The following is a 142572-nucleotide window of genomic DNA, read 5'->3' on the forward strand; positions in this document are numbered from 1 at the left end:
TCAGGAAGTGTCCAGTAACTGGTGTCCTGAATATGGTCGTGTGTCACTTGTTGCCTGTGTCAGTCCGTGTCCAGTGACTGGTGTCCTGAATATGGTCCTGTGTGTCTTGCTGTCTGTGTCAGGCAGTGTCCAATAACTGGTGTCCTGCAGTGAGTCACAGAGTTGTTGTGTCTCCAGACAGCAATGTCTTCTGGTCCTGGTCAAGGACAGTGTGATGAGAGCCCATTCTAAAGTGGCAGTGAGGTCACTCAGGTCAGCACAGGAATACAAAGGTAAGATGGACTGAATAAGAACTGGCTGTCCTGTGGCTGTGAATAGAGCCCAATAATTTAAATGAAAAAGAAAGAAAAGCCCAGCAGTGATTGTCCCCTCTGTACTGATCCTGGTGGACAGCAGCTCTAAGTGACACAGGCCACACACTCACAGCCCACTCAGTATTGATGGAACGGAAGTGGAAACAGTCACCAGCTTTAGGTTTTTGGGAATTCACATCTCTAAAGATCTAACCTGGACTGTGAACACTGACTCTATCATGAAGAAGGCTCAGCAGCGCCTTTATTTCTTGAGGTGCCTCAAGCGATGGGGGATGCCAACACATGTGTTGGTGAACTTCTACCGCTGCACTATCGAGAGCGTCCTCACCAACGGGATCACCGTGTGGTATGGCAACACCTCTTCGCGAGAAAGAAAGGCACTGCAGAGAATGGTCAATATGGCCCAGAAGATCATCGGCTGCGGTCTCACCGAGATTAAACAGCTCTATGAGGACCGCTGCCGTGGTAGAATTCTGGCCATCACAGAGGACAGTCACCACCCCGGGCATGAGCTCTTCACCCCACTGCCCTCAGGCAAGAGATATAAGAGCATACGGACACTTACCACTAGATTCTTCAATAGCTTCTATCCACAAGCAGTGAGACTGGCGAACACATTTAGCCATCCCCCTCGGACCACACCTACACCATCACCATCTACCTCATTGTAATTTATTAATTGTACGTCTCCAGTCATTGTTTACACGTCTGTATTGTTTACATTCAAACTGTCTGCATGTTTACTTGCACATTGTCTATTGTTTGTTTGTACATTGTCTTGATGCACTGTTTGCACTTTGTTTTGTTTTTTACACTTGTTTTATAATCGAGAGACTTTCTGTAAGTAAGAATTCCATTGTACCAGTACCGGTTACATATGGCAATAAAGTTCAAGTTCAAGTTCAAGTTCAAGTTCCTCAGACACTGAGTCTGTTCCTGTGCAGCTCCAGTCCACACAGATGTTCCAGCCCCTCCAGCTGTGGCCCCAGTGTCCCTCTGTGGGGAGATGACTGTGAGACTGAGACTCTCTAACAGCACAGTGGAGCTGAACTGATACTGATACACTGATACACCCCCCGGGGGTGAACAGAATGAGAACACAGCTCATCTCCTCCTTATTAGTAGTAGTGGTAGTAGCAGTAGTGTCAGTGGCAGCACTGTAGCTTTAGTAACATTAGAAGTAGCAGTAAGAGTAGCAATAAAATCTTATTAGTTGAAGTTGTATCAGTGGAAGCAGTAGTAGTAGCTGTAGTAGCAGTAGTAATGGTATTAGCATTAGCAATTGTAGGAGCATTAGCAGTAGGAACAGTATTAGTATTAGTAGTTATGCTGTATTTAAACTATTTAGTTTAAAATAAATAGTATAACAGAGCTGTGTTGCAGCTTCACTATAACTGCAGCAGCAGGAGCAGAAAAGCAGGAGTCAGTTTCAAAGTCGGAGAAACAACAAAATAAAAATAAAAAATAGTCCCTGTTAATACACCCAGGCTGAACAGTGAGAACACAGCTCACATCCTCCTTATTAATAGTAGTAGCAGTGGCAGCAGTAGTAGAAGTTACAGTGGTACCTGCAGCAGTAGTAACAGTAGTACTAGTAGCTTTAGTAGCATTAGTAGTAATCAGTAGTGTTTATCATAGTTGCAGCAGAAGTAGTAGTTGTATTGATAGTAGCAGTATTAGCAGTTGTAGTAATAGCAGCAGTAGTATTTGTTGCAACTTCACCATAATAACTGCAGGAGCAGAAGAGCAGGAGTCTGTTTCAAAAACAACAAAATGATTAACTATAAACAATCAGTTCTTGTTAATACAGCCGAACAGCTGTGATTTAAGCCAACAATCCCTGTTAAGCCAGGATTAAATATTTTCATATAATGACATGACAACATACTTTTACAGAAAGACATATTATCTTCAGTATAACAGCACTATCTCTTCTCCCCCTTGTCTTTAGGAAATGGGCCTGTTTCCTCAGAGCTCTACTGGAGCTGCATGTCAGACTCAGCAGTGACTCTGTGGTTTGTGCTCCTCTGAGCTCTTCCAGCACAGGAAGCCAGGCTGTACTGTGAGGCTGTGGGTGTCAGTGTGATGAGGCAGCTGAGAGCTGAGCAGTACAATGAAACACACAGGGGAGCCCTGTCTCCTGTGGTCACAGTGTGGCTGAACACCTGGACTGTTTTCCTGCTCCTTCTCCTCTCTCTCCCCCTTCCCGTCTCTCTCGCTGTGTGTGCTCTTATCTCTCCGTCTCTCTTCTCTTCTCTTGATCTGACAATCTGTGCAGAGTATCTGAAGGGGATGTAACATCACTTGGCAAAGGAAAAGACTTCTCAGAGGCAGAATAAAAAAAAAATCTTTATCTCCTCTCAGTCAGATTCACAGCTCAGACTCACACACAGAGCATTGGATCCCTCAATACTTTACCCAAACTCCTACCTCCTGAACAGACAGAACATCCTTCTCTTTATCCTCACAATCCAGTACCAGAGGATATTCAGACAATCAGTGCTGCTACAGGAATAATATCAGACAGAACAGCCTGGACTCAGGTCACATCTCCCCCTTTTCCCCTTCCTCCTAGCCCTCTTAGAGACAGAGAAGAGCTCCTGGTTCTCCACTCTGTAAACTGGGCTCAGGGGTCACTGATCTGGCAGCTGTGGGCTCTGTTCCAGGTCAGAAGCAAGAAAATTCTATTAACCCTTTCCAGGACCTCCATCCCTTCAGTATTACTACCCTGATTAATGTCTTTACTGTAAGTCAGCCTCCAAACCTCTGTCAGAAGTGTTTGACTGATAATTGAGCAGTATGTGATTATCTCTTATTATTATTTTTACTTATTTAATGAACAGCAATATTGCCACTCTTATAAGTGTATTGTGATTATCAGCAGCAGAAGACCGATGGTCATGTCTACAATAGTGACCAGCTGACCAGACTGTAGCTCTGAGTAGTGTGACTCAGATCACACAGAAGACCTGTCTCACGGAGAGTCTTATAAATATACAGTACAGTGTCTGATAACAGTTATACAGTTGATTAAATCATCAAACCGGTTGAGGAACTGAGAGCTGGGTGGAAATCAAACCAGGAGACGCGTTTAAACCTCTGGGATCAGGCGTCTGATCGTTCTGGCTTCTATTCTGTGGAGAATCATGTAAAACGCTTAGAACAGATTGTTACAGGGACTTGCATTCTTTATATTTCTATTATTTTCTGCTCCACAAGAGTACGCTTTGTAACGCATTAGTGTCTAAAGTAAACCATATATTTTTTTCTGTTAAATGAATTTCATTCCTCGGATAGTCACTCTCCTTCTCCAAATGTTATGAATCGCCTCTCTCCGCAGCCCGGATTGTTTTTCTTGGAGATGTTATATTTGTAAGAAAAGCCCCTCGGGCTCCGGAAAGGAGACTCCTCCAGCGGAGTCGTGCTCCGCTCTGTCAGAAAGAGCGCTGTGACGTCACAGACACCAGCCAGAGCACCGGGATCAGAGAGCGAGACACGGGAGGTGCGCGGAGCGCAACCGAGGAGAGTTATTGATCACCTATTTATCGACAACCAATTAATTAAACTGAAGAACCGTAAAATAATCGATTAACCACCGATTGTTGAGTACTGATTCTTTTCCCGTTCTTGACCCTGTTTTAAATATCTAGAAAACAGTCAATACCGCCTTTATCGATCAATTACCATAGTGTCTTTAGTGTTAATAATGTTCAATCTGAAATTAAATAATGATTAATTAAATTATTATTTAGGAATTGTATCCTAGAGCAAGAAAATTATATTCCAAATTGAGAAATTTGTGCAAGTATCAAAGTTTAAATTAGCTTAAATTCATTTTTCCACTGTTTATAAATCATGAGTATGGTAACCACGGCGACAGGTCACTTTGTCTCGCCTTCATCACAAAGAGCGGTGTGACATCACGGACATCAACTAAAACGAATGCTATAGTATTCATCTTAATATTAGTCAGAGTACAATCGGTAGTTTTAATATTTAATATTAATGCCAGTGTTCATGTCAGTATTAATGATGATAGTGCTACTGATAGTTTTAATGCTAGTATTCATGTTAATATTAATATTAGTGATTATAATGTTATAATAATGTTACGTTAGTTTTAGTGATAGCATTACTGTTATTATTAATTTTAGTAGTGTAGTAGTAGTTTGTGTCAGTTTTAGTAGTTTAGTAATTATGATGATAGTGTAAGTCTTAGCGATAGTGTTACTGTTATAATGTTAGTGGCATTTGTGTTATAATGTATTTGTAGTTATGAGTGTGTGGGTGTGTGTCTGTGAGTATTTGTAGTGTCTATGTGTGTCTGTGAATGTGTGTTATATGTGTGTGGGTGTCTGTATGTGTGTCTGAGAAGTGACCCATCAACAGGTGTTCAGGTCGCTTGCGAATGGAATCACACTCTAGAGTCCAGACCAACATCCAGAGAGCTGTGAGTGCCTGGGGCAGATCCCAGAGAAACATGAGTATTGGCTTCAACAACATGGTTGGGTAGCTTGTTCCACACCCCCACCACCCTCTATGTACAGTAGTGCCTCCTGTCCTGACCATAGGGTCTCATCCAGCTGTCTCTTGAGACAAGCCAGGGAATCTGCTTCAACAATATGGCTAGACAGCTTGTTCCACACCTCTACCACCTTTTATGTAAAGAAGTGCCTCCTCCTGTCATTTTAAGTGCTCTTCCTTAAATGTTTAATATTGTTTGACTACGAAAAAGCCTGTCCCGACACACATAAACTTGGTCGACTTCTACTGGTGAGACTAAAGCAGTCAACTTGCTGACAGGTCTCAACAGAGACAGACATGACCCTGAAAGGTCAAAGAGGGGCCACCGATACTCTGAGGCTCTGAGCAAAGACTCTTCCAGAGTAAGATAACCAGTGTGTTCTGCTCAGGGTTATGATAGTGATACAGATGATAGTGAAGAGAATGAAAGTGGTCTAGATGATGATGGTCTTAATAAAAAAGCTGTTGATGATGATAGTGGACATGATGATTGTCTTGATGAAAAAGCTTTTGATGATGATGGTGGACATGATGAAGAAGGATACGGTGATGAAGATGGTGGAGTTGATCATTGGTGATGAAGATGATCTTGATGAAGGTAGTGGGGGTTGTGATGGTGCAGGTGATGATGATGGTGATGAAGATAGTGGACATTGTGATGGTGCAGGTGGTGATGATGATGATGAAGATAGTGGAGGTTGTGATGGTGGATGTGGTGTTGAAGGTGACAAAATCATGCCTGTGTGTGGGTGTGTGTGAAAGGGAAGGTGGGGTTGGATGAGGTCTGCTGCTGTCATCTGATGGGACAGTATCTCTCCTCCTGTAGATCCTTCAGGAGAAAATTGCGGACTGTCGGAGAAAGAGGGAGCAGACTCCCCCTGTGTCTCGCCTCAGGATGCCGAGAGCTGTGAGTTTGTAAGTCTTATGTGTCTGTGACATTTGTCGAAAAGTATGCTCTCAGCTGTAATGAAGGGGACCGGGATTCCTGGGAGACCAGGGGCAGGGCCTTGTCCTCCTAGAGAAGGTCGTCTTTGGTTTCTCTCTGTCCTCCTCATGACGTCTCTGTGCCCCTGTCTCCTCAGGCCTGCCTAACAAATCACCAGGCAGGAGACCAAGATCCAGCCGTGGGACAGCCAAAAGGGCCAGGAGACGAATCTCCAGAGGAACAGCCCATGGACCTTCACTTTGGACACCCCAATACTCCCTCGCGTGCATCCCTCACACGCCCTCTTGCACATCCGCTGCAATACCCGCTCAGCCCAGCCTGGCTCTGGCAGCCCTGGAGCTGTACGATGAGGTCCTGGCCTCCTGGCCAAGTTTGGATCTGAGGCTACGTAGACAGGATTGGTGAGTTCTTGAAACCCCTCTCCCTTGTCCTGCTTACACTGCTGTACCAGGGGGGTACAGGGGCTGGGGCGACTCCCCTGTCCTCCTCAGCTTTCCAAGATACCTGTGTCAACACACTCATCTTGGTTGTGAGGAAATCTCCCAGATCCAAGGGGAGAGAGAGAGGAGCTGGGCTGGGACTCCAGCTTGCTGTTATTTCAAGTGGGTGGGTAAAAGACACACTGCTTACAGATCACCACTATGGGGCATCATAGAGTGGGTGGTGAGACTCTTGATCATCAATGGCAACAACAGGGCCGCCCCTGGGTGGGCTTGAACCACCAACCTTCCGGTTAACAGCCAAACGTGCTCGCCGATTGCACCACAGAGACTAATTGGGAAGGCTATTCTCCATTTCCTGGTTAAAAAAAATAACTTGTATTTTCTTGCCAGCCGGCAATATTTCTTCTGCTCTGCAAAGAATTAAATTTCTGGGATGTGGAGCCAGGATCTTCAGTTATCGAGACAGGTACTTAAAGCAACTAAGCTACGGCGCCGGGAGAATGCTCCTCTTTTACAGCCACTTGGACACACCGCTCTGAGACACCTGCGTTCAGTAAGCCCTGAGTCTGCTGGCTGAGCAAGCTGCCTCCTTTACACGCAACAGGAGCCCCGACTGTAAGAGAAACGAAGAGAAATGGCTTTTATTGGGCACTTTTCATGTCCAATGCGCTTGACATCTCCCAAGGGCGGCAGAGTTCATTTACGACGCTTTTCCATTCTTTCTTCTTTCTGTACTCTTTGATGAAACAAAACGAGAAATCATGTAAGGGAAAATGTCTTTTTTCATGGAGAAAACGTGCACCAGGAAATGTTGTGTTTAGAAGAAGTGAGTTAACATGAAAAGTGACCTAATTTACCGGAGCAAATGCTCACCTAGCAAGGTCTGCTTTACTACAAGAGAGAAGTAGAGTGAAAGACGTGATCATTTCACGCCATTGTGGAACAAAACGCTTTTTTCTTGGAATTCTAAATCAATTAGAAATTCAGAGCGACACATAAAGGCTTTGTCTGCTTAAAAGTGATGATTTTTTAAAACTGATAAAAATGTAGAAAACACGTTTCTCACTTAGAAATTTAAGATGGGGGTGGGGTATTACTAGTAGCGGCGCTGAACTCACCATGGTGCAATTCATTTACGTGACGGGCTAGTGCTTTAATGGATAACGCGTCTGATTTCGGTTTATTAGATTGTCGATTCGACTTCTACCGGGGTTGTGTGATTTAAATCAGGCTCCCCAGAAATAGATGTCCGTTATGTAAATAGACCGCACCTGAAAGCAAACGTTGGGTCTGGGTTCCTTTCTTTCCTGCATGAAATAGCAAATCATTACAAAAGAAACACCAACTAATGTTCAATAGCGTTAGTCATTTAAGTAAACATGAATATACTGTAAGGTCTTGGTACATGGGAGTTGATTTCAACCACAATTAAAAAAGGGCAAATTATAATTACAAGCTTCAGACACTTTTTCATACAAAAGTGACCAAACACTCCCTAACTTTCAGGTTTGCTTGAACCTGTAACAAAAGGGAGGTCTGAAACTTCCATTCTCTGATGTTACTGTCTCTAAAGCCGGACGTGATGTTTCGGGGATGTGCAGTGTGCCTTTTCTCTTGTCGTGTTCAAGATGATTCGCTGCATAAGCTCCTGACTGGGTGTTCTGTACTGCGCTGTTACTTCGTTCAGATTACCTATGTGGTGTACAGATAAAACCCAACTGCGTGGTGTAATTTCCGGGTTCGGCACCAGCAGCACCTGCAAACTCATCGGCTGACCTCAACGTGATTTGAACACGCAACCTTCTGATCTGGAGTCAGATGCGCTACCGTTGCGCCACAAGGTCACTTGCTATAAGTGCTTTTAATTCCCCCAAAGAGAACAATCAGTGTCCCTGAAAAAGATTTTTTTCATTCTCTCCTGTGAGGAGCGCCGCTCTTCCAACGAGGGTCTCTTCTTCCCAGACCACAGATTATTCTTTCTGCCCGGCTCTCTCACAGAGAGCAGACACACCGTCTCCACTGATGTGTTTACTACATCTATAGATCTGACCCCCTACAGCCCCGATATTCCTGGACAGGATATTTACTACCAGCGTCGTGAACTTCTCATCTTGACCTCTCCCAGGAGGAGCACAATTAACACAGAATCCTCTCTCCATTTAGCAAATAACACAAAACACTGTTTACCTGTCAAGACAGAAAACCAGGCTGCTCCAGGTGAGGCTTGAACTCACAACCGTGGCATGACTCCACTGATCATGTCATTTTACATAGCCTGAACCAGGAAAGCGACTGGAGGTCGAGAAGTTATGGCGTTGTTTTAATACTTGCCTACTCTTTCAATTTTTCGGTCAAATCTTTTATTTGGGAGTTCTTTCGATTGATGTTAATCCTTGTCCCGATGCACGATTCTGGGCCATGGTGCATCTTGAATAATGTTCTTATAGGCTTCAGTTTGGAAAAGTGCGCTCTTCAGAAGCTACCGAAACCGGTAATTGTTATGTAACACTTAATGCAAAAGCAACGTTCGGGTTTGAAAAAGAATATTACTTGCTATGAATACAAACACTGTTCCAGGAGGCGTGTTAGGGCTATTTTAGCTTAGATCATCAATTCATCTTACATTTCTTCTCCATCTATATCAACAGCGTCATCGCTACTGAGCGCTAAAGGCAGGTCCTGGCAATACAATCTTCTTTAGAAAACATTTTTAAAACTATTTCCACTACCATACGTAAAGTAAAAGATACCGATTGCACGCAACTAATAAAATCTCTTTTCCAGGGACATTGTAGCTAGATGCAAATTACAATCGAAAATGTATCAGCTGTAAAATTTTCTTTTGGATCCACAGGACGATCAGCACGAGACTCAAAATATACCTGTGTTTGATTGTATAGCACAGATTGTACAGCATTTATGTTTATATTTATGTTAAAATGAAGGTAAATATATCAAAATATCAACATCCAACTTCACAGTGCTAACGCAACAATGCTTGTCAAATTCTCAAACAAATCCACGTTGTATTTCTAAAGTATTTTAGCAGAGGATACAACAGGAGTATAAATGATATCTCCCGCCAGCCCTTCAAAGATACTTTTCCATGGGTAAATATGGATTTCTGGGGAGTTGCGGTGTTGATCACTATTGGACTTCCCTGGTCTCAAGTGTTGTTGTTGGACACGGGCAAAAGACTCGCATTTTCGGCAAATATAAAGAGGGTTAAAGTTTCGGCTTTTGTGGAGACAGTGTTAACATTGACAATAATAATAATAATAATAAGAAGAAGAAGAAGAAGAAGATCGTCCCTGGGTGGTTTTGAACCACTAACCTTCTAGTTAATAGCCAAACACGCTTGCCGGTTGCACCACAGAGACTGATGAGAAAGGCTTTGCTCCATTCGCACCTTTCTGGTAAGAAAATAAACATTGCTTGCATTTTCTTGCCAGTCGGCAATATTCCTACTGCTCTGATAGCCAAGAATTAAATTTCATTTTTCACAAGCTGTATGAATTTCTTGAAAAACAAGTTGTTGCAAAAAGGAAATGCATTAATGCATTAAACTAAATCAACCCCTATGCGGTTGTCCAAAATGGTACTTTCTGCACAAAAAGACAGGAAGAAGGGCACAGCTGGGATGTGGAGCCAGGATCTCCAGTTAACGAGACAGATACTTAAAGCAACTAAGCTACAGCGCCAGCGGAATTCTCCTCTTTTACAGCCGCTTGGACACACCACTCTGAGACACCTGCGTTCAGTAAGCCCTGAGTCTGCTGGCTGAGCAAGCTGCCTCCTTTACACGGAACAGGAGCCCTGACTGTAAGAGAAATGAAGAGAAATGGCTTTTATTGGGCACTTTTCATGTCCAATGCGCTTGACATCTCCCACAGACGACAGAGTTCATTTACCACACATTTCCTTTCTTTCTTTCTTCTTTCTGTACTCTTTGATGAAACAAAATGAGAAATCATGTAAGGGAAAATGTCTTTTTTCATGGAGAAAACATCACCAGGAAATGTTGTGTTTAGAAGAAGTGAGTTATCATGAAAAGTGACCTAATTTACCGGAGCAAATGCTCACCTAGCAAGATCTGCTTTACTACAAGAGAGAAGTAGAGTGAAAGACATGATCATTTCACGCCGTTGTGGAACAAAACGCTTTTTTTGTCAAGACAGAAAACCAGGCTGCTCCAGGTGAGGCTTAAACTTTCAGCCTCGGCATGACTCAACTGATTATGTCATTTTACTGTACATGGCCTGAACCTGGAAGAAGATTGGAAGTCAAGACGTTATGGTGTTGTTTTAATACTTTCCTACTCTTTTAATATTCAGGTTAAATATTTTATTTTGGAGTACTTTCAATTGATATTAATCCTAGTCCCAATGAACGATTCTGGGTCATGGTGCATCTTAAATAATGTTCTTATAGGTTTCAGTTCCGAAAACAACTCAGTAGCAGGCTATGCGGAACAAGCAAACACATTAGAACTGTTGTGAATGCAGTGGAAATAATTAAGTCACTAAATAACAAGCTTATGCACCACTCACTTGAAAATTGTTATATTTAACAAAAATTGCTTTCCAGACACCACAACTATTCACAATAATTTTATCAATACATGTCTTAATGAAAAGTGTATTTTTTTAATAATTAACTTTAATGTCCATCTTTATTAGTAGATGTATTACATGTACAGCCTTTAATATGCGATAGTGAATTTTCAGGTATCCTGGGGAGGGAAGAAAACTGAAATGAAGGAAATACATATTTAAAGGGGTGTGTTCTCTCATATCTGGGCGTTTGAATAGATTTGTTGTATAAGTTATTGTGATTTCACTCTATACTTGTGTTTCTCAGGAGAAAGTAGTTACATTGGGGATTTGAGGGTATAGAAAATTGTGCTGTATGGGTAAATATAAGGATATGTTGAAAAAACGCATTGTCACCTTTGTGAATGTCATTATTAGATACCTGTTGATTGTTTAGCGACCTAGGCCTCCCTCTGGACTCTGCACTGAGTTGAAAGCTACGGGAGCTCCTCACTGCTTGTCCTGTATTGTTACCTGTGCTCTCGTCTACATTATCTACGTGCAGCACAGCACCAAGAACACCATAAACTTTGTGACGGAAAGTGCTTAAGAGCATGAAAAATATTGAACATTTCAAACATTCATAGAACAACTTGAAAAACTGAGGGACAAAAGACCATCTATTCACAGTAGTTGCAAGAAAATCAGTCGCCTGACTAGGGACCTAGAGATAAAAAGTTCAATATTCTACTGACTGGGCTATTTCTATCTACTCAGTTTCTCTCTGAAACAACCTTTTTCAAGAAATTTGCAAAATTTAAATACAATACTTGCTTAAAAGTGCAGATTATTTTTTACCCAAAACTGCAAATGGAGAAAACTCTGTGGTACAATTGCTTAGTGCGGCCAGGTTGGGACTAAAATTATAGTAAGGTGATGGTTCAAGCGCATCCAGGCACACCTTTCTCACTGTTCCAACGTGAATATCATCTATGGAAAAAATGGCATAAAATGTTTAACAGATTATTGACTTTATTGATACCGACGTCTTACCACTTGGCCACCACACCTGCAGTTCCGCTTACTTTCCCATCAAGGCTAGCATGTTTTTTAAAATACAAAAAAGTTAAATCTTTGAGCACAAATTGCCATGGTAGGAGGAATAAAACAAATATGACTGTTCAAATTAATTCTATTGAAACTGATTTAATCGCGCAGAATGTACAACAACAAAACCATGATTCTTAACAAGGAGATACTGGGCAGCAGTGGGATTCCGACTCATGCCCTCGAAGAGACGGAGCTTTAATCCAGCTCCTTAGAGCGCTCGGCCGGGTTACCCTTGATAGCAGCTTTTCAGCACTTGTAGTCTGACTTTGTGGTGTTATTCTGCATGGAAGAGACTGCACCTCCTTTTTCTGAGATGCTTTCTCTCACTTGGTGAAATATTCACTTCTTTGGCCCTCTGAATATAGTTCTTCTGTTAAGCAGGCTTCAGACTCTGCTTATAGCACCCGTGTAGAGATTTTATTTTTACAGGAAGACGCATTCCGAAACGTATCTCTGTAGTTTTTTAAAAGCTTTGAACAGCGTATTTTATACAACGCACAAACAGTATTCTAAATTCACACGGCAGATCTGTGCAGCAATCATACTCGATTTGACTGTGATTCTGAAATACTTCTAGCAAACATATTCAGGTTTCCTTGAACCTTTAATAAAAAAATTACTTTGCGATGTTCCGCAGATGTGCAGTGTGCCTTTCCTCTTGTCGTATTCAAGAGTACTCACTGCAGGAGCTCCTCACTGCGTGTCCTTTACTCTACTGTGATTTCTTTTAATTTATTTACGTGGAGTGTGGTGAGAAGATCACCTTGAACATTTTTGGTTTGTGAAAGGAAACACTAAAGAAAATACAAGTGATGAACATTTAAAATAACCACAGTACAGCTAGAAGAGGGAAAGATAAAAGACGATTTAGAATGACATTCACAATAGATTGAAGAAAAGCACAACCGCCCAAACAGGGACTTGAACCCTGGACCCTCAGATTAAAAGGCTGATGCTCTACCAACTGAGCTATCTGGGCTCTAGAAAAAAGCAAAGCCACTGCTGGGATCCTCGCAAATCACATGTCTCTTCTTGTGCCGAAGTGCAGTCATACCTGACCCATCTGGAATGACCACTGACAGACTTTATCCAGAAGCGACGGCACAACTCCCAGTAGAATGAGCGAGAAATACAGAACGACACGAGGAGTCAAGGGGCTCCCACAATTCATCTTTCCTCACATTACTGATTTTTTCACTAAGAATTTGACCTTTTCACAATCAGATTTTTTCGCATTTAATAAGATCTTTTAATCAACAACATTTTAGAAAGAAAACAAATGGAACATTTTTTGGAACAATAATAAAAAAAAAACTTTCAATGTCTTGGTTGTATAAGTGTGCACACCATTTATAAAGGGGGTAGCAACTGTGCTGAAATTTAACCAGTCACATTCCAGATCATGTACAAAGGTTATTTGCCTTTGCCAGACATCAATTGTATTGATTCTTATTAGTCCTATTTAATATCAGCTGATCAAATATAGCTAACCAATCTCGGAGAATGTACGTTCAAACTGCAGAGCTGAACCTGAAGAGAAATCCGACCGCTGATTGTCACCAAAGAATGTCGTTACAAATTATCTGCGGAGTTGTTTTACGTATCCGGCCACCTCTTTCCTTTCTACTTTGCAGTGAGCACAATTCTTTCAGTTTCTTCTCTTGTATTTTCCTTGCTATTTTACTGTCCCTTTCCCCCATGTGGAGATGGATCCACAACCGAAACCCTGTTTGCAGCCTGTGTTTCTGCAGCGTCAGTCTGTATGAGGAGAGGGTGTTAAACAGCTCCAGTGGCGAAGTCGGTCAGCGCGCGGTGCTTATACAGCAATGCACAGCAGAGTCATGCTGAGGTTGTGAGTTTGAGCCTCAACTGGAGCAGTGTGACCTGTGTATTTAGCTACTTGTTAAGGATTCGGCCAGTGAAACCGAAACCAAGTAATGCACCCACTTGCAGGAGCCGATAGAGACAAGTTGTGCTCCAAATACCGTAGACGAAGGAGAGAGCCGAGAGTCCAGGGGAAGCCAGAGATCCAAACTGAGAGAGAGCAACCGAAGCCGAGCCGTAATCCAAAAAACCTAGTAAGAGGGGAAAAACCAAAGTCGGAACCTGAATAGTACGAAGAGGTAGAAGGCGTAATGCAACTAAGTAGCTCGAAAGGCCAACCAATACTGAGCGAGGAGGTAGGGAAAGACTAGTGCTTAAATACATGATGAGACGGAGTTGTTACCAGGTGATTATTTCTTCACATAACCTTTGCAGAAAAAGAAAAATAAGGACCTCATCCTCCCAGTGAGTCTCTGCTGCTGCTACTCGAACGTCTATGGCATAATCCTGTGCAGACCCTGGCGGATAGATGAGAGGCGGTAGGCGGAGTCTTGTCCAGCTGAGGAACGACAAAAAAAACCCTTAAATTTCTCTAAAAAGAGATCATAGTCCTGTACCTCAGGAGCCCTGCGATCTAGTAGGGCAGTTGTCCAATCCAGAGCACGGCCAGTTAACAGAGAAACTACGAAGGCAATCTTGTCTTGAGGAGAAAAAAAAGTTTCCGGATGGAGCCTGAAAACCAGCGCACACTGTGCTAATAAGCCCCGACATCTCGTAGGGTTGCCGTCAAACCTGTCAGGTGGTGTAAGTGGAAGAGGTCGAGGAGCGGGTGTAGAAGCTGGCGGGGGCGGAGCCAAAGCGGCAGCTCCAGCGTTACTTTCACTATTACTGGTAGGCGGCATTGCCGACAGGTGCTGAAGTCTGTTGGACGGAAGCCTGTAACTGGAGTAAAGCTTGCCAGTGCTGATCCAAAACCGAGCAAAATTCCTCTTGCTCCGCTGGGTCCATGTTAAGTGGCTCAGTATTCTGTTAAGGATTCGGCCAGTGAAACCGAAACCAACTAATGAACCCACTTGCAGGAGCCGATAGAGACAAGTCGTGATCCAAATACCGTAGTCGAAGGAGAGAGCTGAGAGTCCAGGGGAAGCCAGTGATCCAAACAGGGAGAGAGAAGCGAAAGCCAGACTGTAATCCAAAAAACGTAGTAAAAGGGGAGAAAACAAAGTCGGAACCTGAACAGTACGAAGAGGTAGCGCAACTAAGTAGCTCGAAAGGAAAACCAATACTGAGCGAGGAGGTAGGGAAAGACTAGTGCTTAAATACAAGATGAGACATAGGTGTGGTGGTGAAAGCGTACAATGATAGGTAGACTAATGAACTAAGACTACGCCTTCGTTGCTGGGAGGCAGGGATCATAAGACAGGGCTGCACAGCTGTGACGCTGGCTGTGATCTGCTCCTGCTGCACCTACTGCCTCTCCCACCGACCAGGTCAGAGCACCTCTCGATCAGACCGGAGTACTGTGCCCACGTTCTGAAATAGATATTGTTCTTCATTCTTAAGGGAAAGAACTATACAGTACTGCCAGGCTGGAGGAACTGAGTCTCTTTAGTCTGAAGGGAGTGTCCTACACTGCCAGGCCGGAGGAACTGAGTCTCTTTAGTCTGAAGGGAGTGTCCCATACTGCCAGGCTGGAGGAACTGAGTCTCTTCAGTCCAAAGGGACTGTCCCACACTGACAGGCTGGAGGAACTGAGTCTCTTCAGTCTGAAGGGAGTGTCCTACACTGACAGGCTGGAGGAACTGAGTCTCTTTAGTCTGAAGGAACTGAACCTCTTTAGTCTGAATGCGATCCACCGATCGGGACAGGAGACCCTACCCTTCCCCCACCTCCTGTCCCTGTAGGACACTCCCCAGAGCTCAGTCAGTGCACTGAAAGCAGGCTTCTCATCATGATGCTTCTTCATTTCTGTCCCTCCATCTGTCCTTGTGGCCGCCACCGAAGAGCCGCGGGAAACAGGCGGAGCAAAAGGGACAGGAACAGTCTCAACGATGACCCGGTAACCACACGCAAATAAAACAACCGCCGATATTTGGCCTGGCCAGGCCAGCAGTGAAATCCGAGACATACTGTAGGAGTCTGTAAGACAGTTTCACTCAAGATACACTTCCTTATGTAGAGTAAACTCACAGTATACAGACACACTAAAGACCACACACACACACAGACACACACACTGAGACTCAGCTGGAGTCAGATGAGCTGTTGACAAACATACTTTCACTCAGATACCCCTCCAGCTTCCTGTATACCAGCACCCACAGTCGTCTTGCAGTTTACAGACAGAGCCAAGCAAAATGAGATTCCACACAGACACAGAAAGACTCAGCTTGAGTGAGGCTGGAGTCAGATGAGCTGTTAATAAACTTGCTTTCATTTCAAAACACCTTCTTATGGACCAGCACACATACTTAACTCACATTATGCACACCTGGTAATCTAACAGTTTGCACACGGAACTAAGACCCGAGATTACACACAGACACACACACACACATACAGAGGATAGCACACTGTTATTCTACGCAGAGCTTGTCTTCTTTGTCAGTATGCAGACAGAACAAGACAGCAGATTCCACACACACACGCTGACCCACAACTTCAGCTCCGACCAGAACACAAGCTCAGACACGTGGGAGGAAACCGCGACTCATTCTGGCTCAGCAAAGACAAGCTCTGCGTAGAATAAGCCTGGGCGTGTTATCCTCTGTGAGTGTGTGAGTGTGTGTGTAATCTTGTGTCCTTGCTCCGCGTGCAAACTGTTAGATTACTATGTGTGCTGGTCCATAAGTAAGTGTATCTGCTGCGTCTGTACACAGTGAGATTCCTGTGGGTGCTGGTATACAGGAAGGTGGAGGGGTATCTGAGAAAAAGTATGTTTCTCAACAGCTCATCTGACTCCAGCCTCACAAAAGCTGAGTCTCAGTGTGTGTGTGTGTTGAATCTCTGGTCTTTAGTGTGTCTTTACACTGAGAGTTTACTCTATGTGCTGCTACATCAGAAGGTGTTTTTTAATTAAAGCAAGTTTATTAACAGCTCGTCTGACTCCAGCCTCACTCAAGCTGAGTCTCGCTGTGTCTGTGTGGAGTCTCATTTTGCTTGCCTCTGTCTGTACACTGCAAGACGACTGTGGGTGCTGGTATACAGGAAGCTGGAGGGGTATCTGAGTGAAAATGAGTTTGTTGACAGCTCATCTGACTCCAGCGTCACTCAAGCTGAGTCTCAGTGTGTGTGTGTGTAATCTCGGGTATTTGCTCCGCGTGCAAACTGTTAGATTATAAGTGTGCTGGTCCATAAGTAAGTGTATCTGAGAGAAAATGAGTTTGTCAACAGCTCATCTGACTCCAGCCTCACTCAAGCTGAAGTGTGTTGAATCTCTGGTCTTTAGTGTGTCTGTACACTGAAAGTTTACTCTATGTGCTGCTTCATAAGAAGGTGTTTTTAAATGAAAGTTGATTAACAGCTCATCTGACTCCAGCTGAGTCTCAGTGTGTCTGTGTGTGGAACCTCAGCTGTCCTTGCTCTGTGTGCGTACTGTGAGTTTCCTGGAGGCATGTACAAGAATAGACAAGATCAAGAGCTCTTGAGCTGAGCTCAGCACACCTCTGTGTGTGTGTGTCTGTCTCTCTGCGAGCAGGAAGAAGAGACCACAGTGCTCTACTCCTCCATTTACCTCAGCTCCCACCCCCAGCAGAGACTGCCCAGCAGCAGAGCAGAGGCCACCACCTATCCCCCGACAGCGCACCTTTGCTGACGGCGACAGACCCAGGGATCTGCGCTTGGCTTGCCTGCCCCGGGGGTAAGAGGTGAGCCGCAGACCGGGTGACCCACAACCCCTCAAAATAAAAAAAAATACAGCAGCAGCAGCTGCACGAAAACAAATAAAGTTATTTATTTGTTTTCGAATAAAGGGGAGTTTTGCATGTCAGATTATGCTCTTAATTTTATTTCCCATTTCTGGAGCAAAATAATCCTGCAGGCACCTACAGTGCCTTGCGAAAGTATTCGGCCCCCTTGAACTTTTCAACCTTTTGCCACATTTCAGGCTTCAAACATAAAGATATAAATTTTTTATTTTATGTGAAGAATCACCAACAAGTGGGACACAATTGTGAAGTTGAACGAAATCTATTGGATTTTTGAAACTTTTTTAACTAATAAAAAAATGAAAAGTGGGGCGTGCAAAATTATTCGGCCCCTTTACTTTCAGTGCAGCAAACTCACTCCAGAAGTTCAGCGAGGATCTCTGAATGATCCAATGTTGTCCTAAATGACTGATGGTGATAAATAGAATCCACCTGTGTGTAATCAAGTCTCTGTATAAATGCACCTGCTCTGTGATAGTCTCAAGGTTCTGTTGAAAGCGCAGAGAGCATCATGAAGACCAAGGAACACACCAGGCAGGTCCGTAATACTGTTGTGGAGAAGTTTAAAGCCGGATTTGGATACAAAAAGATTTCCCAAGCTTCAAACATCCCAAGGAGCACTGTGCAAGCGATCATCTTGAAATGGAAGGAGTATCAGACCACTGCAAATCTACCAAGACCTGGCCGTCCCTCTAAACTTTCAGCTCAGACAAGGAGAAGACTGATCAGAGATGCAGCCAAGAGGCCCATGATCACTCTGGATGAACTGCAGAGAACTACAGCTGAGGTGGGAGAGTCTGTCCATAGGACAACAATCAGTCTTACACTGCACAAATCTGGCCTTTATGGAAGAGTGGCAAGAAGAAAGCCATTTCTCAAAGATATCCATAAAAAGTCTCGTCTAAAGTTTGCCACAAGCCACCTGGGAGACACCCCAAACATGTGGAAGAAGGTGCTCTGGTCAGATGAAACCAAAATCGAACTTTTTGGCCACAATGCAAAACGATATGTTTGGCGTAAAAGCAACACAGCTCATCACCCTCAACACACCATCCCCACTGTCAAACATGGTGGTGGCAGCATCATGGTTTGGGCCTGCTTTTCTTCAGCAGGGACAGGGAAGATGGTTAAAATTGAGGGGAAAATGGATGCAGCCAAATACAGGACCATTCTGGATGAAAACCTGTTGGAGTCTGCAAAAGACCTGAAACTGGGACGGAGATTTATCTTCCAACAAGACAATGATCCCAAACATACAGCAAAATCTACAAAGGAATGGTTCACAAATAAACGTATCCAGGTGTTTGAATGGCCAAGTCAAAGTCCAGACCTGAATCCAATCGAGAATCTGTGGAAAGAGCTGAAAACTGCTGTTCACAAACGTTCTCCATCCAACCTCACTGAGCTCGAGCTGTTTTGCAAGGAAGAATGGGCAAGAATTTCAGTCTCTCGATGTGCAAAACTGATAGAGACATACCCCAAGCGACTTGCAGCTGTAATCGCAGCAAAAGGTGGCACTACAAAGTATTAACGCAAGGGGGCCGAATAATTTTGCACGCCCCACTTTTCATTTTTTTATTAGTTAAAAAAGTTTCAAAAATCCAATAGATTTCGTTCCACTTCACAATTGTGTCCCACTTGTTGGTGATTCTTCACATAAAATAAAAAAATTATATCTTTATGTTTGAAGCCTGAAATGTGGCAAAAGGTTGAAAAGTTCAAGGGGGCCGAATACTTTCGCAAGGCACTGTATGTGCCTGGCTTCTGGTGCCTGGAAAAGTAAGCGTGGACATAAGCGTGGGGACGTTTTCCGGGAGTGCGAAGCCACGTGTGGACAGCCAATGTGAAAATGTAGTCCTGTGGGGCGTTTCCCCAATTGGCAGGAACTACAACTCCCATAGTGCACTGCCCCCCACACTGTCCTGATTCAGGGTGTAGTTCCATTGCAAGAGCTGCAGATACACATCGCTCAGCCATTGGAGAGGGTTCAGGCCAGGCACAAGCTACACTCCACGTTTTCCAGCCTCATTCTGTAAAAAGCTCTTGGATACCAGAATTCATTCTCCTCCCACAGTGATGATCACAGTGCTGATAGTGCTTCCCTTAAGGTCCCTCACTGTGTAGCTCCCCTGATCAGCTGGAGTGAGGGAGCGGAGTATCAGAGAGCTGTTCTGCACTGACACTCACTGTTCGTACCTGGGGCCAGGGAGCCCTGCGCTGCTCAGTAAGACTATGTGAGACTGGACAGATCCTGAAGGATCAAACAGCACCTCCACTGGACCAGAGAGGCTGCAGGCTGTGGACTTCTGAGTGAGCTGAAAAGGGACAGGTAGAAACATGTTGAATATTTAGTTTTACAACAATACCTTGAGTTTGGACTGCGATCAGCTTCATTTTGTATTTCAGGTGTGAAAATGCAATTTCAAAAATGCACCACCCAGTCATGTTAGGTTCAAGTTACAGTTGCATCACAACTCAATATATTTGCAATTCACTTCAAATGTTGTTTTCGTTTGATCCAGTCTGTCCTCACCTAAAGGAGATACTTACTTTTAACACCTTTTATTTCTTCTGGGAGGTTAACTGGCTTCTGAGATAATTGTTCCTGGTGTTTGTGTTGTGTATGCCTTGCAATGGAGTGGACAATGGACTTACTACATTATAATTAATAATAATTGCTTACACTTATATAGTGCTTTTCTGGACACTCCACTCAAAGCGCTTTGCAGGACATGGGGACTCCCCTCCACCACCACCAATGTGCAGCCCCCACCTGGATGATGCGACGGCAGCCATAGTGCGCCAGAACGCTCCCAACACACCAGCTATCAGTGGGGAGGAGAGCAGAGTTATGAAGCCAATTCATAAATGGGGGTTACTAGGAGGCCATAATTGGTAAGGGTCAATGGGAAATTTGGCCAGGACACTGGGGTAAAACCCCTACTCTTTTCGAGAAACACCCTGGGATTTTTAATGACCACAGAGAGTCAGGACCTCGGTTTTACGTCTCATCCGAAGGACGGCGCCTGTTTACAGTCCAGTGTCCCCATCACTATACTGGGGCATTAGGACCCACACAGACCGCAGGGTGAGCACCCCCTGCTGGCCCCACTAACACCTCTTCCAGCAGCCACCTTAGTTCTTATGGTCAAGAAGGAAAGAATATTAGGAACATGAAAAGGCTGAATGTCTTAAATGCATTTTTTATACTGAAACAGAGAGGCACACACACCTCATTACAAATGCACACCCGCACAGAGACGTCCTCAAGCGCCTTGTTCACAATTATGGGCTCCAACAGGAACAAAAAATGCCAGCCTGACAACTCGAGCATTCAAACCAAGAACCCAACACGTACTCACGTTGGCAGCCTGTGCAGAAAAGCATAAAGAACCACAAGCCTTCTCTACTGGGAGGAAAAACACACAGTCCCTCTCTCACACTCCTGATTTCCTTAAATAGCTCATTCTTCATCTCTGGCTCCTACATACAGTATAGCAGCACTCAGTCTGCTTTGAATAAGCCATAAATCCAAGATTTGTTTTATCTGTTCCTCTTGTCTAGGCCTAGAGCTGCTTTTCATAAAAGAGCTGTTTGCATAAATAGCTAGGGTTACAGCTGAAGACACCAGCTTCATCCCCCAATGTGTAATACGTCGGGAGCAAGAGAAGAGGGCCAGGCCGTGCCTTTTCATAGATTTTTCTTCTGAAAAGTCGGGTTCTCGGAGGCAGATTTAGCCCCTCATGCATTGTAGAGAGATAGACACGCCCGCGCGCACACAGTTAGAGCTGCACCCTCACACAGAGTCAGACCCGCACAGACACGTCCTCTTGTTTAAACAAATACACAAACCTGACGGCGCTCACAATGATCCAGACACACACACACACACACACACACACACACACACACACACACACACACACACACACACACACGACATCAGCAGTCACTCTCGCACCCTGGACCCCAGCTCAGTCCTCACCTCCAGCTCCTGCAAACCGCTTCGAACAAACTGTATTAAGAAAATTAGGTTGCGTTCCGGTAGCAGGCCATCCTGGGCACCAGTGTGAGTTACACACTCATTTGAAAAAGCCCTTCCGCATCGTCGGGCATGCTTCACAGTGCTGGACCTGGGGTGTGGGTGCTGTCTGTGTGGAGTTTGCATGTTCTCTCCCTTGTCTGTGGGGGTTTCCTCCAGGTGCTCCAGTTTCCACCCACAGTCCAGGGACAGGCTGCCACTTTCACTGGGCAGTGCACCGTCGCCATGGCAGCATGGTGGGTCGGCTCTGATTTCAGTCTTTATTTCCTTTTTTAGAGATCCTGTAACCAGGACCTGTTCACTGCCACGACGGACAGGGAAGCCCGTCATCACTGGACATCCTCTTACCTCCTGTGGCAAAGGGCAGCTGATGAAGCTTTGTGCTCGCCGGATCATGGCAATCGCCACTCCACCCTGATCCTGGCTCAGCACAGGGCACCTGGGTTCACTCCTTTCAGACTAAAGAGACTCAGTTTCTTCAATCTGTCAGTGTGAGACACTCCCTTCAGACTAAAGAGACTCAGTTCCTCCGGCCTGTCAGTGTGAGACACTCCCTTCAGACTAAAGAGACTCAGTTTCTTCAATCTGTCAGTGTGAGACACTCCCTTCAGACTAAAGAGACTCAGTTCCTCCGGCCTGTCAGTGTGAGACACTCCCTTCAGACTAAAGAGACTCAGTTTCTTCATCTGTCAGTGTGGGATGCCTACACCAGCTTCGAACGCCTGTACACAATACCGCGGACTGCCTGCCAGACCAAATTCTGGGCTTACAGCAAACCACCCATTACATACACCGGTGTCTTCCCCGGGCCAGAGGAATTCAGGAACTCTAGTTTACTCCATCATCTCAGGCGATTCTCGCAGGGAGCAGAGATTTCCCAATCGATCAGAGAGAGTCGGGACTTTTTTCCCGCAAGAAACAACAAAACCGAAGTATTCTTCGATGTGCCGGTACAAACTTTCAGGTTATATAGTCCTTCCTTGCTGCTTCAGACATCATTCGGTGTTATGGTAAGGGGGGGGTCATGGTATTTGGCCAGTTAAGAGACCCTGGCCAAATGGTCAGTTTAAGATTATGCCCCCTCGCATCTGGAATCCTTATCAGTTAACCCCCTTTCCTGCCATAAACCCCTGTTGCTTAGAAGTCTAATTTTCAGGCAGAATTGACTTAAGTTAACCCTTTTTACATCTTGTCTCTTACTTCAGCCCTCTTCCATTTGCTAGTTCAAAGTTGTACAACCCATTTGTATCTGCTAGGCGGCGCAGTCATCGTGCACAAAGAACGCTTTGAAAAGCGTCAAAGGCAAGTCATTCCGAGTTGGTCGTTTGTGTTTTCCGTTCAGACGCGAAATGCTGAAATGATCTCTCGGCTCCTCGGTTGTCATTTCTGCTCCGTAAAGGAATCACAGCACGCGTCGGCTTCCAGCACGGTGGGTTGGGACACGATGCTGGGGGTCGGAGAGAGCGATGTCTTCCTCGTTAGTATAGGACCTGTCACCTGTCCCCACCTGTCACGCGGGAGACCGGGGTACATCAGGACGCGCATTGAAGTGAAAGCAGGATGCGCTGCGACCTGCACTGTGCAGATCCCGCCACACTAAGAGGTGAGTGGGTCTGTTCGATCACAGCGTGGTGACAAAAGAAGTCTGTTTCCACCTGGTTTCGAACAGGGGACTTTTCGCGTGGGAGGCGAACATGATAACCACTAACCTACGGAAACGATGGTAAACTGTGCCCAGCGGCCCAGTGCTGAGCTTCGCCAATGCGATTCAGCTGGTTCCAGTGCCTTTATTGGAGTGCGCTGATGGACCGTGCTCTCTCTCCAGAGACCAGCACGCCTGTCATGGACGGAGCAGGAAAGGCGGCGCCACATTCTACAGCCCTCTCCACGCAATCGACGAAATCGGGCTACTGAAGTGGAGAAAATCGCCTCTCCAGAAAGTGCAAATATCATCTTGGAGAGTATAAATCCTATTGCCGAAGGTCAGCCCTGTCTACCAGAGTAACCCTCCCACAGCGATGATCAGCTCGTCTCACACACGAGAAGTTTCGGTTGGAAACAAGCGCCCCCTCTTCTCGCACGTTTTGCACGTTCGAGTAGTTTTAATGCGGCTCTTTCGTACACGGTCCTGATCTTTTGGAAAGCAGGAGGCAAAATGGACACGTTCCCATACCGGGAGTCGAACCCGGGCCGCCTGGGTGAAAACCAGGAATCCTAACCGCTAGACCATATGGGAGCACACACAACCCACCCTGTTCCGGGCATCATGCAAGCAAACTACATAAATATGAGAAAACACGCAAGAGAGTTGTCACTCAGAGTGTCGAAGGGTCGATGTATACTGGGGCTCAGTTGAAATGCAACGTCAGGACTTTTCCGAATTATGTCACACGAAGAGAGCACAGCCTTTTCCTCCCTGCCACGTGTGTCTCGGTAACTCGCCGTGATCGTATAGTGGTCAGTACTTTGCGTTGTAGCCGCAACCGAGTCACGGCAGAATAGGGGCGTCTGCTTTTACTACTTGTACGAATGAAGGCAAAAAAAAGCCAATCGATGTGAACGAGCGGCGCTTTACAGAGGAGTACTGCCTGACTGGATTGTTGATGAACGACAGAGGCCACTCCGACCTCTTCTCGGTTTTCTTCAATGACTTACTAAGGATCTTCTACACATTCGCCCATGCAGGGGAAGCCAGTTACACCAAAGCAAACGCAGGAAAGTGCAATTCAAGCAGAGACCAGGAGGGACTTGTTTACACCGAGAGTGGTCGGAGAATGGAACAATGCGCCCAGCCCTGTTGCTGGAGCCGATTCTTGATGAGATCTTGGGCTCACTAAGAAGCCCCCGCTGGATGCTAATCTTTCTGTTGTTCTTGCAGGTCCTGCGCTGCTTTTGAGCCGACAGAGCTCGTCCTGGTCTGTCGGCACAGCCCAATTGCAAATGATCGGCTCCGCGTCCAGTGTGTGATCTCCTGTTCAAGCCCAAGCGAAGACACAGTGAGCCTATCTGTCAATAATAGTAATACAGTGTGGGATGTCCTGTCCCAGTCTGAGGAACAAACAGTGAGCATGTCTCTCAATAATAATAATAATAATAATAATAATAATATAGTGTGGGATCTCCTGTCCCAGCCTGGGGAACAGTGAGCCTGTTTCACAATAATAATAATACAGTGTGTGATCTCTTGTCCCAGCCTGAGGAACAGACAGAGAGCCTGTCTCTCAATACTAATAATACAGTGTGTGATCTCCTGTCCCAGCCTGAGGAACAGACAGTGAGCCTCTCTCTCAGTAATAATAATACAGTGTGTGATCTCCTGTCCCAGCCCAAACGACGACACAGTGTGCCTATCTGTCAATAATAATAATACAGGGTGCAATCTCCTGTCCCAGCCTGAGGAACAGTGTGCCTGTCAATCAATAATAATATTACAGTATGTGATCTCCTGCTCCAGCCTGAGGAACAGACAGTGAGACTGTCTCTCAATAATAATAATACAGTGTATGTCCTCCTGTCCCAGCCTGAGGAAAAGACAGTGAGCCTGTCTCTCAATAATAATAATCCAGTGTGTGATCTCCTGTTCAAGCCCAAGCGAAGACACAGTGAGCCTATCTGTCAATAATAGTAATACAATGTGTGATCTCCTGTCCCATTCTGAGGAACAGACAGTCAGCCTATCTGTCAATAATAATAATACAGTGTGTGATCTCCTGTCCCAGCCTGAAGAACAGAGAGTGAGCCTGTCTCTCAATAATAATACAGTGTGTGATCCTCTGTCCCAGCCTGATGAACAGACAGTGAGCCTGTCTCTCAATAAAAATAATACAGTGTGTGATCCCCTGTCCCAGCCAGAGGAACAGACAGTGAGCCCGTCTCTCAGTAATAATAATACAGTGTGTTATCTCCTGTCCCAGCCTGAGGAACAGTGAGCCTGTCAATCAATAATAATAATACAATATGTGATGTCCTGTCTCAGCCTGTGGAACAGAGAGTAAGCCTGTCTCTCAATAATAATAATACAGTGTGTGATCTCCTGTCCCAGCCAGGGGAACAGTGAGCCAGACTCTCAGTAATAATAATACAGTGTGATCTACTGTCCCAGCATGAGGAACAGTGAGACTGTCTCTCAATAATAATAATACAGTATGTGACCAACTGTCCCAGACTGAGGAAAAGATAGTGAGTCTGTCTCTCAATAATAATAATACAGTGTGAATTCCTGTCTCCCCCTGAGGAACAGAGAGTAAGCCTCTCTCTCAATAATAATAATACAGTGTGTGATCTCCTGTCCCAGCCTGAGGAACAGACAGTGAGCCTGTCTCAATAATAATACAGTGTGTGACCATCTGTCCCAGACCGAGGAAAAGACAGTGAGTCTGTCTCTAAATAATAATAATACAGTGTGGGATCTCCTGTCCCAGCCTGGGGAACAGTGAGCCAGACTCTCAATAATAATAATACATTGTGACCTACTGTCCCAGCCTGAGGAACAGACAGTGAGTTTGTCTCTCAATAATAATACAGTGTTATCTCCTGTCCCAGCCTGGGGAACAGACAGTGAGCCTGTCTCTCAATAATAATAATACAGTGTGTAATCTCCTGTCCCAGACTGAGGAACAGACAGTGAGACTGTCTCTCAATAATTATAATAATACTGTGTGATCTCCTGACCCAGCCTGGGGAACATACAGTGAGCCTGTCTCTCTATAATAATAATACAGTGTGTGATCCTCTGTCCCAGCCTGAGGAACAGACAGTGAGCCTGTCTCTCAATAATAATAATTCAGTGTGGGATCTCCTGTCCAACTCTGAGGAACAGTGAGCCTGTCTCTCTATAATAATAATACAGTGTGTGATCCTCTGTCTCAGCTTGAGGAACAGAGAGTAAGCCTGTCTCTCAATAATAATAATACAGTGTGGGATCCTCTGTCCCAGTGTGAGGAACAGACAGTGAGCCTGTCTCTCAATAATAATACAGTGTGTGATCTCCTGTCCCAGCGTGAGGAACAGTGAGCCTGTCAATCAATAATAATACAGTATGTGATCTCCTGTCCCAGCCTGGGGAACAGTGAGCCAGACTCTCAATAATATTAATAATAATAATACAGTGTGATTTACTGTCCCAGCCTGAGATACAGACAGTGAGCCTGTCTCTAAATAATAAGATAGTGTGTGACCACCTTCTGTGGTCTGTTTCAAATCCGCCCGCAATGAGACACAGAGGAGAAATGAAGAGCCCCAGTCGTGCTAGAAAATCACCCGGGAAAGTGACTTTCAATGTAGGAAAAAAAAGTCGTTAGTAACAGACATAATATGTTTGTTTTGTTTTTTTAATCGCTGCGATGTGTGACTAAGCTCATACGACTAAGAGTTGCTCCCTTTGTCTAGATCTGGTAACCTGCTCGTCGCTGGTGGGCCAGATTGTGTCCCCCGTCTCTACACTGGGGCATTAAGACCCACACAGACCGCAGGGTGAGTGCCCCCTGCTGGCCCCACTGAGAGGTCGTATCCCACCTCCTCCGCTCTCTGAGAAAAGCAGTATCTTCAGGCCCTGACATCCCACCCCTGCCACTCTCTGCGTAAATAAGTATCGTCAGGCCTGACATCCCACCCCTGCCACTCCCTGCGTAAAGAAGTGTCGTATGGCCCTGACATCACACCCCCACCACTCTCTGCCGAAAGCACTGTCATATAGCCCTGACATCCCACCCCTCCACTCTCTGCATAAAGCAGTGTTGTCAAGCCCTGACATCCCACCCCCACCACTCTCTGTGTAAAGCACTGTCATATGGCCCTGACATCCTAGCCCCATCACTCTCTGCGGAAAGCACTGTCGTATAGCCTTGACACCCACCTCTCCACTCTCTGTGTAAAGCAGTGTCATCTAGCCCTGACATCCCACCCCCTCCACTCTCTGAATAAAGAAGTGTCATATGGCCCTGACACCCACTCCTCCATTCTCTGCATAAAGCAGTGTCGTCAGGCCCTGACATCCCACCCCTCCACTCTCTGCGTAATGCGGTATCGTCAGGCCTTGACATCCAACCCCCGCCACTCTCTGCGTAAAGCAGACATGTTACAGACATTTACAACAAAGACGTATTATAAAATATTGACATATACTGTAGGCGGCTGGAGCATTATTGGGAGACAGACTCACTGTTCCTCAGGCTGTGACAGGAGATCACATACTGGGCTGCCAGATCAACTGAGTTCCCTCCTCCCTCTCCCAGTAGGATTGGGACCCGTTGTGATTCTGGCAGGTGTGGGAACTCTGGGATTAGATTTCTGAATTTCGGGAAGAATGTTTCTCTAATCCTAGAGTATCTGTCACAGTGCAGTAGGAAGTGCACCTCTGTCTCTATTTCTCCCCGCTGGCAGTGGGAGCACAGCCTGTCCTCTCTGGGCAGCCAGGTCTGCCTGTGTCGCCCAGTTTCTATGGCCAAGTTGTGGTCACTGAGCCTGTACTTCGTCAGGGTCTGTTTCTGTTTGTTATTTTTTATTTTGGTCAAATATTCAGCTAGTGTGTATTGTCTGTTTAAGGTTCTGTAGCATTCCAGTTTATGTTGTGTTTGTGTGTGTGTGTCCCAATGTGTGAGATATTGCTATTTGATCTGTGCTGTGATGTGGTTGAGTCTGGGTTGTGGTGCTCTAGCAGTGCTGTCCTGAGGCTGGTTAGTGTCGGTGTCACTCACTGCGAGTGTGATCTCAGCAGAGTCTCTGTACTCTTGGGACACTTGACTCACCTGTCTCTCTCTTTCTCTCCCTGTGCTGTCCCTCTCCTGCCCCCTCTCTCCCTCCTCGGACTCCAACTGGAGGAGGTCCAATCACCACCTCCTGTGAGACAGAAGAAAAAGAAGGTGGGTAATGCTCTGATCCTCTCTTTACTCCTGTCCAGTGTCCAGTCAGTGTGTCTGTATGAACCCCTCTCTCTCTCAGTGCAGTGTTCATGTACTGGAGTGTCCAGTCAGTGTGTGTGTATGAACCCCTCTCTCTCTCAGTGCAGTGTTCATGTCCTGGAGTGTCCAGTCAGTGTGTCTGTATCAACCCCTCTCTCCCAGTGCAGTGTTCATGTACTGGAGTGTCCAGTCCGACTCTTAACGTGACTCTCCTGTCTCTGCTTCAGAAGCGCTGGTGCGTCTTTTTAAACTCCCTGAGCTGCGTGTCGGTGGAGACAGATGATCAGGACGAGCCGATGGAGGCGGCGGAGACCGTGGGTCAGGAGAGGAAGAGCGAGGGAGAGGAGGAGCAGGCTGCCGGGAAGGACAAGAAGAGGAAGAGGAGGTGCAGGTGAGCAGACAGGGGGGCGCCGCCCGGTCGTGTCTGTGATTCAAGGAGAAGTCTCCTCTTGCTGTTTGATGTCATGGTGACGTCTGTGTCTGTGTCCCTCACACCTGCAATAACAATATTCTTTCCAGGTTCCTTTCCTGGTTCTGTGCCTGCTAAGATCTGGACTGGACTGGACTGGACTGAATTGGACTGGACCGAAGCTGAGGGACCCCAGACTGTGCTGGACCGAAGCTGAGGGACCCCAGACTGGACTGGACAGGAGCTGAGGGACACCAGACTGTGCTGGACCGAAGCTGAGGGACCCCAGTCTGGACTGAAGCTGAGGGACCCCAGACTGTGCTGGACCGAAGCTGAGGGACCCCAGTCTATGCTGGACCGAAGCTGAGGGACCCCAGACTGTGCTGGACCGAAGCTGAGGGACCCCAGACTGTGCTGGTCTGAAGCTGAGGGACCCCAGACTGGACAGCACTGGAGCTGAGGGACACCAGACTGGACTGGACTGAAGCTTAGGGACCCCAGTCTGGACCGAAGCTGAGGGACCCCAGACTGGACCGAAGCTGAGGGACCCCAGTCTGTGCTGGACCGAAGCTGAGGGACTCCAGACTGGACCGAAGCTGAGGGACCCCAGACTGTGCTGGACCGATGCTGAGGGGCCCCAGACTGGACTGAAGCTGAGGGGCCCCAGACTGGTCTGGACTGAAGCTGAGGGGCCCCAGACTGGACTGATGACCTTTTGTTAAGCATCAATAAACATTTTTTTAAAAAAATCTGTTTAGCTTTTGGTTTTTTCCCTCCCCCCCCCCCAAGGCTGCTGCTGGGAGAGGTGTGAGTAGGGCCAGCAGGGGGCGCTCTCACCCTGCAGACTGTGTGGGTCCTGATGCCCCAGTATAGTGACGGGGGACACTGGACTGTAAACAGGCGCCGTCCTTCGGATGAGACGTAAAACCGAGGTCCTGACTCTCTGTGCTTGTTAACAATCCCGGGGTGTTTCTGGAGAAGAGTAGGGGTGTTATCCCAGTGTCCTGGCCTGATTCCCCCCCTAGTCTTGACCCATCATGGCCTCCGTATCACCCCCCTCTCTGAACTGGCTCCATTCCTCTGCTCTCCTCCCCACTGAGAGCTGCTGTGTGCTGAGCGGACTGGAGCATCATCCAGGTGGAGGCTGCACACTGGGGGGACTGGAGGGGATCTCCCTGACCTGGGAGGAGCTCTGAGTGGAGGGTCCAGACTTATTAATTATTATTATTATTCGTGCTGCACTGGGCTTCAGTCCTGGCAGTGAGAGGGGGACTCTGTGATCAGTACAGATACTTATGACTGTATAATAATACACGATAGAAATGGAAAACAGGGTAGCGCTGTAGTCCCTTCGAAACGTTTTGAACTGCCAGAAGAAGTTTTCACAACCTGGACTCGTGAAGGTACAGGTCTTCTCCCATCGTCCGGAGTAAGGTGAGAGGTCACCCCCTCGGGGCGCAGTATCCCCGATGCACCCCCCCACCACCACCCAAAACGACACACACTTCTGTGACGATTGGGAGACCAGCCCCTGCGGTGGAGGAAACGACCCGCTGGAGAGAACACGCAGACTCCACACAGAAGGGTCACCTCGGCATTTATTCCAACAGCACAACAACACCAGAGAGAAACGGTCTCCGAAAGATAAGCGTACACCGGGAAAAACACGACGGGGTCATTACAAACGGGAATAGGAGTTCTTTTTTTCTTTTTTTTCTGGACGTCAGTTGTATAGTGTCCTGGTGATTTCTCCCGTTTCGAACAGAGTTTAATGTCGCGTTTCTACTTTATTAGAGAGAGGCACTGAACTTTGGGGAACGTGACATCCACCCAGTATTACTAGTAGGTTGATAAATATAAATGTTCTTTTCCCCCCCGTATGATACCTCGCGAAATATAACGATGGCCAACTCCTTAAGTCGAAATTTAAACCCTTCTCACGCTACAAGACAGTCCGTCAACATCGCCGCGGCCCGAAGCGCGACCTTCGGTATGACGTTGGCGGAAAATGGGGTAGGGTAAGTACGTCACAGCCGGGGGAAGCCCCTATCACGTGAGAGGGGTGCGGCGGGCGACGAGCCCCCAGGGGCGAAGAGAAGTTGATTTGCGTGGGGTGTGGAAACACTACACGACCGGGCAAGCGAGCCGTTTTTTTTTGTTTTGTTTTTTCCAGAACATCAGAACAACCGCAGAGATGACCATCGATCCACCTCCAGACGTTTCCTTTTTTGTCGTCTTTGGCCCCCAAAATAAAAAGAAAAACTGGGATCCATCGTGGCATTGCCAAATTAAAACGTCAACCACTTTTCGGGCTTTCGTGCTGTCCATGATGAAACCGTCATGGTTGTGTAAGCATACGTTACGTCACAGACCGGCGGCGCTCGGACGTGAGGAGTGTCGTTACGTTTTTGAAATGGCACGTCAGACAAGATCTCTGACAAGATCTCCGAAAAACCCAAACCTGTAAGATTCAATTTCAATTCAGTTTTTTTTATATAGCGCCTTTCACAACACGAATGCCCCAAGGCCCCGAACAAAGGAGTTGTTCCACACCCCTGCCACCCTCTGTGTACAGTAGAGCCCCCTGTACTGACTGGAGGAGCTCACCCAGGCTTTTGGGCTAATTGGCTTCTGGGAAAACTGGCCCTGGTGTGTGTGTGTCCTGTGATGGAGTGCTGTCCTGTCCAGGGTGTGTGAGTGAGTGTGTGTTTGTCATGTGATGGACTGGTTCCTGTCCAGGGTGTGTGAGTGTGTGTCTGAGTGTCCTGTGAGGGACTGGTGTCCTATCCAGGTTGTGTGTGTGTGTCCTGTGAGGGACTGGTGTCCTGTTCAGGGTGTGTGAGTGTGTGAGTGTGTGTGTGTGTGTGAGTGTGTGTGTGTGTGAGTGTGAGTGTGAGTGTGTGTGTGTGTATGTGTGTGTGTGTGTGTCCTGTGAGTGACTGGTTCCTGTCCAGGGTGTGTGAGTGTGTGTCTGAGTGTCCTGTGAGGGACTGGTGTCCTATCCAGGTTGTGTGTGTGTGTCCTGTGAGGGACTGGTGTCCTGTTCAGGGTGTGTGTGTGTGAGTGTGTGTGAGTGTGAGTGTGTGTGTGTGTCCTGTGAGTGACTGGTGTCCTGTCCAGGGTGTGTGAGTGAGTGTGTGTGTGTCCTGTGATGGACAGATGGTACCAAGCCTGGACACCCATGAGACACTGGCTTCCTCAGAAGACTCTCACGGAGGGCACACTGTCCCTAACCCGGGTCCAGAAGAAACTACAGTGATCTATAATTCCTGCGCCTCGGAAGGGTTTATGACGTCTATGTCCGGCGCCCGCGCCCGTGGACCGGCGGTTTGGCGTCGCGCTCCGCAGCTCGAGCTTCGGTGCGAGGCAGGGCGCGAGGGAGTCGATGTGGCCTCGGTGCCATCTTTGCTGGTGAGTCAATTGTGACCGTTGCGGTACAATAAACCATCAATAAACCTTTTCCCACCCCGTCCAGTATTTCTGTCGCGGCCCACGTCCCTTACAATCGACAAACTATTAAAAAAAAACAGTAGCCCTTCGCAACATTACACGCCATTTTTTTATTTTAAACGTCCGCTAGATACGCAGGTGGCTCGATACCTGTCTTATCCTCGCCGGCGTCTTTATACCGGCAAGTGAATTTTATATGGGGTCCCTCAGAATTGTGACAGAAATGTCAGTGAACCACAATAAAAAACGAAACTTTTTTTTTAAAGGCGGTGAATGGATTTTCTGAGTAACCGTGTAGCGACTAACGTAAGGAAAAAAAAGTTGTCTTTCCCTACGAAGACGTTTTGGTACAGGACTTTCTTTAAATATCAGTTGTGCATAGCGTTTTACAAAAAGTTGATGATGATCTTGGAGATAATTGCAAAGGAAAATTGAGATAACTACCAAAACATTACGTGTGAAACGACAGGACAGAACATTGAACCCACAAAGAAACAAAGGTATGAAATATTGCCTCGTCATGGGGGGTTGATAATTGTAGTAAGTGTTCCTAATTTTCGTAAAGAAATGTATATTATGGGAGTCACACGTGAGATTTAGTGTATATACGTTTCATATTGTGCATATATACGGGGTTAAAAAGTGGAATGAGTATGATTATAAACTCGTGTGTCCTATAATCAGATAATTTTTGAACAAGCTTTGATTAGACAGGTGAAAAACAACATCAGATCCTTTTTTTAATATATTCTCACGTCTGAATATCAGCTTCTCCCCTCTGGCCAACATTTCAGGGCTCCCAGGTGTAGATCCCAAATTGAAACAAATATTAATTTGTTACCCAGTTAAACAGTTAATAGAAGTGAGTGACCAGGGTAAATAAAGGTGGGTCAGTGTAAACTGTTTATTCTGGACCAGACTTCGTCATGTGTGATATGTCATGACTTCTTATATGAAGTTTTATCTTTATATTTAGTTCTACATGTGTAATAGATGCGATGTGTGTCCATAAAAAGGTTTCTCCAGGGGAAAATCAAGTTCATTTTAAAACCGTGTTTCCTTTTTAGGGTACGTTTGCATTCCAAGTGTGGGGTTTTTGCCTTTTTATCATATTTTGGATGTGAATCCGTGGTATTTTTGCTGAGACAAATTGCCTTTCTTATACGCGGAGGGATCTGCTCGTGAGATGTCCGCTTGGTCCATTTCTGAGCTCAGTATAAGGTGTAGAAAGCATGACTGTCATCATAACCCGCATCTCACCCAGGTGTGGAATAATGTTGTGACTATTGCTTCAGCAATAACATGCTGATTGCATGTTTCTAGATGGGTATAACAGAGATCTCAACTACTGAGGGGCCTTATTAATAAAGTCTCCACAGCCGAAGCGCTGTGTCTCTTTTCAGCTGGCGATAAACCTTTCCTCGATCCTTTGCGGACTTGTAAAACTGTTCCTGATCAGAATAAAAAACGCTCACGCTAATACACAAGCACCCGTGTCTCGCCAAAGCTGACAAATAAACAGACGGACAAGCCGCACTGCACGTGTGAACAGGGGAATGAGCGAGCGAGCGGGGATAGGGCGTCTCCTGCGCTTAAAAGCTTACAGCACCTGGTATTCCCAGGCGGTCTCCCATCCAAGTACTAACCAGGCCCATCCCTGTTTAGCTTCCGAGATCAAACGAGATAAGGCGTGTTCAAGGGGGTGTGGCCGTAAGCGAGAGCAAGGCTCGCTGGCACCCTTCTTATTGAGAGGACAGCTCCGTCACCTCTTTTACGACGCTGCTTTTTTTCCCTTGCGTTTTTCTCTTCTTTCCACGTTCTCTCTCTTCACTGCCTTCGTCCCGCTCTATTTCACTTCAGCCTTTCACTCTTGCTTCCTTCCAATGAGGACGGAGCTGCGGGAGAAAGGGCGCTATAGAAGATCGCTGTGGAGAGCTGCTGCTGTGCTTTGACATCTGAGCTCTGTGGAAAACGATCTCAATACAATTCTGAAAAACGCGACTCTCCGAACGCCAGCCGAACAAGTCTCCACAGCCGAAGCGCTGTGTCTCTTTTCAGCTGGCGATAAACCTTTCCTCGATCCTTTGCGGGCTTGTAAAACTGTTCCTGATCAGAATAAAAAACGCTCACGCTAATACACAAGTACCCGTGTCTCGCCAAAGCTGACAAATAAACAGACGGACAAGCCGCACTGCACGTGTGAACAGGGGAATGAGCGAGCGAGCGGGGATAGGGCGCCTCCTGCGCTTAAAAGCTTACAGCACCTGGTATTCCCAGGCGGTCTCCCATCCAAGTACTAACCAGACCCATCCCTGTTTAGCTTCCGAGACCAGACGAGATCAGCCGTGCTCAAGGGGGTGTGGCCGTAAGCGAGAGCAAGGCTCGCTGGCACCCTTCTTATTTAGAGGACAGCTCCGTCACCTCTTTTACGACGCTGCTTTTTTTCCCTTGCGTTTTTCTCTTCTTCCCACATTCTCTCTCTCTTCACTGCCTTCGTCCCCGCTCTATTTCACTTCAGCCTTTCACTCTTGCTTCCTTCCAATGAGGACGGAGCTGCGGGAGAAAGGGCGCTATAGAGGATCGCTGTGGAGAGCTGCTGCTGTGCTTTGACATCTGAGCTCTGTGGAAAACGATCTCAATACAATTCTGAAAAACGCGACTCTCCGAACGCCAGCCGAACAAGTCTCCACAGCCGAAGCGCTGTGTCTCTTTTCAGCTGGCGATAAACCTTTCCTCGATCCTTTGCGGACTTGTAAAACTGTTCCTGGTCAGAATAAAAAACGCTCACGCTAATACACAAGCACCCGTGTCTCGCCAAAGCTGACAAATAGACGGACAAGCCGCACTGCACGTGTGAACAGGGGAATGAGCGAGCGAGCGGGGATAGGGCGCCTCCTGCGCTTAAAAGCTTACAGCACCTGGTATTCCCAGGCGGTCTCCCATCCAAGTACTAACCAGGCCCATCCCTGTTTAGCTTCCGAGATCAGACGAGATCAGGCGTGCTCAAGGGGGTGTGGCCATAAGCAAGAGCAAGGCTCGCTGGCACCCTTCTTATTGAGAGGACAGCTCCGTCACCTCTTTTACGACGCTGCTTTTTTTCCCTTGCGTTTTTCTCTTCTTCCCACGTTCTCTCTCTCTTCACTGCCTTTGTCCCCGCTCTATTTCACTTCAGCCTTTCACTCTTGCTTCCTTCCAATGAGGACGGAGCTGCGGGAGAAAGGGCGCTATAGAGGATCGCTGTGGAGAGCTGCTGCTGTGCTTTGACATCTGAGCTCTGTGGAAAACGATCTCAACACAATCCTGAAAAACGCGACTCTCCGAACGCCAGCCGAACAAGTCTCCACAGCCGAAGCGCTGTGTCTCTTTTCAGCTGGCGATACACCTTTCCTCGATCCTTTGCGGACTTGTAAAACTGTTCCTGATCAGAATCAAAAACGCTCACGCTAATACACAAGCACCCGTGTCTCGCCAAAGCTGACAAATAAACAGACGGACAAGCCGCACTGCACGTGTGAACAGGGGAATGAGCGAGCGAGCGGGGATAGGGCGCCTCCTGCGCTTAAAAGCTTACAGCACCTGGTATTCCCAGGCGGTCTCCCATCCAAGTACTAATCAGGCCCATCCCTGTTTAGCTTCCGAGATCAAACGAGATCAGGCGTGCTCAAGGGGGTGTGGCCGTAAGCGAGAGCAAGGCTCGCTGGCACCCTTCTTATTGAGAGGACAGCTCCGTCACCTCTTTTACGACGCTGCTTTTTTCCCTTGCGTTTTTCTCTTCTTCCCACATTCTCTCTCTCTTCACTGCCTTCGTCCCCGCTCTATTTCACTTCAGCCTTTCACTCTTGCTTCCTTCCAATGAGGACGGAGCTGCGGGAGAAAGGGCGCTATAGAGGATCGCTGTGGAGAGCTGCTGCTGTGCTTTGATATCTGAGCTCTGTGGAAAACGATCTCAATACAATTCTGAAAAACGCGACTCTCCGAACGCCAGCCGAACAAGTCTCCACAGCCGAAGCGCTGTGTCTCTTTTCAGCTGGCGATACACCTTTCCTCGATCCTTTGCGGACTTGTAAAACTGTTCCTGATCAGAATAAAAAACGCTCACGCTAATACACAAGCACCCGCGTCTCGCCAAAGCTGACAAACAAACAGACGGACAAGCCGCACTGCACGTGTGAACAGGGGAATGAGCGAGCGAGCGGGGATAGGGCGCCTCCTGCGCTTAAAAGCTTACAGCACCTGGTATTCCCAGGCGGTCTCCCATCCAAGTACTAAACAGGCCCATCCCTGTTTAGCTTCCGAGATCAGACGAGATCAGGTGTGCTCAAGGGGGTGTGGCCGTAAGCGAGAGCAAGGCTCGCTGGCACCCTTCTTAATGAGAGGACAGCTCCGTCACCTCTTTTACGACGGTGCTTTTTTTCCCTTGCGTTTTTCTCTTCTTCCCACGTTCTCTCTCTTCACTGCCTTCGTCCCCGCTCTATTTCACTTCAGCCTTTCACTCTTGCTTCCTTCCAATGAGGAAGGAGCTGCGGGAGAAAGGGCGCTATAGAGGATCGCTGTGGAGAGCTGCTGCTGTGCTTTGACATCTGAGCTCTGTGGAAAACGATCTCAATACAATTCTGAAAAACGCGACTCTCCGAACGCCAGCCGAACAAGTCTCCACAGCCGAAGCGCTGTGTCTCTTTTCAGCTGGCGATAAACCTTTCCTCGATCCTTTGCGGACTTGTAAAACTGTTCCTGATCAGAATAAAAAACGCTCACGCTAATACACAAGCACCCGTGTCTCGCCAAAGCTGACAAATAAACAGACGGACAAGCCGCACTGCACGTGTGAACAGGGGAATGAGCGAGCGAGCGGGGATAAGGCGCCTCCTGCGCTTAAAAGCTTACAGCACCTGGTATTCCCAGGCGGTCTCCCATCCCAGTACTAACCAGGCCCATCCCTGTTTAGCTTCCGAGATCAGACGAGATCAGGCGTGCTCAAGGGGGTGTGGCCATAAGCAAGAGCAAGGCTCGCTGGCACCCTTCTTATTGAGAGGACAGCTCCGTCACCTCTTTTACGACGCTGCTTTTTTTCCCTTGCGTTTTTCTCTTCTTCCCACGTTCTCTCTCTCTTCACTGCCTTTGTCCCCGCTCTATTTCACTTCAGCCTTTCACTCTTGCTTCCTTCCAATGAGGACGGAGCTGCGGGAGAAAGGGCGCTATAGAGGATCGCTGTGGAGAGCTGCTGCTCTGCTTTAACATCTGAGCTCTGTGGAAAACGATCTCAATACAATTCTGAAAAACGCGACTCTCCGAACGCCAGCCGAACAAGTCTCCGCAGCCGAAGCGCTGTGTCTCTTTTCAGCTAGCGATAAACCTTTCCTCGATCCTTTGCGGACTTGTAAAACTGTTCCTGATCAGAATAAAAAACGCTCACGCTAATACACAAGCACCCGTGTCTCGCCAAAGCTGACAAATAAACAGACGGACAAGCCGCACTGCACGTGTGAACAGGGGAATGAGCGAACGAGCGGGGATAGGGCGCCTCCTGCGCTTAAAAGCTTACAGCACCTGGTATTCCCAGGCGGTCTCCCATCCAAGTACTAACCAGGCCCATCCCTGTTTAGCTTCCGAGATCAGACGAGATCAGGCGTGCTCAAGGGGGTGTGGCCGTAAGCGAGAGCAAGGCTCGCTGGCACCCTTCTTATTGAGAGGACAGCTCCGTCACCTCTTTTACGACGCTGCTTTTTTTCCCTTGCGTTTTTCTCTTCTTCCCACGTTCTCTCTCTCTTCACTGCCTTCGTCCCCGCTCTATTTCACTTCAGCCTTTCACTCTTGCTTCCTTCCAATGAGGACGGAGCTGCGGGAGAAAGGGCGCTATAGAGGATCGCTGTGGAGAGCTGCTGCTGTGCTTTGACATCTGAGCTCTGTGGAAAACGATCTCAACACAATCCTGAAAAACGCGACTCTCCGAACGCCAGCCGAACAAGTCTCCACAGCCGAAGCGCTGTGTCTCTTTTCAGCTGGCGATACACCTTTCCTCGATCCTTTGCGGACTTGTAAAACTGTTCCTGATCAGAATTAAAAACGCTCACGCTAATACACAAGCACCCGTGTCTCGCCAAAGCTGACAAATAAACAGACGGACAAGCCGCACTGCACGTGTGAACAGGGGAATGAGCGAGCGAGCGGGGATAGGGCGCCTCCTGCGCTTAAAAGCTTACAGCACCTGGTATTCCCAGGCGGTCTCCCATCCAAGTACTAACCAGGCCCATCCCTGTTTTGCTTCCGAAATCAGACGAGATCAGGCGTGCTCAAGGGGGTGTGGCCGTAAGCGAGAGCAAGGCTCGCTGGCACCCTTCTTATTGAGAGGACAGCTCCGTCACCTCTTTTACGACGCTGCTTTTTTCCCTTGCGTTTTTCTCTTCTTCCCACATTCTCTCTCTCTTCACTGCCTTCGTCCCCGCTCTATTTCACTTCAGCCTTTCACTCTTGCTTCCTTCCAATGAGGACAGAGCTGCGGGAGAAAGGGCGCTATAGAGGATCGCTGTGGAGAGCTGCTGCTGTGCTTTGACATCTGAGCTCTGTGGAAAACGATCTCAATACAATTCTGAAAAACGCGACTCTCCGAACGCCAGCCGAACAAGTCTCCACAGCCGAAGCGCTGTGTCTCTTTTCAGATGGCGATAAACCTTTCCTCGATCCTTTGCGGACTTGTAAAACTGTTCCTGATCAGAATAAAAAACGCTCACGCTAATACACAAGCACCCGTGTCTCGCCAAAGCTGACAAATAAACAGACGGACAAGCCGCACTGCACGTGTGAACAGGGGAATGAGCGAACGAGCGGGGATAGGGCGCCTCCTGCGCTTAAAAGCTTACAGCACCTGGTATTCCCAGGCGGTCTCCCATCCAAGTACTAACCAGGCCCATCCCTGTTTAGCTTCCGAGATCAGACGAGATCAGGCGTGCTCAAGGGGGTGTGGCCGTAAGCGAGAGCAAGGCTCGCTGGCACCCTTCTTATTGAGAGGACAGCTCCGTCACCTCTTTTACGACGCTGCTTTTTTTCCCTTGCGTTTTTCTCTTCTTCCCACGTTCTCTCTCTCTTCACTGCCTTCGTCCCCGCTCTATTTCACTTCAGCCTTTCACTCTTGCTTCCTTCCAATGAGGACGGAGCAGCGGGAGAAAGGGCGCTATAGAGGATCGCTGTGGAGAGCTGCTGCTGTGCTTTGACATCTGAGCTCTGTGGAAAACGATCTCAATACAATTCTGAAAAACGCGACTCTCCGAACGCCAGCCGAACAAGTCTCCACAGCCGAAGCGCTGTGTCTCTTTTCAGCTGGTGATAAACCTTTCCTCGATGCTTTGCGGACTTGTAAAACTGTTCATGATCAGAATAAAAAACGCTCACGCTAATACACAAGCACCCGTGTTTCGCCAAAGCTGACAAATAAACAGAAGGACAAGCTGCACTGCACGTGTGAACAAGGGAATGAGCGAGCGAGCGGGGATAGGGCGCCTCCTGCGCTTAAAACCTTTCTGAATTCTGAGTACGTACGGGATCCTCGGCCTTGCGCTTATAACAAACTCCAAGTCCCTTTGCAGACAACAGCAGTTGTCACATTATTGTCTCTGAGGATGTGCGACAATGGCCAAGGAGAGCCCCGATCTGAGCTTGCGCTCACTTTTTGACCAAGACACAGATGTGTGCTGATTGGTTGAGAGGTTGGCGGGCATTGGAGACCCACGTGGTATTACCACGCCCTGCCAGTCCCTGATTGGTTGATCAAGGTGAGATATGAGTCACTTACTCTTGACACTTAGGAATGCAGTCCAGATGTCCATTTGGCACTCCCTAGACAGATAGGCGCCAATGGATGACCATTGATCATGATAGCCAGGCTTAGCTAAGTGCATCCCCATCTGGGAGCTGTCCCTTACCAAAAGAAAACATCTTAAATCAGCCTGCATGAATACTTTCTCTGTGGCTGCACCACAGAGATGGAAGGTGAGATGGGGCCTCATTTAGGACAGCATACCACCACTTAATTCTGTCTTATTAACAAGCATTGCCACTACAACGGCATCTCTCCTGTCAAACTTCCTCCTGACTTGTTTGACAGGATCTGGGCCGTGGTGAACAGTGGGAAAGACGCCCTGTGGAGAGTGAGGAACATGGGGCTGTTCAAAGGCATCGAGGTCCCAGTCAAGGCAGCAGGTAGCCTGGCCCTGTTCATCACCCGAGAGAACTATTACCTCAGAGATCTGTGGAGAGAAAGGAGGGAGGAAGCAGAAAATCTGTGGGAAATAGAGAGCATAGGTCAATATCTCAAGAAACTGTGAAAAACATCATCATGTTTAAGTAAAGAATGTGATTTACACCAGAAAAAAAGAAATTGTTACTATGTAACTGGTACCGTGTTAAAATGTAATGAGATGTGATCATATATACTGTTTTAAGTATGTATATTAATGTAAAGCTTTCTAATTTGTGATGTCCTGTATTTTTTTGTGAAAAGAAAATAAAGTTCTTAAAAAATCGATTCACCCAGGGCGAGGCTTGGCCATTGCACTCCGGCTGTGCTGACCCCTGCGGATTCCCCAAATGTGGGAATCTTGACTGCATTATTTCTGGTAGTGGGGGACTGCGTTCGCGCTCTCCCCTGATGTGCTTGGTCCAATATCGGATACGGAAGAGTTACGACACCACGTGCTGCGATAGGATCCCAGTTCGAAAGGAGTCGATGCCACTGCTGGTTCCCGGTTTCTTTTAGTTAGAGGTCCGGAGAAACATTTCAAGCTGGTTACACTACTCCTTCCGGACATTCATTCCCTTTTCAAAGTCAGTCGTTTTGCTGTAGTCTGCATTATTTAGGCTGATTATTGAGGTTAGCCTTTATTTGGTCATGGGGGCCTCGGTACTGTATGCTAATTCTCAAGACAGTTTCACCCGTTTTCTGATTGCTAGGTTCTGTACCAGTGCAGACATGTCAAACAGTGAATGGCTGTACCTCTATTGTATCCATGTTCAATGAATGAAATCAGTAATAAATGAATATATGTATAGTTATACGATAAACAAGTGGTTTATCGACTCATCTTCATTTGCAGATTTAGAGGCAGCTTCGATATTCGTTTTACAAACGTTTTTTTTTTTTTATATGGGTCACACACATGCCATAGCAACAAAACATCTCTAGAGATGAGGCTATAGATCACCTTTCCATCCTCCAGGTTTTCCTCCCAAAGCCTACGGCACCAACGGCGACCCCTGCTGGCCGAGAGAGCAAAAGCTTGCAGCACCAGGTATTCCCAGGAAGTCTCCCATCCAAGTATTAACCAGGCCCAACCCTGCTTAGCTTCCAAGATCAGACGAGATTGGGCACATTCAGGGTGGTGTGGCCGCAAGCAAAAGTCATGGCGCCTAACTTGCTACTTGAAGCTGTGTGTGGCTGGGGCTCTGTGCCCCCCGAGTTGGACTGAAGGATCGTTCGTGTGCAACTCTTTGGAAAGGAGCCTCTTTCCAAATTGCATTGCGTACCTGGATGTTGGCGAATGTGTTCCCTTGTGTTGGCTTGTCCTGCACTGGAGGAGAACAAACAAACTGCACGGAGGAGCACAAGGCAAGTCTTCACAAGACAAAAACCTCCAGTGCACAGCACTCTGAAAACATTTCTGGGCTGTCGCGTGTTTATTTCAGCACATAAAGCACACCAGTCCAACACGTCGGCCGGGCGCGCGGCGCCTCCGCCCTCTTGTGGCTTGCGGCGTCAGAGCAAGAGGCTCCTTCTCGCTGCCTTTCCGCTGTGTTGCAGAGCCCCGAGAGGGAACCTGGAGCGCACACTTTGTGGGGGGCGCTCTGCCCCCGGTCTCTTGCGCGAGTACTAAATCTCACGGCGCCAGCCAGCGGCCAGGAGACAAATACAATATCGCGGGACAGGGGGGCCTCGTCATTGATTGTTACATATGAGACGGGGATTAGGAGGAGACCCCGACTGATTGGTAAAGGGGAACACTAAAAGACCGACAAATGACTCGTTCCCACCGGAGCTGAATGTACCTGCATGTGTCGTGTCGTCTACTTCCCCCGCCCCGCTGTGTTTGCTGTATTGTCTTTGAAGCCGGCCCCCGAGACGAGACGGGCTGTTCCTGTGCCCCAATTAACACTTTACAGGTGCCATTCCCCGGCATTGTGGCCATTGTCGGTGGTCACACGCGATAAGATGAGGTGGAGAAGAGCGGGGCATGCCCAGCGCGAGACATTCAAGGAGGGGGCTGTGCGAGGTGAGGTGCGACACGCCGGAGCCCCGACGCTGCTAATGCGGAACACTTGTTGAACTGGCATTGAAAGGACGTGTGCGCACGGAGCGAGCCTTCCCTGCGGCGGAGCGTGGAAACTTTCTCCCCGCGCTACAGGAGTTGTGTGCGCTGCAGCGGTGCCGAGAGAACAGCACAGAAGACAGCAGGCTCTGGAGAGCGGGTAAGAGATGGAGCCTTGTGGGCAGGCGAGCAGGCCCGTTTTTTGGAAATTGCTGAAAAGGCTCCGGTGTTTGTTCGGTGTATGGCAGGTGCACGACGCGAGCTTGCGTAGCGATCTGCCGGTCTGGTGTTATGCAAATGAGGCCAAATTGCGTCCCGGGAAATGCTGCGAATGTGCATTGGTGACTGCAGATGTGTAGGAAACGGCGCGCTCGTTTTCTCGTTTTGCCCACCCAAATTGAGCACGGATACAATAGAGGTACAGCCATTCACTGTTTGACATGTGTGCACTGGAGGTTTTTGTCTTGTGAAGACTTGCCTTGTGCTCCTCCGAGCAGTTTGTTTGTTCTCCTCCAGTGCGGGACAAGCCAACACAAGGGAGCACATTCGCCAACATCCAGGTACGCAATGCAATTTGGAAAGCAGCTCCTTTCCAAAGAGTTGCACACGAACGATACTTCAGTCAAGCTCGGGGGGCACGGAACCCCAGCCACACACAGCTTCAAGTAGCGAGTCAGGTGCTATTACTTTCGCCTGCGGCCACACCACCCTGAACGCGTCTGATCTCTGAAGCTAAGTAGGGTCAGGCCTGGTTAGTGCTTGCATGGGAGACTGCCTGGGAATACCAGGTGCTGCAAGCTTTTGCTCTCTCGGCCAGCAGGGGTCACCGTTGGTGCCTTAGGCTTTGGGAAGAAAACCTGGAGGATGGAAAGGTGATCTATAGCCTCATTTCTAGAGATGTTTTGTTGCTATGGCATGAGTGTGACCCATATAAAAAAAAACCCATTTGTAAAACGAATATCGAATCTGCCTCTAAATCTGCAAATGAAGATGAGTCGATAAACCACTTGTTTTTCGTATAACTATTCATATATTCATTTATTACTGATTTCATTAATTGAGCAGGGATACAATAGAGGTACAGCCATTCACTGTTTGACATGTCTGCTCTGGTACAGAACCTAGCAATCAGAAAACGGGTGAAACTGTCTTGAGAATTAGCATACAGTACCGAGGCCCCCATGACCAAATAAAGGCTAACCTCGATAATCAGCCTAAATAATGCAGACTACAGCAAAACGACTGACTTTGAAAAGGGAATGAATGTCCGGAAGGAGTAGTGCAACGAGCTTGAAATGCTTCTCCGGACCTCTAACTAAAAGAAACCGAGAACCAGCAGTGGAATCGACTCCCTTCGAACTGGGATCGTATCGCAGCTCATGGTGTCGTAACTCTTCCGTATCCGATATTGGACCAAGCACATCAGGGGAGAGCGCGAACGCAGTCCCCCACTACCAGAAATTATGCAGTCGAGATTCCCACATTTGGGGAATTCGCAGGGGTCAGCACAGCCGGAGTGCAATGGCCGAGCCTCGCCCTGGGTGAACCGATTTAGATTTTTATGAACTTTATTTTCTTTTCACAAAAAAAATACAGGACATCACAAATTAGAAAGCTTTACATTAATATACATACTTAAAACAGTATATATGATCACATCTCATTACATTTTGACACGGTACCAGTTAAATAGCAACAATTTCTTTTTTTCTGGTTCAAATCACATTCTTTACTTAAACATGATAATGTTTTTCACAGTTTCTTGAGATATTGACCTATGCTCTCTATTTCCCACAGATTTTCTGCTTCGTAGCTTCGTAGCAATATCTGGGACAGACTTCCCCCCTGAGGGTAGCGGCCTGTACATTATTTCCCTTCTGAGTCTTTCCTGCTTCCCACCCCATAGAAATTGAAACATCAATCTCCTCAGCGCCGCCGCAACACGGTGTTGGATTGGGAAGGTAGAAGCCAGAAAATTCAAGACAGGCAAGAGGTCGGCTTTGATGACCAGCACCTTCCCTGTCATGGTGAGGTCTCGGTCCTTCCATTGCATCAGTTTTTTGTTTAAGATTGGCAAATTGTTCTGCCAATTTACTGTTCCTATCTCTTCTCCAAAATACACCCCCAGGACCTTAATTCTCTTCTCTTGCAGCCTGAGATCATGTCCTTCTTTTGGCTCCCTCCAGTTCTGATAAAAAATCTCACTCTTAGATTTGTTAATTTTTGCAGAGGAAGCCAAAGAGAACTGATCACAACACTGCAGTGCTCTGCTAATTGAGGCATTGTCAGAGAGGAGGATGGTGACGTCATCCATGTATAGAGACGTCTTTACCTCCGTTTCTTTCACAGCGCCGTGCACCTTTTCATTGCTCTCGCTTTCAGAGCCTCCGCGCGGCACACGAAAAAAAATCAATATCAGGACGCGCATTGAAGTGAAAGCAGGAAGCGCTGCGACATGCACTGTGCACACTAAGAGGTGAGTGGGTCTGTTCATTGGTGTATTGGAGTAATTTTTTTTACAGCAGCTGCATCCGGAAAATTGTGCTTTTTACTTTTTATTTGTACAACAAAAATACATACAATACAAACAAGAGCACATATAACGTATCAAGAAAATCGCCAGGGGTTCATGCTATAATACAATTACATTTTATGAAACACGATTGCACAAGGTAAATAAGAAAAGGTCCGCACACCCAGTGGGCAGTGATTCGTCGAATATACTATATATCACATCTTTGAAAAAATAAAACATTTCCCTGGGTCAGAGATTAAATAAAACTTCACTCGCACCAAACAAATTTATATTTCTAAATATCACAACATGATCGAATTTAAGTCATTTTAATAACAATGAATAGTCACCTATGCATTGCAATATAAACATTTATATTGATTTAAATCGCGTTTAAATCGCCTTTATTTAAAACCCATAAATAAAGCTGATAGTGTTTAGACTTTTAATTATTTAAAACTGTATTATAGCAGCACAATGCACAATGCAACGTAAATCGCTATCTTTGTCTTCTGCGTAATAATGTTCACCTCTCTGTCCAGCAAATTAACAATAGTAATAATAATGAACTTTATTGTATATGGCGCCTTTAAAGGTGGCTCCTCAAAGCGCTTTACAGGATAAAAACAATAACAACATTATTGTTAGGCTGGGCAAACGATTTTTTTTTTAAAGAAATACAAAATGAGATATAATGATGTGTTCCGGCTTAGACATTAACGAAGAGCATAACAAAGGTCATAAAGGTCATAAATTATATTAATTTTGGAACATCAACATATTATGTAAACTGTATGTTGCTGTTATTGGTATTTTAAAGAAAAAAATACTGTAAAATCCTGGGTTCGGTACAATGATTCAGGCATTCATGTGAAGGACAACAGAGCTTTCACTGGCTCAAAAAGACAAAAAGAATAACGGACACAGCGCGAGCCTGCATTCTCTCCTCAGCCGTCCACACCACACTTTTCCCTGGGTCAGATTTTAAATAAAACTTCACTTGCACCAAACAAATTACCACACACTGAACACTGAACATGTTAACCCAAATATGTCTCACAATACTTTTATGGTACATTACTTTGCTAAAATGTATTTAAAAATAAAAACGATTACAAACGCCAGCAGAGAGAGAGACACACACACAGTTCTTCATTGTCAAAAAGTAATTGTTTTTTACTTTTTCAGCACCCAGACAAACGCAAACGCGTTATTAATGAAATGTTTTTATTCATTCTTAATCAAACTCACAAGTTGTCATCTGCTGTTGAAGCTCTGTGAGACTAGACTCACACATGGCTAGACTTGACTCGGCTCTGGCTTTCCCATCTATACCGATGCACTGCAAGTACAACCCCCCTCTCTGCGGGAGTGCTGGCTGTGACGAATTAAACCTGTTTCACAGGTATTTTCAAAGTAGAAGGGGGCGAGATTTTCAGCAAAAGACACCTCCCCCCCTTCAAAACCCAGTAAGTACAGTACTTACTAGTTAAGAAAGCTAGGCTCCTCAATGAAATCGCTTTAACATGCTAATGCATTGGTGTATTGGAGTAAGTAAAAAGACAAGGGACATTCTTCCTCCCCCTACATTCTCAGAGTAGAATAGAATTTTCCTTTGACAAAACAAGGCTCGCCAGATAATGTGAATCGAAACCTGTTTTTCTAGCTTTTAAAGTCGTGCAATGTGTAAGCAGGAACACATCATTATTTCTTACATATGAAAAATACATAATATAGCTCCCAAACAAACACAAACGTGTTTTTAATAAAATGCTTTTGTTCACTCATAATCTGACAATTTCAGGAAGACTAAGGAAGGACTAAGGAAATTGTCATCTGTTGTTGTGGCTGTCAATGTTGGATTAAAAAAAACACGTTGCCCGATGTTAGTTGCATTGATTGAAAAATAATTTTAGTTCGAGAGACTGGATAAGTAATTCAAGTGTTTTTTTTTAACTTCCTGAAAAACAAGTAATAAAACTAAATTCAATTTAAAGGTCTTTATTAACATGACAGATGGGTGCAATCAGTGTTGGGTATTTACTTTGTAATCTGTATTGCTTGGTGATGCCACTTTTAAAGGTGATATATAAAATCAAGGCTTTAAGTTGCTTTAACTCTGCAAGTCTGAGTTCTTGTGTCCGTCCTATCTGAGACCGAAAGTATTACAATATGTATCTTTATAGCAGGTGGTGTACAGCTTTTTAGTATAGATTACACTTTTCTAAAATGTATTTAAAAAATAAAAACGATTACAATCTAATCTTTCCACGTTTGATCCCAAGATCCCAAGAAAAATAAATCTAAACGGGGAGAAAGCTATGCTGAAAGTTTATTAAGATACTTAGAAGACTACACAGCCCAATTTATGTTGCATTTGTCTGATTGTGAGGCGAAACAGCCCTACACAGCCCTGTCGCAGTACACAAATATAATCATATCGTTATTAATTTCTTTAGATACGCAATTCCATATTATATTAGCAGAAAAGCTTAAAACTGCCACTATTTCACATGTTAGTTAAAGACTTCGATGCGTAAAATGTTTAGGGAGAAATCGAATTTTCTTTAAAGTACTGATTCCTGGAATCTGACTGGCTGACAGCCTTCTGAAGTAGTTCCATAATATCTGGTATACGGAAAAGAAAGTGTTGAGAAAAAAAGCCTGGATTCTCATGTATCTGATACAAGTATCTTTTAATACAGTCTTTGATGTGCTCTTGAGGATCCTTGTGATATTTTGAGCCCTGGTTGAATGATAAGTGTTGCAGTTTAAATAATTTTCGTAGTTAGAAATTATGAAACGCTCTGTTAAAAGCAAGGGAGTTTTTATGTCCATTGCAGTAAAAGAAAATGCCTGACAAAGTAGGGCTTGGACAGATTCCAAGTGCTTGTACAAATGTGCTTAAGAAATTATCCACGAAATGCTGTGGTGTTTGTCAAAGAAAAAACTAAAAGTATTTTCGTTTAAAATGACGGTTAGAAAGAATGTGGACCAGCATAATACTTTGAGTTTACAGCTTGTCCAAAGTCATTCATTATTAATACTATTAGTAATATCTTCGGTAAAGGCTTTGATGCATAAATATTTCTGATAAAGGTAGGTTGTGTACTTTTGTCCAACTTTTGTCCAAGCTCAAATGCTGTACATGAGAGGTTCCAGCATGACCTCAAATGACGCGATACACTGCGTGATACTGCATGATACTGCGTTTTAATGTGACACGCCCACCGGGGTATACCACGAAATACCCCACCCATTTTGAATGGCTGCATCTGTGTATACGTCGCTGCGACGTATTATCAACATCTAATTGCAACCGTAAAATCGACAACATTAATAAACGCATATATAACGTCGAAAACACATCTAACACAGTGCCTGAGGCTTTTTACTGTATATATCGTGGGTGCTGCAACTAGGAGTATACAGCCATCTGCACAGTGTACGAAGTAAATTATTTACGTAGTAATTAATTAATTTACTATATTTATTACTGTATTTTCTGTATTTATTACTATATGTACTATATTTATTTTACACGTGTAAATAAATTAATGTTTGGCCATTGACAAAGTACAACTATTTTTTTATTACAAGTTAAGTAAATCCTTTTGCCCAAAACTGAAGGGGCGACACTCCTCCCTCCCCCCGTGACACCAGGCCTGTCCCCATCCTATTCCATAATGTCATTATATATAATACCTTACAACAGTGACCGTTTCCTTACTAACTGCATGCGTTAAAATTGCACATCAGCTCATAGTAGGGGGCACATAGCTGCGATGTATTATCAATGTTAAATTTCAACCATAATATCGACAACATTAATAAACGCATACGTTGTGGTATATTTTCCGGTTATATACCACAATGCATTGCTAGTATTCGTTGGTCACCATTTTGGACACGTTTTTCAATCGTAGAAGAAATCCGCAAATATCTCAGCAATCCTCTTTTGACGAGTAGGTATAAATAATAATAATAATACTATCTGAATACATATAGATCTTACTTAATATTATTTTGATTAAAATAGTACGTTAATAAGCAAAAATAGGCACATAAAAATAGTGTGAGGGGGAAGATGACACAAAATCGTTTTGCCGTTTCTCTAATTATTCTTATTCTATGTTGTACTTTCAAACTTTGGGTACTCTTTAATTAGGACAGACTTTATTGCTCAACTGCTATGATGCAAGCCAAATTTTATACGTTTATTATAGCTTTGAGCTTAGTTAACCTTAATGGTTCATTTTTGAGATTATACTAAAGAAGATATTAATCATCATTTATTTGGGTAGTAATATTATATAATTTTCTCCTAGCTGCGGTGCTGAAGTCCCACCCTACCTTTAAAGAAATAAAGGAACACACAATGTGTTACTTGAAGAATGCATATGCAAGGCAGGGGGCCAGGAGATCTGGACACTGAAAATAATAGGTTTCTGGTTCTAACTGTTAGGACAATTAGACAGGGTTTGCAAATGGTGGACAAAAATCGTCTTAACTTTCATTGTAATATTTTTTTTCTTGGAAATATAGAAGTTGTACATTTTAAAATCTGTATTGTAATGTATAATAGGCCTCTACCCATATACGTATAATAGTCCTCTAAAATTATCCGTATAATAGACTTCTAACCATATACGTATAATTGACCTCTAAAGTTATCCGTATAATAGACCTCTAACCATATACGTATAATAGTCCTCTAAAGTTATCCTGAACTCCAATCATATATGTATAATAGTGCTCTAAATTTATCCGTATAATAGAACTCCAACCATTTATGTATAATGAACACCTTATCATAGACGTATAACAATAGACATATATTAGAATTTCATTCTAGACGAATTGCGGACCACATTTAGACGTCTAAGGTATGCGTTTAATAGACGTATATTATACGTCTTTTGCCCACTGGGCCGTCGTCCATGTGACTGGATATAAAAATAACTGATTCATTTTTAACCGGTCTCTGGAAGCTTAGATGTGACTATTTTTCCTTCCTTATTTCTTCATTCCCATGAATTTACTCTGTATTAGAGGAAACGCGAAAGTGGGAAACTGCAGACATTCTTCGTGAGTGGTGGATTGTGGTCAGTGAGCATCTGCACATCTCTAAGTCAGTTCCACAAGCTGTTCTGTTGGGGATGTAGCTCAATGGTAGAGTGCATGCTTTGCATGTATGAGGTCCTGTGTTCAATCCCTGGCATCTCCAAGTGTTTCATATTACTGTGCTCACATCGCAATCTTCTGTTGTGTGAGAACTCCTTGTCTGTGTTTATAGACAGCTAGGTTTACACAATTAAATTTAGACACACTCGAAGTGCTACAGTGTTCTCAGTGTTGTTTTAAATGTAACTCCAAAACATTTCGTTCTGTTCTTCACACTTGTCATGGCTTTTGCAGAAAACACCCTTTGAATTTCTTGAGAGATCATTCAGCGAGTGAGTCCTTCCTCTGGACTCCGCACTAAGCTGAAAGCTGCACAAACTCCTCATTGCATGTCCTGTACTCTTACAAGCGCTCTCGTGTAGATGTGGAGCACAGTTATAAGGACACTTTGAACTTTTTCCGTTTGAAACGGAAAATGCAAATGATCATGAAAAGTATTGATCGTATAAAATATCCATGGTACAACTCGAGAAAGAACTGAAGGACTACACAACAACTTTTGATGATTACAAGTTACTTTAAGAAATACAACCATCCGCACATGGGCTTGGATCCTGAACGCTTAAGTTGAAAGAGCAAAAGCGAAGGATGACCTGTAAACTCTCTTCATTGTCTTAAAGTTTATAAAATAAAACAATATCTTACTTTCTTAATAATTTCTTACTGTTTATAGACGATTTATTGAATTTTTGCAAAATCTCATTTACAAACTTTTTTCTGTTAAATTGTTATTCACATACTCGAATGTAGATAAACGTTATTGTCTTCCGGGTGTGTGCCCATTTCTCAAAAAAAATATTTGTTAGTCTGTTGGGAGGCTGCACAAGGTGTTTAGAGATAGAACATCTAAAAGACAGGCTTTCTAAGCTTAACATCAAGGCAGTTTTCTCAACAGAAATGCTCTTTGGCACTTTCAGCTTTACTTTGGGAACATTGCCGAGATCACTTCTGAACCAATGCACGTGATAGTGTGCCGGCAAGTACATTTAATATTGGCTGTGTTAGCGAGCTGCTTTTCCCTTTGAAACTTTTACTTCTTCATGCTGAATCATTGGCAGGGGTAAAGCTAATTAAATCTTTTCGCATAGGGCTCCATCAGAAAATACTTTCTCCTTGGTCAAAACGGGCACAGAAAGTTTTATAAGGGCAGCCTGTTTTGCACCGTCTAAATAACCGACAGTATGCGAATAAGCTTTTTAATAACAGTATTTACAATATAACCCATGTTCAAAAATGCTTTTAGCTTCTTTTAGTCTAAGAAACAGGGGTGTTTTAGCGGATTGTGGTCTTCAATTAGTAAACGCTGAAGTGTTTCCCCGCTTGTGAACAGATCTGGCTCCATTTAAACAGAATCTTGCTCAGCTCCTGCTTTCACTGCAACTTTTGAATTGAGCCCAAAGCAATAAGCAAGCTGAATTATCAAAGCTCATTAGGTACTAGAGATCATGGTATGTTATCAGGTAAATGCAGTCCCATGTATCCTCCGTAATTTCGAGTAAATACCAAAACACACCATCCATGACCCACAGCGGGAATAAGCAGGACTTGGTTGTTCAGAGCGTGAGGCAACTATCGCCAAGAGGGGGGTTTGATCCTCGCTCTCGCTACTATTTGAAATGCCAAAGACGCGTAATAGAGATTTTTGCAGATGTTTTTTTATGCTCCACTATACATTACAATAATGAAAACAAATCAATTAGAAATATGCAATACAATGTCGGTTCCCGAAAATAAAATCTGTTTTACACAGACATCATTGCTTTTGAGATAATCCAGATTGTGAAGACAACTGCGCCCTAGCTCTGGAAAATATTACTGAAAGGTTGGAAAGTACAACACGTTTGTACGTTTGACGTTTACAACATGTAACATGGCACTTCTCCAGCAAAGCAACTCAGGTTGGTGAACTACTGGTGTATTCAATACACCTCCATTCATCCATCACTTGTCAGGATGGTTGAGTGTTCTAAAGCACCATTCAAAGCGCTTTACAGGTAATGGGGACTCCCCTCCACCATGATCAAAGACTTGTGTTTTTCTAGCTCTCACGGGTATTCTTGTCTCCAGATCGAGGTGTGGGTTCAAATCCCACTCCTACCAGTTGCTTGTCAGGATGGTTGAGTGTTCTAACGCACCCTGATTAAGGACTTCTGTTTTTCTAGCTCTCATGGGTATTCTTGTCTCTAGATCGAGGTTTTGGTTCAAATCCCACTCCTACCAGCTACTCTTTTTCCCTGTTACATTTTCCCATCTTGATGTGCTTGCTGACAATGACAGGAGGAGGAAAATGGAGAAACTGCTTAGCAGACACATGATGGGCAGGAAGATTCATGAACTATTAGATGTGATTAGCAGAAAGTCAACTATAAATAGACTTTGTGCATTAAGAACTGTTTGTGTTGCCTGTAATCTAGGTAAGATTTTCGGTAAGGTATGCATTCAAATGTGAAAGACTATAATAATATAAAACCAGGAGAAGACTTATTAAAACATACTGTTTTCCTTGCGGTTTCTAATGTATTTTATTAAATGGGGGCTTTGTGAAATCAACTTTTAGCCTCTTGGAATGCAGTCACTCTCCCCGGCCTAAATACCATTATGTAAAATTAGGAAGCAGCAGTATTTTGATAAAGTGCGGTGTTCCTTTATCACAGTAACACAACAGTAAACAGTAAACGCTCAGGTGTTTATAATTACTCGGGAGCAGATCACCCTCAATCTAGAAAAAACCTTTCACAGCGATATTTGAATCGAGCCCCATAGCGTTAAGAAAGCTAAATTACACAAAGCTCATATGACATTGGGAGTCACTGTACCCTATCACGTCCTGCTTGCACTGTCCTACTAAAAGATTAGAGGGATCAGAAAGGACACAAACAACCCATGAATCAACGATTTTGAACTTAAGGGTCGCAAGCTCTACCGACTGCGCCTCTTGTTCCTCTATTACAACAGTAAAATTACTAGCGTTGATTCAACATATAGTAAGCTGACCCCGCTCACAGCGACGGCACGGTGGCCAAGTGGTAAGGCGTCGGTCTCGTAAACCGAAGATCGCGGGTCCGAATCCCGTCTGTGCCTCTTTCATTCACCGCCACGTTCCTTTATCTAAGTCTACAAGTAACATGGAAACGTCTCCTCTTGTTACTCTTTCTGTGGAAGCGCACAGTTTCCTGTTAAAGCCAGAACGTATTGCGGAAGTCTAATATATGAAATTTGTTAAGAACTTGATTGTCTTTTCACAGAGAAAAACGAGAAAACCTTTTTTTCAGAAGTGGGATTCGAACAAAAAACCCGAGGGGGAAACTGTGACCTGAACGCAACGCCTTAGACCCCCAGCCAACTCGCCTGTGGCTTTTATATTGAATTATATGTAATTTATTTATTTCTACTCGTTGATAAGAAAAAAAGTGAAATCATGTAATTAGGGAAATCTCTTTTTTTTCATGTGGAAAACTAGCACAAGCAAATGTAAAGTTCAGAGCAGCGCTCAATAAAAACGATCAGAAACCGAAAGCGCGAATTATGCAGATCAGTACATTCCCATACCAGTTGTTCTGCAGAAGAAATAAAAATAGCCGAACTCAAAGACGTTGTATTGCATATTTCTAATTGGTTTATTTTCCTGATTGCAATGTATTGTGAAGCATAAAAGCCAGCTGCATCAATCTCTATTACGCGTCATTTCTAAAGGCGTTTCAAATAGCAGCCAGTGCAGTATTAACGCTTTTGGAGCATGTATTACATTGTAAATAATCTTATTTAAATAAGTTTAAATTCGCACACTGTTATTTAGACAGCGCAAACCTGTCTGACCTCATACAACTTTCTGTGCCCGCTGAGTAGATCTTAAAGCAGCTGCAGCCAAAGTACCCGTAATGGCAACACAGTGCTTTGAGTTCGGCTTTTCTTATTTCTTCTGCAGAACCACCGGCATCGGAATATACTGATCCGCATAAGAAGCGCTTTCGGCTTTGATGGTTTTTATTGAGCGCTGCTCTTAACTTTACATTTGCTCAGGCTAGTTTTCCCCATGAAAAAAATACATTTCCCAAATTACACGATTTCACTTTTTTTCCTATCAACAAGTAGAAATAAATAAAACATATAATGCAATACAAGAGCCACAGACAGGATGCCTGGTGGTCTAAGGCGTTGCATTGAGGTCGCAGTTTCCCCTGGAGACGTTTGTTCAAATCGTACTTCCGACAAAGAGCCTCTCTCGTTAGAGTAGAAACGACAGAATCTCTAAGTAGAAAACATTTCCACAACATCTCGCATTTCACGTGTTTAATGTTATTTGTCTTAGTGGCTGTTTCGGTGAATGATGGCTCTCTTTTCTTGCAGGGTGACGGCAAACTTCTTCAGAGAGGGAGTCTCCCACGCACGGCTTTTCTTTATCAGGACCGAAGGTAACAGAGACAGACTTCCAACTCAAATGAATTACTTCTTGAACATTTATGACCGGTAAAAAGCTGAGAGCAGAAGAAAACGTCATTGGAAATGAAGAAATGTCTGCTGACAGTAATCAGAGCTCACGCTCAACTGCGGACAACCGCTCCTTGTTAGTACAGTGTTGAGTTCCCCCGCTTGTCGCGCGGAAGACCGGGGTAAGTTTCGGTGACAGGGTGCTGGTTTAATTTTTTAACAACCTGACTTCAGTTAAAAACTGTGTACTATTTACTAAGTTTCAGACTACTTATTGCGGTAGAATATGGAGATCATATCTAGCTCTGAGCTCAACTGCAACAAGAAGTCGTGCTTAACAAAGTCAGAGCCCAGCTGAACGTGTGCTCAGTGTAGTGCCCAGGACTCAGGAGCATTGTTGTGGTTCTAATTAGCATGAACTGCAGGGGCTCTGAATCAGAGCATTTCAATTTATCTGTTCAGTAAATTAAAATGCAAGACACCTTAAAATGGGATTATTACTTTGTCTCTGTCCCGTTTGTATATAATCGAATGTTTAAAAGATACCAGTAAGGACACACAACTACTAATGGGATATTTTTTGGAAATAATCCCAAAACAAGCACGTGCGGCAGCTGGTAAACCCCTGTAATAATATTTGCAGTGACAAAACACTTTGAAGATTTGCAATCTATTTAAATATGGATTTACTAAATTTCAGTTCTCCGGCATAACTGAACTCTCACTGTCGCATACTAAAGGCTTTACATGCATTAGCTGTGATACAGATTCTAATAAACACAGAATGAAACTTAGTTTTGTTCCTCATGGTGATCCTCTTGTAGATCCAAATGAAATGTTTAATATGATCCCCCAAGAAAAAAAAGGAGTCAATTTCTGAATAATTGATACCCCATCAAACATTTTTTAATATCCCTGCAAGTTTATACAGAGAATGCTGGTTCGCGGCTTAAATTCAAATTAAAAAAAAGGAAACGAGTTGGAAACTATGTCAATTTGGGATTTAAATCACCCAGAACATTTCACTACATTGGGCAGTATGTGACAGAGAGCAGCTCCTGACATCCTGACATCCCTTTGATAGATCAGTTAGTAAAGTGGAGGACTGTAGTGGGTAATAGCAGGGAATCCTTAGGTTGCTGGTTCAATTCCGGCTCAAAGGATGGCACCTTTTGTGTACTTTGTTTAATCAAAGAGTTAAAATAGTGAATCTGTTTCATTCATGCGTTGAACAAAAGCTCAATAAACGACGAAGCAGAGGCTCCTGTTCTGAATTCACCTCACGTCTGATTGTCTTGTTTTGGTCAAGATCTGATCTTTGAATTAAGGGACTACACTGTCTGCTTTTTAATTAAAAAATACATACAAATGTCAAGTTTTTTGTAGATATAAAGGTGTTCTCTGTTTTCAAAGGATAGCTACTTAATTGGCTTTATGATTTGGTATTGATTTTGTATTGTTGTATTATTAAGTTTGTACTTTATGTGTTTTTATCGTATTGTGAACTACTTTTTTAAACAAATGCTTACAAAGGCAGACACGGCACACATCTGTTTATACCAGCGGTGAATTGTACATTTTTATTAAGTACAATCTACTGTGCACTTTTGGGAGTATAACAGGTTCGATATAAAGTGGCAAAAATATAAAAGGGAAAAATACCCCAGACTGCGTGTAAAGGCTTCGTTGTGACTGTTGTTTTATTTTTAGATAAAGATGGCGTACTGTGCACAAAATGTTGCAGAAACACAATCTGATATTTTAATAACTATTATTTTAATAATTTGATAAGTATGAGGTCCCGGATCCAAATCTTCAGTCCTGATATTTTTAAAAATGATATCTTCCCTTCCTCTCGTTGAAGTCACACGATGTGAACAATTGTTTTTTTTTTCACGTTGCGATCCAAAGAGCCTCAGATGCACAGTCTAACAGTAACCAAACCAGGATGGATTCTGCTGGGAGCCGGACTGAGCTCATTCTCACTCCCTGTGCTGAAAACAGAATTATCTCTTCTCCGAACATCGTCTACAGCTGCTAGATACTGTTCTGTGTCCTACTGCTCCAGCAATTCCTTTGACCAAAGACAAATCACTTGTGCGCTTTTAACCTTCTTGCAGCTACAGGCGAGACTGAAGCTGGAGATGTGAAGGCACCCGCTGGTGCATGTTCTCCAAATTTCACAATCGCGACAGACTTCCCTTTTTTTAAAAAGTAGATATAGCCCTGAAAAAAGCATTAGCTTTATCAGTTTTTACATTATTCAAACATGATATTTTTATTGCATTTTACATAATAATAATAATAATTATAATTATTATTGTTTAAACTTATATAGCGCTTTTCTGGACACTCCACTCAAAGCCCTTTACAGGTAATGGGGACTCCCGTCCACCACCACCAATGTGTAGCCCCACCTGGATGATGCAACTGCAGCCATAGTGCGCCAGAACACTCACCACACATCAGCTATTAGTGGGGAGGAGAGCAGAGGGATGAAGTCAGTTCAGAGATGGGGATTATTAGGAGGCCATGACTGGTAAGGGTCAATGGGAAATTTGGCCAGGATGCCGGGGTTACACCCCTACTCTTTCAAGAGACGACCTGGGATTTTTAATGACCACAGAGTCAGGACCTCGGTTTTACGTCTCAGCCGAAGGACGGCACCTGTTTACAGTTTAGTGTCCCCGTCATAATACTGGGGCATTAGAACCAACACAGACCCGCCCAGTGACAGAAACCAGACAGTATCGTGTGTCGGGCTCGGCTGCGAGCAGGACAATGACGTCACGGGGACAAAGTAGAGAAAATCAAAACTGTTCTATAAAAGACCTGTGTCAGCTGTCGGTTCGCAGTCTGGACTCTAAATCCACCGATCCGATTTCAAATCTCTCTAACACCTGAGCTACGGCTTCTTTCGAGTAGTTATTCAGGAGAACATTATGTTAATCATATAGATGAAGCGTTTAATATATTCAGGTGGGTAGCTACGTCAGCATTCGTATCTGCAAAGGAACAAGTAATACTGTAGGTTTATTCCACGCTGAAAAGAGAAGAGAGAAAACAAACCTGAAGAAGGTTTCACAGCTATGTTTTCTCTCTTCTCTTTTCAGCATGGAATAAACCTATTCCCAGTGGGCAGTGATTCGTCGAATATACGTATATATATATATCGTCGAATATACGTATATTCATGGCGAAATACGGCTATACGTATATATACGTCGCCGCGACATATAATCAATGTCGAATTGCAACTGTAAAATCGACGACATTAATAAACGCATATATAATGTTGAAAACACATCTAACACAGTGCCTGAGGCTTTTTACTGTATATATCGTGTGTGCCGAAACTAGGAGTATACGGCACTCTGCACAGTGTACGAAGTAAATTATTTTCGCAGTAATTAATTAATTTATTATATTTATTACTATATTTAGTATACACGTGTAAATAAATTAATTACTGCGAAAATAATTTACTTTGTACACTGTGCAGAGTGCCGTATACTCCTAGTTTTAAAACTGACAAAAATGTAGAAAACACGTTTCTCACTTAGAAATTTAAGATGGGGGTGGGGTATTACTAGTAGCGGCACTGAACTCACCATGGTGCAATTCATTTACGTGACGGGCTAGTGGTTTAATGGATAACGCGTCTTATTTCGGTTTACAAGATTATCGATTCGACTTCTTCCGGGGTTGTGTGATTTAAATCAGGCTCCTCAGAAATAGATGTCCGGTATGTAAATGAACTGCACCTGAAAGCAAACGTTGGGTCTGGGTTCCTTTCTTTCCTGCATGAAATAGCAAATCATTACAAAAAAAGACACCAAGTAATGTCCAATAGCGTTAGTCATTTAAGTAAACATGAATATACTGTAAGGTCTTGGTACATAGGAGTGGATTTCAACCACAATTAAAAAAGGGCGAATTATAATTACAGGCTTCAGACACGTTTTCATACAAAAGTGACCAAACACTCCCTAACTTTCAGGTTTGCTTGAACCTGTAACAAAAACATGGTCTGAAACTTCCATTCTCTGATGTTACTGTCTCTAAAGTCGGACATGATGTTACGCAGATGGGCAGTTTTCTCTCATCGTGTTCAAGATTATTCGCTGCATAAGCTCCTTATTGCGTGTTCTGTACTGCTCTGTTATTTTGTTCAGATTACCTAAGTGGTGTACAGATAAAACCCAACCGCGTGGTGTAATTTCCAGGTTCGGCACCAGCAGCACCTGCAAACACATCAGCTGACCTCAACATGACTTGAACTCACAACTTTCTGATCTGAAGTTAGACATGCTACCATTGCGCCACGAGGTCACACATTAATTCCCCCAAAGAGAAAAATCAGCGTCCCTGAAAAATATTTTTTTCATTCTCTTCCGTGAGGAGCGCCGCTCTTCAAAAGAGGGTCTCTTCTTCCCAGACCACAGATTATTCTTTCCGCCCGTCTCTCTCACAGAGAGCAGACACACCGTCTCCACTGATGTGTTTACTACATCTATAGATCTGACCCCCTACAGCCCCTTTATACAGCCCCGATATTCGATATTCCCCGATAAAGAACAAAAAATATTCCTGGATAGGATATTTACCACCAGCCTCGTGAACATCTCATCTTGACCTCTTCCAGGAGGAGCACAATTAACACAGAATCCTCTCTCCATTTAGCAAATAACACAAAACACTGTTTACCTGTCAAGACAGAAAACCAGGCTGCTCCAGGTGAGGCTTAAACTCACAACCTCGGCATGACTCCACTGATGATGTCATTTTACATGGCCTGAACCAGGAAAGAGTTTGGAAGTCAAGAAGTTATGGTGTTGTTTTAATACTTGCCTACTCATTTAATTTTTCGGTCAAATCTTTTATTTGCGAGTTCTTTCAATTGATGTTAATCCTTGTCCCAATGCACGATTCTGGGCCATGGTGCATCTTGAATAATGTTCTTATAGGCTTCAGTTTGGAAAAGTGCGCTCTTCAGAAGCTACCGAAACCGGTAATTGTTATGTAACACTTAATGCAAAAGCAACGTTCGGGTTTGAAAAAGAATATTACTTGCTATGAATACAAACACTGTTACAGGAGGCGTGATAGGGCTATTTTAACTTAGATCATCAATTCATCTTACATTTCTTCTCCATCTATATCAACAGTGTAATCGCTACTGAGCGCTAAAGGCAGGTCCTGGCAATACAATCTTCTTTAGAAAACATTTTAAAAACTATTTCCACTACCATCTGTAAAGTAAAAGATACCGATTGCACACAACTAATAAAATATTTTTTCCAGGGACGTTGTAGCTAGATGCAAATTACAATCGAAAATGCATCAGCTTTAAAATTTTCTTTTGGATCCAGAGGACGATCAGCATGAGCCATCAAAGAGCCTGTAGCTACAAGAAGGTTAAAAGCACACAAGTGATCTGTCTTTGGTCAAAGGAATTGCTGGAGCAGTAGGACGCAGAGCAATATCTAGCAGCTGTAGACGATGTTCGGAGAAGAGATAATTCTGTTTTCAGCACAGGGAGTGAGAATGAGCTCAGTCCGGCCTCCAGCAGAATCCATTCTGGTTTGGTTTCTGTCAGACTGTGTGTCTGAGGCTCTTTGGATCGCAACGTGAAAAAAAAAGAACAAAAAACATTTGCTCACATCTTGTGATTTCCAAGAGAGGAAGAGAAGATATCACTTTAAAAAAAATCAGAACTGAAGATTTGGATCCCGGACCTCATACTTGTCAAATGATTAAAATAATAATTATGAAAATATCAGGTTGTGTTTCTGCAACATATCGTGCACAGTACGCCATTTTTTTCTAAAAATACAGTAGATTGTACGTAATAAAAATGTACAATTCACCGCTGGTATAAACAGATGTGTGCTGTGTTTGCCTTTGTAAGCATTTGTTTAAAAAAGTAGTTCACAATACGATGGAAAACACAGAAAGCACAAACTTAATAATATAACGATACAAAATCAATACCAAATCATAAAGCCAATTAAGTACCTATCCTTTGAAAACAGTGACATTTGTATCTACTTTTGAATTACAAATCAGACAGAGTAGTCCCTTAATTCAAAGATCAGATCTTGGCCTAAACAAGACAATCAGATGTTAGCTGAATTCGGAACAAGAGCCTCTGCTTCATCGTTTATTGAGCTTTTGATCAACGTCTGAGTGAAAAAGATTCGCTATTTTAACTCTTTGATTAAAGTTCACAAAAAGCACCTTCCTTCCAGCTGGAGTCAAAACAGCGACTTAAGGATTCCTTACTGTTCCCACTACAGTTTTCCGCTCTACCAACTGTAGTGGAAATCTAATGAGTTAATTGATTCTTAAAAATGTAGAGAGCTTTACAAAAAATATATTGGTGCTTTTAGATAATATTTCAAGGATATAACTGCTATGCTACAGTACGTGCAGAATTTTAGAAAACAGTTCGTCAACAAAGTACACTGTTTAGGTTAGTTTAGAAGACAATGTACCAAAATAATATATGCTGTCTGGGTCATTAGAATTAGCTGAAAGTAACTGATAAGCTTTGAATAACAAATCTAGTTTTTCTTCTCTCGCTCTATGATGTAATCTGTTTTCTCTTAGAGAAAGGGGAAGTTTTAGAAAGGGACCAAGTGCTGAACTTTTTTACAGCGCAACGTCTTATAAAAACCCTGTACTGCTTGTAACAAATTGAGTCTCTGGTTGCACTTGGCGAAGTGGCAGCAGGGCTCCCAATATTGCAATATTGAAATAAAGACCTTACTCAGGTGAGAACTCTCTCTTGTGGCTTCCTTGATAGTTATATTTCCATGACACAACTGAGCTGTCAAACGGATCTAAAGAACTCCACTCTGGCACATACTACCCAAAGTAGTGAAATATTCTGGGTGATTAAATTCCAGTTCGACATCAAGTTTCCAACTTGTTTCCTTAGTCTTGGTTACCTTGAATTTAAGCCACAAACCAGGATTCTACTTTATAAACTTCCGGGGATGTTACAAAATGTTTGATGGGGCATCAATCATTACAGGCGGAAATTCACTCCTTTTTTTTTCTTGAGGCATCATATTAAACATTTCATTTGGATCGAGAAGAGGATCACCATGAGAAACAGAACAAACTGTTTGATTCCGTCTTTATTGGGGAGCTGTATCACAGCTAATGCATGTAAAGCCTTCAGTATGCGATAGTGAGAGTTCAGTTATGCCAGGGAGTGGGAGTGAAGAGAACTGAACTGAAATTTAGTAAATTCATATTTAAATAGAGTGCAAATCATCAAAGTGTTCTGTCACTTAAAACTTATTACAACACTACCAAGAGTGGGGATTGAACCCACGTGGACACTGTGCCCTGTCACAGAAACATACCCTGGTCTCCCACGCAACAAACAGGGGTACTCAGCACTATACTAACGAGGAGCGCTTGTCCGGTGCTCTGTTTACGGTCAGCAGTCATTTCCTCTTTTCCAAAGACATTTTCGCCTGCTCTCAGTAATTAATGTCGGTTTGAAGTCTGTTCCTTTTGTCTCCGCTCTTGACGAAGAGCAGCCTTACGTAGGAGACTCCCTTTCTCAAGAAGTTTGCCATCACCCTGCAAGAGAGAAGAGCCATCAACCACCGAGGCAACCACTAAGACACTTAACATTAAACACATGAAATGTGAGATGTTTTCTACTTAGGGATGTTATCGTTTCTACTCTAACTTCTTTGTCAGAAGTGGGATTTGAACAAACATCTCTAGGGGAAACTACAACCTGAACGCAACGCCTTGGACCACCAGCCATCCTGCATGTGGCTCTTAAATGGAACGATATGTTTTATTTATTTCTACTTGATGATAAGGGAAAAAAAAGTTAAATGTAATTAAGGAAATCTCTTTTTTCATGGGGAAAACAAGCCTGAGCAAATGTAAAGTTTAGAGCAGCGCTCAATAAAAACTATCTGAAACAGGTAGCGCTTCTTATGCGGATCAGTATATTCCGATACCAGTGGTTCTGCAGAAGAAATAAGAAAAGCTGAACTCCAAGCACTGTGTTGCCATTACTGCTACTCTGGCTGAAGCTGCTTTAAGATCTACTCAGCGGGCACAGAATGTTGTATGAGGTCAGACTGGTTTGCAATGTCTAAATAACAGTATGCGAATTTAAGCTTATTTAAATAAGAGTATTTAGAACATAATACATGCTCCAAAAGCGTTAATCCTTCACTGGCTGCTATTTGAAACGCATTCATAAATGACACGTAATAGAGACTTATGCAGCTAGATTTTATGCTTCACCATACATTGCAGTCAGGAAAATAAATCAATTTTCTTTAACACCTCTGGATAAAGTTCTTCTGTGGAGCAGGTTTCAGACCTCTGCATACAGCGCCCTTCTTCTACAATATTTGCAGACAGGGCTTTATCACTCGAGTTGTACAGAACAAGTGTGCATCGGTCCATGAAAATAATCAGTAGTGCTGTTTTTCTATGCATAGTTTAATCAAGAGCACTTAAAAGATGCGGTTTTGGAACGGCATAAATTTAGGCAGAGAACTTAGTCTCAGGACGAATCTGTTGATGCTTTTGTGACTGCACTAAGAGAAGTGGCTAAATCTTTTGACTTTGGAGTATTGAAAACTGACATGTTAAGAGATCAACTTGTGGAAAAATGTGCACATAAGAGACTATAAATTGCTGCAGGAGGAAGGCCTGACTTTAAGAAGAGCTCTTACAGTCGCTAGAATTCATGAAGCAGCTCAAGCAGAATCAAGAATGCTTTCTGACCACAGTGACAAAGTGACACTGAACGGGGCGCTCGCTCAAACTTTACAAACAAAAGCCGAGCAGCAGGACACAGTCATGCTAGAGAAATAGAAGAACAGGGGACGGCTGACATTACATGTTACAGGTGCGGACTAACAACGCACAAAGCAGATGAATGCGGAGCGTGAACAGCAAAATGTCTACACTGCAAGAAAACAGGACATTGTGCACGTCTGCAGAACATCACGTCCGAGTTTAAGGACAAGTATCCCTTTTATTGTTGTTGCTGCCTCCGGTTTACATTTGGCGATGTAAACCAGATTCAGAAAAAAATAATTTGAACAACCTTATTCCCATGCTTACTCGAAGGCGCGGTGGCCAAGTGGTAAGGCGTCGGTCTCGTAAACCGAAGAGCGTGGGTTCAAACCCCACCCGTGCCTGTTTCATTTGTCACCGCTTTCCTTTAGTTTCAAAGTCTTAAAAAAACTCGCAATGTAGGGATCTCAATAGTAAGAGAACATAACTTTCGCCAGTGATTAGTATTCTTCCATATCCTGCCTTGTTTTTAAGTCGACAAAGCTTATCTCTCTTCACACCCACCTTCCGAATGATCGCTTCAGTATTGGGAAGGAACGTGCGCTTAGTACAGCCCCCGACTCCATGGTCTGATCACAAACAGATCTGGTGAGCTGTCAGTCCAGGTTGGAAGTAACGTTTGAAAGCACTAAAAATCTGACTTAGGAATGAGAAGACCATGTTTTTTTATACGAGTAAACGATAAAATAATATACTGCCTGCAAGACTATGTCAAGTTCAAGTTCAAGTCCAAGTTTATTGTCATTATACTCATACACAGGTATATGGTATAACGAAATGCTATTTAGCTAGCTCTCGGACATAAGTAGTACAAAGAAAAAAACACAACATCAATACAATTGTATAACAAAAGAAAGACAACAGCCGATGTGCAAAAAACAACAACAGGCAGTGTGCAAAACAACAAAAAGGTAACAGGTTATGTGCAAAAACATGCATCAAAAGAATGAAATAAAGGGATAGAAATGAGGGGATTGAGCTTTTGACATGTATGGTAGAAGTAGATTTTCAATGTGTGTTTGGGTTTTTGGTAAGAAAGAAGGCACTGTGAGGTTCAGATCATAGGTGAGAGGTGAGGAGAGAGTGAGAGAGGCTGGGAGTTTAATAGTTTGATAGTGCGGGGGTAAAAACTGTTTCTGAGTCTGGTAGTCCGGACCCGAATGCTCCGGTACCGTTTTCCATGTCATGCTAAACGCCACAAATTGTGTTCGTCCAGTCGTATCAATCGTTCTAAAGTTACGGAAAATCGGATGCGACTGGTGCAATCAGTACCCATTTTTTCAGGATAGTCAAGCGGTTTAAAACAGTAAATTCACAGCTTCGTGTCTTTTAAGCTTTGTGTTTCGATCTCCAAATAGAGGCACGGGTTCAAATCCCACTCCCGACAATCAGGCGTTTTACCCTGTCTTTTTTACCTGCCTTTACACTGGGAGTACGAGGAAAACGGAGAAACTGCTTAGCAAAAACATAACGGACAGAAAAAAGCTTTGTAAACACGTGAATATGATTAGCAGCAGTAAGGCATGCATTCAAATGTTTAAGGCTTATTTATAACAGCAGCAGAAGAAAGGTGCAGCCTTTGTGAGAATTCACGGGTTTTTATGCTGCTTGGACTTCTTTCAAGCCTATGAAGTGACCCCCGTTTTATTTTCATTTTCAAACTTCAGAACCGAATAACAAAAAGGTTTCATGTGTGACAGCATTCCGTTGCAAATACCGTTTCCACGATGTATTCAGCGACGGGAATGAAATGTTTTAGTGCTGGCTCAAATCCGAGGAATTTCAGAAAAACCTGGAAAAGCAACGCCGCTTTAAAAAAATCTAAAGCGTGTAGTCAGCTCTTTTATCTCGGGCAGTTCATTCCAATACGATGTTTCCGCAGAATAAATGAAATGCCGAACTCCAAACATGTTGTTGCCATTATTGTTACTCCTGCTGCTGTAGTTTTAAGCTTTAATCAGTGGGTATGTAATGTTGTAAAAGGGCTGGACTACTTTGTTCAGTCCAAATTCCACTATGTGAATTTATGCTTTTTTAATATAAGCATTAACAATACAATGCGTGCTCAAAAACCGTTACTTATTAGCTTAAGAAGCGGCAGTGTTTTGACAAATTGTGGTATTCGAACAGAAAATGCTGAAGTGTTTAATACTTGCTTGTGAGCAGATCTCCCTCGATTTAGACAAACTCTTGTTCGGCCGATGATTTCAGATCAAAATCTGAATCAAGTGGAAAGAAAGCTGAATTACGCTGGGTACTGGGTATCACTGTTACGCCATCAGGTCATGCTAGGAGGATTGGGGGGATCAAATTGACACAGAGGGACCCAATGTGGGGGCTGAACCCACAGTTCTGAGATTAAGAGATTCTTGCTCTATGGACTGCGCCTATATAACTCTTGTGCTCCAGCAGTAATGTTTCTGGGTGTAGATGAACATGACATTATAGACTGACAGCAGGAACACGTGGCCCACAGGCAGTGACAGTATCGCTATATTTGGCTGCAGTATATTGTGTTGAGAGCAGCATTAACTTTCCTGCAGAGATGGGAGTGCCTTTAATACAGCTCTTTCAATCAGACAGAGTAACAGGAACTGACCTGAAGTTTCGGCTGTGGATCCATCTCCACATGGGGGACAGTAAAATAGCGATGAAGTAATGTTTCTGGGTGTGGATGAACATGACATAATAGACTGCCAGCAGGAACACGTGGCCCACAGGCAGTGACAGTATCGCTATATTTGGCTGTAGTATATTGTGTTGAGAGCAGCAATATCTTTCCTGCAGAGATGGGAGTGCCTTTAATACAGCTCTTTCAATCGGACAGAGTAACAGGAAGTGACCTAAAGTTTCAGCTGTGGATCTATCTCCACATGGGGGAAAGAGACAGTAAAATTGCGATGAAGAAACAGAAAGATTTGTGCTCGCTGCAAAGTAGGAAAGAGGTGGTCACATAAAACAGCTTGGTGATAATTTGCAGCGACAATTTTATGTTATTTAGTACACGGATTTCTCTTCATGTTCCTTAAGATGTGTAATTTGTATGTTGGTTGTATGAGAACAGTTTCTCCTAAAGTCCTGTCAATTGACAGTGGAGAGCTAGCTGGTGCACATCTTCAAGAAGACTCTCTTTAAGGCGATTACAAGTTTCTCGAACAAATCTGTGTCATATTTTTAAAATAGTTTAGCTAATGAGCAACGAGAGTACAAATAAATTCTCCCACCCTCCATTTGAAGATGAAACTCCATGTGCGAGTCAAAGTTTCCTTGAAGCTACTGATGTTCGTCATTATTGGACATTCCCGGTGATATTGACTAAGAAGCTCAATTTTTACGTGTTGTAGTTCAACATGTGCAAAACATTCGTATCCCCTGCAAATATCGGCAAGGTCAGTGATATTCTCAACAACTTGTGCCATTGCAATTCGTGCGATTGGTGCCATACTTTTTCGAAATGTATACTGACATGCCAGGATCAGAGGGTCATATTTAAAAAACTGGTGCATTAAAATTTCTTGTACTTCAGGATTTTGATAGTCTGTTACATTGTCTTTCACACGTCGGTGTTAGAACTGTGAGACATTTTCATAATCGGGGGGAAGGCCGTAGCAATAAGCAGAAAGTACAGTCACCTTTTCCCAGTGTAAGTCCGTGTTGTGGTGAGTTTTTAAAATTGGTTTGCGATTTTCTGAAATATATTCCATACAAAAATATAATTTGGACAGTCGCTATTTATTTGGATATTCCTTTTCAGTGAAGATGTCTACAGTATTCCAGCCGGATTAGTACTGATCGAAGAGAGCCATCTACAGGCGAAAGGCGACATAACATCACAGCAGCACCATTTAAGGTGGAACGAAAAACACGCATAAGAAGCTGGCGAATAAGAAGCTAACTTAAGCCTCGTAGCAGACCCTTGGAGGCACGCTCAAAATAATCATCTTTCCAAGTACTTAAGAGTCATATTTAGATCGCTTTACTGCAATTTTATTTGATTGATGGGAGATGTGAAGCCATCGAGCCTGTACTGCACTTTCACATTGAAATTGAAGCCATTTCTCATGCTTTCTCTCAGTTTCGGGGCTGCAATTGAGTGTAAAGGAGGCGACTTGAAATTGAAACGTGTAATCACCTTACAGAGGGTCTTCACGACGGGGTGCGTCAGCTAGTTCTCCATTATTGTCAGTTTACTGGACTTCTGAAGAAACCTATCTACAGCGAAGATACAAACTGCACAGTTTAAGGCACATGAAGAGAAATCTGTTTGCTGATTGACTCAAAAAATGTCGATACAAATAATCTGCCAGGCTGATTTACTTGTCTGACCACCTCCCTCAGTTCCCCTTTGCTGTTAGCACAATTCTTTCAGTTTCTTTTCTTGTATTTTCCTTGCTATTTTAGTGTTCCCCATGTATAGATGGATCCACAACCGAAACCGTTTTCACCCTGTGTTTCTGCAGCGTCAGTCTGTATGAGGAGCACGACTTGCACAGCTCCAGTGGCGCAATCGGTCAGCGCGTGGTACTTATACAGCAGTGCACAGCGGAGTCATGCCGAGGTTGTGAGTTCAAGCCTCACCTGGAGCAGCGTCTTTAGCTACTGAAAGCAACTGTCAAGTTTAGATATTATTAGGTATTTGATGGAGATAAATTAACATTAAACGAACAAGTAAAGATTTATTTCGAGTCACAATCAAAGAAGGCTCCACAGCTGAAACGTTGTGTTTACTTCTATTTTCAGCATGGAATAAACCTATACTTTTCCATTTGCAGCCCACGCATGCTGTGATGCAGCTCCCTACTTAAATTACTATCAGCTGTGTACCTGTACACAAATATATGAGAGAGGTCTACTGAGACAAGAGGAGCACTGAAGACTTGATAAAGCTCTCGCATTAGATTCTGTGTTTATGTTGTTCCCCAGATTTGTTTTTAATGTTCTTTCTCTTTTGAAGTTGTTGCGTTTGTTTTTTTTTCTGATTGGTAGCTACAACGGGTCAGTTGCAACAAACTGGCTGCTGAAATTTGTCAGCAGCTCTGTAGCAAACCTGTTCTCAATTGCAACAAACCTAAAATAACAGCTGCTCCCCATTAGATGTTACTAAAGTAGGAGACTAAGCAGACGAAGTGGAACAATAGATTACATTGGAACTGTCCTGAATGTAGTGGAAATAATATCGTCATTAAGTAATGAACAATTGCTTTCCAGACACTACAATTATTCACAAGGAATTTTATCAATACATATTTTATTAATAAAAGTGTAATATCTTAATAATGAAGTTTAATGTTATCTATATCAGTAGCTGTATTACAGGTAATGCATGCACAGACTTTATTATACTATAATGAATTTTCAGGTATCCCGGGGAGAGAACTGAAGGAAATACATATTTAAAAGGGGTGTAAGTCTTAAATGTGTTCTGTCACATAGGGGTGTTAATTGAATAGATTTGTTGTAATAATATTTGACTCTACACTTGTGTTTCTCAGGAGACAGCATTAATATTGGGGATTTGCGGATACAGATACTAAGTTGTACTATACAGGCAAATGTATGGTTACCTTAATGAAAAAAACTCTTATCATTACCCTTTTCAACATTATTATTTAAGACAGTCTTTCAGAACAGTATTCTCGTATTAGTGGCTATAGTCTAATGATAATGGTGGTGAAACAGGTGAAATGTGCGGAAAGAATTGGAGATGGAACAGGAGACTCATCCAGTTGATAGAAAGCTTGGGTAGGACTGCACAAACACCGTGCCAGTGCTTAGTAGCGTCATTTAAAAATAATACGTGGTTTAACAATATCAACTGCTCTTCTGTGAGCTCAGCTCCACTACTAGTAATACATTGCCCAAATTTTCAAATTAGATACATGTGTTTTCTACGTGTATGTAATTGGTACTTTTTTGTTTTAACTGATTTAAAATATAATCTTTATAAAACAGACAAAGGGTTTATGTGTCGCGCTGAAATTCACACACAAGTAAGGAAAGATATCGCGCTTAGGAAGAAATCCAGAGTGGAGACGCCGGCGATTGAAAACAACCACATACAGCCTGTATGTGCTCTACCACTGAACTTAACTTCTGACAACTACTGTATCTTTATCTCCAGCACTTTCTTTTAGGAAGAGTGAGGAGTCTACAAGCCTAGAAAATAAGACAACTAAGTGAAAGATAAATTTTCACTTTTTGATTAAAGAACATAAAAAACACCTTTCTTCCAGCCAGATTAAAACCAGAGAACAAAGAGTTCCCAGCTGTTTCCACTATATTCCTCCGCTCTTATAACTGAGTTATCGAAAACACAGGAAGCCCACCTTTTGTCTTACATAAAGCACAATGTAGTGCAGCGGTCCTATTTATTTAAAACCCAGTTCGAAATCAAATCTCATTCCCATAGTCCTGTTTAGTTTGAATTTAAGCAGTTGTAGCAGCAATGCTTGGTAATAAGACAGAATTAAGCGTTGCTGTGCTTTCCTTAATGAGGCCCCATCTCACTCTCCATCTCTGTGGTGCAGCCACAGAGAAAGTATTCATGCAGGCTGATTTAAGATGTTTTCTTTTGATGAGGGACAGCTCCCAAACGGGGATGCACTTAGATAAGCCTGGCTATCATGATCAATGGTCATCCATTGGCGCCTATCTGTCTAGGGAGTGCCAAATGGACATCTGGACTGCATTCCTAAGTGTCAGGAGTAAGTGACTCGTATCTCACCTTGATCAACCAATCAGAGACTGGCAGGGTGTGGTAACACCATGTGGGTCTCCAATGCCCGCCAAACTCTCAACCAATCAGAACACATCTGTGTCTTGGTCAAAAAGGGAGCGCAAGCTCAGATCAGGGCTCTCCTTGGCCATTTTCGCACATCCTCAGAGACAATCACGTGACAAAGGCTGTTGTCTACAAAGGGACTTGGACTTTGTTCTAAGCGCGGGGCCGAGGATCCCGTACGTACTCAGAATTCTACCAGCGTGAACGCTCCGCTTAATCAACGGCAGCCCACAGTTGGACCCTCGTCGATAACCTGAATAGCTTATTCAGAAGCAGCGCTGGACCGGGAACGAACCAGATTCTTCCTGGGCAAAAGAGTGACTTGTGAGGACTAGCCGTCACACTGCATAGAGTGCATAGTGCATAGAGACTTTCTACTAGCCAGCCAGACTGCTGGTAGATCCCCTCGGAGCAACGACTGCCCTGCGCGCCGCAGTCAGATTCCTCCGCCCGTCCTACTCCGAGCTGCACCTCGACTGGTTGGCCGGTAGCCAGAGGACGCCGGGACAATGCCCATTGGACAACCGCTGGGACCGAGGCTGCAACAGAGCTTGTCAGCTAGTTTGGTGTTCGTGCCGGGAAATTCCAAATCCATACACAGTGGATAAGTAAACCCCATGTTCTACATTGCGTCTCGAGAATTCAATTGTACCTCAACACAAGTTGTTATCAATTTAATTCATGAGTAATGTATTTACTTCCGAGTTTAGAGTAACAGTGGGTAATAACACTGATTAGCGATTTGGTAACCGAACGATATATATTGACATATATTCTCTGTTGTCTATCTCTTTGTATTTGCATCTCTTCGAGATTATATACTTTGTTTATTGATAACCCTCACAGTAAGGTCTGCTGCTCGTATCCAGGCAGACTAGTATATGTTTGGTGCACAATTTATATGAATAAATGTATCTCGTGTATTGAACCCGTGTGTGTGCGTTGTTAGTTGTTCTGACAATTGATTTTCTAAAAACCACAACGAACAACCTCGTGATTACTGCTTCAATTAATAATTGTCTCAGTTAACCCATCAAACCTCTACACTTGTATAGTATAATTTATTATCTGTACCCGCAAATCCCCAATATTACTGCTGTCTCCTGAGAAACACAAGTGTAGAGTCAAATCATATGAAATAATACAACAAATCTATTCAATTAACACCCAGATGTGACAGAACACTTTTAAGACTTTAAGACCCCTTTAAATAAGTATTTCCTTAATTTCAGTTCTCTTCCCGCCATGGGATACCTGAAAATTCACTATAGCATAATAAAGGCTGTGCATGCATTACCTGTAATACAGCTACTAATAAAGATAACATTAAAGTTGATTATTAAGAAATCACGCTTTTATTAATAAAATATGTTTTGATAAAAGAAGTCTTAATAGAACCTAGGTAAATCCCTGTAGTAGTCTAACACCTACAAAAAAGAAAAAAAAAACAGAACAACTTCAAAACAAAGAGAAAAAGAACATTAAAAACAAATCTGGGTAACAACAAAAACACAGAAAAGTGAGTGCTTTTTCAAGTCTTCGGTACTCCATCGTGCTCCTCTCGTTTCAGTAGACCTCTCTCATATATTTGTGTATAGGTCTGCTGGAGGTCCATTGCTGATGGTAATTTAAGTAGGGAGCTGTGTCAGCATGTGTGGACTGCATAGGAACAAGTAAAATTTTATTCCATGCTGAAAAGAGAAGCAAACAACGTTTGAGCTTTGGAGCCTTCTTCAGGTCTGACAAGGAACAAACCTTTACTTGTTCCTTTCATGTTAATTTAGACCTGATCTCCAGCAAATACTTAACAGGACCTAAACTGGTCAGTTAGTTTAAATATTTGAAGATATAGGCCACACTGCTCCAGGTGAGGCTTGAACTCAATCTCAGCATGAGTTCGATCGCACCACTGGAGCTGCAGAAGTCTTTTTTTACACAGACTAATGCAATTGCAAGTAGTCACGAAACAAACGAGAACTGTAGCTGTACACTTGAGACAGGACGCTACTGTATTAATTTTGTTTAACACTCCAGTCGAACAAGCCGACATGTCACTATTGCTAAATCGTTACAAAAGACGCCAACTAATGACCAGTTTTATTTTTAACAGAACTTTACTAGAGTTAAACTTATAAAACTACCTGAGCAAATAAATACAACAATTATTGTTCCTCTGACCTTCTCAGTATTTCTTTTTTTAAATTAATACATTTATTTATCCACAGTGTGCCTTGTGCTTACTTTTCAGAACTCTCTCTCCTGTGTCAGTAGGAGCTTACATTTCAAGTTAAGTTCTTTAATCAGTTCCAATATCTTCCTTTCAAAGTAGGGAAGAGCAAGCTGGCATGTTGTTTTGCCTGTGGTTATTCTTTATGACTATATCTTCTGACACCTGTGCACAATCCTACATCATTACAAGAGAAGCACTATAACAGGAGTCATAAAAATGCAAGAAGCCACTTTGAACAATCTTTCGGAATTGTAAAACAACTAATGCTTTGCTTGGCTGTCATTTGGTTTGTATACCAGTCCATCAAGAGCCAGCACCATCATCATCAGGTCATGTGCAGTCCTACACAACCTTGCGATTGACTGGGATGAGCTACCTTTTCCATCTCCATGGCATGCAGCACACTCTGGCTGTTTCAACACAGTCATTATTGGACCACAGTGCACTGTCTCTTCTGTCATAATCACTTTTAAGAAGCCAAGTTTTTTTCTTTAACATGCCACCCATTTCCTTATTATCCCTGCTTTCCACTGATAACCACAAATACAGAGACCCATCACAATAAAATACTTAGCAAATCTATTCAGTTGACTCCCAAATTTTATAGAACATATTAAAAGCTCCCACTCTATTTATATAACCATTTGCTCTGTTCTGTTCTCTTCACTTCCTAGCATATCTTAAAGCTCACAGCTACTAGTAATGATTGACATTAAACATAAATAGTAAATGAAACTTCTGTAAATACACACATTAATAAACTTCATTATTAATAAATATGGTATGAGTGTAAAGCAATTTTAATTAATATTCCAATACATTTCCAAGCAACGGATTATTTCCACTATATTTGGGAGCCTTCTAATGCAATCCTGCGTTACACCGAGTATGGTGCTAAGCCATATGAAGACAGTTTAAATTAGTCCGCTACTTTAGTTACTCTGGAGTGCTGCAGTTGTTACTTTGTGTTCATTGCAATTGAGAACAGGTAAAGTTCGGCACTGCGGACTAAGCACAGCAGCAAAGTTTGTTGCAATTGGACTTAAGGTGGAGCACAAGTTTAGACGGCATCTGCGTTCTAAGCACGGGTTGAACTCCTGTTAGTATGCTACTTTCAGTTCGATGCAATTGACCCATAGAGTTTGCCCTAATAAGGTCTGAATAAAGCTTAAGCAGAGCCAACCCATTGCCTTTATAACTTCCATTAATCTCTACCCATCTTCCCTCGCTCACTTTTGATCTTTCTAAGACAAGCATTTAACTGGAGTTCAGCCCAATGATACTGCTGAGAACCAGAGAAAAAATATATATATATTGTAATGCCCTCGCCTGGTGGTGAGGAGGAAGCGCCCCTAGGCGTGCATAGTACCGCTGGGCATGCTGGGAGTTGTAGCCGGGGAGAGTCTGAGGGTCAGCACGGTGACCAGCGGCTGACCCTACCTGTGTAAATAATGTCCTAGTAGTTCTAGTGCCCTGTGTAGTCTTATAAGTGTATAGCGTGTTGTTAAGTAATTACCACCCTAAAGATGTGTACGTGTTCTGTCAGTCTCCTCATGTGCATGTATATCCTGTGTTTGGTTTTGTGGTTGTTAAAGAATAAAGCTATTGCTTGGTTTGTTAATCGCGTCTCCACTGGTCCTTTGTTCTGAGAAAAACCTGTAAACGCTACATTGGTGTCAGAAGTGGGCAGGATGGACAAATCTTGGCAGACATTAGCCAATTCTGTCAAGTGCTGTCTGACTCTAAAAGAGACAGAACCCATCGGCAGCGCACATAGGGAGCCTGAGCCTGAGCAACTCCTGGGTGCGACAGGTGGCCACTATCCAGTAGTGGTCCTGCCGGTAGAATTGGGGCGACTGCCTGCCTGCTACTCCTACTGCTACTCCCGCCCAGTGGATGCCCCAAAGAGAAGATACCCTCCCTGCCAGAGCTGACCAGCGATTCCCACACCCATCAGTGCGAGTGCAACCCGGTCGCTACGACGGGGCAGCGCCTTGGGAAACCTACGAGGCGCAGTTCCAGCTCGTGGCCCGGACGAATGGCTGGTGCCGGGCGGAGATGGCCGGCCACCTGGTGGTGGCGCTGGAAGGAGCGGCCTGCCAGGTGCTCCTGGATGTCCCGGAGGAGGACTGAGGCAAATACGCGGCGCTGGCAGCAGCTCTCCAGCTGCGCTTCGGTGTGGAGGAGGCGCCGGACCTGATGCGGGAAAGGCTGGCCCTGCGGCGCCGCTAACCAGGAGAGCGACTGGGCCCGGTCGCCGCGGATGTCTTGTTCCTCGCCCGCCGAGGATACCCAACTTTTCCCCGGGAGGCGCAGCGGGAGTTGGCTCTCCAGGCCTTTCTCAAGGCCCTCTCACACGAGGAGCTGCAGCGCCATGTGCAGCTGGCCGCGCCGGCATTGCTGGAGCAGGCCTTGGCCCTTGCTACACGGGCTGAGGCCGTGTTCGGGGTGGCTGGAAGCACCAGCAGACGCAGGGCGCCCTGCCAGCAGACCGAGGCAGCGACGGAGGAGTCCAGCAAGGGGGAAGAGAAGCCAGCCCGTGCAGCAACCCCTGCGGAACAGCCCCGCACGCTGTTTTGCGACCGCAGCGGGAAGAGGCGACCCCGAGCCCGGTTCTGCTGGGCACCCAAACCTCGCACTCCTCGATCAGTGTCGGGAAACAGGAAACGGGAACGGGTCGGCTCAGTGCGGGGACGGCCGCCCTTGAACACCTCAACCCCCTCTCCGGAGAGCGCTGTGAAGACCAGCACCCCTCACACCACTGTGGGGTGAGTCGGCTATAGCCTGTATCTCCAGTGCTGAATCGAATCGAGGAACAACCCTGCCTGGCCCTGCTCGACACGGGTTCATCGGTAACCCTACTCTGGCCGGGCATCCTCCCCGACACCGAGGGCACCAACCCCCCAGGATGAGAGGCCTCCAGCCTGCGGCTAAGGACTGTGATGGGACAGCTCGCCGCAGTGCGGGGGAAACAGGTGCTTGCCTTTCGTCTAGGTGCAGCGATGGTGCGCCACCCCTGCTACCTCGTACCCATCCAGGAGGACTGGATTCTGGGGCTGGACCTACTGCAGCGAGTGGGGGCCAGTTTGGACTTGGGCCTGCAGGAGTTGGTGTGGCAGTGGGAGCAACTTCACCTGGTGGAGGGCAGGCCCGGCGAAGGCCGAGGGACGCGGGCTTGCCGGAGCCGGGGGAAAAAGAGTCAGTGGCGGCGGCGGCAGACCGGGCCTGTGAGCCGGGGAGCGAGCGTGCCGGATCCTGCCCCCGAGTCGGCCGGAGGGCCAGACAAGGCAGCGGCGGTTGCGTGGAAGCGAGGCGCGGTGTTGAGGACCTCTACCAACACGACATCGAGACTGGAGACCCTCTGCCATCCGCATCCCACCTGGACGCATGGCTCACGCCAAGCGGACCGCCGCCGAGGAAAAGATCAGGGAGATGGCCGCAGCAGGAGTGATTAAGCCCTCCGCGAGCCCTCGGCGCCAGCTGTACTGGTCCAAAGAAAAGAAGGTTCGTGGAGGTTCTGTGTAAACTACCGCAAGCTGAACGAGGTCACCTGGAAGGATTCCTACCCCCTGACGAGGATAGACGATGCCAAGGACTACATCACCGGGTCGACCTGGTTCAGCTCCCTTGACCTCCGCTGTGGCTACTGGCAGGTACCACTCGCTCGAAGCCTCTGGCAGTTTACTGCCTTTGGGCTGTGCAATGCCCCGGCGACTTTCAAGAGGCTGATGGAGAGGGTGCTAGCATCGGTCTCGTGGAACCAGTGTGTGCTATATCTGGACGATCTGCTGGTTCATGCCCAGGGTTTCGACCAGGCCTTGACGAACCTCCAGGCGGTGCTGGCCTGCATCCGCCGTGCTGGCCTGAGGCTCAATCCCCGCAAGTGTGAGCTCCTGAGGCAGGAGGTGAACTTCCTGGGACATGTTGTTGGACTGTGAGGGGTGGCTACAGACCCAGGTAAGGTCGCCTAAATGAGGGGTTGGCCGATCCCCCGCACTGTCGCGGAGCTGCGCAGCTTTCTGGGGTTGGCTTCGTATTACCGGAGGTTTGTCCGGGACTTTGCCAGCATCGCTCCCCCGCTGCACCGCCTCACCGATAAGGGCCGCCGTTTCGACTTGAACTCGGGCTGCAAGACGGTTTTCAGCCGGTTACGTGAAGCTCTGGTGGGGGTCCCCGTGCTGGCCTACCCCGATCCGTGGTAACCGTATATCCTGGATACCGACGCGAGTGTCTCAGAGTTGGACGCGTTGTTGGTGCAGGAGGGGCCAGATGGGGAGCGGGTAGTTGCCTATTACAGTCGGGTTTTGAATAAGGCTGAACGGAACTACTGCGTGACCCGTCGTGAGCTGCTGGCGGTGATGGTGGCGGTCCGCCACTTCAGGCCGTACCTGTTCAGGACCCGATTCCGGTTGAGGACCAACCATGTGTCCCTCACCTGGCTGCTCCACTTTAAGGAGCCAGAGGGGCAGATGGTGTGATAGATGGAGGTCCTGCACGAGTGGTGCACGGCCAGCTGGTCGTGGGGCATTTCGGCTGTAAAAAAAACTTCTTATTGGGGTCTTTGCCACTGGGACATGGAGCGGTATTGCCGAACGTGTGTGGTGCACGTGGCCCAGAAGGAACCCCCCTCCAACAACACCAGGTGGGGACTCCTATGGAGCAGGTGGGGGTTGATGTTTTGGGCCAGTTTCCGCGCACTGAGGCCGGAAACTGCTATGTCCTGATGGTGGTGGACTATTTTACAAAGTGGCCGGGAGCCTATGCCCTCCCGGACCATAGTGCCCCCACAGTGGCTGATGCACTACTGGAGGGGATGTTTGCCAGGCTAGGGGTGCCGGAGGAGTTACACAGTGACCAGGGGCGTAACTTCGAATCCCAGGTCTTCGCCAGAGTGTGCCAGCGCCTGGGGATCTCTAAGACGCGGACCACACTGCTGCATCCCCAGAACGACAGGTTGGTGGACCGGTTCAATCGGACTTCAATTGGTTTGAAGAGTTCTGCTGTGTTTTTGTGGTTAAGGCGATGGACTTGAAGTCCATCAGGGTCTCCCCGCGCAGGTTCAAGTCCTGCCGACTACGACAATCTCCTTATGTCATCGTGTGCCTGCATAAAAATGGAAACGCACTGCTCTACTTTTAAAGCGCAAAATTGCTTGAAACCGCTGCCTTGGAAACAAATTCTTCAGCGTCCACGAATGACATTTCGCAGCTGAAAGCAGATAAGGATGCTTTTAGTGTTCGTGTGTCTTGTGCCCTACTTCCAGCCTTTGAAAACCTAATTAGTAAAGCTGAAAGAACCGACTCCATGGGTGTTGGTCGTGCACAAGGAGGAGCTGTGACAATAGCAGAGCAGGAGTGAGGATGGCGCAGATGGAAACTCGTTTTCATGCGCTCCTCTGGAAGGAATGAAAATAAAAGTCGAAACCCAAAACAGTAGTAGCCATAAGAGTAAATGCCTCCTAACAGCTAGCAAGTGCTCCTAGTTAGTGTCATGGTGTGTATCCCTGCCTATCATGGGAGAAACTGGGGTTTGATTACCGACGGGGAGACAGGTAGCTTTTTTACAATCAGATTCCAATCTCTAATGCTGTGTGTGAGAGTTTACGTAACTTTCCTTTTCTCACATTTTCTGACGACTATTCCAAATGGGCGCCCTGCCAACTCCTAATACTTTTCAAAAACCTGCCTGAATGTTAGATTATTTTTATTTTTTAAAAGTTCAATATTGATCATAACTAAAGAAATTAATGATCACGAACCAAAAAAAGGGCTGAAGATGCGAGTCACTCTTGAATTAGAGCTGGGTGACACGGGCTTCTGTTCTGATATGGTTGTACGAGAAGCAAGAGGAATCTCTTCTCTCCTATGGAGCATGAGCTGAATCAGGAGTGAGACATTTCGCGTGTTCGTGCATATGTCAACGCATTAACCTACATCGTAAAACTAAAACTAAATTAAAAACTAACATTAAGTTATCAGAGACATTAAATTATATACAAACAAGAGACAGACAAAGTAATAATTCTACATTAAGTGTCCTAACTAATTGAAATGACCAAACTAATTGAAATGGTCTGATTCAGAGCCTGTGGAGTTTGTGCTAAGTAGAACGACACTTGAACCCTCAGCACCGTACTGAGCACAAGTTGAGCTGCTCTCCATCTTTGCTACCCACGGGATTTCATTCCAATGGAGCTCAGAGAAGGAGCTGATCTCCAGACAGTAGTGTTAAGTTGTCTGCAGCCTCATGCGAATTTCGACAATTTACCCAAAGTGTTTTCTATAGCTTTAAGGTGCAGTTAATTTATATAAAGGAAGGTAAGTCGTTTTAATGCAACAAAAGCCAGGCAGGAGTCAAACATACAATTTCCTGATCTGAAGTCAGATGCGTTATCCATTATGCCATTGGTCTTACATGGCTCAATTGCACCATAGTGACCTCAGTGCCACTAATAGTAATACATACTGTATTTCTGATTGAGCGCTGAGTGCAAAGGTTGAATAAGCTTTGCTCCTGCCATCGATTCGGCGTGAAAAAACACAGCATTAAAGTTTCACAGACAAATGCAGCATGCCGACAAAACCAATTTTAAAAACAACTATGGCACACTACAATTCGCACTGACTCTGAAAAGTGATCACGGCAGATGTTGTTCCCTGCATAACGCTGAAGGGACCAAAGAGCATTGCTGTTGGGAAGACAAAATGAGGCTTTTTTCTGCCTTGATGTTAAGCTAACAAAGACTATCTTGAAACACCTAATTCAGTCTCTCAACAGACTGTCAAGCAAAGTTTTTACCCATTGAACTCGCAATAGAAGGATGGTCTTAACCCACAAACACTTAGCAGCAGCAAAATTCAAAACTACCCCTGCGAAGAAATTACAATCAGAATACTGTTATTTTGAATACAATCAGAATACTATATAAAACACACCGCGAAGAAATTGGAGCACAAACCCATCACCTTAGACCACCCAGCCACACTCCCAACACCTTACTTTTTTCAGAGGACGCCGGGTTCAGCTCTTGGTGTCCGACGCTTGAAAACTACAGCACCTTCGTTTTCCGAGATGTTTCCTATCACTTCTTTGTCAGCTCTGAATATAGTTCTTCTTTGGAGCAGGCTTCAGACCTTTTATTTAATGTATAAAGGAGGGCGCATTCCTAAACGTGTAATTCCTGTTTTAGAAATGTTTTGGGCGGTGTGTTTTATATAGTATTCTGATTGTATTCAAAATAACAGTATTCTGATTGTATTCTGTAGACCTGTGTAGCAATCGTACTGGATGTGACATGGATTCTGAAATGTTTCTTGAAAAGGTATTTAGGGTTGCTTGAATCTATAACAAAAAAAGTGACCCGAAACTTCCTACAGATGCAGCCATTCAAAATGGGTGGGGTATTTCGCGGTATAAATTTTGAGCTTTTAAATTTAAACTGTGTATTACAGCATGTTAATCATCAGTCATTAAAAATTTGGTATATTTTATGAAAGCAAGATTGCTCAGTTGGACAAAAGTACACAACCTACCTTTATCAGAAATATTTATACATCAAAGCCTTTACCGAAGATATTACTAATAGTATTAATAATGAATGACTTTGGACAAGCTGTAAACTCAAAGTATAATTTCTTTAGCACATTTGTACAAGCACTTGGAATCTGTCCAAGCCCTACTTTGTCAGGCATTCTCTTTTACTGCAACGGACATAAAAACTCCCTTGCTTTTAACAGGGCGTTTCATAATTTCTAACTACGAAAATTATTTAAACTGCGACACTTATCATTCAACCAGAGCTCAAAATATCACAAGGATCCTCAAGAGCACAGCAAAGACTGTATTAAAAGATACTTGTATCAGATACATGATAATCCAGGCTTTTTTATCAACGCTTTCTTTTCCGTATACCAGATATTATGGAACCACTTCAGAAGGATGTCAGCCAGCCAGATTCCAGGAATCGGTACTTTAAAGAAAAAATACACACCGGTATTCCATTTCTCCCTTAACATTTTAAGCATCGAAGTCTTTAACTAACATGTGAAATAGCATGTTAAAAAGTGGTAGTTTTAAGCTTTTCTGCTAATATAATATGGAATCGCGTATCTAAAGAAATTGATAACGATATGATTATATTCGTGTACTGCGACATTTCTTTGAAAAAATAGAATAGCAATATTATGGATAATTAATTGACTTTTATATTTCTAAATATCACAACATGATCGAATTTAAGTCATTTTAATAACAATGAACAGTCACCTATGTGTTACAATATAAACATTTATATTGATTTAAATCGCGTTTTGATTTAAATCGCAAACGCGGGTTTAAATATATGTGTTTTTTGATTCACAATCAGACAAATGCAACATAAATTGATATATTTATCTTCTAAGTATCTTAATAAACTTTCAGCATAGCTTTCTCCCCGTTTAGATTTATTTTTCTTGGGATCTTGGGATCAAACGTGGAAAGATTAGATTGTAATCGTTTTTATTTTTTAAATACATTTTAGAAAAGTGTAATCTATACTAAAAAGCTGTACACCACCTGCTATAAAGATACATATTGTAATACTTTCGGGCTCAGATAGGACGGACACAAGAACTCAGACTTGCGGAGTTAAATCTCAACAAAACCACAACAAATCTCAATCTCTAGTATGAATTATTTGTAATACAAACCAAAAATAGCCCGCAAACTCACTCAAATTCCTCCAATTATCATAATCCTTATGCAAAACCAAACCCTCCTCCCATCCCTGTTTATCCTCTTTATCATAAACTAAATCCATCTCAATTTTCAACATAAAGCATTACACAAAATCAATACCTCAACACTCTATACTCAACAACGATAATTCACAAACAACCAGAACATGTAACTCCACATTCCCAAATAGACCTAATTTCCATAGCCCCATCCCCTAATGCAAAACCAACATCCCTCCCCTGTTCTCTCTCTCCGCTGGCGTTTGTAATCGTTTTTATTTTTAAATAAATTTTAGCAAAGTCATGTATTTTTAAAATCTTAAGATTTCTATATTTATGTCTTTATTTAGTGGTTTCATTAGTGACAAAGGCTAAACTTTCTTGGAAAAATGTCTTTTATGTAAACCATGTTTGCTATTAATTCATTTAGGGCTAGAATATGTTCATTGTTTTCCAATGAAAGAAGGGTTCCTTTTGCCGTAGTCGGGTTGACATTAGAAGCTTGCCACGCCCGGACTGTTACACCAACGCATTAGCATGTTAAAGCGATTTCATTGAGGAGCCTAGCTTTCTTAACTAGTAAGTAATGTACTTTTGGAGGGGGGAGGTGTCTTTCGCTGGAAAATCTTGCCCCCTTCTACTTTGAAAATACCTGTGAAACCGGTTAAATTCGTCACAGCCAGCACTCCCTCAGAAAGGGGGGTTGTACTTGTTAATGTCTTAGCCGGAACACATCATTATATCTCATTTTGTATTTCTATAAAAAAATCGTTTGCCCAGCCTAACACTATTGTTGTTATTGTTTTTATCCTGTAAAGCGCTTTGAGCAGCACAGCTTTCTCACCAGTTAGATTACTTTTTGATACCATCCTTACACAAAGTAGAAACTTCTTGTATTTTCCGATGACATACAAGTGGAAAGATTACAGATTTTAATCATCTTTTTTCTGAACCAGGGAAAATCTGATCATGTTTCTCTATAACAATAATAAAAAACTTTATTTTACATATCACCTTTAAAAGTGGCATCTCAAAGCAATACAGTAGATGTAAACCACAGATTACAAAGTAAATACCCAGACAAGCGCAAACGCGTTTTTAATAAAATGCTTTTATTCATTCAGCAGAGAGAGCATAAAACCTGGGCATAACAGCTGTTCCTTTTTCTGATCACCCGCTCTCTGGATACACGTCTCACCTGTCCTGTTCTTTGTTTTCCTAATTTGCTGATTATGCCTTCTGCGATCCACTCCTGTACTCACACCTAAAGAAGACTATTTTAAATTTATTTGCACGGTCCATTGTGCAATTAACACTTGTATGTGCTGTCCTTAAGGTGATATCACATAAAGGTGATATGTAAAATAATGTTTTTTTTATTGTTATAGAGAAACATGATCAGATTTTCCCCGTATAAGAAAAAAAAAGATCTAAAGTATACTAGTTTGTCACTAGTATACTTTTAATACAGTCTTTGCTGTGCTCTTGAGGATCCTTGTGATATTTCGAGCTCTGGTTGAATGATAAGTGTAGCAGTTTAAATAATTTTCTTAGTTAGAAATTATGAAACGCTCTGTTAAAAGCAAGGGAGTTTTTATGTCCGTTACAGTAAAAGAAAATGCCTGACAAAGCAGGGCTTGGACAGATTCCAAGTGCATTTTTGCAATTTACGTTGCATTGTGCTGCTATAATACAGTTTAAAATAATTAAAAGTCTAAACAGTATCAGCTTTATTTATGGGTTGCAATTAAAAAAAAGTCAAAAACCGCACTCAAAATGCAATTTACAGCTTTCTGGCAAGAGGAGACACCCAAATTAATAACGTAACATGCCACTGCATGAACAAGGTTATACTGCTATTTCCTTAGATACGCGATTAAAAAAATATTTTTTATTAAATTTTTAATAAAATGCTTTTGTTCACTCATAATCTGACAATTTCAGGAAGACTAAGGAAGGACTAAGGGAATTGTCATCTGTTGTGAAAGGTCTGTGAGCTCTGTGACTTTGAGACCACTTACTATCCCAGGTTGTTTGAATTGCCACAATTCAAATAGAGAAAAAAGAGCTGACTGACAAGATTTAAGATGTGGCTGTCAATGTTGGATTAAAAAAAAACACATTGCCCGACGTTAGTTGCATTGCTTGAAAAAAAAATTTATTTCGAGAGACTGGATAAGTAATTCAAGTGTTTTTTTTAACTTCCTGAAAAACAAATAATAATTTAACTATATGTGCAAATGTTTTATGATATAGTTCAGGTGGGTAGCTGCGTCAGCATGCGTAGGCTGCAAAGGAACAAGTAATAGGTTTATTCCATGCTGAAAAAAAGAAGAAAGAGAACACAACGTTTCGGCCGTGGAGCCTTCTTCAGGTGTCAAGTGTTAGGTGTTTTATGATATGTCGCTGTTGTGAATGTCTGTGGAGTGTATCTTATTTGCCTGTCTGTCCTGGCTGTGCTCTCTCGCTTGCTTGCCCTCCCCTTCTCTCTCTCAATTCAATTCAAGGTGCTTTATTAGCATGACAGATTGGTACAATCAGTGTGGGGTATTTACTTTGCTTTGAGATGCCACTTTTAAAGGTGATATATAAAATCAAGGCTTTAACTTGCTTTAACTCCGCAAGTCTGAGTTCTTGTGTCTGTCCTATCCGAACCCAAAAGTATTACAATATATATCTTTATAGCAGGTGGTGTACAACTTTTTAGTATAGATTACACTTTTCTAAAATGTATTTAAAAAATAAAAATGATTACAATCAAATCTTTCCATGTTTGATCCCAAGATCCCAAGAAAAATACATCTAAACGGGGAGAAAGCTATGCTGAAAGTTTATTAAGATACTTAGAAGACAAAGATATCAATTTATGTTGCATTTGTCTGATTGTGAATCAAGAAACACATATATTTAAACCAGCGTTTGTGATTTAAATCAAAACGCGATTTAAATCAATATAAATGTTTATATTGTAATGCATAGGTGACTATTCATTGTTATTAAAATGACTTAAATTTGATCATGTTGTGATATTTAGAAATATAAATTTGTTTGGTGCGAGTGAGGTTTTATTTAATCTCTGACACAGGGAAATGTTTTATTTTTTCAAAGAAATGTTTGTTGAAAAAAAAGTCATGATTCCAGCGGGATTCAAACACACAGCATGTGAGGTAGGAGGCAGGAGCCTAACCCACAGTGCCACCAGCAAGGTCACATGCAGACTGCTGAAAAAGCACTACAGAAACATTATCAACAGACAATGTACAGCGTGTACTATTCTTGTGTTGCGGTACATGAATATAATAATATTGTTATTAATTTCTTTAGATACGCGATTCCATATTATATTCCCTTTAAATCAAATTCTAAAAGTATGCTTGTTGACTCCAGTATCACATTAGTTAAAGACTTCGAAGCTTAAAATGTTTAGGGAGAAATGGAATACTGGTGTGTATTTTTTATTTAAAGTACAGAGAACAGCCATATACTGTATGTTTATGTTCCAAAATTAATATCGTTTATGGCCTTCACACACGTTACAGTATGCTCCTATTCTTTTTATGCTCAGGTACTAAGATTTCCCTTCAGTGGTAAAATTCCATATGAATATTCAATGCTAAAACGGGCACAGTAAAGACATTTACTGTAAATCTTTCTATGACCAACCAACGGACCACAAGTGCCCCTGTCGGTCAACCAATCACGTACCGCGGTATTTTGCGTCATCGCGCGTCACAATGCGCGACACCGTAGCCAATTACCTCCGGTACGTGTCTGTACCGCACACTTTGAATGGCTGCATCTGTACCTTCCAATCACTGATGTCGCTCTCCCTAAACCTTAACGTGATGTTTTGCAGATGTGCAGTGTGCCTTTACTCCTGTATTAAAAACGACCTCTGTTGTCGGGCGGAGTTGAAGGAGAACTAACTGCACAGAAAAAGTATGTAATGATAAAATGTTTCTACACTTCAGAATGTCCCTTTAAATCCCTGCTCACACACGTCGGTGTGGGGAGCGGGCAGGTAGAGAGCTTTTCCAGAAACTCATGATGTTTCTCATGGGGTGTTACCTGCAGTAGTATCTCTCTCCACGCCTTTGGAAAGAAAAGAGTGGCTCCAGTGCAAGGTAAGGTCAGAACAGCTGGTCTGATTGTCTTAGAAAACAAGAAATTAAAATCAACAGGGAAATTGAACAATACAGAAATCAGCTCAGTATACAATAGGAAGCAAGCAAACAAAATGCTCAGCAAAAATCGTAGATGAGTAAATTGGTGTAAAAAAAATATTTGTAAGCAAAGGAGAGCCCGTGCTGCGTGTGAAACACATCAATAGTTCAGCATTTCTGAAAAGTTTAATTGAATTGACAAAGAAATCCTCTCCTTAAACTTCAAAAAAGGATTATCTGTGGAGCCAGCAGGCATAACACTGCAGTTGCCCGTTTCTCACAGGTGTTTGAAGTTGTGGTAACATTTAGCAGGTTTGGCGCCGTGGCTTAGCTGGTTAAAACACCTCACTAAAAACCAAGAGGCCCTGGGTGCGAATCCCAGTGGTATCTATTCGTAGACAACAGGCCACTCATTGTCAATATTTATGGAGCTTAATTTAAAGACAATGGGAGAAGCATGAGTTACAGCTTTCTGTAGCTGTTTTATATAGCTATGAACAGTGGTGTGAAAAAGTGTTTGCCCCCTTCCTAATTTCTTATTTTTTGCATGTTTGTCACACTGAAAGTTTCAGATCATCAAACAAATTGAAATATTAGACAAAAATAACACAAGTAAACACAAAATGCAGTTTTTAAATGAAGGTTTTTATTATTAAGGGAAAAAAAATCCAAACCTACATGGTCCTGTGTGAAAAAGTGATTACCACCTAAACCTAATAACTGGTTGGGCCACCCTTAGAAGCAACAACTGCAATCAAGCGTTTGCGATAACTGGCAATGAGTCTTTTACAATGCTGTGGAGGAATTGTGGCCCACTCATCTTTGCAGAATTGTTGTAATTCAGCCACATTGGAGGGTTTTCGAGCCTTAACCGCTTTTTTAAGGTCATGCCACAACATCTCAATCGGATTCAGGTCACGACTTTGACTTGGCCACTCCAAAGTCTTCATTTTGTTTTTCTTAAGCCATTCAGAGGTGGACTTGCTGGTGTGTTTTGAACTTGAACTTGAACTTTATTGCCATATGTAACCGGTACTGGTACAATGGAATTCTTACTTACAGAAAGTCTCTCGATTGTAAAACAAGTGTAAAAAACAAGACAAAGTGCAAACAGTGCATCAAGACAATGTACAAACAAACAATAGACAATGTGCAAGTAAACATGTAGACAGTTTGAATGTAAACAATACACACATGTAAACAATGACTGGAGATGTGCAATAGATAAGAAATCATAAAGAGGTAGATGGTGATGGTGTAGGTGTGGTCCGAGGGGGATGGCTAAATGTGTTCGCCAGTCTCACTGCTTGTGGATAGAAGGTATTGAAGAATCTAGTGCTAAGAGCCTTCTTCATGATAGAGTCAGTGTTCACAGTCCAGGTTAGATCTTTAGAGATGTGAATTCCCAAAAACCTAAAGCTGGTGACTGTTTCCACTTGCGTTCCATCAATACTGAGTGGGCTGTGAGTGTATGGCCTGTGTCTCCGAAAGTCCACTATTAGCTCTTTCGTTTTCTTTATGTTCAAGTCCAGGTTATTGCTATGACACCACCTAAGCAGGTGTACAACTTCATCCCTGTAAGTGGACTTGTCATCATCACTGATCAGTCCTATTATAGTGGTGTCATCGGCAAACTTAATGATACGGTTGTTGCTGTATCTTGCTGTGCAGTCGTGAGTAAATAGGGAGTACAACCTTGGACTCAGACAGCAGCCTTGTGGGGTTCCAGTGCTCAGGGTGAGTGGTGTTGATGTTTTATTGCCTATCCGCACCACCTGTGGTCTCTCGATAAGAAAGTCCAGCAGCCAGTTGCAGACAGAGTTGCACAGACCTAATCCCCTGAGCTTTGTCACCAGTTGACTGGGTATGATGGAATTGAATGCTAAACTGTAGTCCATAAACAGTATTCTCACATACGAGTTCTTAGTGTCCAGGTGTTCCAAGGCTGTATGCAGAGCCAGGGAGACAGCATCATCCACTGATCTGTTATTCTGGCAGGCGAACTGCAAGGGGTCCAGGGACTCTGTGATGGAGGAGTTGATGTGTGACAACACCAGCTTCTCCAGGCATTTCATCACCACAGATCATTCAGAATCATTCAGGCATGTCACTTTTGTCTTTTTGGGGGTTGGAACAATAGTGTTTTTTTTAAAGCAGGTGGGGACCATGGACTGTGACAGGGAGGAGTTAAAGATGTCCGTAAACACTGTGGTCAGCTGGGCTGCACATGTCCTCAGGACGTGAGGTGGTATCCCATCAGGCCCTGCAGCCTTACGGATTTTCACCCTGCTCAGAGTCTTCTGCACATCCTGCTCTGAGAGTTTCAGAACAAACTCGCCCTGCACACTTGGGGTCTTCTCAGCATTGCCCGTGTTCAGAGCATCAAAGCGGGCATAGAAGTTTGCCCGCTTTGGATCATTGTCCTGCTGCAGAACCCAAGTGTGTTTCAGCTTGAGGTCACGAACAGATGGCCGGACATTCTCCTTCAGGATTTTTTGGTAGACAGCAGAATTCATGGTTCCATTTACCACAGCAAGTCTTCCAGGTCCTGAAGCAGCAAAACAACCCCAGACCATCACACTACCACCACCAGAAAAGGAACAACATTGGTATGATGTTCCTTTTCTGAAATGCTGTGTTACTTTTACGCCAGATGTAATGGGACACACACCTTCCAAAAAGTTCAACTTTTGTCTTGTCAGTCCACAGAGTATTTTCCCAAAAGTCTTGGGGGTCATCAAGATGTTTTTTGGCTTATCAGTGGTTTTCGTCTTGGAATTCTGCCATGCAGGCCATTTTTGCCCAGTCTCTTTCTTATGGTGGAGTCATGAACACTGACCTTAACTGAGGCAAGTGAAGCCTGCAGTTCTTTGGATGTTGTTGTGGGGTTTTTTGTGACCTCTTGGAAGAGTCGTCGCTGTGCTATTGGGGTAATTTTGGTCTTTAGAAATGGCTTTATAAACTTTTCCAGACTGATAAATCTCAATCACTTTTTCACACAGGGCCATGTAGGTTTGGATTTTTTTTCCCTTAATAATAAAAACCTTCATTTAAAAACTGCATTTTGTGTTTACTTGTGTTATCTTTGTCTAATATTTCAATTTGTTTGATGATCTGAAACTTTCAGTGTGACAAACATGCAAAAAAATAAGAAATCAGGAAGGGGGCAAACACTTTTTCACACAGCTGGCTCTGTGGCGCAATGGAGAGCGTGTTGGACTTCTAGGCCTCGATAGAATTAAGTCATTCAAAGGTTGTGGGTTTGAGTCCCACCGGAGTCATGTATCATTTCGATTGAACCTTTCAAAATCCTCTAGGGATCAGTGTTGATCAAGTCAAATACAGGACTTCTTAAGAGTCCACAGTTGAAAATGAACCAGCAGCCACAAGAAAGAAATTAGCACTGGACTGTGATCACATCACTCCTGTCCTGGAGTCCTTGCACTGGCTTCCTGTCAACTTCAAAATCCTCAAGCTCACCTATAAGGCTCTCCATGGCTTGGCACCTCAGTACCTGTCTGGGTTATCGCCCTACTCCCCACCTCACAACCTTCGCTCTTCTAATTGTGTTTTCCTATCTGTCCCCCAGTCCATCTACACTCTATGGGTGACAGGGCCTTCTCCTGTTTTGCCCCAAAGCTCTGGATCTTTATCCCCAAGGATATCAGAGAGTCACCTTCTCTAAACTCCTTCAAATCCAGACTCAAAACCCTCTTCTTTAGAAGAGCCTTTAATGAACTATTCTTTACCCCTCTGTTCCTACTGTATTTAATACCACCATATATTGTCTCCTCTAACTGTGTATTCTCATCCTGCTTATCTTGTGTATTTTTTAACTTTATTGTTGTCATTCTGTAAAGAGCTTTGAAAAGCCACCTCTAAAGGTGCTATATAATGTAAAGATTATTATTATTATTAATAATAATGAACAGTGCATTTAACACTGAGCACATGCGGTGCTTCCTTGCAAAGGATTGCAAAGGTTGGGAATTAGCTTTTCACTCGTGTTGTTGAAGACCGTATCCTGGCTTTGTTGCAGGAAATGTCTGGATGCCATCACCGGATCAAGGAAAGGATCAGGGTTTTGGGAAGTCTTTTTGATGCCTGACACTGTCTGAACTCTTCACCATAGCTGGCAGTAGATACTAGTTACGAACTACAATTTCCAATAAACCCCCTAGGAGACTTCATGGGGGCATCTGCATCTGCCTGGCCGTGGTGACGTTACACAGGTCCCTTCCTGTGCTGGCTGCAGTCAGAGACACGTGCCGAGATGATGAGATCATCTTTTTTAAAGGATTATTTTCTAAAAAGTTAGTGAAAATATAGGGGTGTTTCCACAGGTTCTTGCATTTCGGGGGTAACTGCAGCTGGTATCGCGGATCTTCCTCTCAGCCTCGTACATCTTTACACTCATTACAGCTGATGTCACACTATCCCATTTAAAAACTGTCACACTCTGTAACACACACACAGGACTGAACAGGACAATTCCCCACACTGCAACTACACTTCACTGAACTCACACCACTTTGACACACGAGTGTGTTTTTCCATTTTCACTCCACGTTCCTGAAAGCTTCTTCAATTAACCCTTTATATACTTTATAAATACAAGTATGAATAATTTTGCACAGAAACAGGGGAACTGGCTCCATTACTGGAGACTGTGAAACCAAACAAACTCTCTCTGACTGCTGGACAGTTTCTCACTTGTGATCCCTAAGGTACTAAGGTGCCAAGCCTTGCTTGTATGTAAGCATGAGGATTTAGAAGTCGACAAGAAATGTGACAGGAAGCCAGTGCAGGGACAGTAATGTGATCACTTGCACTAGGCCTGGTCAGGATTCTGGGTGCCAAATTCTGGTCATACTGAAGTTTGTTCAGTGTGGATTTAAATACCCCGGCATTACTGCAATCAATACGAGAAGACAAAAGCATTGACCAACTTTTCAGCAACAAAGACAAAATAGAACATAGTCTGGTGGTATATCTGAGATGGAAGAATAATGTGTTTACAATATTTTGCACCCGAGAGTCAAAAATCAAGCAAGGATTGGATATAATCCTAATGTTCTTCAGTTTAGATTGAAGCTCAAGTACAGTATAATTCACAGACAGGGTTACTGCATTGGCTCTACAGAGTTCATGGGGCTTGTCTTGTGGCAGTTTTTAAAGGAAATTGTAAGTGACGAAGGGTTTTATATCAGAAATACTATTTAAGAGTGCAGAGACAGCTACTTTAGTGTCAGGTTTAGTGTGGGCATACTGTAGGTTTAAGTATCAGAAATGGTAATTCAGTCCATGGGAATTTAAAGTTCACTGTGGTTCCTCTCTCTGTTACAAAGTGGTTATTTGCAGTGAGGTGATTGTTAAGTGGAGCTGCAACAGCACGCACTCAGATTTTCACAAAAAGGCAAGTTAGATAAATAGGGTGACAACTGTTTAGGTTGTTCAGAGCTGAGCTTGTTTTTAGGAACAGTTGTAGCTGAAGTGTTTAAAAGGCCCATTTCTTATGTCAGGCAATTAGAAGCAGTAAAACAGGTGTGATTGGTGGAGTGGTGGTTTTGGTAAGTTTGTGCAGAGAATTTGTTGCAAAGTGGGGATGAGGCAGGTAATGTGGTAGGGCAGTTAGGCTTGAGCAATCAGTTAATGGTGTAGAACAGCTGTCCAGGATTGTTATGGTTGTTCTCAATGATATGGGAGAAGTAGCTGGATCTAGCAGACTCTACTGCATCCTTGTACTCAGTCAACTGCTCCTTCCAGGAATGTAGATGTACATTCAAGCCAGAATGATGCCACTTACTGTACTTTCTAGTTTGTGGGAGACTGCCTTCATTGACTGCAGCTGGTCAGCCTTTATCAGAGCTAGTTTTAAAAGGTGCTTAGGTGTAAAGAGTAGTTAAATGAGAGGCATTAAAGGTTTGCTCCTTGTCATTCAGAGTATCACAGACAGGACAGCAAGAAAATGTAGATTTGGCCTTTTCTGGTCTCCTGTTGTGAAAGTGCGAGAAGAGCTGAAGAGTTGAAGAGTGTGAGACAGGGAATTCCAATCGAATGAAACAGCCAAGTGATCAGAAAGATAAGAGTGAAACAAAAGACACATGTGCAGTGATTCAGACAAAGGTACTTTTTTGCGAGTGGGATTGATAACAAGCTGTGTGAGACCAACGCATTTCAACGTGGCTAGTTAAAAATGTCAAACTGTAGAATATAAATTGTATAGAAATCAAACTAATTTGAAACAGAATAACAAGTTAAAATATAATCCTAGGGTGTTTCCAGAGCCACTCCTGCTCTCTCTCTTGCCTGCTGGGGAGTATAGGCTGGTTTTTACATTGTGCTGTCCTCCCTCCTCCTGGTCAGTCGTCAGGGTCCGTGTTCAGCTGACCAGGGTGTTTGTACCTTCCTCCTGCTCGAACACAGGATGGGGTCCCTCCTCTCAGCTTTGGTGGCTCCACAGTCGACAGCGGGCCGGGTGGGAAAGGGTTTCCTGTAAAGGTTTGTTCACCTCAGACCCGCGACTCTCACAAAGAGGGTGTTATGAAAACTCCTGTCCCTTCAGGTCTGCCATCAAATAGAGATACTCCTTTGCCAAGATCCTCAGGAGCTCATCCTTCCTCCTGTCCCCAGAGGAGACCATGGGACCCAACAGCAGCTCCCTCATTTTCTCGGAAGGGGTACCTCTGGAGCAGATCGTACTGTACTCCTCGTGGGTGATGATGTTTTTTTGTAGCAGGCTGTCCAGGATGGGCTCCACCCTGGTGACCCTTCTGACCAGCTCTGTGTGGTGTCTGTCCACAAAGTGACCTCCTACTGGAGGAAGAGAGGCGACCACAAGAGTCACAGTTTATTAATTAGTCACAGCAAAATTAATCTATAATTGTCATCAGCTTCAGATATGATCTCACCCTCTTAAATAGACCGTGCTACTGTGGGCATTCCAAGTGACTCAACAGCAAGACAGCTACTTCTGAAAACACCAGACTCAGGATGGGTTGTGAATGACAGGCAGCTTAGCGACTTGCAGGCTGCAAATACAGCAGGATGTTGCCCAGTGGAATTATGGGTAGTGTAATTTGCCATGATAGCACAACATTTTTGAGTTGTGTAGACACATTCCAGCTGCTTCTCTTTACCCAGTTTCTGTTAACACACTCATACCCAGGTATGTTTCTGTTCGGAAGGTGGGAGATCATAAATCAAAAATAAAAATGCCATTATTTCTTATGGGAAAAAATCCACCCCGTTCTGAACCGAAGCCAAGTTCACTCAAAACCCACCCTAAACAACTAATACCATACAGACCATTACATAGTTCAGTGAATAATGCAGTTCTACTCAAATAAGCCAACTATAGCTGTAAAATAATTAATGATATTATATTTACATTTTTCATCCTTTCACTATAGATCGCTATCATAGTGATCGGCTAAAATGATGTGCATACTGTTGTTGATTATTATACTAAATAATCTTTTTCTCTTCCTTAAGACCATGAACAGCAACTACAAAACAAACACAAAAAAAACTGGACATGCAGGCAAGTAGGGCTCAGTAACAGCTATCGCTCCGGGAGTCAGTGGGCTAAAGTAGCAGAGGGTGATTTAACATGGGTTCCTCATGGCAGGAAGCTGTATCTTTCATGTGACAAGTCTTTGTTTTATTCAGAGAAAGTCATGCCCAAGACACTGACAACCGAGCTTTGTATAACTTGCATAACGCTTGTGCTCTTCAAGAAGCAGGCTGGATTGTGTTGAACGCTCACTAGTTCACACTCAGCTCCCCAAAGAGTTAGGAACTGAAACTCACCACGGGCTGTTGGAGGAGCCACTCCTTCTACAGCATCTGTGAAAGAAACGCAGAGCTTGAAGAAACTAAAACAGCTGAAAGTGAAGTTAGTTTTTTCCTCTATGTTTTAAACATTATCTGTGATAGGAGGCTGTTAAACTGCTTGGATTGAACAGGGCAGGATGACTTATTCACACACCAGACTCACGCAACACAACACACCAGACACACTCGCAATATACCAAACCTATTACACACCATATCCACTCAACAAAACACACCACACACTCACAATATACTATAACTATCATTGAATCACTACCCACTGAACACAACACAATACACACTTCACACACTCAATTGTAGGACCACGCTTATGGAAAAAAGGGTCATTTGTGGTCAATGACCCACCTGGAAGGTCCCACCTTCCAGCAGCACTTTCCCAGACCAGACTCTCAGTTCTTTACTCTCCGATCTAAACAGCTCCAGTTCCAGCTCCTTCACCTCCTTGGAAAGTATGACTTCAAAGGTCCTGTGGAAGTTAGGGTCGTAATCTAGGAAAAACAAGTGTTTCTGGAAAAGAAATAACATGCCTGATGTAAAATTCACACACATGTAAATCTCTATATGGGTCATAGGAACAGTCCATGATATATCTCCCCCTGTACTTGCAGTGGTCTCAATTAATTTTTTTAAAAACGTATTCAACTTTGAAAGAGTCTTTTCTTTGTGGTTCATGATAGGGAACATAGCAGCTCCAAAAATCTGTTGAATGTTAGTGCAACTCTCCAATGTCCAAGAAGTTTAAGATATTTGTGTTTGGATCAAGTTCACATGTCAGCCTCTGTGTTTTTGTACTGAAAAACATTTCATTACCGTTAATAGAAAGGAAAAAAAATTGTCCTGAAGTTCAATGTGGCCCCTAAAGTTTACAGGAGAAATGTGCAAAATGTTATCTTTGTGCTCAAGAGTGTCCTGTCCTGACAGATCAGTTGTGTTCGTGTGCAGAGTCATGTCTGCAGGTACAGAGCCTACCTTTGGCTGGACTGTCGATCCCTCTATCCCACATGATAGGCTGTATTCCGTTGACTCCAGGACACAGTTTGAAAAAGTGGGAATGAATTTGTACCCAGTGTACTTCGATTTCACCTTCGTAATGAACATGTGAAAGTGTCAGTCTTAATGGCAACATCAGGAGAGCTGACAATGTTTTACAGTTGTTATTTGAAGTCAATGGATTTGAGAAAGTACACTTTCTGACATTGTGTTTGATTTTTCAGTTAGAATCTTTAGACTCTACTGTTATATATACTGTATCCCTAAAAGGAGCTCCATGGGCTAAAACACCTTGTCTTGTTTGTAATTTTTCTTCTTTGCTTATGGACTCATTCCACACATCCCACTAGACAAAAGGACACCAGGAGGAATCCTTAGAAACGCTCACTGACAGACTGTAGAATAAAATGCTATCGAGTCTCTTTCTCCCTCTTCCAGACTGTTGAGGTAATAATTTATTTCTGTCTGGGATTGAAGATCAGGACATTAAAACGCTCCGTGTGTCTTTGAAGAGCTGCCTGGTCTCACCTCTTCCATGTTGACATTGGAGGACAGTAGCAGGACAATGAGCTTCTGCCTGGAAGATAGTTTCAGGAGCAACAGCAGCAGCTGACCTCTCACCTCCACTTTAAACCCAAGGATTTTCAGTACGATGGTGAAAGGAGAGAATCTATCCACTTTGACTTCAACATGGGAATCTGTCACTCCCGTGGGCTGAATGATTTCTGTATTTCCATCCAGTCTGTGGGCCACCTTCAGCTGAGCCCAGATATCTGTGACAAGGAGGAGACAGGAAAACCCCACATTAGACTCAGCTTCTTCATAAGACACAACCCCTTTCTGTCCAGAGAAGACTCAACTGTGTGTGATCTACCCCAGTGTGCAGTGGAGCCCCAGCTGTGACTGATCTACACCAGTGTGCAGTGGAGCCCCAGCTGTGTCTGATCTACCCCAGTGTGCAGTGGAGCCCCAGCTCTGTCTGATCTACACCAGTGTGCAGTGGAGCCCCAGCTGTGTCTGATCTACCCCAGTGTGCAGTGGAGCCCCAGCTGTGTGTGATCTACCCCAGTGTGCAGTGGAGCCCCAGCTGTGTGTGATCTACCCCAGTGTGCTGTGGAGCCCCAGCTCTGTCTGATCTACACCAGTGTGCCGTGGAGCCCCAGCTGTGTCTGATCTGCCCCCAGTGTGCAGTGGAGCCCCAGCTGTGTGTGATCTACCCCAGTGTGCAGTGGAGCCCCACCTGTGTCTGATCTACACCAGTGTGCAGTGGAGCCCCAGATGTGTGTGATGTACCCTAGTGTGCAGTGGAGCCCCAGCTCTGTGAGACTGTACCCCAGTGTGCAGTGGAGCCCCAGCTGTGTCTGATCTACCCCAGTGTGCAGTGGAGCCCCAGCTGTGTGTGATCTATCCCAGTGTGCAGTGGAGCCCCAGCTGTGTCTGATCTATCCCAGTGTGCAGTGGAGCCCCAGCTGTGTGTGATCTACCCCAATGTGCAGTGGAGCCCCAGCTGTGTGAGATCTACACCAGTGTGCAGTGGAGCCCCAGGTGTGTCTGACCTGGTGAGGTTTCAGAGTGGGGAAAGCAGACGAGCTCCAGCACATTACTGACGGGACAGTTGATGTTGTAGGTGGGGCTGACAGGCTGCAGGCTGCTGAGGAGGGAGGGCTCAGCTCTGAAAGGCTCAGTCCAGTACTGCACTTCGGCTGGCAAGGCCATGACAAACCTCAGGCCTGTGATACTGCACGCGTAGCAGCCTCTGCTGCTGAAAGCGAAACTGCAGAGAAAACCCGTGAGCTCCAACTGCACGTCAAGACCTCCGGACCAAGCAGAGACGTTGAACAAAGAAAAAGAGCCTTCATTGGGTGTAAGCAAAGATGGGAAAACAAAAGCCAGGAGAAAGGAGGAGGTGGGCAGGGGACAGGCAGAGTGGCCAATCAAGTGGTGCGAGGTTGAGAGAGGTGAGGGCAGGTGTGAAATGAAATCAGCAAACCAATATAGAGAATTAGAAGCAAACAACTCTGTAGACTTGTGGTCTGTGTAGACACCAGTGTGCATTTTCAGTTTCAGAAGGGAAACTTTACAAGGCGCTTTCCAGCACACAGAACAAACAGCAGACAGCACATTGCCTCTGTACCTGCATCTCACACAGCTCCCGTCAAGACTAGTCTGAGGACAGAAACTGGAGTGTGGAAGCACAGGAGGTGTCTGTGAGACAGAGTAGGAAGAAACATTGGCTACTGAGTATAAAACAATGGGTACAGAGAAGGGTCTGTACTGGACCACTGCTCTTCTTAATTATATATGTGATGTAGTTAGTGGAGTACCACAGGGGTCTGTACTGAACCACTGCTCTTAATTATATCAGTGATGGAATTAGTGGAGTACCACAGGGGTCTGTACTGGGACCATTGCCCTTAATTATATCATTGATGTAATTAGTGGAGTACCACAGGGGTCTGTACTGGGACCACTGCTCTTAATTATATCATTTATGTAATTAGTGGAGTACCACAGGGGTCTGTACTGGACCACTGCTCTTCTTAATTATATAATTGATATAACTCGTGGTGTACCACAGGGGTCTGTACTGGGACCGCTGCTGTTCTTAATTATATATGTGATGTAATTAGTGGAGTACCACAGGGTCTGTACTGGACCACTGCTCCTAATTATATCAGTGGTGTAATTAGTGGAGTACCACAGAGGTCTATACTGGACGACTGCTCTTAATTATATCAGTGGTGTAGTTAGTGGCTTACCACAGAGGTCTGTACTGGGACCACTGCTCTTAATTATATCAGTGATGTAATTAGTGGAGTACCACACGAGGCTGTACTGGACCACTGCTCTTCTGAAACAAGGTACTACATTACAAAAATTGTGGTGGGGATGTGGAACAAGCTGCACATCCATGTTGTTGAAGCCCATACCCTGGATTCTCTTAAGACAGAGAAAAATGATAGAGTGCTAAAAAATCGTTAGGAAATGGGTTTATCAGGATATATAAACACTTACCTTGACTGTGCCATCTTCAGACATAGCTACCCCAGCCTCAAATCCCGCAGTGTGAGATCGCTCAGTCTCAGGTACCCCGGACAGAGGCAACTCAGATGTCCAACTTGTGGAAACTGAGAACTGAGCAGTGACAGGAGTGAGATCTACCAGGGAGGACGATCACAGCACTTCAGTTGTGAGACAATATGTAAATTCCAATGACCTTGTAGGGAAAACCGGTTCAGGGACGCCAAATATGTAATGTAGTGGCTCTCTGAAGGCACCAGTTCTGTAGGGTTTGGGCATTTACTGAGACAATTATTAATTGTAGCAGTAAATCACAAAGTTGATTCTTTTGATGGCTTTAGAATCCAACCATGCGACATAACTCAAACAACGCGCACACACAGGTACTAATACACGAGGATACATTTATTAATACATAGAATATGCATGTAAAACTAACAGATCTTATCGAGAGGGTTATCAGAATACAAAAGATATATATTCAATCAGTTACAAAGTGTTATACATATCAAGAGGACATACGTTCAGTATATCATCCATTTAGACCGTTTCGTAAAGTGAACTTGGTTACAACTTCTACATTAGATACTCAAAACAAGTACATAACTCTTAGGAATTAAATTGATATCAACTGGTTGGGATAACAATTGAATTCTCGAGCTGTAATGCATTGAAGTTGAATACTCATCCAATCTTTGGGGATTCAGATCTCCTGCGGACTCAAAGAAACAGTTGCAGGCTGTTGCTGTCCAATCCGCGCTCTCTGGCTCCGTGCCAGGCTGTGCTGTGCGGCTTGCGACGGTGCGCTGCTGATGCTCACTGACCGGCTAGTTGGTGTTGTTTAACTAGCACAGTTTGTGCACAGGAGAAAAGATGACTGTGGGTCCTAGCAAGTCAGGAAGAGGACCGGTTCGTTCCTGATGAAGAGCTAGTTCTGAATAGTGATTCAGCTGTCCACAGTTCCGACCTGTTCAGGAGGCTTGCTGCTGGTTACTCTCTGGCAACCTCCACTCTAGACTCTTAGAACAAAGGAAAGTTCTGGCACTCGGACACACTGGCCGTTCCGTGGTTGTCTGGGCTGAGTTTCAGGATGGTCAGGAGGCGCGCTGCAAGAATGTCCTGCCCTTGGGAGCCTCCTGCTCCTGGGCCGTCCTGCCCTGGAATTCTCCTTTGAATTCCCTTTAGAATTGTTGAATCTGAATCTGAATCTGAATCTGAATCTGAATCTTGTCTGAATCTGAATCTGAATCTCCCAGGCTCTCTGTGTTGCCTGTTTTTACCTGGAAGAACTTCAGCTCATTGATTGGCTGAAAGTTCCATGGGCATCAGAGTCCCACGTGGGTTACTCGGCCCTACCAGTCCCTGATTGGTTGATCAAGGTGAGATATGAGTCACTTACTCCTGACACTTAGTAATGCAGTCCAGATGTCCAACTGGCACTCCCTAGACAGAAAGGCGCCAATGGGTGACCATTGATCATGATAGCCAGGCTTAGCTAAGTGCATCCCCCTTTGGGAGCTGTCCTTGGACCTTAAATCACCTTGCATGAATGGTTTCTCTGTGGCTGCACCACAGAGATGAACAGAGAAATGAGGCCTAATTTGGGAAAGCTCAGAAACACTTAATTCTGCCTTATTATTAAGCCTCGCCGCTACAACCTGCTCCTCTAAGACTCTGTCTGGGTGGGGGGGATCTGTCTGTAAGGTGTCTCTTTTATCATGTTTGCAACGTTTTCCATAGATACTTCATTTCATACCCTTTTTCCCCCCAAATGTCCTCTTGATCTCATCACCCCCCTGTCCTCGAACCCACCCAATCCTAGATGGCCAGTATCAGGGTTTCAACCCAGTAACTCTAGGCTGGCGGCAGGACCACAGGTTATGTTATGTAGTTTACAGTCATCTCCCAGAGTCACCTGGGAGCCGAGCAGTAGACAGCTCCATTTTTGCTACGTCAGGAGCCAACAACTTACCGGCTGCCAGTCACATGTGACTCTTTCGGCGGTAGTTACGGCAGCTGACTGGACCCTTTCTTGTAGTGTTGTCAGGCCAGTGGAGGTGTCGAACATTACATGATACGGCAGTCCTATTAATTGATGCCAACATTAATTCACCTAAGTAAATTATCTGGACTATGTGTGATCATCCTCCCCCTTCTATACTTGGCCCAAGGACAGCCATGTGGTTAAAGGGGAGCTGCTGTCCCAATTCTCAGACCAGTTATTACATCTCGGTAATAAAATATACTTACGATGCAGAACAACAAGTCGCCGTGTTGTTGCAAACTCGCATTCAAGATCCCACTGTAGCGGCAATGCTTGTTAATAAGACAGAATGAAGCGTTGGTATGCTTTCCTAAAGGAGGCCCCATCTCACCCTCCATCTCTGTGGTGCAGCCACAGAGAAAGTATTCATGCAGGCTGATTTAAGATGTTTTCTTTTGATAAGGAACAAGCTCCCAGACTGGGATGCACTTAGCTAAGCCTGGCTATCATGATCAATGGTCATCCATTGGCGCCTATCAGTCTAGGGAGTGCCGAATGGACATCTGGACTGCATTCCTAAGTGTCAAGAGTAAGTGACTTATATCTCACCTTGACCAACCAATCAGGGACTGGCAGGGCGTGGTAATACCACGTGGGTCTCCAATGCCCTCCAAACTCTCAACTAATCAGCACACATCTGGGTCTTGGTCAAAAAGGGAGCGCAAGCTCAGATCGGGGTTCTCCTTGGCCATTTTCGCGCATCCTCAGAGACAATCACGTGACAACTACTGTTGTCTGCAAAAGGACTTGGACTTTGTTCTAAGCGCGAGGCCGAGGATCCCGTACGTACTAAGAATTCTACCAACGTGAATGCTCCGCTTGATCAACGACAGCCTACAGTTGGACCGTCGTCGACAACCTGAATAGCTTATTCAGAAGCAGCGCTGGACCGGGAACGAACCAGCTTCTTCCCAGGCAAAAGAGTGACTTGTGAGGACTCGCAGTCACACTCTGTGCTTAGAGACTTTCTACTACCCAGCCGGACTGCTGGTAGATCCCCTCGGAGCAATGACTGCCCTGCACGATGCAGTCAGATTCCTCCGCCCATCCTACTCCGAGCTGCACCTTGACTGGTTGGCCGGTAGCCAGAAGACGCCGACACAATGCCCATTGGACAACCGCTGGAACAGAGGCTGCAACAGAGCCTGTCAGCTGGTTGGGTGTTCGTGCCGGGAAATTCCAAATCCAAACACAGTGGATAAGTAAACCCCATGTTCTACATTGCGTCTCGAGAATGTACAATTGTACCTCAACACAAGTTGTTATCAATTTAATTAATGAGTAATGTATTTACTTCCGAGTTTAGAGTAACAGTGGGTAATAACACTGATTAGCGATTTGGTAACCGAACGATATATATTGACATATATTCTCTGTTGTGTATCTCTTTGTGTTTGCATCTCTTCGAGATTATATACCTTGTATATTGATAACCCTCACAGTAAGGTCTGCCGCTCGTATCCAGGCAGAGTAGTATATGTTTGGTGCACAATTTATATTAATAAATGTATCTCGTGTATTGAACCAGTGTGTGTGCGTTGTTATGTAACGAACAGTTCTTTCCGGACCCTATGCGGACGACACAGTCCGACGGAGTGGGGGAAACACTAGGGAAACGTCATGCAGGAAAACGGGGCTGAAGACAGGGGGGCGTGTCCAAGGTGCGCTGGTGCACGGGGGAGGTGTGGCCGAGGCGAACAATCCAAAAGAGTAGTCCTTAGGGAATATCCAAAACATAAGGGTAAGTCCAAAACCAGGAGATCCGTCAGAACAAAAAATTAAAAACCACGAAGACCGGGTCGGAACCGGCGGACGGGGAACAGGAACGGGAACAGAGGTTTAAACCTTAACGGGACCAGGCGCTTCCAGGTCCCGGACTCGCACGATATGGAAATCAGATGCAGAGCCCGGATGAGCGTCAGCGCCTGGCTTTTAAGGTGGGCTGGGAATAGGGAGCAGGTGCATAGAATAAAGTCTTAAGTGAAAGGGCTGGAGCACCCTTAAGGAGGGGGAACTATAATCGTGACATGTTAGTTGTTCTGACGATTGATTTCCTAAAAGCCCCAACAAACAACCTTGTGATTACTGCTACAATTAATAATTGTCTCAGTAAACCCATCAAACCACTACAATGTACTGGAGTGTCCAGTCAGTGTGTCTGTATGAACCCCTCTCTCTCTCTGTCTTACAATGTTAGTGAATAGGGAGGACAAGTTAGGCCATGAATCAATTAAAAAAATGCATGTCGAATGTCTTATAACCCCTCTAACATTGACACAGGAGCAGGATTTGTGGCTGCTGAGGTTCAGAGCCTCACATTGTCTTACAAAAGTGCTCATCTGTGTGACAATGAACCCTTTCTCAGTCTGTTTGGGGGGTGGGGCTCAAGCTACTGTCTCCCTTCCTCAATTTAACATCTGATTCGTCCTCACTACCAGACAAGGCTGAAGAGCTCATGGATTTAAAATGAATATTTAACATGCTGTGATATGTAAATATAACTAATATAAATGTCAATATAATATACATACTCATGAGAAGTTATCATCAGTGAATGATTATAATTATAAAAATCTATTGTACATAGTGGCTTTAAAATCTTTGTATATACAGTTTCAGATTAAAACAAAGTTTTTGCATATTTTGTTCTTTATATATGGTTAAGTCGGGGAACCAGAAGAGCGGGTAGGGTTGTAACCCCGGCATCCTGGCCAAATTTCCCATTGGCCCTTACCCATCATGGTCTCCTAATAATCCCCCTCTCTGAACTGGCTCCATCCCTCTGCTCTCCTCCCCACTGAGAGCTGGTGTGTGGGGAGCGTTCTGGCGCACTATGGCTGCCGTCGCATCATCCAGGTGGGGGCTGCACACTGGTGGCGGTAGTGGGATTCCCCATCTGTGGAATTCACATCTCTAAAGATCTAACCTGGACTGTGAACACTGACTCTATCATGAAGAAGGCTCAGCAGTGTCTTTATTTCTTGAGGTGCCTCAAGCGATGGGGGATGCCAATACATGTGTTGGTGAACTTCTACCGCTGCACCATCGAGAGCGTCCTCACCAACGAGATCACCGTGTGGTATGGCAACACCTCTTCGCGAGAAAGAAAGGCACTGCAGAGAATGGTCAATATGGCCCAGAAGATCATCGTCTGCGGTCTCACCGAGATTAAACAGCTCTATGAGGACCGCTTCTGTGGTAGAATTCTGGCCATCACAGTGGACAGTCACCACCCCGGGCATGAGCTCTTCACCCCAATGCCCTCAGGCAAGAGATATAAGAGCATATGGACACTTACCACTAGATTCTTCAATAGCTTCTATCCACAAGCTGTGAGACTGGCGAACACATTTAGCCATCCCCCTTGGACCACACCTACACCATCACCATCTACCTCTTTATGATTTCTTATCTATTGCACATCTCCAGTCATTGTTTACACGTCTGTATTGTTTACATTCAAACTGTCTACATGTTTACTTGCACATTGTCTATTGTTTGTTTGTACATTGTCTTGATGCACTGTTTGCACTTTGTTTTGTTTTTTACACTTATTTTACAATCGAGAGACTTTCTGTAAGTAAGAATTCCATTGTACCAGTACCGGTTACATATGGCAATAAAGTTCAAGTTCAAGTTCCATTACCTGTAAAGCACTTTGAGTGGAGTGTCCAGAAAAGCGTTCTGTAAGTGTAAGCTATTATTATTATTATTATTATTATTATTATTATTATTATTATTAAAGAAGCAAGATCACAAAGGAAGTGACTTAATTCCAGCAAAACACATATAAATCAAGTACGCTTATAGCGAGGGCTTATTATATTATTACATTTTCTGAACGAGATGTCCCAACAACTTCTTAACAGAACAGATTATTGCTCACCACACAAATCACTTTTTTTTCCCCATTAACCACGCCTAATAAATGCTAAAACATCGCATTTTCTGTCACGCCCTCTGCAGCCAGAGGGAGCTCCTTCTCTATCCTGTCCCTTGTTTCCGGCCTGCAGTCCTTTCTGTCCCTCTCTTTCCCTTGGGCTATATATTTCCGGGTCTTGCACTCTGTCCTCGCTCAGCATTGACGTTCGGATGTCCTGAGACCCGCCTAGCACCAGGGCGCCCCACGTCTGCTCCCTGAGGGCATAGGTTTCTATACGGCATTCCTGAACTCTTTGCACTAATGAGCCCGGGCCTTTTTCCCGTCTCGCCGCTACGCATATGGGTCTTTTTCTGCTCTCCTGCTCCCCACAGTTAGTCCCTTTGGACATCCGTGACATTTTCACAGGAAAATTAGTTAAGTCTTCCCGGTCGCACAGAGACGAGCACATATCAAAAGGCAACATTCCGTTAAAACAGATACCAATGATGAAAAAAACAATCCAGTAAAAATCCAATAAATGTATAATCCTTGCTAATATTCCCAAAAAACATCTAAAGCGGACCACCATAACGAGCAGTTGACATCAGTGATGTGCAGTGTTTCTCTAATATAAGTACACATTTAAGTCGATGTTAGTCCGAACGACATGTTTTCAGCCCTGTTACTGTCTTGCAGATGTTTTCAGCACCATAACCCGTTGCTACCTCACACAATAATAATCAACTTTATTTTATATAGTGCCTTTAAAGGTGGCATCTCAAATCATGGCTGCCTATTTCAAGAAATGCCCTGGGATTGTTAATGACCACAGAAAGTCAGGACCTCGGTTTAAGTCTCATCTGAAGGACAGTGCCTGTTTACAGTCCAGTGTCCCCCTCACTATACTGGGGCATTAGGACCCACACAGACCACACGCTGAGTGCCCCCTGCTGGCCCCACTAACACCTCCTCCAGCAGCAACCTTAGTTTTTCCCAGGAGATCTCCCCTCGAGGTACTGACCAGGCTCATACCTGCTGAGCTCTAGTGGGGGCTGCCAGTTGTGCTGCAGAGTGATATGCCTGCTGGTGTGAGTAACCTCTCCAAAGAGATGGTAAATGCAATTAGTGTTATACAGCAGATTCACACAGGAAAGTTCTAAGTTCCCATATTTGGAGTTGTTTTTTTCTTTCTACTATAGATTTCTTTGTAATTGACCACGTTCTTCTTAAGAAGCAATTTTATTTTATATAGACAAACAGAAGTAAGAGAACAGAAGATGTGAAATGAGCTGGACATTTTGCGGTTGTAGCATTCATGTCAAAAGGTCAATTCATATGCTTGAATTATCCTTTAATACTGTTGCTAAGCAAAAGGCATATGAGCAAAGGCAGATAGTTCACTGTATTATATACTTGATAAAAGATAAATGCTAAAATTCTTCCTCAGTTGCCAAACCAGCAAGGGAAGCAATAGGTGAAGACACTTTCAATGAATGACTTGTTGAAAACGGTGAGAATAGTTGTCTCTACCTTAAAGTAGCTTCCTAAGAAAGAAGAGTCTCTATTGGCCTTTTTTTATAGATCGTGTCACAACATTTGTCCCATTTTAGGTTTTTGTCAATTACCAGTCCCAGCAGCCCTATCACCCTGCCACTCACAGCTGGCAGCCTCCCCCACTGGAGCTCAGCACGTGTGAGCCTGGTCAGTACCTGGAGGGGAGACCACCTGGGAAAAACTAAGGTTGCTACTGGGTAAGGTGTTAGTGGGGCCAACACGGGGTGCTCACCCTACGGTCCATGTGGGTCCTAATGCCCCAGTATAGTGACGGGGACACTATACTGTAGACAGGCGCTGTACTTCGGATGAGACGTAAAACTGAGGCCCTGAAACTCTGTGGTCGTTAAAAATATAAAAACAGTAGTGTCATATAATACATACCTAATGTACGCACAGAAGATGGTAGTGTTAGCTAAATATAAAAAAAGTACACAACCACCTTTCACAAATATTTTACACGTCGGAGTCTGTAAAACCATCTGTAAAACCTTCGGATGAGATGTAAAACCGAGGTCCTGACCTTCTGTGGTCATTAACAATCCCAGGGTGTTTCTTGAAAAGAGTAGGGTGTAACCCCGACGTCCTGGCCAAATGTCCCATTGGCCCTTACCAATCATGGCCTTCTAATAACCCCCCTCTCTGAACTGGCTTCATTACACTGCTCCCCTCCCCACTGAGAGCTGCTGTGTGGGGAGCGTTCTGGCGCACTATGGCTGCCGTCGCATCATCCAGGTGGGGGCTGCACTTTGGTGGCGGTAGTGGGATTCCCCATGACCTGTAAAGCGCTCCGACGTGTAAAATATTTGTGAAAGGTGGTTGTGTACTCTTTTTTATATTTAGCTACCACTGCCATCTACTGTGCGTACATTAGGTGTGTATTACATGACACCACTGTTTTTATATTCAGCTACCAGAATTGCCCTTTAGATTTTCTGTATGGGTGTAAACCTGAAAGAGGCACGTTCACAAGCTGCAGTGTTATAATAAACTCTCTTTTCTTTGCACAGAGCTCCCCGCTGCAGAGGGGAAAGAGACTCTCGGGGGAACAGCACACAGAGAGCCGAAAGAGACAGACTGTGCCCGCGATGAACATAGATCCTGAGAGAGAGAGACACCTGGACCCTTAATAACTGGGGACTTTGCAGGCCAGTTTAATAATGTGCGTACGAAGGAAATTGCCGAGAGGTTTATTGAACTGGATTCTGTCTCTCCTCGTGGGCCCCAAGAGAATGAACTGGCTGTTTCGAATGCTGTAGATGAGAGACCCCGAATTACTTCCACTGGGGGTCATGAGGGAGAGAACGCAGGTCCGTTTGGGGGGAGAGAGCAGGATCGTCAGGGGGAGCGTTCGCAGAGTGAGAAACCCCAGTGAGGCCTGAGGAGCCAGGGGAGTCCTCTGAAGCCTGGCTCGGAGGGGTTGGACAAAAATTCATTGCAGCAGATACTGCGTTTATGTCAGTCCAACAATTCAAAAGAACACCAGCACCTTCACGCAGGAGAGAGACCATTCATCTGCGGTCAGTGCGGGACCAGTTTTATTTGCTCGAGTGACTTAAAAACCCACCAGCTCATGCACGCAGGAGAGAAACAGTTCAACAGCGGTCAGTTGTTCACGTGCAGTCAGTGCAAGAAGAGCTTTAGTACACCAAACCTGTTAAGAAGTCACCAACGCGTTCAAGCAGGAGAGAGACTGTTCGGCTGTAGTGAGTGTGGGAAGTCGTTTAATCATTTAGGATTCTTAGAAGAACACGAGCGTCTTCACACAAGAAAGAGACCATTGATCTGTAGTCAGTGTGGGCAGTCATTTCATTGTTTAAAAGCCTCAAAAAGGCACGAGCGTCTTCACACAAGAGAGAGACCATTAATCTGTAGTCAGTGTGGAAAGTTATTTAAATATTTAGGAAGCCTAAAAACTCATGAGCGTCTTCACACAGAAGAGAGACCATTCTTCGCCTGTAGTCCATGTAGGAAGTCACTTAAATATTTAGGAAGCTTAAAAACGCACGAGCGTCTTCACAAAGGAGAGAGACCGTTTATCTATAGTCAGTGTGGGAAGTCATTTCAATATTTAGGAAGCTTAAAAACACATGAGCGTCTTCACACGGGAGAGAGACCTTTCATCTGTGGTCAGTGCGGGAAGTCATTTAAAGTTTTAAGAGCCTTAAAAAGTCACGAGCTCTGTCACGCAGGAGAGAGATGGTTCATCTGTAGCCAGTGTGGGAAGGCATTTCATTGCTTAGAAAACCTGAGACTCCATGAGCACCTTCACCCTGGGGGGGAGAGACCATTCGTCTGTGGTCAGTGTGGGAAGTCATTTAAGACTTCAGAAAACTTAAAAACTCACGAGCATCGTCACGCAGAGGACGGACCACTAAACTGTAGTCAGCGTGGGAAGTCGTTTAATTGTTTAAAAGCCTTAAAGAGCCACGAGCGTCATCACACAGAAGAGAGGCCATTCGTTTGTAGTCAGTGTGGGAAGTCATTTTAAGTTTTAGGAGCCCTAAAGAGTCATGAGCTCCGTCACGCAGGAGAGAGACGGTTCATCTGTAGCCAGTGTGGGAAGACATTTCATTGTTTGGAAAACTTGAGACGCCAAGAGCGCCTTCACACGAGAAGGGAGAGATCACCCGTCTGTAGTCAGTGTGGGAAGGCATTTAAGACTTCAGGGAACTTAAGAACACACCAGTGGCTTCACACAGGAGAGAAACTGTTCGGGTGCATTGCGTGTGGGAAGAGTTTCTCCTGCTCGTCTACCTTAAAAAGGCATCTGCGCACTCACACGGGCACCGGAGAGAGACCATTCAGCTGAAGCGCGTGTGGGAAGAGCTTCCGTGCAGCGGGGGACTTAAAAGTCCAACAGCACCTTCACACGGGAGAGAGGCCATTCAGCTGCAGTCAGTGCGGGAGGAGTTTTACTCGGTTGGAGCACTTGAAAACCCATCAGCGCAACCACACGGGAGAGAGACCTTTCAGCTGCAATCAGTGCGGGAAGAGGTTCACTCGGTCAGGTAGTTTAAAAATGCACCTGTGCATCCACTCAGGAGAGAAGCCGTTCAGCTGCAGTCAGTGTGGGAAAAGCTTTACTATATCGATGCAGTTAAAATGCCACGAGAGGATTCACACAGAGGAGAAGCCCTTCAGCTGCAGTGAGTGTGGGAAGGCATTTAGGAAAGCAGTCTCCTTAAGAAGGCACCAACACATTCACACGAGAGAGAGCTATAGTTGCAGTCGGTGTGAGAAGGCCTTTAGTACATCAGAGAAACTGAAACAGCACCAGGTCCTTCACAGGGGCTACATATGCAGTCAGTGTGGGAAACATTTTACTCAGCCAGCACACTTAAAAGCCCACCAGGTCATTCACACAGGAGAGAAACCATTCAGCTGCAGTCAGTGTGGGAAGAGGTTTCGTGTGAAAAATAACCTTGGTAGACACCAGTTCGTTCACAAGAAGAGAGACCATTCATCCGGGAAGCGGATTAGATAGTCAAGGGGCCTAAAATCCACCCAAGAAAGAGAGTACATCAAGCCGGTTTAAAAAAAAAGTGCCAGCACCTTCATACAGGAAAGCCTTCTGTAGCCAGTGTGGGTTTTAGATCATCGAGCCACTTAAAAAGTTACCAAAGCAAGAAATTATTTTATGTTGCCAATAAGGTGTGCAATCCTAATAAAAATGGGTCAAAGAAATGTTGTGTCCTATGTTCATTTATTGTTTCTCGTCTTTTACATTCACACAGAACCTGTGATGTTTTATAACAAGGTCATATGGTGTTACTGAGCAGTAAAATCACTATGAGGTTTGTTAAATAATGCAATCTTATAATATTGCATCGTTACCCAAAATGGCTGAGGTGGGATCTCTGTTCTTTCCGTTACTGTTTTTTTTTGACGGTCTTGCGCGGAGCGTTCCGCACAGGAACTCGGACAGCGTTTGGATCGTCTTCCGGCTCGTCCAGCCTCCGGTGAGCGCTCGTGACTGGTGAACAGGGTGGGGGGAGTATCGTCATCCTGGAAGATTCCCTGCCCGTCACGCCCGAAACGCTTCACGTTAGAATGAACTTGGTTCCCCCAGCATGCCCTTGTATGTCCTGGTCTTGGCCTTGTCCACTAAGGGGTCGGATAGACCCCCCAGCGTAACATGAGGTGGGGCTGCACATTGGTGGTGGTAGTGGGATTCCCCATTACCTGTAAAGCGCTTTGAGTGGAGCGTCCAGAAAAGCACTATATAAGTGTAAGCAATTATTAATTATTATTAAAAGTCCAGTAAGACGAAATGAGGGGAGGAAAAAAATGTTCCTCGTCTTTCTGGGCCCTCTAGAGGTGACGATCAGAACCGCAGGATGAGGGATTCCTCTGCTCCGTCATATAAATCTACCAATTGTCCGATTAAGTCCTGCGGCGGAGCCGTTGGCTCGGTGGCTCAGGATCTGCGCCTGTGGCTGGAGGGTTTGCCGGTTCAAATCCCGCGGCCTGCAGAGGAATCCTACTCCGTTGGGGCCCCCCCTGAGCGAGGCCCTGAACCCCAGCTGCTCCAGGTGGCACTGTACAATGGCGGACTCTGCGCTCTGACCCCCAGCTTCTCTCTCCCTGTCTGTGTGTCTCCTGGAGAGCAAGCTGGGGTCTGCAAAAAGACAAATTCCTAATGGAAGAAATTGTATAGGGTTAATAAAATGATGTTATTATTATTATTGAACCCTCCGACTGTGACTCTCTCACCTGCCGAGATGGTCTCAGGGCTCTGGTCTCATACAGGGCACAGTCACAGCACGCAGTACATTTCGGCAGGTAAGAGAGTGTGGAACACTCCATGCAGACTGTCCGTGAAAAGCAGTAACAGAAAGAAAAAACAAATCCCACCTCCGCTGTTGTGGGTAACGATGCAGTAGTACAATATTGCATTATTCCGCAATCTCCCAGTAATGCCACTTCATTGCCATATAACACACTATCGCCTTATAATAAGACAGCCGCATTTTGACATCTGCGAACATAAAAGAGAAAAAGAAATTAACACATGGCACAAACAGTTATTTGACCCATTTTTATTAAGAGGAGGGCGGCAGGTAATGTGGACCTCACGGCGACTGGCAAAATAAAATCAGTTTTTTTATCAAGATTTAATACATCTTGCACGACCGAGCCACGTTATGCGATGCGTAGCTTTCTCGAAGTAATGGAAGAAAACTAGGAAGAAAAATTAAAATAATTACAGCATAAAAGGTAAAACTACTATACAAACAAGAAACACGTCTAAAATGATATAAACCCAAGAGACGCATACATTTGAAAGACGAGACATTTTCGACATCAGGAAAAGCGAAATTGGTGCCTTTTATTTGAACGTGGAACACAGCGTTCTCTACTGTTGGTATAAGGCGATATAAAACGTTTACTCGGGTTACTACGGCAGAAAAAGTCCGGTCCGTTATCGATGTTCTCCAAGACTGTCCGAGGCCTCAAAGCTAATCAAATTTGTAGATGATACCAAATGAGAGTTGCAAACATTTTAAATAAAATTCAAGACTAAGCCAACATTTTCCAGAGGATGTTTAATGTAGACAGGTGCAAGGTATTGCTTGCAGGCTGTGAGAATAGAGACTGTAAACTATAAATACAAAACAGGACACACTGGTCTAGAAGAGTCCACTGTACTTATGCAGGAGATGTCCTGTAGTTTTTTATGTTCCGATATATTTACATCTTCAAGACAATGTGGGGAGGCAAATAAGAAAGCTAGCAACATTTTAAGATATAGTTGAAAGGATGGAATTTAATCAAAGGATGTTAAGCGAAAATTGCCTGATTAAAATGTTAAAATGATAAAAATTGTGGTCAATGCCATATATAAAAGATATTGCTGCTCTGTAATCATTTCAGAAAAGAGCAACCAGATCCATTCCAGGGCTTAAGGGAATGTCCTGCCCTGAGAGGTTGACATAACTGAATTTCTTTAGTCCTGAAAAGAGATTATCGTGATGGTCTCCAATACAAACATTCAAAATCATTAAAGACGTTTACAACCCAACGGATTTCTTCAGATTAAAACAATGAAACGCAAACTGGAAATTGGACACAAATGTAAATTACATGGACTTACATTTCAATTGAGAACAAGAGGCGCTTCTTTAATTCTTTAACAATCTACCAATAGGCCTCCTCTCATTTGATGAAGGGTTAGTTCTTTGGCTGATTCATTTATCCATTTATGCAGAAGGTGTTCAACTGAAACAATCTGATTGCACTTTCTTGCTTAAGCAGTGTCCAATCCAGGATTTGAACCCCAAACCTTTCAATTATGAGTCTGGATCCCCGCCACAACTCGGCGGTCTCCCCGTGTGAACGGGCCGCTGCTTTTTCGATTTTCCCGAGGCTGCCCACCCCTCCGCCGACTCCAGCCGAGCGGTTCCACTCATGCGGAGGAATGTGCCGTGGGAAACCGCCCCCCACCCTGACCTGAATCCAGCTCTCGTGCGCGGACACGATGGATTGACGGTTCGACCCTCAAGTTGCCGGGCTGCCGCCAATAGCCAAACGGGCTCTCTTCTTGTGTCTCAGAGAACCCTGGTGGCGCCGGAGGTCAGCGGGCCGCCGGAAGCTCTTCCCACACTGCTCGCAGCCGAACGGCTTCTCCCCCGTGTGGGTGGTCTCGTGGGACTTCCTGTGGCTCGACTTGGCAAAGCCCCTCCCGCACTGCCGGCAGCTGAAGGGCTTCAGGCCGGTGTGCACGCTCTGGTGGGCCTTCAGGTAGGCCGCCTGCCCGAAGCCCTTCCCGCACTGGTCGCAGACGTAGGGCCTGCCCCCTGTGTGGAGGCCCAGGTGCGTCTTCAGCCGGCCGGCGGTGCTGAAGAGCTTCTGGCACAGGCGGCAGGCGAACGTGTCCCGAGCGTGGAGGCGCCGGTGCTTGTTGGCGCAGGCCCGCCGGGTGAACCGCCTGTCGCACAGGCCGCAGGCGAAGGGCTTCTCCCCCGTGTGGCGGACCTGGTGCTCCTTCAGGTGGCTCGAGGTGAAGAAGCGCTTCTCGCACAGGCTGCAGACGAAGGGCCTCTCCCCCGTGTGGGCGCGCCGGTGGGCGCGCAGGCCGCCCGCCGTCGAGAAGCTCTTCCCGCACTGGCCGCAGCGGAACGGCTCCCCATCCCCCGCGTGGCGCCGCTCGTGGCGCCTCAGCGTGCCCGCACTGCCGAGCAGCTTCCCGCACTGGCTGCAGACGAACTGCCGATCCACCGCGTGGAGCCGCTCGTGGCCCCTCAGCCCTTTCTCGCTGCTGAGCCTCTTCCCGCACTGGCCGCAGACGAACCACCGCTCGCCCGCGTGGAGCCGCTGGTGCGCTCGCACGTGGGAGGGCCGTGTGAAGGCCTTCCCACACAGGTTGCAGCTGAACGGCTTCTCCCCGGTGTGACGGAGCCGGTGACTCTTCAGATGGGTGGCCGAGAAGAACCTCTTCCCGCACGCGGCACAGCCGAACCGCCTCTCCCCAGTGTGGCGGAGCTCGTGATATTTTAAGGAGCACAGAAAGGCAAACGTCTTCCCGCACTCACCGCAGCTGAGCGGTCTCTCCCCCGTGTGAACGCGCTCGTGCGACCGCAAGCCCCTTAAATCCAGAAACGCCTTCCCACACTCGCTACACATGAACCGTCTGCTCGTGTGAACCCGCTGGTGACTCTTTAAGTCCCTCTCGCTGCAGAACGCTTTCCCGCACTGACTGCAGCTGAACGGTCTCTCCCCCGTGTGAAAGCGCTGGTGGGCTTTCAACCGGCTCGGTATAGCAAAGCTCTTCTCGCACTGATCGCAAGCGTGACGCTTTCTGGGGGGCGCGGGTGGGCGCGCCGCCGAGCCGTTTGACGGAGTTAAACTCTGCCCGCTGCTGAATGCTTTCCCCCCCGTGTGCTCGAGCTGGTGGGCTTTTAAGTCACTCGAGCAAATAAAACTGGTCCCGCACTCACTGCAGCCGAACGGTCTCTCCCACGTGTGAACGCGTTGGTGACTTCTTAACAGGTTTGGTGTACTAAAGCTCTTCTCACACCGACTGCACGTGTACAACTGGCGGCTGCTGAACTGGTTCTCTCTCGAGTGCATGAGCTGGTGGGTTTTTAAGTCAATCGGGTAAATATAACTGGCCCCGCACTGACCGCAGACGAACGGTCTCTTCCCCACGTGAAGGTGCTGGTGTTGTTTTGAACCGTTGGACGGACATAAACCCGGTAGCTGCTGCGAGGAATTTTTGCCCACACCCTCTGAGCCAGGCCTCGGATCACCCCCCTGGCTCCTCAGGCCTCTCTGGGGTTTCTCACTCTGCGAACGCTCCCCGTGATGATCTTGCCCTGTGCCCCCAAACAGACCTGCGTTCTCTCCCTCGTGACCCCCAGTGGGAGTCGTTCGGGGTCTCTCATCTACAGCATTCGAAACAGCCAGTTCATTCTCTTGGGGCCCACGAGGAGAGACAGAATCCAGATCATTAAACCTCTCGGCAATTTCCTTCGTACGCACATTATTAAACTGGCCTACAGAGTCCCCAGTTATTAAGGGTCCAGGTGTCTCTCTCTCAGGCTCCATGTTCATCGCGAGCACAGTCTGTCTCTGTCTGCTCTCTGTGTGCTGTTCCCCAGTAGTCTCTTTCCCTTGTGCGCCGGTGAGCTCTGTCTGCTGCATCAGACTGGAGCCCCACCCCTCCTCCCCTTTTAGTCTCTGCAATGACAGTCTCTCCACTTGAACAGAACAAGGCCTAATTATCATCATGCGCTGTAGGTGCTGCTCTTGCCCCTCCCTGTCCTGACTCTCCTCTGGGTGCCGTGACTCAGTACTGTTCCCTTCACCAGGTACATCAGTCTGCTGCTCTGCAGTGTGAATCAACTGGGGCTCCCTCTCCAGCTCTCCGAGACTAAAACCGTCCAGATCATTCAGTTGTTCCTCTCTGTGCCCAAGAACAGACACACACCCCAGTTCATTTAATCTTTCAACACTTTTCTCAGTGACCAGATTATTAAACCTACGTGTGAAGTCATCAGATACTAAGGGATCATATGAATGTTTTAGACTCTGCAATGAGAGTCTCTCCACTTGAACAGAACAAGGCCTAATTATCATCATGCGCTGTAGGTGCTGCTGTTGTTCCTCCCTGTCCTTACTCTCCTCTGGGTGCTGTGACTCAGTACTGTTCTCTTCACCAGGTACAGCAGTCTGCTGCTCTGCAGGGTCAGTCAACTGGGGCTCCATGTCCTGCTCTGTAAGATTAAACTCACCCAGTTCTTCCTTGTGCTCTTGTACAGAGACACGGCCCAGCTCATTACAACCTTGTGTAATATTGTTTGTGTCCAGATTATTAATCTTCTCTGTAAAATCAGCACATACGAAGAGCCCAGGTGTCTCTCTCTCAGGCTCAGTCTTCATCGTGGGCACAGAGTCCAGATCCTCCACCCTCTGTCTGCTCTCTGGGTGCTGCTGCTCACTGAGTGTCTCTTTCCCTTGTGCTGCGGCGAGCTCTGTCTCCTGCATCAGACGGGAGCCCCCCTCCTCCTCACTGTGCTGCTGTTCAAGAGGAGCCCTGTCCCCAGAGTCAGGGAGAGCGCTGACCTCTGACCCTGCAAACACGGGACAAGAGAACAAGACCTTTAACACCAGCTTTGCACAGGGTTCAAAAGCCAACATCCCATTAAAAAAAAGCTGAAAAACATAAAATCCGAGCTAGGAAAGAAACTTACTTTACGGATGGAGGCTATATTGGCAAGCCTGATGGCCACAAAACAGTCAAACAACACATGAGCTGTTCGATCCCAGAGAAAGTGAATGAAAATACAAATAAAAGGAGGCAAGGAGGCACACCTCTGCCCAAGTGAGGTTCTGGGAACTACAGGAAACCCAAAAGGTTAGCCCTAAACACCAAGAACGCCGACATGAAACCCCAGTGTCTGTAGTCAACTTCCAAGGCAAAGTTATACTCTGGGAAGGACAGATTACCCTGTAAGCACATTGCAGGAAAACAAAGATACACCTTGCAGGACATTTTGTCTGCTCAATTTTCCTGCCATTGGAATTTTTTGGGGACAGAAAAGGCACCTAGACACGGTCCAGACAGACACATCAATAAAAGAGACTAGGAGGAATCACAAATTGCTCATAAATTACAATAAAGGAGGAAATGCCCATTAATTTGAATACAGTAACACCATGGTACAAAATTTCACTGAGACTTAATTGAGTAGAATTTCGTTATTCAAGATTTCTAATCATCTTTGTGCGTCTTGACCAAGGCAGCATGGTGCCTCTCTCTAAACACAGGGAAATGTAACTAAAGAGGCCCCCTCTGATAAGAGACATCACAAAGATGTATCAAAGCCGAACAATGGAATAATTTATTATGCAAATGGGCTCCAGCCAGTCTGTTTCCTTTCCTAGACCATGCATTGCCCAAAGGAAGGCCAATTGGTGATGCGGTCTCTTAAAAACTGTCAAGGAGCTCATTTTTGTTAGGTTTACTCACTGGCTCCTCATCTCTCTCCAACTAAAACTGGCAATCAGACTTTTCCCCAACCATGTGACTGCAAGCAGTCCTACCCAGGACCTTAACTCTTCAAGACTCCAGGCAGGGAGTGAAATACAAAACTGAGGCCAAGATGTCCTTTCGGCAACAGAAGAAATCTTGTTTTCGCCTGATGAACGGAATTAGACAGTTGGGACTCTTTTGGTCAACATAGCTCTCTCTCTCTTCTGTCTGCAGAACCCTCCCAGATTGGGGACCCTCCCAGAATACAGCCACTGCCATCTCGGACCCTGGACCAACCCTAAGTTCCCTCTTATTTAAGCCCAAGCAAAGACTTGTCCAATGGATCTTTGAGTATAATACTTCTTTAATCACTTTATAACTCTTAAGAGTTGAACTATGATTCCAAACCTGTTTAATGTTTAGTTCACGGGAGTAAAAGCATATTTACTTGTAGTTCAGGCGGGTAGCCGTGTAAGCATGCGTCAGCTGAAAAGGAACACAAAGTGAAACCCCGCCCAAAGAAGGCTTCACAGCTGAAACGTTGTACTTCCTTTCTTCTCTTTTCAGCATGGAACAAACCCAGTACTAGTTCCATTGCATATTAACTTGTATTTGAGGATACATGTGATAGAATTATATTTGTTACAGCTACGGTTACGGGGGACTAGGATATGTCTGTAAGAAGTCAAATAAAGCATCTGAGGCCTGACAGAGTAAACATTTCCCATTTCAAAGCTGAGAGGACGTCTGCTGAGATGTGGGGGTCCTCTGATAAAAAAAATGAATTGGAAATTTGACTTTGGTGTACCTCAATTAAATTGTGGGCTAATGACTGACAATGATCAGTCCACAAGGCACACCACATAACATCCCATTTAGAAAAAGAAGAGAAGAGAGAGGAAAACAGAGGTCAGGAGAAGGTGGAACTTGAAGGTTGTGCCGTGCCCTACATCATGATCATCCAAACCCACATGAAACATAAATATTTGAACCTTGCTAGAGAAAGACCGCGTGCCATTCTGTATTTCTAGGGAACTTGGGTTTCCTTGGTAAAAGATACCTTAGAGTTGTCTTTCCTTCTTATGGATGCATTTATAGAATAGCGAGACAGTCTTCCATGCATTTTGTGGCATTTGGGTTTGCAGAGAGAGAGATTTAACTACAAGCTCTATTACATTTACTGAGAAGCCTGTCTGTTACGGTGGCCTCTGTGGGCATTACTTAAGAGCTCAATACTAACAAGAAGTCTGAGGTTATCTCAGTGGTTAGGATGTAAGGCCTCTGAAACGTCTTGTTTGTACATACTGTAAATATATTAACGCGTGTGTGGAATTGTTGTGTGTAGCGTATAGTTTGATTTTACCACTCAGGTATAATCACTAACAAGTTTGGGGGTGATGAATAGTTATTTGACTTATTGACTAAACCACTTAGTCAATTTCTGAAATTCACCATTTGGATCAGTGTTATACAAGTAGACCGTAAACAGATTTAATTTCCGATGTTCAATTGCTGGCTAAAAGTAATCTCAGAATCTGCCGTTACTACTTCCAATTGTGACAATCAAGGGGGGAAAAAAGCCCACATTACCGACAATGACACTTAAAATAAAACCCATAAACCATATTTAGGAACTGAAATCTTAACAGCATGAATAACTTGGGTTGTTAATATCCTGAACTACAAAGTGCACGGTGATATGCTGCTTTATTAAATAGCTGACATCCCTTAAACCTCCAATTATAATTAATATTATTCACATTCCACCTCTAAAACACAACACGCTATGGTGCGAAATGCTTCACATTTAAATGCTGTGAGTAAACCTCTTCCCCCAACCAGTGGCTTTTACACATTTGCTACATACTTTGTAAAGTCACATGGGCCGGCCCGGGATCTAATCCCACTGGAGCACTATTCCATTCATGTCATTTTTATATAGCGCCTTTCACAACAAGGGTGCCCCAGGGTCGCTTAACCAAGCAAGCGCCCATCCGTGTTGTGGATACAGAACAGAAGACCTGAAGACGACAGAGAAGAGGCACCAAAAACTCCTTAGTAAGGAGAAACAAAACCTCTGGGGGTCCACCCTTCGGGCATGCTAACATTATAGAATTATAAAAAAAAGCCCCAACGTGGGCCCATGGCCCCCAACACACATGTGGGCACTTGTCTTTAGCAAGGGGTTTTCAAGCATCTACTTTGTTCTGCAATCTTAGTTTGCAATCTGAGAGAGAGGGGGGTTCATACAGACACCCTGCCTGGACACTCCAGTACATTAACACTACACTGCACTGAGAGAGAGAGGGGTTCATACAGACACACTGACTGGACACTCCAGTACATTAACACTGCACTGAGAGAGAGAGAGGGGTTAATACAGACACACTGACTGGACACTCCAGGACATTAACACTGCACTGAGAGAGAGAGGGGTTAATACAGACACTTTAATGTACAATTGTCACTGTTTTAATGTACAATGCGGTACATTAACACTGCACAGATGAGATAACGACCTGGCTTTTGTGTTAAATGGATACATAATCCCCCTACCAACGTCTTTCCAATTCATCTAAGAAGTTTAATTGTTTTCACATCGAGAAAGCGTGTAAATGGATTAGAAAACTATAAAAATAAAGACAGCAATAATACTTGGGCCAATCTTAACAGAGTTTCTGCCCAAACGCACACAACAGCAACTATTATCATATTACCAGACCACAACAGCTCAGTCTGCAGCAAACCAACCCTCTGCAACATCACACACCTCTCCTACCTCGTTCTGCATCTCTCCACTACAGTTTCAACAGTGAGGAAGTTAAAAACACCGTTTTTAAACACAGACACTACTACATACAAGCCACTGCACGTACCTGAGAGCTCCGTCTCTTCTTTTATCTCTGCAGTGATTTCACAGGGAAGCGTGTGTCCAACACGATCTGTCTGTCCCCGATCTCCTCCTGCTCCTGGCTCCTTCTCCCAGAACCGCAATCTCACCTTCAGCCTCTCGTTTTCCTACTTCATCTGCGCCATCTCAGTCCCGAAAGTCTCCTCCACACACTGGGTGATCTTAAACACGGCCCGTCTCACCAGGATCTGGGCGACGCCGCGGAGTTTGTCTTGAAACTCGTCCTCCGAGTCAGACACCCCGTTTTGGAAAACCTCCGAAACTTCATACACTATCGATTTGAGCAACACCTCTATGAGACAGCGAAGCTCGTCTTCCTGCGTTGTCTGCGCGACTTCGGTTCCGAAATCGTGTTCGACAGACGTGATTTTAATCACGACCCGTCTCGCCAGAACCTGGGAGATCCGGCGGAGTTTGTCTTCAATCGACTTGTCGGAATCATCTGTCCGGTTTCGGAAAACTCCCGAAACTTCGTGCACGATCGATTTAAGCACAGTCTCCATGAAAGAGTGCGCCTCAGTCTCCAGATTAAGCAGCAGATTCTCCATCTCTTCAGAGTCGATCCGGACGACACAGACAATTGATGCAGCGGCTGTACACACGTGGGTTTAAACTCAGAGGAAGCGAAACTTGGTCAAACAGGAACAACAGAGGACTTCCTGTTTGTCAGCGTCACTTCCTTAATGACTGTTGCTATGAGCGACAAAAAATCAGTTCGGCTAATAATAATAATAATAATAATAATAATAATAAAGTAACCTCTCAAAGCGCTTTACAGTAACAAAAAACATTGATAGGAAATAAAAGAGTTTGCTCAATTACAAACAAGGGTTTAGAAAGCCCTACACCCTACATTGAGGCAGACAGTAAAAGGCTTTACTGCTTATTACAGGGCACACACACACACACCAGGGCCTATGTCCTCAGAAGCCCGTTCACACTTCGGTACCAGTATGTTTTTGGACCGCGGTAAAACTTGAGAAATGGTCTTTGGACTGTTTGGGGTTCTTTTAGAAACAAAGGTGAAGCCTGCATCCAGATGCGATTTACACATTGTGTACAGGGGCAGTGTTGGGCCAGCGGTAAGTCTCTGAACCCATGACAGATGGGTTGCGGGTTCAAGTCCATGCCACAGTCATCCCCCCCGTTCCAGTCAACCCAACTGGGACAAATATTTCTATTTGTTACAAGGAGTTTTTAAACAGGTGTTGGAGAGGGGGGCCGCATACTGGTCTCTCCAGCGTAAATAAATCTCTCTCCTACTGAGCCCCTTAGTGTTGATGTTATCGTACCCTTACCTCAAGATCTGTCTCTGCGGAGAGAGGAGGGAGGAGGGGGGAGTCCTGTAAGACTCGTCCTCACGAGTTCTCTCAGCACGAGACTTCAAGTTGAAAAGGACCAGAATTGGCTACTTTATTGATCCCCTGAGGGGAAATTGCAGTGCAAGAGCAGCACTGTCAACACAGCGACAGAGTCACGAAATGATACAATAATACAACAACACAATACAGTCAGTGAGAAGCGCACTGAGAAGAGTCGCTCACAGTCCAGAATATACAGAAAACAGAACAGTACACAAAAAGTGTATCAGAGTGTCAGTCACTGCACTGTCCACAGCTTCAGTCTTGTTACAGCCATAGAGCAGGAGACTGTGTTCAGTACAGCTGAGATTGTACTGATAACACTGTCTCCTGTCTTTCAGCTGCTGCTGTCAGTAATTCGTACTTGTTGTGTTTTTACATCCTAGGAGCCCAGACTCCTGGCTGTAGAAGCACTGATGTCAGATACACTGCAGCCCAGGGTAAGTGTGTGTGTGTGATGGGTCCTGACAGGGGTGGGAGACCTCTCTGACTGCAGAGATCCAGTGAAGTGTAAATTCTCTACTGTGGGAGTTCGCCCCTGCCACCCCGACTGCACGTTTGTCTCTGCAAAATCAACGCAGAGAGTGGTGGGAGTATGGAACAAGCAACCCATCCATGCTGTTGAAGCCCAAGAAACAAGTTTTAGGAGACTGCCTTATTCATCACCTACTACTTACCAGACAGACTGGATAGGTTTTGACTGGCAAGAGGCCTTTTTCCCTCCTCGACATTTTCTCAATTGCAGACACAATTGCTCGAGCACGTGGGCCAGTCAGACCTGAATTAACAAACCAGTTTAAGGGAGACCTTTTTCGACACGTGATGCCGCAGCTGGGTAGAGGCCAGCTGCGGGCGAAGGGGTGTCTCTCTGACCTCTCTGCGACCTCTCCTGTCCTGTCTTTCAGGAATCGGAACAGATCGACGGTCACGATCGCTAAACCACTCCGGCCCTTCCTTGTTTGTGTCACACCCAACATCCCTCCCTAGAGGGCGCTCCACTGCTCTCATTATTGTCTGTGTGATTAAGCTCTCCAGGTGTACCCTTTTAGAGTTATTATTTAAAGACCAGCTCCTCCAGTCCTCGGGGCTCATCATTAGGGTAAGATGTCGCGAGGCCCGCCTGGCACCAGGAAACCCTACGTCCGTCTCCTGAGGGCGCAGGCCTCATCCCCGACACCTCCCGCTTCCTGAGCCCGGGGTCTGGAGGATCTCACCCCATCACCCTTGGACCTCCATGTTTTGTTTGTCCGTGTGCTCCCCCCTCCCGGAGATTTTAACTTTGTCGCATCCCAGGATAGATTCCTTGTTGATGGACTCTCAGACTGTGCCCTGACCTGCCCTTGGACCTGTTTGGATTTGGATGCCGTTTTGTCTTCCCCGTACACTGTCTCACGGGCTGTCACTATTATTTTGTGCACTATTAAACCCCTGTGTGTTCCCTTTTACCACACCTCCTGTTTTCTCCAGCTCTTACCACATCACATAGGGTCTTCTATAAGATCTGACACGGATTTCAGTCCGTGTTCGTGACAGTTTGCCTCATCTCCCCCCTTTTCAGTTCCCCCTTAAAAGCCAGACGCTGACGCTAATCCGGGCTCAGCATTGGTTCCGGCATCATGCGAGCTCGGGACCCGGATGCGTCTGGCTCCGTTGTGGTTTTTAGTGCCTGCTCCCGTTCCTCCCCTGCCGGTCCTGACCCGGTTCTGGATTTTAATCGTCTGTCGCGGATGGATCGCCTGGCCTTGGACTCATGCCCTGTTTTGGGATTTCTCGTTTGACTCATCGACTGGATCGTTGGCCTGGGCCACACCTCCCCCGACCACCAGCCCTCCTTGGACACACCCCCTGTTTTTATTCCCCATATCCTGCATGACCCTTTTGCCCCAGTGTTTTCCTCACTCAAACCCGGATTGTGTCGTCTGCATCGGTTCTGGAAAGACAGCGACACGCCATCAACCAGCTCTAAAGAGTAGAGACAGGTACTGAAGGGAGTCTGGACTATTGATGTGTGTATTGTAGCGTTTACAGGTTCTTCTCAGGACAAAGGACCAGTGGAGACGCGCTTCACGAACCAAGCGATAGCTTTATTCTTTTATCAACCGCACAAAACCAAACACGGGATCTACACGCACATGAGGAGACTGACGGAACACGTACACATCGTTAGGGTGGTAATTACTTAACAACAGGCTATACGCTTATGAGGCTACACAGGACACTAGAACTACTATGACACTATTTACACATGCAGGGTCAGCTGCTGGTCATCGTGTTGACCCTCAGACTCTCCCCGGCTACAACTCCCAGCCTGCCCAGCGGTACTATGAGCGCCTAGAGGTGCTTCCTCCTCACCACCAGGCGAGGGCGTTACAGTATATATATATACACACACACAGATGGCACTGGATCTGATATTCTCTGGCCTTGAATCGTTCTTTTTCAGTTTTAGATGCTCTTTGAGGTCGATTCACAGGGTTGTGTCAGCTGGCAAAATGAGGGAGTTTCAGACCGTGAAACATATCGCTCACATGCATGAGGAATGAGAACGGAATCTGTAGTGGCACTTTTCCCTACCTTTTCCTTCGTGTCTCAGAAAAAAAAATTAAAATGGACTTCTTTGATTGCAGCTCCAAATGCTGCATACGTTTTTTTCCGTTCTCTGTGCTTTTAAGTCATAAATTCCAGCAGCCGTATCACCCTGCAGCTCCCAGCTGGCAGCCCCCCTCCACTGGAGCTCAGCAGGTGTGAGCCTGGTCAGTACTTGGAGGGGAGACTCCTGGGAAAAACTAAGGTTTCTGCTAGAAGAGGTGTTAGTGGGGCCAGCAGGGGGCGCTCACCCTGCGGTCTGTGTGGGTCCTAATGCCCCAGTATAGTGACGGGGGACGCTGGACTGTAAACAGGTGCCGTCCTTCGGATGAGACGTAAAACCAAGGTCCTGACTCTCTGTGGTCATTAAAAATCCCAGGGGGTTTCTGGAAAAGAGTAGGGGTGTAACCCCGGTGTCCTGGCCAAATTTCCCATTGGCCCTTACCAATCATGGCCTCCTAATAGCCCCCCTCTCTGAACTGGCTTCATCACTCTGCTCTCCTCCCCACTGAGAGCTGGTGTGTGAGGAGCGTTCTGGCGCACTATGGTTGCCGTCGCATCATCCAGATGGGGCTGCACATTGGTGGTGGTAGTGGGATTCCCCGTGACCTGTAAAGCGCTATATAAGTGTAAACAATTATTATTCTTATTCATCTTTTCCTATTTTCTGCTCTAAAAACTGTTCTCTTCCTTTAACCTGACAGGTAGTGTTGAACTCGGAGGTTATCGTTTTTGCTCGTTAATGCTTGTATCTCTGATTTCTCATTTCGTTTCTAAATCTGAGCATTATTGTCTATAGAGAATGCCTGTCGTCTGTGAGCGGCTGTGCCTCTGTTAGTTAGCAGTAAAGTTCAATGAAGGCATCTTTGGACTCTATGTAAATAATTTGCGGATAATCAGGTGTGGTTTCTAATTATTGTTAATAAAATTATTTTTGCCTGATGTTTGTCTCCAGTCTTATTACTCTGCGATTAGTCTGAGCCTGGAAAGAACTGGTGAACAGCTGGTCCAGTGGTTCAGGTCCAGTCTCGTTAGACCTGGAGGACAGCTGGTCCAGTGGTTCAGGTCCAGTCTCGTTAGACCAGGAGGACAGCTGGTCCAGTGGTTCAGGTCCAGTCTCGTTAGACCAGGAGGACAGCTGGTCCAGTGGTTCAGGTCCAGTCTCGTTAGACCAGGAGGACAGCTGGTCCAGTGGTTCAGGTCCAGTCTCGTTAGACCTGGAGGACAGCTGGTCCAGTGGTTCAGGTCCAGTCTCGTTAGACCTGGAGGACAGCTGGTCCAGTGGTTCAGGTCCAGTCTCGTTAGACCTGGAGGACAGCTGGTCCAGTGGTTCAGGTCCAGTCTCGTTAGACCAGGAGGACAGCTGGTCCAGTGGTTCAGGTCCAGTCTTGTTAGACCAGGAGGACAGCTGGTCCAGTGGTTCAGGTCCAGTTTTGTTAGACCAGGAGGACAGCTGGTCCAGTGGTTCAGGTCCAGTCTTGTTAGACCAGGAAGACAGCTGGTTCAGGGTTCAGCTCCAGTCTTGTTAGACCAGGAAGACAGCTGGTCAAGGGTTCATTTCCAGTCTCTCTACACCAGGAGAACAGCTGGTCCAGTGGTTCAGGTCCAGTCTTGTTAGACCAGGAAGACAGCTGGTCCAGTGGTTAAGGTCCAGTCTTGTTAGATCAGGAGGACAGCTGGTCCAATGGTTCAGGTCCAGTCTTGTTAGACCAGGAGAACAGCTGGTCCTGTGGTTCAGGTCCAGTCTGACCCCCAGTTTCTCTCTCTCTCCCTGTGTGTCTCACGGAGAGCAAGCTGGGGTCTGCGACAAGACAAATTCCTAATACAAGAAACTGTACAGGGCCAATAAAGTGATCTGATCTTATCAGTCAGGTGAGGCGTGACGGAGCAGAGAAACTTCGGTTCAAAAATGTACTTGTCGTCCTGCGATACCGCTGATCCCCACTAGAGGGCCACCCAGAACCAGCACATGCAACCCTCTGTCTCTCTCCACCTCCGATATCCGCGTGAGAATGCGTCTCATTTCGTGAGCACCACCGGTGCCGCTAATTCAGTAAATACTCCCGCAGCTGCGTGGGCGTGGGGCTCAGAAACATGTCAACGGCTCTTCTAGCTCAGGCGCAGAGTTTCCTTTCCTGTCAAATAGAGAATGTGTTTTTTTTTTCTCTTCTTCTCTTCCTTGGAGTTTTAACGTTCGCTGTTCACGGGAGAAGAATTAAAATCCTCTCCAGCTACGCGGGACGATATGATGTCGAGCGACGTTGACGCTGAGTGTTAGGTGCAAGGGGAACCCCCGCACCGTTACAGAGCATACGGAGGAGAGAGAGCTTCGTGATCGAAACGCTCCTTCTGCTAGGTAATTCTGACCTGCACACTAGACTTTACTGTGAGACTGTGGGTAATTCTGACCTGCACACTAGACTTTACTGTGTGACTGTGTGGGTAATTCTGACCTGCACACTAGACTTTACTGTGAGACTGTGTGGGTAATTCTGGCCTGCACACTAGACTTTACTGTGAGACTGTGTGGGTAATTCTGGCCTGCACACTAGACTTTACTGTGAGACTGTGTGGGTAATTCTGGCCTGCACACTAGACTTTACTGTGAGACTGTGTGGGTAATTCTGGCCTGCACACTAGACTTTACTGTGAGACTGTGTGGGTAATTCTGGCCTGCACACTAGACTTTACTGTGAGACTGTGTGTTTCCTGTGTGTCTGTCACTCTGTCTATCTTACCAGCTATCCTTAGAACTGTGGCTTACAGCCCTCAGACGTGAAGGTGATCTTTTCATTTTTTGATTCTGTTTAATGTTGTGTTGCATTGTGAAATTCACGTGGAGGAGTGGCGGAGCTGAGCTGGAAACTGTGGTCGGAAGGTACCAACCGCAGCGTGTGAAGAGACCGAGATTAACCGCTGAAGCTCACAAATGTTCACAAGATGGGGGGGAGAGCTGTAAGATAGATTCAGCAAAGGAGAAATCTATCACTTTCCACTGCAATTTCTTTAGGAGACACTGTCCTACTGTCCCCAGTTACTGTCCTTCTGTCCTACTGTCCTCAGGAGACACTGTCCTTTTCTGCTACTGTCTCCAGTTGCACTGTCCGCAGAGGACACTGTCCTACTGTCCTCAAGAGACACTGTCCTTTTCTGCTACTGTCCTCAGGATGTCAAATGTCCTTTTCTGTTCCTTAATTCCTCTACCTTTTAATACTCCAAAGATTCTTCATTTACTTAAAATGAAGTTAGCGTTATGCACAAAACAACGGCATTTGACCACGTTTAGCTGTTACAATTGATCTTTAAAAGAAAATACTCGGATGCACAAAATGCAAACATTTAAAACACGAATAAATACATTTACTGTACCGTTTGATCATTTAAACAGAATCAGAATATTTCTTCAGTTCATACAAAATCTGTTACGAGTTATACATGCTGCATTACGTCACTGAACATATTGTGTATATGATATTTTTTTTTTGTATTTCCCTGTTCTTTAAGTTGAGCTCGTCTTCCAATGATGAATAAACCTAATATTACAATTATGTTCAAAAACAGCAGTTTTTCTATTCTAGAAGACCGCCTGTTAAGTTTGGTGGGTACTGTATTTCTTGTATGTCTGTGATTAGTAAGAATAGTTAATAGTTTTTTATAGTTTTAGTTTCACTGTGTTCTACATTTTCAGAGGACTGCTTTGAGTACACCTGAAGGTGATTTGAGTTCATATTATTACTCATATTAGTGAGCTGCAGCTTCCTAGCATAATAAGTTCTCTTTAATGGGGAAAAAACGGTCCTCAATCGTCTATTATTTGTTTGTCAAAATGACAGCCTGCGTGCTATGTGTTATGTTGAATATTTTCAAGCCGTAAGTAACTTTGTGATCCGAACCGCAGGTGAAATTATTACTGTACATGCGGTTTATTGATGACATTAAAGTTCAGCACGAGTGACGTCTTTGCCTCTAGAGAATTCGTTCCGTTGATCTGGAGAACTTCGCTTTTCTCCGTCTCCTGTTTTTAATGTTTGGGAACTATTGAATGTGGCGCTACCTATCATATTCTTTTCACAAGTAGGTGTTGAATTGCGATATTATTATTATTATTTTTCTTTTCAGGAAAGCTTTGCTGAAAGTACACCGTCTGAAAACATGATCAGTTTTGATATGGCCTGGAACTGGGTGAGAGAGAGATTCTCTCTCTCTCTCTCTCTCTCCTCATTAAACAACAACAACAAAAAACTGAGCCAACCTGTTCGACTGCTCAGAGCTGTCCTCACCAGTTGAAGGCAGCTCTTTGTAATGCGCTGACCAATAATGTAAAACCACGTTTTAGAAATTCCTTATATGTTAATAGCGCACCTGACCAGAACATCGTGAGAAATCAAAACGGCTTAAGGAAAGCGGACAGATAGATGCTCACGGAGACGAGCAGGAACCGACGAAACCAAGCACTAATGATTGATTTGATCGATGGAGGCGTTTATCCAGAGCAACATACTGTACACTTGACCCTGTTTCCATAGTGGGGGGGGTATATTAGGGAGGCAATGTGCGCCCTGCTCCGGGGTGCCACAGCACTGTCCCACTGAGGATTTGAACCTGCAACCCTATCGATTGCTGCCCCGCGAAGAGCACAGTATACACGGTATAAACTGGGATGGGACGGTTTCTCTCGGTGACACTTCTAAGGTTTTCCTTAATAGCAAACCAGTTCTTTTATGTCCTCTGGGAAGCTGTTCAAAAAGTCCTTTTTTTTTGTTACGGGCTGCTTTCTGTCCGGGTCGGACATAATTGTCATTGTTTTTTGTATTATCAGTGTTAAATATTTGTGACTTTATATTTTTTTCCTCCTCCTCCCGGAGACCAGAAGTGTGTAACCCCTCCCCTCCCCAAACCCCCACCCCCCCCCCCAACTCGTGGGTATTATTAATTCGTCAGATTTTATTTTATTTATTTTTATCCTGCAACCTTTCCGGAAGGGCACAATGAGAGGGGGGGAAATAGTGTCAAACGCAGCTCCGACTGGAATGACTTCAAGATTCTCCTCCTCAAATGAACCAACCCGTTCAGTAGCTCCGAGCTGCCCTTGCCTGGGATCATCTGAGCCGGGCAGTCGCAAGTATGAAAGTAGGTGACATACTTTCACTCACCCAAAAACCTAATCACACAGTCCCAACCACTCCCCCTTCACAATTCAATCAGGTGTGTGTGTGTGTGTGTGTGTGTGTGTGTGTGTGTGTGTGTGTGTGTGTGTGTGTGTGTGTGTGTGTGTGTGTGTGTGTGTGTGTGTGTGTGTGTGTGTGTGTGTGTCCTGCAGTCGTGAAACCTGATAACAGTGGAGCAGTGATGGAGAACAGTAAGTTTTTTTTTTAATCTCTCCTGGAAATATACCTGTCAAGGAAGCCACGAGAGAGTGCTCTAACCTGAGTAAGGTCTTTATCTCAGTATTGCAATACCGGGAGCCCTGCAGTCACTCTCTGCAGAGTGCATCGGAGACTCAACTTGTTATGGCTTTTTAGAAAGATGTTTTAATGCAAGGGAAAGACAAAACGGATCACACCATAGAAACAAAAAAAAAAACCGCCAATATATATTTTGCCAAGCTTATCAGTTACCCTCGGCTAATTTAGTCATCTACACGGTACGTACTGTGTTTACAAACTGTCTTCTAAGAATCTGCAGCAGTTGAACCCTTGTTATATATTTCCCTAAAGCTCTTTACCTTTTAAGAATCGATTTACTTATTAGATTTCCATTTCAAACCACCGTTTCTCAGTGTTGGTATGCTCTCGTCGAAATTGTTTCAGGCGATGTGAACCGGGGTTACAGATGAACCCCCTTTTTGTTTTTCTAAAAGCGTATCATCGGGAGACCCTTCGAGGTGTGTTGAAGCGCCGCGGACACCTTCCGTTCCGATAGATGAAGAAACAGTCCCGCGGTTATTAACAAGGGGCGGGTGCGTCGCTAACAAAGGCTTGGATCCGATAGGCACGGAGATACATTGATTTCATGTATATAACGTGCTGCGACGCCCCCCTTTTTTTTCATCGTACTGTAACGCTTACGGCCGACAAGCACTGTGTAAGAGCCGGCGTACCAGAGCAGGTGACGTCACCGCCCTTCCCTGTGATAGCAGGACTACAGCTACTGGGCTGTAGAGAGATCTCTCTTTAGCTCACGGGGCTGGGTCGCTGCAGAGAGACGCGGAAGTCCCGGGTTCGAGCCTCCAGTCGGGATGGGGCTGACCAGATGCGGCAAGGGCGCCAGCCTGAGCCCCCGTTGCGTTACAGTACTGTGGGGTTTGAGCCAGTTTTAATCGGCAAAGGTAGATACTTTATTGATCCCGTGAGGGGAAATTGCAGTGCAACAGCAGCTTAACACAGCCACAGTGTAACGAATGATACAATAATAATAATTTTTAATAATAATAATACAATCAGTACAGTGAGGGGTGCACTAAAAGCGTTACAGTCCAGGACACATGAAGAACAAACTAGAACAGAACAGCACACAGAAAAATCGTATCGCACATATGAATATAATATAGATGTAAATATAAATGTATTATTGCACGGGTCCCTGGCGTATATTGCCCCCCCAAGAAAACGGTTGTAAACAGGGAAAAGAAAGAGAACCGATGTCGCAGTAGATGTCTAGATGCGTTCAGTCCAGAAATGGGTCCCTGTCAGTGTGGCCTCTGCCCCGACGCAAGGCGGAGGCGTTGTACAGTCTGAGGCCAGAAGGACCTCCTGTAGAGCCCCCTGTCGCACCGGGGGTGGATCAGCCTATTGCTGAATGCGCTCTTGTGCTATTTTAATTTTAAAAAAAAACTCCAGTCGATACTCTGACCGCTCCCAAATCACTAGAAAGATCTGCTGCTCAGGATCTGCGCTCTGTGGCTGGGAGGGGTTTGCCAGTTCAAATCCTGCGGCCGGCAGAGGAATCCTACTCCGTTGGGGCCCCCCCTGAGCGAGGCCCTGAACCCCAACTGCTCCAGGTGGCGCTGTACAATGGCTGACCCTGCGCTCTGACCCCCCAGCTTCTCTCTCTCTTCCCGTCTGTGTCTCCTGGAGAGGCAGCTGGGCTCTGTGAAAAGATCATTCCTCATGCAAGAACCTTTCTAGGGTTAATAAAGTGACGTTATTATTCTTGAAACCACAGGCAGGGCAAGGAGAATGAGGAACTGTTCGGGGTACATTCCTCTGACATACCTGAGTTCATACCTCAGTCACAGGTAGGCGTGGTAGTTACCTGCAGGAGAAACACGCCCTCCCCCCCTGCAAACCTATCTATGCTCGACAAGTTTCTGTCTGCAGAAGCTCGGAGAGCCAGAAAATCTCAAAATCCCATTCCAGCGGTGACAATCCGGGCGATCTAGGTGAAACCCGAATGAGTGTGTTTAGTTTCTATGGTGTTGATTCACTCAGCATCCATTACGGTGTAGTGGATGAGCTCAAGTTATAATAATTCCTTACACTTGTAGGGTGTTTTTCTGGACACTCCACTCAAAGCGCTTTACAGGTCATGGGGAATCCCACTACCGCCACCAGTGTGCAGCCCCACCTGGATGATGTGACGGCAGCCATAGTGCGCCAGAACGCTCCCCACACAGCAGCTCTCAGTGGGGAGGAGAGCAGAGGGATGAAGCCAGTTCAGAGAGGGGGGGTTATTAGGAGGCCATGATTGGTAAGGGCCAATGGGAAATTTGGCCAGGATGCCGGGGTTACACCCCTACTCATTTCAAGAAACACCCTGGGATGGTTAATGGCCACAGAGAGTCAGGACCTTGGTTTTATGTCTTGTCTGAAGGACGGCGTCTTTTTACAATCCAGTGTCCCCAACCCAGTGACAGCCCTAGGGCTCTGGGTTCAATTCCTGCGGTGCTGTCTGGGTGGAGCTTGCATGTTCTGTTCAGGTTTTGTGTGTGGATTTCCTATCACAGTCCAAAGACACACTGGTAGGGTAGAACCTAGGTTAGGGTAGGCTTCTGGAAAAATTGGAGTGTGTGTGTGTGTGTGTGTGTGTGTGTGTGTGTGTGTTTGTTTTTGCGCCCCGTGATGGACTGCTGTCCTGTCCAGCCTGCTAGGATAGAATCTGCCTCTCCTCTGGGTCGGATGAAACAGTTAAAAGAGGATCGATGTAAAACAATTAATTAGTCAATAAATTAGGAGTATTTGTAGTTACAAACCTTATGCTATTGGGCTCAAGTATGGAGTGAATCTATCGTTTGCACCTCAACAAGGAAGAGAAGTTGTGAGTATAAATGCCTGCCGAGTTCCTTTTCAGGGGGGGTTAGTGGATTACTTTGTCTGATGTTGAGCTGGGGGCCAAAAAGCCACTGTATGCACACTTTACCCCCCCCAAAAAAAATCACTCTGAATATGTTTCACCGGCATGTGAGAGTTCTCACACGGCACTGCGTTAGCACGGACGTTCATTTTTTAAATACGTTTAGCGAAAGAATTCCGGTTTTACCAGGATGACCGTTAAAAAAAAAAAAAGGATTTCAGTGAGAAAGGTGACAATAACTGTGAGGGAGCAGTCAGTCGTATTAGATCGCACCAATTGTAAAAAAAACAACAACAAAATTGTCATCTTAGATGATGGAATGATGGAATTAAAAAAAAGGGGAAAAGAAAATTATTGGGAAGTTTAAGCGATAATAATTGTTGGACTGGAGCAATAGATCAATACACATGAGGTGAATGGGTAGTCGTAGACTATCTATAATAGTCTACACCAGCAGCCATATCACCCTGCAACTCACAACTGGCAGCCCCCACTGAAGCTCAGCAGGTGTGAGCCTGGTCAGTACCTGGATGGGAGACCTCCTGGGAAAAACTAGGGTTGCTGCTGGAAGAGGTGTTAGTGGGGCCAGCAGGGGGCGCTCACCTTGCGGTCCGTGTGGGTCCTAATGCCCCAGTATAGTGACGGGGGACCTGTAAACAGGCGCCGTCCTTCGGATGAGATGTAAAAACCGAGGTCCTGACTCTCTGTGGTCATTAAAAATCCCAGGGTGTTTCTCGAAAAGAGTAGGGGGTGTAACCCTGGTGTCCTGGCCAAATTTCCCATTGGCCTTTATCAATCATGGCCTCCTAACAATCACCCTCTCTGAACTGGCTTCATCACTCTGCTCTCCTCCCCAGTGAGAGCTGGTGTGTGGGGAGCGTTCTGGTGCACTATGGCTGCCGTCGCATCATCCAGGTGGGGCTGCACTACCAGGTGGTGGTAGTGGGATCCCCCATGACCTGTCAAGCGCTTTGAGTGGAGTGTCCAGAAAAGCGCTATATAAGTGTAAGCAATTATTATTATTATTATTATTATTATTATTATAATAAGGGACGAACACAATAATCAAAGTCTCCATTGTTTTCCCTCTTTGTAATTGTGCCAGCTCACCTGCAGGTGGTGCTGTTGGGCAGGCGGGGCACAGGGAAGAGCTCAGTGGGGAACACCCTGCAGGGCAGGACGGAGTTCCCCTCGGTGCTCAGCTCCACCCCCGTGACGACGCGTGCGGGAGTGCCCACGCGGCCCGCGCCGGGGGGAGACGGCTCCACGTCGTCGACACCCCGGACCTCTTCGACGAAGGTCTCCCCGATCGCCAGGTCCACGTCCGGGACTGCCTGGCCCTGTCAGCCCCGGGGCCCCACGCCTTCCTGCTGGTGCTGCAGCTGGGGCGTTTCACCAAGGGGGAGAAGAGGATTGGGGGGAAGATGAAACAGGCCTTCGGGCCCGGGGTCACCCGGCACGCCGTGGTCCTGTTCACCTACGGCGACGACCTGGGAGGAGTCCCCGTCGAGGACTTCCTGCAGGGGGCCCAGGCAGGGCTGAAGGCTCTGCTGGAGGCCTGCGGGAACCGGTACCACGTCTTCAACAACCGGGACGCCGGCGACCACCGGCAGGTGTCCCAGCTGCTGGACAAGATCGAGGAGCTGGTGCGGGAGAACGGGGGCGCCTACTACACCCAGGGGACAGGCCCCGGGAGACGCGAAGAAGACCCCGCCGCGGACGGGCGTCCCCTCATCGAGGAAGAGAACCCCGGCGAACCTGGATGTGGGGGGGGCTCCGTCTCGGGACCCGGAGGAAGGGAGCAACCCGATCTGGAAATTCTTCTGCCGATGTGTCGCGTGCCTGCGGTCCTTCAGAAGGAGGAAATGTCCCGGGAGGAGAAGGCAGCAGGGACTCAATCTGTTCTGCTGGAAGAATTAAACGCGCGATAGTAAGAGGAGCACCGGTCTGTCGGCGCTGCTTTTGCATGTGCGCCCCACCCAAAACTGCTTTCTAACGTTTGAACCTGTTCTCGTTTTTTTTTCCCTGTCCTGCGTCCCCCCCCGCCTTGATTGCATTCCAGAAATCCATGAACCGCCCCCCCCCCCCGCCCTGATTTTAAATGAATGTTGTTGTGGTTTTCTTTTTTTACTTCTGTATAAAATGTTCCCAGTATCGTTTCGGACCACAGATGCCCCCGCTACCCGCACGTACGAGCATGTATGTGTTGTGTAAGTTGTGGAAACCCGATATTGTGTCTGCTGATATGAGAGAGAGAGAGATTTGGATTGTTTTTTCCAGTGGTGGATGTTATTGGGGTTTTTTCTCCTCTTTCCTAGCCCACCCGAGCTGTGTTCATAGAAGGCTTCTTCTCCGTGCAAAGGGGCGCAGAAGGGGTCTCGGCAATGCCCCCCACCCCAAAAAAAAAAACAGCACAAGGTGGGAGAGGTCTGGGAGGAGAAGCCGGATGATCACAGGACAGACAGACAGAGAATGCACACTCTTAGTGGGCTGGTTTTCATAACAGCTCCTACCTCCAGGCAGTAAGACTCCTGAACAGCCCACCTGTAGCTCCTTCAGCAGATCACCCGTAATGCCTACAGGGACACAGAGTTTTCACTGTATTCAGCATAACTGCACTACTTAAACATAACGTACCACACACCCCCTTGACAGATCGCAGCTCTGTTGATATTGAGCCCGGGCGGAGTTCATTTTATTCAGTTTCTATTGCGCTCTGATGGTCACGGCCCCCATCCTCTCCGCCAGAGGGCGCTCCAACCTCCTCGCATTAGTTCTCTTAATGACTGCCTGCAGTATTGCCTGGTGTGCCTTGTTTCAGCTTCACTATTTAAGTATACTCCCCCGCCCCCAACCTCCTGTTAATGCTTCCCGACCCACTGAGCTCCGTATTTCTTGGTCTCTGGTTGTCTGCCGATAGATGTCCCGGCTATGGACTGCTTCCTGACTTCCCTTTGGACGTCCCTGGATATCTTTGCCTACGGATTTTCCCTACTTCACCGTAAGCCCCAATAAACCCCCCCGTGTGTGTATTCCCTGAACCCTGTCTTTTTTCCGAATCGCCGCTTGGCGTGGGGGGGTCTAAACTCCACTCTCCACGGGAGACCGACCCGGCTTCCGTGATGATCATGTCTTCTGTAACCTCCTTTTGTAACTTTTTAAATTTGTGACAATAGCCCTGAAACTATTCAGCATGTGTTTTGGTTATGTCCCGGGGTAAAAAATGTTCTGGATTAAGTTGCAGACTTCTATTTAAAAAAAGAGAGAGACCAATAGTAGTATTTGTTTTGATGGGAAAAGGTGGGAAAAGTTTCAGCCCCATCGAAAACAATATTAAAATTTTGTTTGTAATAAATTTAATTATTATAACGGCACGTTATTATATACATAAAATGAAGTGGTCTGGAAAGAACCCTTTGCTTGAGCATTTTAAACTGGATGTACGGGGGTATTTGCAGATTTCGAAGTGCAAAAATCTGAAAGCGGTGTGGGCATTATTTCAATATAATGCGTTTAATCTTTTTTCATAACTTGAATCTATGTAGTAATATGTACCCCTGACGATCTTTTTGTCTTGAATTGTTATGTGTACGCTTGTTTGGATTGTAATTTGTGTTCTTTTGTTAAGCATAAATAAAAACAACTTTAATTTTGTCCCCCTCCACCGGTGAGCCCGCAGAAAAGACGTTTCGTTGCCCGCAAACTACTGCTGCCCGCTGTGTCGTTGTGCATTTAATTAAACTTTGGCAAAAAAAAAGTAACCCCGATTACTGAACCTCCGCCATGCTTCACTGTAGGGAAGGGGTGAGACGGTGTGCTTCTGCCGCCCCAGCTTCCAAAGAGCGAAGGGTAAGCAAATACAGCAGACTTCATCTGAAATACGCGATTACAGCGCATATTACAAGGTATTATTGCCATTTTGAATTTTAAATTACATTATAATTATTTCTTCGTAGCCTGTTCTTCAAGAAAACACTGCACGGGCGAAACTTCTTCGAAATCTACCACCAGGACAGTAAAAAAGAAAGCGGTAAGACGGAAAAAAAGAAAAGTTTATTTTGAAGTCTGTTCTGTGACTGATGAATACTACTGTGTGACTTTATTTCTTACATGAATTGTTATTTTGCCACAGGCCGTGGGTCTCTGCTCTCGGCCACTGGCCAGGGTGCCAACCTGTAGAAGCAGCACCTGTGTGGAGACTTTTCGGCAGCAGCGGGAGCAGTATGACGCATTACTGGGGAGGATTGGGAGGCTAGAGACACTCCTGAAAATGCAGAGGAAGGAGACAGTATGTTCCAGCAGTCAAACAGTTGAGCAGCTGTCTCCCGAAAAGTGCCTCTCCCCGCCGCGCAGGTTGCAATGCCTGGCGGAAGCTCTGCCCCCCGCAGAGCATACACCGCCTCAGGACACTCCATCCCGGCCTCTCCGCTCACCACCGTGCAGGAATTTGTTGATGCTGTCCCCGCCGTCTATCTCCCCCCAGGAAGCACCGTTTACGGAGCGGAATTCACAGACGCCAGTGGGACGAATAATTCTCCCAGATATCCAACTGTTACCCATCACTCAGGAGATGGAGGGGGGATTGTACTTGTAGTGCATCAGCATAGACGGGAAAGCAAGAGCCGACCGCTACGCCGCCCTCGTGTTTTGAAATCTTGTGACTTTTGAAATTTACTGGGGGTGGACCACGTGCCTTGCCTTGCAATCTCCGGGAAACCATTAGTAGCATGGTGAATCGGAGATTCTCAACCCTTACTTCGTGCGACTGGAAAATAATTCATGATCAGATCAACGAAATGCTTCGTAGAAGGAGGCGCTCTTTTCCTCTAGTCTAACAGTCTGTCCACAAACAAAACATTCCTGTTAGACAAGAGGAATTGAAAAAAAACAATTTTGTCAATGGAAACCGGTGTGTGTGTGTCTCTCTCTGCTGGATGTCCCTCTCACTCTCTGCTGAATGAATAAAAGCATTTTATTAAAAACATCTCCACATGGCTGAGGTCTGCGTTTGGGTCCTGGAGTAGGACTTTATGTATTTGTAGGATTAGGGTTGTTTTATATGTATAATTGTAACTATCACTTGTACAAAAACATCAATAACATCTTGTTGTAACCGTGGAACACACAATGTCATGGTAATGCATGCCTGTACATCTAAAAAGGAAAGATCTGCCCTGACATTGTATGTGTAAAAATAGGCAGTCCTGACGTATGCCATATTTTATAAGGGGGGAATGAAGTAAGAGACAAGATGTAAAAAGGGTTAACTTAAGTCAATTCTGCCTGAAAATTAGACTTCTAAGCAACAGGGGTTTATGGCAGGAAAGCGGGTTAACTGATAAGGATTCCAGATGCGAACAAGGAACCCCCTGGGGGCATAATCTTAAACTGACCATTTGGCCAGGGCCTCTTAACTGGCCGAATACCATGACCCCCCCTTACCATAACATCGAATGACGTCTGAAGTAGCAAGCAAGAACTATATAACCTAAAAGTTTGTACCGGCACATCGAACAACATTTCGGTTTTGTTGTTTCTTGCGGGAAACAAGACTTCAGCTTTATTGTTCCTTGCATGCAATAAACTCATCTATTTTTCTTCATCTTGGGATCAAGAACCTTATTCCTTCTGTTACAACAGTACCAAACGCACGTTTCTTCTGTAACCGGAGCCGATCATTTGCAATTGGGCTGTGCCGACAGACCAGGACGAGCTCTGTCGGCTCAAAAGCAGTGCAGGACCTGCAAGTACAACAGAAAGATTAGCATCCAGCGGGGGCCTCTTAGTAAGCCCAAGATCTCATCAAGAATCGGCTCCAGCAACAGGGCTGGGCCCATTGTTCCATTCTCCGACCACTCTCGGTGTAAACAAGTCCCTCCTGGTCTCTGCTTGAAATGCACTTTCCTGCGTTTGCTTTGGTGTAACTGGCTTCCCCTGCATGGGCGAATGTGAAGAAGATCCTTAGTAAGTCATTGAAGAAAACCGAGAAGAGGTCGGAGTGGCCTCTGTCGTTCATCAGCGATCCAGTCAGGCAGTACTCCTCTGGAAAGCGCCGTTCGTTCACATCGATTGGCTTTTTTTTGCCTTCATTCGTGCAAGTAGTAAAAGCAGACGCCCATATTCTGCCGTGACCCGGATTTGAACCAGGGTTGTTGCGGCCACAACACAAAGTACTGACCACTATACGATCACGGCGAGTTACAGATACACACGTTGCAGGGTGGAAAAGGCTGTGCTCTCTTCGTGTGACATAATTCGGAAAAGTCCTGACGTTGCATTTCAACTGAGCCCCAGTATACATCGACTCTTCGACAATCTGAGTGACAACTCTCTTGCGTGTTTTCTCATATGTAGTTTGCTTGCATGATGCCGGGAACAGCGTGGTTGTTCTCTGCCATATGGTCTAGGGGTTAGGATTCCTGGTTTTCACCCAGGCTCGACTCCCGGTATGAGAACGTGTCGGTTTTGCCTCCTGCTTTCCAAAAGATCAGCACCGTGTACGAAGGAGCCGCATTAAAACCACTCGAACGTGCAAAACGTGACCAGGGTAAAGTTAGCTTGAAGTTAGAGAATGATTTTGGCGCGCCTGTAGGGCTTTCGCGAAATCTCTTAGAATTACAAAAACACATGCTTTGTGTATAAAATACAGTGTGAATGCTTTCTCAGCCTTCACTTTGTCATCTTTATGACGTTTTTTTGACCACACTCGAATATTCTTTTGTCCATATTTTCGCAATGGAAGCATAGAACGCCTTCAAACCAAATGCATTTTAAAGACCACGACTTGTGGATATTTCCACAGTCTCAACACCAAACTATCAGTGTGCTAATTATCTTTTTTTAAACCTCTGGTTTTTCATCGATGCGTGATTACGCACGAACTGGAACCCGGGGAAAGCTGTGTGCACACATTCACAACACGAGAAATACTGTTCAATACTGTCAATATGACCATAGGAAGCAGAACATCGCAGTCTCCAATTACCCAGACTGTAAGCACGGGAATAAAGCTTTGTTTGATTTCTGAAACCCCTCCTTTACGTCCTGTTTTCATTCAGGTAAGGGTCAACTATATTGACAATACTACTGACAGCAGGAGGATTAAAATATTCTTTACTCAGCGGCTTATTAAAAACAGCTCCCATGATGTTTCAAGAGACTTTTTATACAGAACACTGACACAGCTTTGTGTTCTGAATCTTTTTATCGTGCTTTTATTTAATGTGGCACAATGCACTGGGATAGGGGTATTCTGTTCACAAACCAATAGCATTTAAATCACAGCACCCACAATGCTGAATGTAAGTGTTTCGCACACTAAGCAGGTCCTCTGACTTTTCCCAGCTTTGTTTTGGGTTGTGGCCCCTTTATTTTTTTATGATTTTCCAAAGATAACACTAAAGGTAACACACTGGGATAGGTGGGTCTTTTTCATGGCTCAATAGCAATTCAAATACAACAGCCACACTGCTGAAACCAAGTGTTTTACACACCAGACAGGCCCCCGAACCTCATACAACCTTGCTGTGGCTGTGGCCCCTTTCTTTATTTTTTATGATTTTCTGAAGATAACACTACAGGTAATACACTGGGACAGGTGGGTCTTCTTCATGGCTTCATGATTTTTTGACTGTAATCAAGTGTTGTGCACACAAGGCAGGCCTCCTGACCTTTCACAGTCATGCTTTGTTGTGTGAAACTTTAATTCTCTTTTTAGGATTTTTTGAACATCAAAACTTCCAACTTCCACCGAGATGAATGGGGTGCTCTTCAATAGCTTTTTCATCTATACACACAAGCGTATATAACCAAGACACTCAGAGACACCTGCACCCCCCTCCTGGACCACTCTGGTATCAACACCCCCAAACCAATCCATACCAGCTAACAAGACTCAGAATCGGTGCAACCCTCCAACTTGGACCAAGAGCAGGATGGGACAAGAACCTGTACCACACTACGCACCCCTCAGACCTGTGGTCAAGGGCTGGTGGAGTAGGGAATATGATCAACGAATTTCTGAAGTTTTCTAAACTCGAAAAAAAAATAGTTGGAATGACAAGATGTGAAGGAACAAGTAATAGGTTTATTCCATGCTGAAAAAAAGAAGAAAGAGAACACAACGTTTCAGCCGTTGAGCCTTCTTCAGGTGTGAGAGAGACAGGGCAGTAGGCAAAGGTAAAGTAGCGGGAGAACAAAGGTTGAGAGGGAGGAGGAGTGAGAGGCGGGAGCAGGGGACAGAAAGAGAGGCCAATCAAGAGGTGTGAAGTCAGAATGGGTGCAGAGAGGTGTGAAATGAAACTTCCAATGAATGGAGAAAATTTAAAAGAACAGTAATCTGTCGTTAAGGGAAGGGAGAATGTGTGATCCTAGCTGCAGAATAATTTTAGTTTCGGTGGTCTTTCTGATGTATGAGTTCGGAAAACCGTCTTTGAGAACACAGACGGAGAGATTAGAGTGGTTGTGGCCGTCAGAGGTGAAATGAGAAACAATGGGCTTGGAGAGATCTTTAATCTTCACAGCCCTGACGTGTTCTCTGAAGCGGTCTCCGAGTCTCCTTCCTGTTTCCCCAATGTAGATGGCTGGGCATTTACTGCAAGAGATACAGTAAATAAGGTTGCTGGAGGTACAAGATGCTGTCTGGGTGATCCGGAATTGTCCTGAGGGGCCTTGAATGAGTGTGGTGGTGGCTGTGTACTTGCAGGTGATACAGCGAGCTCTTTTGCAAGGGAAAGTGCCTGGTGTGGATGGTTGCTGAGGGCGGTCAAGGGAGCTGTGGACAAGGAGGTTACGCAGATTAGGTGGTCGGCGATATGAGATGATAGGGCGATCAGAAAAGAGGGCCCCAATGGAGGGATCATCCTGTAGGATGGAAAAGTTCTGGTTAATGGTCCTAGGGATAGGAAGTGTGTTAGGGTGGTAAGGAAGCACCAAAGGAATGCGGTTGTTACGGCGGGAGTTCCTGATCGGGTTGATGGTCCGGGGGGTGTTTTTGGCTCGGGCAAGGGCCCTGTCAATCACACTGCTGGGGTATCCTCTGTTGATAAAAAATGAGTACATTTCGAGGGCTTGGTTTTCGAAGTCGATGTCGTCGCTGCATAATTGTCGTAACCTAAGGAACTGTGAAAAAGGAAGAGAGTTTTTAGCGTGGTTGGGGTGAAATGAGCTGTACAGGAGGCAGCTGTGTGAATCCGTGGGTTTGTAATAAAGTGGACAGTCGGGGGTAGTTGATAGACAAGTGGATGTCTAGAAACGGAAGAGTGGTGGAAGAAATGTTAACCGTATATTTGAGGGACGGGTGGAAGTTGGTGAAATGGTGCAGGAAAAATTCAAGCTGATCGTTGGAGCATGTGGCGGCACCGACGCAGTCATCAATATATCGTTTGTAGAGGTCAGGGACATAGCCAGTGTAGGAAGTGAAGAAGCGTTCTTCTACCCAGCCGACAAAAATGTTGGCATAGCTGGGTCCCATTCTGGTGCCCATGGCAACTCCACTGACCTGTTGGTAAAAAAGATTATTGAAAGAGAATGCGTTCAGTGTGAGGACCAATTCTGCAAGGCGTACCAGGGTGTGGGTGGGTGGATCAAGCACTGTGCGTTTGTCCAGCGTGTGCTTGAGGGCTGTAAGGCCGTCATTATGGGGAATGACGGTGTACAGAGATGTGATGTCCATGGTAAAAATGTGGCATTCGGTACCCTGAAATTGGAAATCATTGAAAAGTTGGAGCGCGTGGTTGGTGTCTTTGATGTATGAGGGAAGATCTTCAACCAGCGGTCTCATGAGGCTGTCGAGAGAGGCTGAGATGTAAGTAGTTGGACAGTTACAAGATGTGGTCAACACTGTCAAACAGAGTCCTTGGAGAGGATTGCCCCAGCAACAAGAAATGGTTATCAGTGATTTGGCATGAAGATAGAAAAAAAGTAAGAACCCAAGTGCTTAGGATGCAGAAAGAGGAGAGTATTGGTAGAGATTCCAAACCAGATGACAGTAAACAATCTATAGTCAGTATTTCAAGTCAAAGTGAGGGACATAGTTTGGAAGGCAACACAGAGCTCAGAAGTTCATCAGAAGATACAAAACATGCATGGGCAGCACACGGCAACACAGACAGTGGTGACATGTTAGAGGGAGAAAAAAAATCTGTGTAGAATCAGAAAAAAAGCCTGAAGAGCACAGTGAATATTCCCAGGGCGCAAGCTCGTCTGGGACGTCACCTCAGGATAAAAGGGGATTAAGAAAGATTATGTCTGTGCCTAAAACTTTCAAAGTATGTCTAAGGGCTGAACAATGGAGAAAAATAGCACCTCTAAAAGGTACATCTAAACTAAGACGACCATGGAGCCAGATCTTATATAGGGAGTTCATGAAGATAAATCCTTGCTGCCCAATAGCCTTCAAATACCAATACATCAGGAAAGAGAACAGCAGAAAAAAAAAACTTTCTGATGATAAAAGCAGTCTGTACCTTCAGGTCCTGCAATGTAAAATACATAATGACAACAAGACACAAACCAATGGGCAATGATGACATCACAATTGATGTTGTACAAGTAGGGCAAATACAGCACAGTAAAAGGGAAACAATTTCAACAAGCACGTCAGCCTTATCATAGAAAGATTGCCAGACCCTCACAAAAAGAATCAGCAATGTATACTACAGGAACCTGAGCAGAACTCCGCTTGCTGAAATTGCAGCAGGCAATTTATCTAAACCACTAACACAGAATGTCCTGAAAGTCATTTCATCAGAGTTCAGGAACAGTAAACGCATTCACTATGATCCAGTGATTGAATTACATATGGCACAAAAATATATGAAAGCATGCGACTTCAACACTGTCCATTTTTCATGATATATACAGATTTTGCAGTTAGACACATTTGCTGCCTATCTTTACACAGAACAGAGTATGTGAATTCTTATTGCCGATCTAAATATGAAGGAGAAAGTCAGCCTTTACCTGGATGCGACAGGAGGGGTAGTCAGAAAAATTCCATCGGAGAACAAAATAATTTTGTACTACAGTCTTACGTTACCTGGAGGTGGAAAAGAAAGCCTCCATTACCAGTGTCTGAAATGTTGACAACTGACCACACCATTGTCAGTATAGAACGTTGGCTACGTAAATTCATGTTTGACATCTCAACATGTACTACCAAGAGAGTGCAGCATGTAGAAACTGACTACAGCTGGGCCCTGATTCATAGTGTTTTTTTTTGCCTTCAATGGGGACACCATCCATGCATACTTAAATCGTGCAATGAAAGTCTGCCAAGGCAAACTTAAGTACACAGAACTTCAGATGTTCACTGTTCTGCACCTTTGCTCTGCCCATGTCATAAAGGCTGTCTCTCAAGCAATTAGTAAAAAAACAACAGACAAAGGACTGCGAGACTTTGCAACATTTTCCTTTGCCATCCTACAAAACAGCACAACTTTGAGTGTCTCCAGAAATGTTTTCAAACACATGTGTACTGTACTCTCAAGCAGAAGGTTCACAACTGAAGTCCAATCTAGTGTCTGCCTCCTTAACGCTTACATTTCTCAAACAACCACACCAGACCAGATGGAAAAGGAAGCAGAAGTCAAAGACACAGATGAGGTACTATACCCAAAAATGAGAGGCAGCCTGGGCTGCTCTCCTTTCGCTGTAGAGTTCAAAGGTATTTATGAAGACAGCATATCAGTTCAAGGACATGATGACTATGGGACACAACACAATGTGAACCCCTATTTCTGTGAAGACATAATTAGATTTCTGTTGCAAAGATACATGGCATTATTTCCACTGTGGAGTGGAATTTTGTTGGGTGACCTGACAAGATATGCTTCAGACAGCAAAAAAGACATATCAATGTCAGAGGTAGCACAAACAAGAGCCACTAACTGTCATGTTGAGACCTGGTTTGGCATTGTCAAGCAATCAATACTTCAGCACAGGAGGAAACTGAAGCCAGCAGAGTTTATTACGATGATGAGAAAATCCCTCTAGGGTGGTACAGAGAACATATAATCCAAAATGATCTCCCCAAA

General features: G+C 45.0%; 2 protein-coding genes, 17 non-coding genes and 5 pseudogenes across 22 annotated transcripts; 7 read left to right on the top strand and 17 right to left on the bottom strand.

Annotated features, from left to right (window-relative positions):
- Positions 1–7999: 7999 nt before the first annotated feature.
- trnaw-cca (transfer RNA tryptophan (anticodon CCA)) lies at positions 8000–8071 on the bottom strand. The gene has a single exon. It is a non-coding gene; the product is annotated as a tRNA-Trp (tRNA).
- Positions 8072–12775: 4704 nt separating this feature from the next.
- trnak-uuu (transfer RNA lysine (anticodon UUU)) lies at positions 12776–12848 on the bottom strand. Its single transcript has one exon. It is a non-coding gene; the product is annotated as a tRNA-Lys (tRNA).
- Positions 12849–23825: 10977 nt separating this feature from the next.
- On the bottom strand, positions 23826–23897 carry trnae-uuc (transfer RNA glutamic acid (anticodon UUC)). The gene has a single exon. It is a non-coding gene; the product is annotated as a tRNA-Glu (tRNA).
- A 10119-nt stretch (positions 23898–34016) lies between these two features.
- LOC148668520 (5S ribosomal RNA) lies at positions 34017–34135 on the bottom strand (annotated as a pseudogene).
- A 536-nt stretch (positions 34136–34671) lies between these two features.
- LOC148668521 (5S ribosomal RNA) lies at positions 34672–34790 on the bottom strand (annotated as a pseudogene).
- Positions 34791–35325: 535 nt separating this feature from the next.
- Positions 35326–35444, bottom strand: LOC148668522 (5S ribosomal RNA). The gene has a single exon (XR_015938242.1). It is a non-coding gene; the product is annotated as a 5S ribosomal RNA (ribosomal RNA).
- A 539-nt stretch (positions 35445–35983) lies between these two features.
- LOC148668523 (5S ribosomal RNA) lies at positions 35984–36102 on the bottom strand (annotated as a pseudogene).
- A 538-nt stretch (positions 36103–36640) lies between these two features.
- LOC148668524 (5S ribosomal RNA) lies at positions 36641–36759 on the bottom strand. The gene has a single exon (XR_015938164.1). It is a non-coding gene; the product is annotated as a 5S ribosomal RNA (ribosomal RNA).
- A 537-nt stretch (positions 36760–37296) lies between these two features.
- Positions 37297–37415, bottom strand: LOC148668525 (5S ribosomal RNA). The gene has a single exon (XR_015938093.1). It is a non-coding gene; the product is annotated as a 5S ribosomal RNA (ribosomal RNA).
- A 539-nt stretch (positions 37416–37954) lies between these two features.
- On the bottom strand, positions 37955–38073 carry LOC148668526 (5S ribosomal RNA). Its single transcript, XR_015937564.1, has one exon. It is a non-coding gene; the product is annotated as a 5S ribosomal RNA (ribosomal RNA).
- A 539-nt stretch (positions 38074–38612) lies between these two features.
- On the bottom strand, positions 38613–38731 carry LOC148668527 (5S ribosomal RNA; annotated as a pseudogene).
- A 538-nt stretch (positions 38732–39269) lies between these two features.
- On the bottom strand, positions 39270–39388 carry LOC148668528 (5S ribosomal RNA). Its single transcript, XR_015937565.1, has one exon. It is a non-coding gene; the product is annotated as a 5S ribosomal RNA (ribosomal RNA).
- A 1507-nt stretch (positions 39389–40895) lies between these two features.
- LOC148668529 (U1 spliceosomal RNA) lies at positions 40896–41060 on the top strand. The gene has a single exon (XR_015938648.1). It is a non-coding gene; the product is annotated as a U1 spliceosomal RNA (small nuclear RNA).
- Positions 41061–41685: 625 nt separating this feature from the next.
- Positions 41686–41804, bottom strand: LOC148668530 (5S ribosomal RNA). The gene has a single exon (XR_015937177.1). It is a non-coding gene; the product is annotated as a 5S ribosomal RNA (ribosomal RNA).
- Positions 41805–44137: 2333 nt separating this feature from the next.
- On the bottom strand, positions 44138–44308 carry LOC148668531 (U1 spliceosomal RNA). The gene has a single exon (XR_015937308.1). It is a non-coding gene; the product is annotated as a U1 spliceosomal RNA (small nuclear RNA).
- A 6076-nt stretch (positions 44309–50384) lies between these two features.
- trnaa-ugc (transfer RNA alanine (anticodon UGC)) lies at positions 50385–50456 on the top strand. The gene has a single exon. It is a non-coding gene; the product is annotated as a tRNA-Ala (tRNA).
- Positions 50457–53422: 2966 nt separating this feature from the next.
- Positions 53423–53494, top strand: trnat-cgu (transfer RNA threonine (anticodon CGU)). Its single transcript has one exon. It is a non-coding gene; the product is annotated as a tRNA-Thr (tRNA).
- Positions 53495–63963: 10469 nt separating this feature from the next.
- trnat-cgu (transfer RNA threonine (anticodon CGU)) lies at positions 63964–64035 on the top strand. The gene has a single exon. It is a non-coding gene; the product is annotated as a tRNA-Thr (tRNA).
- Positions 64036–68183: 4148 nt separating this feature from the next.
- trnai-uau (transfer RNA isoleucine (anticodon UAU)) lies at positions 68184–68277 on the top strand. The gene is made up of 2 exons: positions 68184–68221; positions 68242–68277. It is a non-coding gene; the product is annotated as a tRNA-Ile (tRNA).
- A 20493-nt stretch (positions 68278–88770) lies between these two features.
- trnar-ucu (transfer RNA arginine (anticodon UCU)) lies at positions 88771–88863 on the top strand. Its single transcript has 2 exons — positions 88771–88807; positions 88828–88863. It is a non-coding gene; the product is annotated as a tRNA-Arg (tRNA).
- Positions 88864–91697: 2834 nt separating this feature from the next.
- On the bottom strand, positions 91698–99781 carry LOC148668537 (NACHT, LRR and PYD domains-containing protein 1b allele 2-like). Of its 4 annotated transcripts, XM_088632500.1 has the most exons (9): positions 99109–99781; positions 97445–97646; positions 96564–96634; positions 95986–96203; positions 94958–95202; positions 94409–94522; positions 93799–93946; positions 93395–93430; positions 91698–92398 (listed from the first exon to the last, which is right to left on the bottom strand). In XM_088632500.1, the coding sequence occupies exons 2-9, from the start codon at positions 97466–97468 to the stop codon at positions 92124–92126; spliced, it is 1131 nt and encodes a 376-aa protein (XP_088488626.1). In that variant the 5' UTR covers positions 97469–97646; positions 99109–99781; the 3' UTR covers positions 91698–92123. The 4 variants fall into 4 exon arrangements, with proteins under 4 accessions (XP_088488626.1, XP_088488624.1, XP_088488623.1 ...); XM_088632499.1 differs by lacking the exons at positions 96564–96634; positions 97445–97646; positions 99109–99781 and adding an exon at positions 92494–92613 and having other exon boundaries at positions 92260–92395; positions 95986–96553; XM_088632498.1 differs by lacking the exons at positions 96564–96634; positions 97445–97646; positions 99109–99781 and having other exon boundaries at positions 91698–92395; positions 95986–96551.
- A 2369-nt stretch (positions 99782–102150) lies between these two features.
- On the top strand, positions 102151–108529 carry LOC148668538 (uncharacterized; annotated as a pseudogene).
- Positions 108530–110444: 1915 nt separating this feature from the next.
- On the bottom strand, positions 110445–118927 carry LOC148668539 (uncharacterized). Its single transcript, XM_088632407.1, has 2 exons — positions 118264–118927; positions 110445–114485 (listed from the first exon to the last, which is right to left on the bottom strand). Exon 2 carries the CDS (start codon positions 114397–114399, stop codon positions 111412–111414), a length of 2988 nt encoding a protein of 995 aa, XP_088488533.1. The 5' UTR covers positions 114400–114485; positions 118264–118927; the 3' UTR covers positions 110445–111411.
- A 17733-nt stretch (positions 118928–136660) lies between these two features.
- trnah-gug (transfer RNA histidin (anticodon GUG)) lies at positions 136661–136732 on the bottom strand. The gene has a single exon. It is a non-coding gene; the product is annotated as a tRNA-His (tRNA).
- Positions 136733–142572: the final 5840 nt, after the last annotated feature.

This window comes from Lepisosteus platostomus, chromosome 5, assembly GCF_059453375.1.
Source record: "Lepisosteus platostomus isolate fLepPlt1 chromosome 5, fLepPlt1.hap1, whole genome shotgun sequence".
Classification (NCBI taxonomy): Eukaryota; Metazoa; Chordata; class Actinopteri; order Semionotiformes; family Lepisosteidae; genus Lepisosteus; species Lepisosteus platostomus.

Bases quoted from the DNA above. Each gene is read 5' to 3' on its own strand.
- LOC148668537 (XM_088632497.1), bottom strand. From the start codon at position 96,484: ATGCACACTGGTGTCTACACAGACCACAAGTCTACAGAGTTGTTTGCT. The intron at 94,523-94,957 runs GTGAGACCAGGC...TTCATTACGAAG, and splicing joins CCAATGTCAACATGGAAGAG to GTGAAATCGAAGTACACTGG. The intron at 93,431-93,798 runs GTGGGACCTTCC...TTTCTTTCACAG, and splicing joins TGGGAAAGTGCTGCTGGAAG to ATGCTGTAGAAGGAGTGGCT.
- LOC148668539 (XM_088632407.1), bottom strand. From the start codon at position 114,399: ATGCAGGAGACAGAGCTCGCCGCAGCACAAGGGAAAGAGACACTCAGT.